The sequence below is a fragment of the Zootoca vivipara genome, chromosome 6 (assembly GCF_965207765.1).
Source record: "Zootoca vivipara chromosome 6, rZooViv2.hap1.1, whole genome shotgun sequence".
In the NCBI taxonomy this organism is placed as follows: Eukaryota; Metazoa; Chordata; class Lepidosauria; order Squamata; family Lacertidae; genus Zootoca; species Zootoca vivipara.
Window position 1 is genome coordinate 75041598 of NC_142589.1, and position 120450 is coordinate 75162047.

Sequence of the window (120450 nt, forward strand, 5' to 3'; positions counted from 1 at the left end):
ATCAGAGATGTCTCAAGAGGAGGAAATTAAATGTTAGTTTCAGATTTACCATGGTGTATGGTATTCACTCATAGAGTTAGTGACTTATCCCTTTTTGCTAGGTTGTTATGAAGTTAAAATGGGAGGAATACATGTGTATAGTAGCCATGAGCTCTTTGAAGTAAAGGCTGAGATGCAAATTTGTTCAAGTCAATTAAACACTGCTTGGTGAGTGTCTATGCTTCTTTACAGAAGCCTTCCCTACAAATGTAGACTCGTTGATCTGCATTAGTTTGCCTTCTCTCGGACACTGCTAGATTTTGCTGTATTATCGTTACATATATAGATTTATCAATGGTCTTAGCTCAGTCTTATGCATGAGTTCAGCAACAGACAAAAGAGCCTGGGGTATACAGTGTCTGGAGCTGGCGACTGCATTTTATCCTCATGGTTTTGCTGATCCTTCTCTATGCCCAGGAAATTTCAGACAGAGGTAAGTAAGCTAGAACCACTGTGCTTTTCCTCTCTGGAAAAATAAGCCTGGAAAGGCAAGTGTGAATTAAATTCAGTTGGGAATGCCCAGTTCACTCCTTGAAAATCCCAATTCAGCCCTTTCTCCAGCCCCGCCATCTATTTTCACTTTAACAAACCAGATCAGACTTGTTGTATAATAGCCGTTCCCTGCAGAGGTTACATTTCCGGCTAGGCTATCCAAACCCAGAAATAGCTGGCATGATCATGGCTGGAATAATCTAGTTTCCTTAGGCTTGATCATGTGTGAGGCTTCCTGCACCAGTGAGACAACAATGTCACAGATTGCAGCATTTCACTGTTACAACAGCTCAGAACAATACAATTGCACGCAGCTCAGTAATAACAGAGTGCCCCAGAGCATGTGTAGAATATATTTATATATATGGACTTCCTGACCTATCCTTCCCTAACATCGTATTTCACATTCTTTGTTTTGCTACATCTCCTTTACTTTCCCATCCTTTCCCATCCTTTGTCTTGTCTTTTGCTGATCCTATTGCCAGTTTACCTTAATGCCATCTTTCTTCAAATATTCTTCAAGGCATTCCCACTTGCTTCTTGTCCCCCCCCCCAATATTCCATCTTTTGGATGTCAGACTCACTTATGACAAAGTGATGAATGTACGTAAAATATAATCTGAAAAATGCATATATATTTTTGAAAAAAAGAATATATGTAAAGCACCCCTGATCTCGGAAGCTAAGCAGGGTCAGTCCTGGTTAGTACTTGGATGGGGAACTGGCTGTAAGAAAGAAGGCAGGTGGGTGAGGGCTAGCTGAAGGCAGAATGAGGTTGGTAGTGCAGTACCCCATTAGCCTTACTGGACTAGCTTCTCTACTCTCAGCTGGTAGATACTCTCCAAGATGTCAGGCACATGAAGGTCTCTCCAAGCATCGCTTGCCACCTGATCCCTTTTAGCAGGTGATGCTGGGGACCTTCTGCACGCAAGCCATGATGCTCTCTCGCTATTGTTGTTGGCATTCGTTTCAAGATAGACAGCAGCACCAAAATGACTTCCCTGTGTGTACGGTGGTCCAGGGCCGCCCAGACAACAAGACCCTGCTTCTCGGCCTCACTGATGTGGTCCAAAGGAAGGCAGAGCAATGCGTTTGGCACCAGCTTGGCTGCAGGAGTTGTCGGAAGGAGGTGTACAAGACGCCATCCAACCATCTTAGGGACTCCACTCCAGATTTGTGCAGGGTTTACTCCTTAACCTTTTCTTCAGGGGTCCCCAAACTTACCTCACCGAGGGCTGGTGCCGCCAGCGCCAATCGCGCTGCAGGCCGGAGCGCGAGCCCATACACGCGCACACACATGATCTGCGGCAAACTTCTGGGTCGCCAGAACACCGGAAATAGCTTGTGCGCATGTGCATGGGCCTCCTCTGGCCCATAAATGCGCTAGAAATGACACTTGCGCAGGCTCACAAGCTGTTTCCGATGCTCCAGCGACCCGGAAGTGGGCAGCTGAGCGGGTGGTGGCAGGGGTCGCCAGGAGCCACATAAATGAGCCTCGCGGGCTGCATCCGGCCCGCGGGCCTTAGTTTGGGGAAGCCAACCTTTTCTTCTTCTGAAGATATTTTGCAAGGCAGTGGAGGTTTAGAGTCACGAGATTTCCTTTTCCTAGATGGGTTACCTTCCCAGGTTGATGAGTCACTTCCCTCTACAGCACGTGTAGAAACCGCCTTCCTGTCCATTGGACCCACTATTGGTCTCATCCACTCAATCCACCAGAACCTGCCTTTGTATGCAGGTGGAGCCCCTAACCAAGGGTTTGAGACCCATCAGCTACCCTTGTCTGGGTTAGCTGGCCAGTCAAAGCCACTTCCAGGGTGTGGCTGCTGTCGCATGTAGACAGCTTCAAGGAGCAACAGATGAGAGTTGGTTCTTTCACTATAAGATCACGTCTATACCATGCTTTTTAAATGCAGGTCTACCCCCCCCCCAAAAAAAAATTTTTTTCCTGAGGATTGTAGTTTGTTAAGGATGCTAAGATCTGTAACTTTATGAGGGGTGAACTAGGATTCTTTGGGGAAAGAGCTGCGCTTTAGATGTCTGGTGTATGTGAGAGCTAAGATACAGTCCCTCTCTTTCCCTAAACCACTAAATAAACACAGAAGACTTTAAAACATCTGAAACTAAGGTTGTGGCTTCATGCATGCTTGAGATCTGCCGACAGAAGGGCTGCCTACTGTTAAAGAGGCCCCAAAGGCAATACTATTAACAGTGGTTTGATCTACACAGCACTTCTTTTGTTACGATCCTGTGAAAAGCTTCATCTGATCTCTGCAGAGCAAGCTATTGTTAAAAGCACAAAGAACACAATCCATTTCTCCCTGATCAGCTGGCAACCCTAAACAAGAGATTAGGAGGTAGTTTAGGGTTCCAGTCATAATTGCTGTGTGCATCCGGTTTTCCCGTTTGCTCACCAAATGTCCCCTAGGGCAGGGATTATTACCAAGGCTTGGGGGCTGGTGGGCACACTTGGACTTTTGAGAAAGTGCCATGGGAACCAGTCATACAAAATGGCTGCTTTGGGGATGTAACATAACAAAATGGCTGCCACAGCCAGAAGAGCAGAAAAATGGACAGTTTCCCGCTCCACCATCTATGAGGGAAAAGGCACCTTACACAGGCCACCATTGTGCTCAGTCACAGACAGAAGCTCTTTGCATAACTCTTGTTCAGAACAAAAGCTGGGTGTCCAATCCGATTCCTGGTATCCAATTAAATGTGGGCATTAAATGAGAGGCCATGTTCAATGCATGAGGGGTGGCTGAGCTAAAGAGTTTAGCTAAAGTCTAAAGAGGAAATGAGAAAGAGCAAACATTCTCTTATGCAATATGGATTTTTTAGGGGATATTTACAGAGACCTTTCAGCAGTAGCATAGCACTCACGGGCACCATGTTGGCAATCCATGCCTTATGGTGACCATTGTATGGAAGAGAAAGACATATATGATGGCATGTAGTACTTGTGACAGTAGAAGGGCAAATGAGGATATTATTATACAGGTAGGTCTTTTTGGGGGGGTGGGGGAAGTCAGTCTGGTGGGGGAAGTCAGTCTGAATGATACCTGTGGATCCCTTCCAAACCTGTGATCCTGTATCTGTGAGGTTAGAATCTCTAAAAGGAAACCAGGTAAGTTGTTTCTTTTGTGAAGGGGATGGCCTTAGCTGGCCAGTTAAGTACCCTCACTTACATGTCCAAATAAATTCCTCTGGTGCCTTCGCAATAAAATTTCCCCACCTGTCTTGGCTGGATGCCACATCGTCTTAGGATGGAGAACAAGAGGCCAAGGAGGACTAAGTGTGAGAGAGTTTTGGCTGATGCTGGAAGAAGTTGGAGACACAGAGGCTTGTCTTGCTCTGTGATGGAGCCAAAGCTATGGCTTGGGGCTTCCCTGAAACCTAATGAAGATCTGTCAAGAGTGTTGATGCCGTGAGGCTCTCTATCCTATGCTCAATCCCTAAATAAAGATGATACACTCTCCACTGGCCTTCATTCCAAGGAAAACAAACTCCGGGTAAGTGCAGGAGCCCCTAGAGTTTCTCGCCGCTGGGAGATATAAGAGTTGTGTGCAACAATATCTTTGAGAGGGTTCTGGAAAATAGGGTGTTCGAGGGAGCAGAGAATCAGTATTTTGGGCAGTCGTGTTGGCAGATGAACAAAAGGAAATGGCAATCAGGAGTTCTGCCCCTCTGGAGACTGGCCTTGTGACCTTGTGCGAAGAGCCTTATAGGATCATTGCCCTCTCTTTCCCACAGAGCACTGAAGGTTAATTAGTTAATGACTTTGGGCCTTCTTAGAAATCCAGAATGCTATTCTCACAACCGCCACCGGCAGACCCTGTAACTAATACTCCTGCAAGGGTTAAGTATTCATTGGGGAGAATTCTGCTCCCATTCTGAAATCCTCCGAGGGGCATTGTCATGGCTGATGACATCTCTAAAGCCAGCCTGAGCTTTTAGAGAATGCCAGAGTTCCCCTTCAGAGCAGAGAATGACCTTCTGCTTGGCAGAATGAGGAGTGTCGGTAAAAAATGATGTGTGCTTTGCTAGGCAGCTTCAATGAGCTATGCATAAATGTATCCGTTCATAAATATTTATTCATTAATATAAAATATTCACAGCAAAAGCTTCAATGTTTGAATTATTTCATGCATTGGCCACAATATGCTGTGTTTATGCTTTGAGGTTGTTGTTTTTAATGGACTTGAAATCTATAGAAATAGAGGTATGTAAAAGCGGGGCCTTCAGGAAAATGTTGCAAAGTTGCGAACTCCTGTTCACTATGCCAGCGGTACCATTTTCCCATGCGTTTGGTTTACACATACTGTACAGGAAAAGGAGACCGTACCTTCTGCCACCACCACATTCTACCGCTCAAATCTCTCGCCACTATTTCAGTGGTGGCAAAATGTGCATTCTACCAGCTTTCACGGATAGAGAACTTTCTGGGTGTTGGTGTGTGGTGCATGCACACCCTGAACATATCACACCCTCCAGCATTTATCTGATGAAAATAGGGATGTCCTACAAAATACTGGGCTCAGGGCAGCTAACACCAAATATAAATTACAATAAAACTTAATAGGAAAAAACCCCAAAAACAGTTAATTAAAATATGGCTTAAAATACAGCTTAAAATGCAGCCTCATTTTAGTGTAGCCCATAAATCAAGACCATAAAAGGAGGAAACATCAGATATTCACGTGAGCCAGCTATCCATGCTGGCCCTACATGAGCCAGAAAAAAAGCCAAGGGAAAATTTATATGCCAAATCCCATATAAGGGGTCAGAGTGAGTCTAAGCCGAAGGCCAGGTGGAACAGCTCTATCTTGCAGGCCCTGCGGAAATATGTCAAATCCCGCAGGGCCCTGGTCTCTTGTGACAGAGCGCGGGGCCAGTGCTGAAAAGGCCCTGGCCCTAGTTGAGACCAATCTAACCTCCTTAAGACTTGGGACCTCCAAAGTGTTATTATTTATGGACCTTAAGGTCCTCTGCGGGGCTAATACTAATATTAATAATTTTATTATTTATACCCCACCCATCTGACTGGGTTGCCGCAGCAGTTGTGGGAGGCATCCACCACATGTAAAAACATAATAAAGCATTAAACATTGAAAAAACTTCCCTAGACAGGGCTGCTTTCAGATGTCTTCTAAAGGTTGTATCGTGACCAATCCCCTTGGATCGGGAGGTCACATGACTCCATACCCTCCAACATTTCTCCAATGAAAACAAATAGGGACATCCCAAGGGAAAAGCAAGACATTCCAGGATCAAATCAGAAACCGGGGCGGCTTCTGTAAATCCAGGACTGTCCCTGGAAAATAGGGGCACTTGGAGGCTCTGCCCGTTTTGTATCTCCTTCTTACAAATATATGCATTTTTAATGCACACTTTAATGCACCTTGTGAGTGCATCTTTGTACCCATTCCTTGTCTGGAGAACTGCACTGTGAAATTTGGAGAAGTGAAATTGGGTTTTTTTTTGCTAGTAAAGAGGGAAAAAGAGGAAATGATGATAATTAAAAACAGAAGCTGTCTCACTCCATGCTGTCTCTCCTTCAAGCAAGCCTCAAAGGAGTTCCTGGTAAAAAGAAGGCACATTTTTCATAAGTTGTGGACACGTAAAGTAGTAAAAGAATTTTGGGAAATGATTTATAATGAGTTGAAAAAAATGTTTAAAGTATTTCCCCCCCTATAAAATCCCAAAGCTTTTCTTTTAGGAATTCTAGGTACTGAAATCTCAAGGGAGCAGAAAAGACTATTTATGTACAGTATGTGACCAAGGCTGCACAGATGTTATTTGCCCAGAGATTGAAAGAATCCCTACCAGAGAAGAATGGCAGATTAAGTTGATGAATTATGCTGAATTGGCAAAAATGACCGGAAGAATCAGAAATCAGGAAGACCAGAATTTTAATAAGGAATGGGGGAAATTTATAATTTATCTTAAAAACAATTGTAAACAGTTAAAACTGTTAGTAGGACTGGAATAACACCTGTACGTAGTTTAATTGTGAATTTTGGATATAATGGAGATGTAAAAGATCTGGATTATTATAAAAGATGCAGGAGGAAATGATTAACAATAGGACCCACAAAGGGGAGGAGAGAAGTCCAGGAGATTCTTTGGAATCTTGTTTTTATGTTGTATATTGGATAAAAGGTAAAGGGACCCCTGACCATTAGGACTGTAAAACTTTGATCTGAAAACCAATTAAACATTTTTTAAAACAACAACAACAACAGAGTTCCTGGTAAACTAGTGTTTCATACTAGTCACCTTCCTCCGCCACCTTGAAGACTGATTCCACCACGGGTTTGCCTTCCTTATCAAACCAATAAATGCTTTCCTCCTTTTCCTCTGAGTGCCCTCCCTTTAAAGCCACTCGCATTTTAGCCCAGAACAGCTTCTGAGCCTCGGGTTCTGCAGGCCAAGAAATATAGGTCTTCTTTAGCATCACTTTCCGCATCCGGTGATAGGCAGAGAGCTCCCGCTCTGGGATGTCCTCCAGGAAAACAGGTATAAGGACATCCTTGAGTTCATCAAAGAGCCGATAGCTGGCCAGCTGTATCTCCATGGAGCACCACTCGCTTCGCAGGTACCTCCGGCTAATCACACAGATGGTATGCCGACTGTTGTGGATGCTGTCGACTATATTGTCTATAATGTATTTCCCGGGCTGGAAGTCCCGGTGGTGGAGGCAGAGACGGAAGACGGGACCCCCTCCTTTTTCTAGACTGGGCACCAAGTGCTCCAGCACCCAGCTCTCGTCAGTGGAGTTGTAGGAGACGAAGGCATCGAATTTGTAGTGGTCGTCCTTGCCGTGCCTCCAGTGATCATTGACCCATGCCCGAAGGACATAGAAGTGGTATTTCAGGCGCCAGTAGGTGCGGTGGTAGAGGAAAGGCAGCACCATGTGCAGCAAGAGAGTCGGGAAGGTGAAAAAGAACAGGTACACACCCACATCTTGGAAGCAGACATGGGTATCAAAGCTGTAGACATAGCTAGAAGGCTGCCCAGAATTGCAGGAGTAGTTGTACAGGTAAACCACCTGCACCTGGCTGTTGTTCAACCACAACTGGAACCAAATGTTATCGCAGGTGCAAGACAAGGGGCACTTGCGTAGGTCAAGGTATCTCAAGGAGGCCAGCTTTTCCATCACACTGCTGTTGATCGTCTGAAGCTCGTTCTTCCCCATTTGCAGGTTGTGCAGCCTGCTGAGGTTGCCGAAGACCTCCAGGGTCAATGTGCGGAGGCCTGCGTTCTCCAGGTTCAGACTAGTCAAGTTTCTAAGATTCTTGAATATACCAGGTGGAAAGTTCCCCATACCGTTACTGCTATCAGCCAGGCTTAGATACCTCAGCTGCCCTAGGTCATCAAAGACATCAGGTGCAATGGAGAGAAGTTTGTTTTCTGACAGGTAGAGGTAGCGCAAGGACCTCAGGCCCTTGAAGAACTTGGCAGGGATGATTTTCAAGCCATAAGGTTGCTGTCCTTGGAGCTTGAGGTCATAGAGCTTGTGCAGGTTCAAGAAGGGAGGCTGGCTGTGTTGCGTCATGCTGATGTAGTTTATCTTGTTGGCTCTCAGGTCCAGAACCTGGAGAGTGCTCTGCACAGGTTTAAAAAACCAGTGACTAATGTATTCAATATGATTGCCGTCCAGATAGAGATTGGAGAGATTCCTCAGTCCCTCAAACGATATGTTGGTCAATCTACGGATGTTGTTCCCCCCTAGGTCTAAAATATAAAGGCTCCCAAGGTTCTTGAAGACACCGGGGAAGAGGACAGAAACATGGTTGTTTCGGAGATTGAGGGTCTTAAGGCTCTTCAAGCTGTCAAAACTAGTTTCGTAGAGATCGGTTAGAAGGTTGTTATCCAACCGCAGCTCCCTGAGGTGTTGCAACCCTTTCAAGGCATTTTTGTCCAGGATGGCAATGCTGTTGATATTGAGGTGGAGCGTCTCCAGATTAGGGGCATAGCAGAATGCCTGAGCAGATACCCAAAGGATACGATTGAAGCGGAAGGAGATGGTTGTCAGCTCATTTAAGGGAGCAGTCTTGGAGCAGGACTTTAATTTGCCCAGCAGGTTGTGTTCCACAATCAAAGTCTTTAGCTGGTTTTGTACCACCCAACCCATCTTTTCCCTTACACATCCCACTGACCTGAGATGGTTCCTTGAAAGGTCCAGCAGCAGGATGGGAGGGCATGCCCCAAAGGTGCTGCTATTCATGTTCCTGATGTTGTTCCTCTGAAGATGGAGAGACAAGGAATGGTTGGATGCCCTGAGATGCTCACACAACTTGGTCAGCTGATGGGATTTACTTAAATGCAACCCAGAGTAATCTAGGGTCCAAGGCCGCAAGTCAGAAACTTTGAAGACCTGGAAAATGTCTAGGCCGTTCCCTATCAGCTCCAGTCTGCTGAGATTTCGGAGGTGGACCGTGGCAAAAGAAGATGCATTTGAGATCCTGTTGTAAGAAAGGTCCAGTCGTTTTACATTCCTCAGGAACTCTGGTTCCTTAACGTCCACCCTATGCAGGGAATTGTTACATAGCAGGAGAGTAGACAAGGAAGTGGGGAGCCTTGGTTCAGACTCCAGGGAGGTCAGGTTATTGTTACAGAGATTCAGCACCTTCAGGCTTGTCAGTCTCACTAAGCTCAGAACTACTTCTTCAAAGTTCTCCAACTTGTTGAAATGGAGCTGCAGCACCAGGAGATTCTGAAATGGATTAAATGTATCCTCCTGGATTTTGCTCAGTCGGTTATGGTGCAAGATGAGGGAGGTGAGGTTTGGCAAACCCAGGAAGACATCTTTGGATAGATTCACGAGGCTGTTGCAGGAAAGATTGAGTGTCTTCAAGTCTGTGAGGTTCTCAAAGGCCCCGCCTTCTATCACTTCCATTTTGTTGAAGCTCAGTTGCAGGACCTTCAGCTTTGGGAGGTGTTGGAAGCTCCCGTAAGGCAAGAACCGAATGAAATTATGGGATGCATTGACCACTGTGGCATTGTTGGGAAGGTCCATCACGGCGCTGGAGACATCTTTCAGGAAGCGCTGCATGCACTTGAAAGAACCTGGATCCCACATGGACTGGATGCAGTTCCTGAAACCATAAGCAGCTGTCCATTGGGTGTGAAGTAGAACGAAAGCCAGGAAAGGAAGCAGGAGACCCATTTGGCCCATCTCTGATTTGGGATGCTCAGCTCCAAAAGCCTTGGGTCACCAGAAAAACCTGGAACCAAAGAACATTAACTGTGAGATTTCTTTGAACTCCTGTGAAAGACAATGCAAGAGTTTGAAAGTTAGGAGTATCATCATCATCATCATCATCATGATTTCATGTATGGATGTTTTTCCACGAGGCATCCTAAAGCAATTATAATTTAATAAACAGTGACATATATAAAAATAGAAGAAGTATTTATTAAAATATTTTATATATCACACACGAACAATTCAAAACAAGAACAACCCATACATAAAATCAATACAAATTCAAGGCAGGTCCCAACTGGGACAAACATCTCAATTTAGGATGTTTGCTGAAAGAGGGAAGCTTTTAGCAAGTCCTGACAATGGATAAAGACATCTCAGGAGCTCCGCATAAAATGCACCAATCAAGCCCCAGGACCATTTAATGTACAGGGCTGTCATCTGATTAATGGAATCTTAGGTGATTCATTGTTGGAATTCATCGTACGAGTTGTAGCTGATTCATTCCTTAATCTATCAATTAAATATCCATTTGAGTAAAAACAGTACTGTGATTCTGAAGCAAGACATGCTTTCTTTGTTTTTAGGTGATGTACGCATGTGTCATGTCAAGATTTATCTAAGATGAGGCATTTCCTCCTACAGGAGAAAGAAGGCACATCTCATTTCAAAGTCCTTTTTCATTCAATTTAGGCTTCTAGCATTACTGGGGATATGGGATGGGCTGAATGAAGATGGTTTGGATGAAGAACTGATTTGGTATATTTATTCTATATTCATTGTCAGGTGCCAGGATGCTTATCGCAGGAAAATGGAAATATTTAGAGGAATTAAAGAAAGATTTATGGTATAGTCAAGTTGGTCCATAGTTACTGCCGAAAACGTAACTAAGAAATTAAGGTACTACTAAAGGACAATAAAAAATGGTCAACAATGTGGCAAAATTTTATTTTATATATTAATGATGACAACTGTGTTAAAATGCCTCTTGTGAAATATGCTACTATTTGGAATTCTTAGTAACTTTTCAGCTTTGAGTGAGGATATAAAACCTTGACGACAATACCCTGATATTTCTAAATAAAACAAATATTTATTTAAAAATGTTACTAACCCACCCAACACAACATTGCTTTCCCAGAAAATGAGAATGAAACAACCCAAATTTGTACGTTGTGTGTATGTTTAATTCTAGTTTTCATTCAGTTGTTGTTTTCCTTCTTCTTTTTGTTCTTGTGTGATTGAAGCGTATGTACTTCTTTAAATCAATACAATTCATGTCATTTCTGTATGTTTTTCCTTTCATTTCCTCATTTTTATTTTTTTCCCTTTCCCTTTTCCTTTTTTTGCATAAGAAGCTAGGGTGTTTGTTGTATAATGGTTTTTGTTACGTATTGTTACAAAGGAATATTAATAAAAAATATTTCTTAAAAAGTAATCAATAGAATTAAAAAATAATAATGATGGGTTGTTGTTGTTTTTAAAAACACCTAATTAGGTTGAATGTTGCAGTCCTGCTTGGGAAACCCAACTTCTCTTTTTATTGCAGATTCTGCAAATATTAACTGTGTGCCTATAATTGGGACCCTACAGAAAGAATAGAGACCAAATCACTTCATTTAAACATCAACGGCTGCCTCCAAATCTGGTCTCCAAAGCTTTCACGTGAAACCTGAGCTCAGTGCCGGATTTATGTATAAGCTAAACACGTTATAGCTTAAGGCCCCACTCTTTTGGGGCCCCCAAAGTAAAATAAAGGGGAAACAAACACCTGGGTGTACATTTCAAAAATATAAGATAAAAAAAGAAATAAAATAAAACCTACATACAGCAACAGTGTTTTGTGTTGTGTAGACTCCTATTTGTTATGTGCAAATGGCTTTAGATACCTATTAGGTCCTTAAATTACCATATAGCACATATTCAACACAAAAAAGTGACAATTTGTTGTTGACAAAGGACAGCTGGACATAAAAAGGGCCCCATTACCTTCAGTAGCTTAGGGCAGTGATGTCCAAACTTGCCCCCCCCAGCTGTTTTGGGACTACAATTCCCATCATCCCTGACCTGTTAGCTAGGGATGATGGGAGTCGTAGTCCCAAAACAGCTGGAGGGCCAAGTTTGGACATCACTGGCTAAGGGTTCATCAAACTTAAATCTGGCCCTGGCTGAGCTATAGTAGCTCCACACCCTGGTGATCTGAAACACACACGAAACATGTAGAGGTAGAAGGTACATTTTATCACATGTGGTGAAATGGCGTTCTGGTGAGGTTTGCGGTGGAGCTTGGGTGGGGGTGTGGTCAGTTGCAGATTTTTTGGAATAACTCCCAGCTTCCCCAGGTATCTGAGTGGGTGTTGTTGTTGTTTAGTCGTTTAGTCGTGTCCGACTCTTCGTAACCCCATGGACCATAGCACACCAGGCACTCCTGTCTTCCATTGCCTCCTGCAGTTTGGTCAAACTCATGTTCGTAGCTTTAAGAACACTGTCCAACCATCTTGTCCTCTGTCATCCCCTTCTCCTAGTGCCCTCAATCTTTCCCAACATCAGGGTCTTCTCCAAGGAGACTTCTCTTCTCATGAGGTGGCCAAAGTATTGGAGCCTCCGCTTCAGGATCTGTCCTTCCAATGAGCACTCGGGGCTGATTTCCTTCAGAATGGATAGGTTTGATCTTCTTGCAGTCCATGGGACTCTCAAGAGTCTCCTCCAGCACCATAATTCAAAAGCATCATTTCTTCGGCAATCAGCCTTCTTTATGGTCCAGCTCTCACTTCCATACATCACTACTGGGAAAACCATAGCTTTAACTATACCTTTGCTGGCAAGGTGATGTCTCTGCTTTTTAAGATGCTGTCTAGGTTTGTCATTGCTTTTCTCCCAAGAAGCAGGCGTCTTTTAATTTCGTGACTGCTGTCACCATCTGCAGTGATCATGGAACCCAAGAAAGTAAAATCTCTCACTGCCTCCATTTTTTCCCCTTCTATTTGCCAGGAAGTGATGGGACCAGTGGCCATGATCTTGGTTTTTTGATGTTGAGCTTCAGACCATATTTTGCGCTCTCCTCTCCTCTTTCACCCTCATTAAAAGGTTCTTTAATTCCTCCTCACTTTCTGCCATCATGTTTGTGTCATATGCATATCTGAGGTTGTTGATATTTCTTCCGGCAATCTTAATTACGGCTTGGGATTCATCTAGTCCAGCCTTTCGCATGATGAATTCTGCATCTGAGTGGTGGGTTTGGAAATTTGCCAAAAACGGTGTTTTTTCGGCACAGGTATGGCATCTGAACACGGAAAGGGTATGGTGTCACCCTCATAGTGGCAAGTGAGGTTGTGGCCAAAGCTGAGGAGTATTGGTCCAGTGGGTCAGTCTACATTTATATATATATAGATTATAGTAGCAAGTGGGGTTAATAGGGAACTGTACTAGTAAACAATAATATAGGCCTACAAAATAATAAAGCTGAATATTTTTCTAAAGTAATTTTATAATGGGATCAAAATAAATAAATTATGTATTACATGAAATCAATCAGTAGGCATAAGACTTATACCCTTAGTCTATGCTGCTGGATCATCGAACTACAAGCACTCTTTAATATTAGATAACAGGTGCAACAGCTTGACCTACATTCAACTGCGCTGCACTGAGGTCTGCAGCTGCATGCAACCAGTCCATGCAGAATGTAGGCACCCTATATATAGAAATGTGCAAACCAGTGATATTTTAGGGAGTAGGCTAGCAGGCGGGGCCCATTACTTACATCGTAGGAGCCTACACAACACAAAACACTGTTGCTGTATGTAGGTTTTATCTTGTTTGTTTTTATCTTAGATTTTGGAAATGTACATCCAGTTTTTCCCCCCTTTAAATTTTTCGGCCCCCCCCCCAAGAGAGTGGGGCCCTAAGCTATAGCTTGTTTAGCTTATCCAGCATTGCTCACACACCCTGTTCAGCCCTCTCAACGCATGCAGAATCACATCTAGTTCATTTTTCCAATGGAACTGCATAAAAGAATTAACCTGAGCCTTGAGAAGCACATCTTCGGGGAGCATGGGGTGTGAGAAAAAGCATCACCCTTCCAACTTGCTGTAGGGCCAGATTTAAGATGGTCCAAGTGGCTTCGCCACGCGAGGCGCCAAGCCGAGGGGGTGCAAAATTGAGATCCATAATTGAGAAGACCCATTCGGGGGCACCAATCTTTGGCCTCACACAGGGTGCCATATTACAGCGGGACACCTGCTCCAGTTTGGTGTAATTTTCAGGAAAGTGGAGCACGCTCACAATGTCACGACCACAGGAGCAAGCGTGTGTGGCAAGGGAGGCTAATAAGCTTTGTGGGTCTAAGAAGGAAACTTAAAAGGAACAACTCCGGGCATTTAGCTGCTGTCAGGGGTCGGATCCTCTGGCTGAAGCAAATGGCTTCACCTCGCCTAATGCACGGACTGCCCCTGGAGCCAATGGACCCCCCCCCCCCAAAAAAATTGGTGACTTTTGCTATATACATTGGCATTTATTTGCAGGTTAGTGCTCCTTGACCCTGACTTTTTAATGGACTTCTATTCTTTTGTTTCTGCCACCAACCACAGCTCATTCTCCAGCCCCAGGAAGGAAAGAGGGAAGGAAGGAAGGAAGGAAGAGGCGGCATGATCGGAGAATGCCACCATTGCAAAATTAGAGCTTTGGGGTGCTCTGCAGACTGCAGCTGCTAAGTTAAGAAAAGCAGAACCTTTTAAGTAAAAAGAGGCCCCTCCATTCCTCTCCCCCGCCTCATCCGGACCTATTAGAACTTAGTTTGTTGCCCGAGGAGGAAGTGAGAAGCAGCAAGGTCTGGTGCAGCAGCGACAGTGGTGCTATTTTTCATGAAAAAGAGGTGCCAGTCCAGAACTCACCATGAATGCCTCCCTTGTTCTCTTGTAATGGCAATGGCGCCCACCTGAGAGGTGTCAGAACTGAGTTCCAGTGAGTTCCGGCTGGGGGGGGGAAAGCCCTGCATATTTCTCTTCTCAGCTTTATTTTAGAATAGGAAGATCACTGATCTTCGTGCACTTTTTCAAACACCACCACTACTCTGTTGGGAAGGTAGCATAATATACAGTTGGAGGAAGCACAGGTCATGGATTTTCAGGGTGGATAAAAATCAATGATTTTTTAAAATAAATAAAAAAAATCGGATTTTTTTTTTATTTAAATCGGATTTTTTTATTTAAATCGATTTTTTTATTTAAATTGGGGTTTTTTTAAATAAAATGCTTTTTGAGGAAAATATATTACCATCCAAAGGTTATTCCATCATGAAATAAAGATTAGTTTTCTAATTATGTAGAATAAGGTTATATATGTTTAATTTTGGGGGTAAATAAATTCCATTAATCCATTCACAATGTCATGCTCTTCCAGAGGTTTTTGTAAGATTATTGGGCAGTTTCTCTGCCTACAAGATATTATCACAGATGCTTGGTTTACTTTTGAGGTTCTCAAAACTGAATTTGACTCAACAGAGATCACATGCCTCTTCTTCACAGCAAAAATGTTATAACATGAACAGAGTTGAGAAAAAGACCTTAATCCTATTGTTCTACAAACCTATGAATACAGAAACAACCCCTTCAGTGCTAAGTTTCAAGAAGTTCAGTGAATAGAATAGAAACAATATTTTTCTGATTGTTTGGAGTGGACAGTATTGATTATTTTTCTCCTTCCTAAGTACAACAGTAAAGTTGTCCAAATATAAATGATTAACCTATTAAACTGGGGATAAAAAACTAATATGAAAAGTTGTTATTCTAAAAATCTTCATCTACTTGCATATTAAAGCTATACCAGCAAGAATTAGTCTTTATGTAGAAAACTATGATTTAAATCAAGCCTTACTGACTAGTGATTTAAATCGTGATTTAAATCGTGATTTAAATCAGTTTGATTTAAATCGTGATTTAAATCAGTTTGATTTAAATCAAATCCACCCTGTGGATTTTTATCTTTTATTTCTACTGAGTATTAGCAGGGCCGTCTCAAGCACGCCGGGCGCCTGGCGCTGTGGTGTGGAGATTGCTCCGGCGCCCCCGTCCCACTCCGTTTCTTGCTGCGGCTGGTAGGCGGCCACAGCATGGTTTCCGTGCGGCTCCACTACACAACACCCCCCTACTCGGCCGGCGCCCTGGCGCCCTGCGCCACCCAGACTACCCCTAGAGCCGGCCCTGAGTATTAGGTCCCCCCCTCAACTTTATAAGCAAGCACTGCAACAATACTTTATAAAAACGGTAGGGTAAGTCAACATATGTTACATTTGGGGGGGCAGTCTGGACAGAACCCTGTGCACCTCCCAGACCTGTGATCTAGGGTAGGGGGGGGCATGTAGAATGTATGAAAGCAAGCTAGCCAAACCAGCTCATTTGTCTGGATAGTGCATTTGTCTGGCAAGTTAAGCACCACAATTAGCATAACCAAATAAGTTGCTCTGTGCCATAAAACAAATGCCATAAGGGCGCTTAGGACTCGATCTCTCCCAGTTCCAGTGCTTTTTTCTATTAAAAAAACAACTGTTTAGGGGGTACTCTCATTTTCCTACTCATAATGAAATACTGCCCCTCAATGAGGCCAAATGTAGATGCACAAAATGTTTAGGGGTATGCCTACCTCTGCATCCCCCCAGAAAAAACACGCTGCCCACCATTTTATGAAATTGCCTTAAAACTGAATCAGGTTATTTATTGGTCCATCTACCGTGTTTTCCCCAAAATAAGACACTCTTTTATACTGTATTTATTTTTCCTCAAGAAGACACACTGTGGCTTTTTTGGGGGGGGGGTGTCTTATTCCAGTGGCAAGGGCCCCTGCTCCGTGTGGCATGGCTGAGGGCAGTGAGCTGTTGCCAGGAGACGCCACGTCCATGTCTTATTTTTGGGGTATGGCTTATATTGGGAAATGCGTTGAAATCCTGCTACAGCTTATTTTATGGGTATGTCTTATTTTCGGGGGAAACGGTAGCACAGAATCTACTCTGACAAGCAGCAAGTGTACAGTGGGGAGCAGCGAATGACCTCCCCCCACATTTTCTGGGAGCTGTTGTTTGGTAAGGGTGCTGGAGGCTATTATGACAGGGTGGTCCAATGTGCAGCCCAACCCTGAGGCCTTTTTTGGTGGCCCTCAGCAACATTTGACACCCCTACCCCCACCGCAGGCCTCATGCTGCCTTCCCAAAGCTGGGTAAGCAAGGCACTAGGCTTTGGGAAGAAGGTATGAGGGCTCTGAGAGGGTTCTAGAACCATTCCACCTCCTTTCCACGCCTCCTTCCCAAAACACGGCAACTCGCTTAGCCAACTTTGGGAAGGCCCTGAAATCCTGACACTATTTTGTGGCATTTTGGTTTGGTCCTAATGGAGGCATTGTCCTATTGTGGATTTTGGAGTTGTTGTTTTTTAAATAAAAATAAAAATTAAGACCTCCTGCATGCAAATCTTGTATCCTACCACTAGGGATAGGAAAATCTGTCAATTATAGTTCCTGTTGGTTTCAATTCTCCAATTATTATTTTTTAAAGTGCTCACAAACATTAGCGAATTTCTCCTAGCACACACGTTTATTTGAAATTTTGCCTAATATACACGTTTTTTGCTAAGCGACTCCCCCGAGATCATGAGTTTTCATGTTATTTTCACTAATATATGCACAGTTTTTAATGCACCATTTAAAATGCACAATTTACTTTAGTGTATGCATTTTGATACACGTCAGCTGGACAGAGAACTTCATTGCAAAATTCAAAGTAGTGCAAATTTAGAAGTGCGGCTGCGCTTTGGCTCACATATTGTTTCAGAAAGAGCACATTAGGTAGGTTTGCCTTTAAATATTAACTGAATTGAATTTCTGTTCTATCCCTACCTGGGAGTAAGTCCCATTTAACTTAGCAGGGTTTTAAATGCATGGTGTACATTTTGAGTAGTTGTCCTCTTCATCTATTTTAAGATAATTTGTTGTGGTTACATTTTAGTATCTCAAAATAATTGTGGCAATGCAGTCACCTCCCCCTTTTAAAGTGAATAGACTGCATGCACACCTAGTATACAGAGTTGGAATTAATCCGTTCCGGGAGTCTGTTTGACTCCCAAAACAGTTCGAAAACCAAGGCGCAGCTTCTGATTGGCTGCAGGAGCTTCCTGCACTCAGTCGGAAGCCGTGGAAGCCGTGTCAGACATTCAGCTTCTGAAAAATGTTCACAAACCGGAACACTCACTTCCAGGTTTGTGGTGTTTGGGAGCCAATTTGTTCGGGAGCCAAGCTGTTTTAGTACCAAGGTACCACTGTACCTGCATGGGAAAGGCAGATAAAGAGGAACCTCCAAATCTTCCTAGACTGTCCTTCTTGTGCTGACCCTTTCATTTTCCTTCCACATTAGACCGATGCTCTTAGGGTTGCTAACCTTATTTCCCCTCCAAATGCAAACCAAATTGAATTTATCTCCTACTTACCTACTTACTCCTGAGCTATGTGGCCCCCTCCTATATGAAAGCCTATAAAGTTGATCCTGGCTGAGGTTAGATTGCACTGCTGGATCTACGTATAAGCTAAACAAGCTATAGCATAGGGCCTTACTCTCTTGGGGGCCACCCATAAAATTAAAGAAAAAAAACCCCTAGATGTACATTTCCAAAATATAAGATAAAAAACAAATAAAATAAAACCTACATACAGCAACGGTGTTTTGTGTTGTGTATGTTTTGGTTTGTTATGTGCAAATGACTTTAAATACCTACCTATTAGGTCCATAAATTACCATATAGCACATATTCAACACAAAAAAATGGCAATTTGTTATTGACAAAAGGACAGCTGGACATGAAAGCATTTAAAGTTGATCCTGTCTGGGGTTAGATTGCAATAGTGGCTCATTTCTCTCACTCCAACCACAGTGAGCCAAAATGTGACGTAAAAATCCCATTAAATACTGCCTACAATTTTTAAATTGCACGGCGGGAAATTATTCCCAGGAACATTTATAGGATCCTATAAATACACACAACACAAGCAAGACTTGGGAAGTTCCTACCTGATTCCGCCAGCGATTTAGATCTTCATGTTCTCCTTGGCACCGGTGCAGCTAGTTCTGCTTTCGGACAGTCACTGATCTAGTAGGAGTTGCTATCTTTCTTTCTAACTTGTTTGAGAGAGTTGGGTGTTGCATGACTTAAACGTAAGGGGGAAGTGAGCTGGACTGTCTTCTTTCAGTTTTGTTTCTGAGAGATGGAAACATTGTGTTCTCCTTTTACAGTGACGGGTGATCGAAGGAAGGTGACAAAAGAGGGCACCTGGGCCTGGGGGGGGGGGGGGAGCTGGGGAGCAAGGGACCAGGTCACAGTGGTGGATGGGGACAATATTCTACATGAAAATAGGGATCTTCCATTGCCATACCAGCTGGGGATCTTGGCAGTTGTCGCCTGACTTCTTTGGTAAGCACAACAACAACAACAACAACAACAACAACAACAACAACAACAACAACAACTTATTTATACCCCGCCCATCTGGCTGGGTTTCCCCAGCCACTCTGGGCGGCTTCCAACAGAAAAATGAAATGAAATAATCGATTAAACATTAAAAGCCTCCCTAAACAGGGCTGCCTTCAGATGTCTTCTAAAAAATCTGGTAGCTGTTTTTCTCTTTGACATCTGATGTGAGGGCGTTCCACAGGGCGTGCGCCACCACCGGGAAGGCCCTCTTCCTGGTTCCCTGCAACTTGGCTTCTCACAACGAGGGAACCGCCAGAAGGCCCTCAGCACTGGACCTCCGTGTCCGGGCAGAACGATGGGGGTGGAGACTGTTATAAGAATCTTGAGGTCATATATATATATATATATAATAATAATTGTTCATAAAACATGTACATGAATGTACAGTACAGGCACATGTCTGAAGCAGCACAGGAAGACAGGCCTTTCTGACACCATTTTGACTCTCTCTCTGACCAGGTGTTCCTCTGCAAGGAAGAAGGGGGGTGGGGGGAACCTTCTCATTGTCTCAGGAATTAAAGTGATAATCCCTGGCATCCTGATACCTGACTGCCAGACAAAAGGGTGTGATTAACTTGGCTGGGAAACAGGGAAATGTAAATATCTCTCAATTTTGTTGATTAGGTTTTGGGGGCAGGGGGCAGGGTCCAGGGTGCTCAGATTACTGCCACCAGACCTCCCCTTTCATGATGTACCTATGATGAATCTAGGGAGGGGGGGTCTTGGGCTACACCCCTTCTGTGACATATGGATAATGCTTCTGGGGGGTGGGCTGAAACCAATTTCAAATCTCTTTTTAAGCACAAGACATCTTTGTTTGGGGTTCCTTCCTTGTTCTCCTGAGTGAGAGGAAGGACCCTGTTGCAACAGCGAAAATAAAAGTGCCTTGCTTCGTATGTCCTGGTTTGGTCTCTGTTATTTGGTAGGCAGGAGACGCTTAAATTCGTCTGTTTGCCTGGATCCTTGGGCTCTCCCTGGGCAGGATCCATTTCTCTGGGTTCATAGGAACCAGCTTAAATTTTACTACAAGACGCTCCTTCAGGTATACTGGACCGAGGCCATTTAGGGCTTTAAAGGTCAGCACCAACACTTTGAACTGTGCTCGGAAACGTACTGGGAGCCAATGTAGATCTTTCAAGAAAAAAAGTGTTCCCAAGCTGATCGGTTAAAGAGTGCTTTCACCAACCCTATATCCCCACATATAGTACTTAGGGATTAGAAGCTTGAAAAAACGTGGGATGCAATCAGAAACCAAGTCTATCTCCCTTCCTTCCTGAACTTAAGATTGGAAAAATGAAAAACTGAAACAAACAGATCCACTCGTTCCTAGTGGTAGGGTAGCACAACTGAAAGCTGCTCTAAAAATTCATTGCTTCTGCAAGTGGGATGGGTTTAAGACAGGGGTCAGCAAACCTTTTCAGCAGGGGGCTGGTCCACTGTCCCTCAGACCTTATGGGGGGCAGGACTATATTTTGAAGGGGGGAAAAAGAACGAATTCCTATGCCCCACAAATAACCCAGAGATGCATTTTAAATAAAAGGACACATTCTACTAATATAAAAACACGCTGATTCCCGGACCATCTGTGGGCCGGATTTAGAAGGAGAGTGGGCTGGATACGCCCCCCCCCCAGCCTTACTTTGCCTACCCATGGTTTAAGATCTCCCAAGACCAGGTTTTGGCTCTTCCTGCAAATTTCCGCTGCTCTCCCATTCTCTTAGCTGTTGCCTCTTCCAGCCCTGAAATAGCACCTTTCTCATTCCACTCTTCTCAGAACAATACAATTACACATCATAATTTGCGAGAGAAAGAAGATATGCTTTTTTTATTTAAAAAATGATAATAAATTGAATATTTTGCCACATTCAACACTCTTTCTCAGGGGCGTGTCAATGGGGGGGCGATGGGGGTGGTCCACACTGGGTTCCACTCTTGGAGGGGTGCCACTTGGTGCCCCCACCCCCGCAACTCCCAAGCCGAGCCTCCAGCCTCCCGAGCGGACTTTTTATCAGGAGGCTGGAGGCTCGGCTTGGGAGTCGCGGGGGTGGGGCGCCAAGTGGCACCCCCCCGCCTCGCTGAGTGGGCTTTCTACCTGGAGTTTGTAGCTGGAGGCGCACAGATTGGGGTCGCCGGGGGGGCGGCGATACCCCGCTACATAACACGCATGCGCAGCGGGATGCTGTGCATGTGTCGTTATGTGGTGGGGTATCACCGCCCCCCACGCCTCCAAAGCCACGCTACAAACTCCAGGTAGAAAGGCCGCTCAGTGCCCCCCCCCCCGGTTGCATGGCAATTTGCCGCCCCGGGTGTCGCGGCAGCTTGCTACGCCCCTGCTCTTTCTTGTTATAGTGGTTGCACATTTACTCAACGGCTGGAGAGAGGAAACAATTCCACCCCTCTGAGTATTGCAGCTGGCCAATGAGAGTGATCATATGACTCATTTTAAAACATGCTTTACATTTTTATTATTCAGCCTAGCATAACCATTATAGGTTACAGCACAGATTCAATATTCACAAGTGCACAAGTGCTTTGGGTTCATTTATTTCACTGCAATGCTGGAACTCCTCCAGATGTCCTGGGTTGAGCATTCATCCTGATTTGCTTACGCAGAGGTTAGATTATATCCGTTCTTCACTGGGCCTTTGTCCCGCTTTGTTTGCGTGGTGTTTATGCAACAAAGATGCATACATCCTGATTTGCTTGAGGGTGTTTTTAGGTCTTCCCACGAATCATTGGCTCATTCTGCACTTCCCAACGTATTTCCCCATCTCCTTTCTAACTGCAGAAGCGACAATCCTTTTTTAAAAAATGGATTTGATAAGATAAGATATCTTTATTGTCATTGTCCCCTTGCGGGAACAACGAAATTACTCGGTTGCTACATCCACTCCGATAAAGCATTCCGCATAATCCAAAATTACAAAAACCTAATTAAAAACAGTAAATATAATACAAAATAACAAGTAAAATAAGATGACTTCAAAGCCCAGGCTTTCCATTTAAGGCCAAAATCGCTCTAGAGAAGAAACTGTTCCTGAGACGGCTCGTTCTTGCCTGCATTGTTCTATACCTCCGTCCCGATGGCAGGAGCTGAAAGAAATGGTGACCAGGGTGCGTTGGATCTCTTGATATATCTAGTGCTTTTCTATGGCACCTGGTGGTGTAAATTTGTTCTAAGGGGGTGAGTGAGCAGCCAATAATGCTCTCTGCTGTTTTAATAATTCTACACAGCCCTGCTCTGTCCTGGGAAGTACAGCTTGTTGTGTTGGGGCAGGAGCAGGGAATCTTTTACTGCCTTCCTTTCTAGTTGTGGGTAGGTGGGGTCAGAGGCTAAAGTCAAAGGTGTGGAGCAATGCACATATACCAGTGGCTGAATTGGGGCTTTCGAATTTCAGCAGTGCCCTGTCTGGTACCAATATTCACCCCCCCCCACGCCTCTCACCTTCTGTTCTACATCATTGTTGCGGTGTTCCCTGCAGTGCCTTCTTAGCTCAGCACCCAGCGCAGGCGAACCCGTCACACTCCCCTAAACATGGCACTGCATCAGGGCCTTATTTAGGTTTGATGAGGCCCTAAGCTACTGAAGGTAATGGGGCCCTTTATATGTCCAGCTGTCCTTTGTCAACAACAAATTGTCGCTGTTTTCTTGTGTTGAATATATGCTATATGGTAATTTATGGACCCGATAGGTATCTAAAGCCATTTGCGCATGTTGCCATACAACCAGTCCATGCAGAATGTAGGCACCCTGTATATAGAAAGGAGCAAACCAGTGATATTTTAGGGAGCAAGCTAGCAGGCGGGGCCCATTACTTACATCATAGGAGCCTACACAACGCAAAACACTGATGCTGTATGTAGGTTTTATTTGATTTTTATCTTATATTTTGGAAATGTACACCCAGGTTTTTTCCCTTTACATTTTTTTGGGGGGCCCCAAGAGAGTGGGGCCCTAAGCTATAGCACAGGGTCCCCAAACTAAGGCCCGGGGGCCAGATATGGCCCAATCACCTTCTAAATCCAGCCCGTGGATGGCCCAGGAATCAGCATGTTTTTATATGAGTAGAATGTGTCCTTTTATTTGAAATGCATCTCTGGGTTATTAGTGGGGCGTGCCTGGTGTTTTTACTTGAGTAGAAAGTGTCCTTTTATTTAAAATGCATCTCTGGGTTATTTGTGGGGCATAGGAATTCATTCATATTTTTTTTCCAAAATATAGTCCGGCCCCCCACAAGGTCTGAGGGACAGTGGACCGGCCCCCTGCTGAAAAGGTTTGCTGACCCCTGCTATAGCATGTTCAGCTTATAGGTAAATCTGGCACTGCACTGCATACATTCCATATTTATAGGGCAGGCTATTTTCTATACTCTCCATTCAGGCGAACTAGAAGCATTATCAGAGTTCAAGGAGATTATCAGAGTTGCAAGGAGCTCAGTGGAACCTTCTTCTGAGTAGACACGAACAGGGTTCTGAAACATCACAGATACACCTGCAAAGCTTGTTTGTCTCGGCATGGTAGCAAGCATTAACAAATTAAGCATGCCCGCTGTGAGCATCAATGGCACAGTCTGCCACCTTCATCTCTCTCCGACAAGGTTTTTATTTTAGTGTGCTGTTGGACACAAAATGCAGAACAGCTGGGAAGGTGCTAATGTGCAGTTTGGGAAACAGAGAGGGAGGGAATCAGACGTGTGTGTGTGTGTGTGTGTGTGTGTGTGTGTGTGTGTGTGTGTTTATTACAGGCAATGCCAGGGACAGCAGGGACACAGGTTACATAAGGCTAGGGTGAGCTCAGTTTCCATACTTAAAACAAATGCCCAAACCATATCAAAACATCTTTTTGGCTTGCACGTCCTCTTCTTCACCTTCATCTGTGGGCAGGTGACACTTAGTCACATCCTTGTGAATAGCTTTAAGGCGCTCCTGGTTTTGTACTTGTCACACATTTATTTTTATTTATTTCATCAAATTTATACATAGATTGGTAGTAAAACAAACAAACCTCAAAGCAGTTTTCAGAAAGATAAAGACAATAAATAGAACCAAGAAAAATCACAACCCTACTTTAAAACAGGTTAAAATTTCTTATGTATGCACTGACTGATTTCATAAATCAATATATTGGTTGGCTGTGGCAAAACAACCCTCCAAAAGGTTTGAAAAAAGATTAAAACGATTAAATCATCAGTTAAAAAAACAACTATTTAAAACATTTAAAAATTGCTAAATTGACAATAAGCTAAAGAGCAGATTGAAACACACGGAAACATTTTATATATCTGGATGCGCTAGCCTAAACAAAAATGGTTTTAGAAGCAATACAGCGAAGGTGCCTGTTTGCCGTCAATAGGCAAGCATTGTGCACTCATTTCCCTCCTGGTCCCTCTTCCATGATCATTGAACAGCAGCACAAATGCTCTTAATGCTACTGAAAAGCTCTGGCTTCATCTTTAGAAACCCTCCTGCGAGGAATGAGCCTTGCAAGAACTTTTTTGCACACCAGCCCGTTGCCCTTACGTCAACCCTGCAAGTTCCAGCCACTGCCATTAATCGCTTTCGGTCCTGCAAATGCACAGTAATAGAAAAGACAAATTGTTTGCTTAGGATGCATATTGATTTCCCAATAACTTTTGCCATTTTTAAAAAATGGCGGTACAATGCACGGTGCGCTCCGCATATCAAGCTGTCGACACCTGCCTCTGAATCCTCCGTAAAAAAAATTCATGGGCCTCTTTCTTGTAGGTCATTGCTTGCTGCTTTCTCCCAGGCGTCAACAGCTAAGTGGGTGCAAGAGGTTCAGCTAGCTATGGCTGAGGTTTCCTCTACAAGGCAGATTCTTCCAGGACTTGTTTTCATAACACCCATGTGAGTAGCAACAACCATTTTTAATACAATTGCTGTCGTTTAGTCGTGTCCGACTCTTCGTGACCTCATGGACCAGAGCTCACCAGGCACTCCTGTCTTCCACTGCCTCCCGCAGTTTGGTCAAACTCATGTTGGTTGGTCGTCCTCTGTCGTCCCCTTCTCCTAGTGCCCTCCATCTTTCCCAACATCAGGGTCTTTTCCAGGGAGTCTTCTCTTCTCATGAGGCGGCCAAAGTATTGGAGCCTCAGCTTCAGGATCTGTCCTTCCAGTGAGCACTCAGGGCTGATTTCCTTCAGAATGGATAGGTTTGATCTTCTTGCAGTCCATGCAGCCTCCAGCACCCTAAGTCAAAAGGGTAGAATGATTATATTGTGCCAGCAACTTACTACTACTACTACTACTAATAATAATAATAATTTATTATTTATACCCTGCCCATGTTAATTGCCAACCTAAGCTGGGCTGCCACATCAAAACACAATATTCTTCTTCTTCTTTGGCAATCACTCATAGCCGAGTAAGATTGTCTTCCATAAACATGGTTTTAACAATTAGTCTGTCAGTGACTGTGGAGGCCAATTCTGGATCCACGTGTCCTTCCACAGTGGGGACATTGGTTTCCAGGTGGGAATTGATCACGGTGAGGGTTTGCCAAGTGGCTTGAGCGAAGTGTCTGGGCCGTTTTAGCTTCTCCTGATTGCTTCGGCCACAGAACCTTTCAAACACTTCTCTGCACATCCACAAGCAGAGGCAATGATGCTTCTGAATGCCAGTTGGTGGGAGTCACAGGAGAGGAGAGTGCTGTTGCGATCAGGTCCTGTGCGTGGGCTTCCTGCAGGCATCTGGGAGAACAAGATGCTGGATCTGATGAACCGCTGGCCTGATCCAGCATCTCTCCTTATGTTCTTACTTCTATATTCGTTGTGCCAAGCACAGCTGTTATTTTGTGCATTGGTTAAATCATTCAGGTGGGACCATCAGGTTGTTTCAAACTGCTTAACCCTGGAACTGTTTTATATTAAGAGTTGTCGAGCCCAGTATATCCAGGGATATGCAGTGACACTACTTACCAGAGTCGAGGAGAACAGCTGGGAACAGCTCTGCTCTCAATAGAAAAAAGGATCGACAGATATAATAAATTTAAAAACAAAAACAGAAGCCTGCATAGCAAAATGCTAACACAGGTGAGATCTGAGGACTGTCGACCGATTAAGGAATTAACCACCGGCTTTTTAACCAACGGATGAGCTGGTTACATTTCAAAGCATTTGCCCGTTAGTCAACGTCAATATAGATACCGTTTTTGAGGTATTGAAGGGAATGCACCTACAATTTAATAAACACTTACTGTTAAAAGGTAAAATCCTCTTTCATATTTCCCCTGTTACGGTTAGCATATCAGAAACGTCAGGGGGAAAGTGAGCCTGTTATACAAGCCCACATTCTTAGTTTCACCAACTAAAGAGGAAATTTATGGTGTACTTATGCTTCATCCTGAGGGCTTTTTGGTCCCGCTGGAATGTGTTGAACTCTGATCATGCCTTTTGCTTCTCTGGATAAAGGGTAGAAAGAGAGGTGTTTGCATGTGTGTGAAAATGAGCCTACTGCACATAGGAAGAAAGTTACTTGTGTTGCTCTGCCCAGTTCTGCCTTTGGCTCCGCCCACCAGCAGCTTGGAAGGTTCATAGAATCGTAGAGTTGGAAGGGACCCCATGAGTCATCTAGTCCAACCCCTGCGATGCAGGAATCTCAGCTAGAGCATCCCCGACAGATGGCTGTGGATGTTCCCCAGAAGGAAATACAGCCCTCAGTCTGGGGGAAAAAATGCACCCTTTCTCTAATCTATGGTGTGACAGAATAGTAAGAGGTGCAGGTAAAGTGGAAGGAGAGAGAGCGCGCGCTATGTTATCAATGAAACTCATTTGCTGAAACAAAATAAAAAAAATTCCTTCCAGTAGCACCTTGTTGTTGTTTAGTCGTTTAGTCGTGTCTGACTCTTCGTGACCCCATGGACCAGAGCACGCCAGGCACTCCTGGTAGCACCTTAGAGACCAACTAAGTTTGTCATTGGTATGAGCTTTCGTGTGCATGCACACTTCTTCAGATACTCATTTGCTAGTTCCGCTGTTTATTTCTACCCTGGCCTGTGGCCGTCAATGATGGAAATCATTCTGCTACAATGCCTTCTGTGAAATCAAAGGCCACTCCATGTACAACACTCAAGGGCCTTTTGCAGGGATGTGGGGGGTCATTTTAAAATATTTTCAGAGTCCCTTCAGCATCTCTCTCTCTCTTTTCAATGAAAGGGTGCAGGGAGCAAACTTGACTGACACATTTAAACAAACAAACAAACATTGATGTGCTTGGCATAGGAGCCAACTCCTAGGGGTCCAAGGTCCCTTTGATACCCCCCTAAAATATATGACAAGGCCAGCCCCCATGCAAATTGATGTGTGTGTGTGCCACATACTGTGATTGATTATGCGGGGCAGGGCTTACCTGGGTCCCCCGTCCCCCCAATGTTTTATATTGGCATCTCTGGTGCTGGAACGTTACAAAACAAGGTAGTCTGGGAAGTGACAGGTCCCTGCTCCGAGTAGCATACATACGCAGTCTAAAAACTGAGAACCTACTGGAAACACGTGAGGATGCGAAGGACGCCTCCAAGGCGGTTTCTGCGAGCTTTTCACGCCAACAGATCCGTGACGGCACCGCCCAGTCTGCTCGGGCAGTTTGAGTCCTGTGATATTTCTCTCCGTGCAGAAGAAATTGGTCTTAGGCAGTAGTACGTCTTCATAACACCAACACACACACACACACACGCCCGAAAATAAATAGCGGAGTGGTTTTTGTGAAAAAAATTTTTTAATCCATTCTCTGCACAGCGCCTCCATCTCTTGCAAGGAGGAGACACATCCCCGATGCACAAGATTTGGGAGTGGAGGAGGAAGAAGAAGGCTGCTGCTGTGTTGTGGGGTGTGCATTTTTTGGAGGGGTTGGGGAGGGGTTGAGCTCGTGTCTCTTTAAACGGGAGCGCGCAGGGAGCCGAGCCCGGCTGCTGGAGCCGGCCATGGGGTTGAGGATGGAGCTGCCCGCACCTCTGCAGCGCCTGCCGGGGGCTGTGAGGCTCCTCGCCGTCTCCTTCCACGTCCTCCTGCTACTACTGCTCCAGGCGCCCCAGACCTGCTGGGGAAAGTACGTGAAAGGGAACATCAGCACCAAGGAGGTGAGTACGCATCTGGGAGATTTGGGGTGGGGGTGGGGGCGGGAAGAAGGAGGTGCTCTGCCTTCTATCGGCGCTTGCAGAACCGAGCCGGGCCGCCCCACTCGGGGGCCCACGCGGCGCAGGCCTCCCGGGGCTCCCTTGCGCCGATCCCCGCTTCCTTCCTCCCCAAAGCCCCTGCGCGCTCGCTTATGATGCGCTTGCTGCGGTAACTGGAGCCAGAGCGCTGGCGGGGCATTGCTGCGCGCTCTCAAATGTGACCTCTCTCCCGCCGCCCCCCCCCGCCCCCTTCTGCCAGCACTGGAGCCTTCTCCCTTAAAAAAAGATTTTCTCCCCATTCATTTATGACATTTGCAATGGCCTTTTTTTGCCTGGGGGAGCCCAAGAGGCTCAGATAACGCCCCCCCCTCAAATAAACCACCCATCCAGATAGGCTTTTATTTGGATTCTCCCCCACGATGGGCTTTGGACGTGGCGAGATGGTTGCTAAGGCAGCTTCCTCTTCTGCCTTGACGCCTTGGAGGAGGCGGTGGGTAGGGAGATTATTCCAGGATGTAGCTGGAATTTGGGGTGGAGGGTTATTGGAGGGGACGTTCCGGATGCCTCCTTCACCCCCAAATGACAAACCGGGGCTTCGTTGTTCTCTACCAAGAAAGGCCAGTCTGCTTGCTTGTAAAAAAGGGGGGGGTTGGATCCATTTCACTGTTCTATAACTTTTGCACCCTGGAGCTTCCTCCGCTAGGCCCACCTCATAGGGTGCAGGCTCAAGGCCGTGCAATAGGTCACTTGTCGTTTAGCACACAGCCAGCAGCCTTTGCTGTTTGGAGTGGAGCAGTTAGAAGCGAGGTGGGTGGCTGTTTCTATCGCCTATTTAATGCATGCATAGATGTGGAATAAAAAAACCAGGAGGAGGCTTGGTGTGTCAATAACTAGGGGAGCTAGTTATTCTGGACGAACTAATCTGATATCAGTGGGGAGGGTCTTGGATCAGTGGCAGAGCAACTGGTTCAGTCCTTGGCATTTCCCATCTAGGGATGGGAACAGCCACTGTCTGAAGCCCTACAGAGTTGCTGCCAGTCAATGTAGACAGCACTGAGCCAGATCAGTAGCCTTCAACCTTTTCAGAACCAGAACCCACTTTTAACTGAAACATGCATCCTGGATCCCACTTCTTAATGCTTTTACCAGACTTTTTTTTTGGGGGGGGGTGGTAGTTAGGGGAGGGGTAGGGGACACATCATGGTCCTTCTGGGGTACTTGGCCCACCTTTGGTCCCCACCCTGCAATGAACTCTCACCTCTGGCTCCTGGAAGCTGTCAGCATGCAAGAGCGACCACACCCCGGGAACGGCTTCGACTGGCCGGCTAAACCAGGTGAGGGTAGCAGATGGGTCTCAAACCTTCAGTGAGCTAGGGACTTCCCCTGCAGGGAGAAGACAGGTTCTGTTGGATTGAGTGGAGGAAGCCAAAATGGGTCCAATGGTCAAGAAGGCAGTTTCTTCATAAGCTATAGAGGGAAGTTAGGGGCAAATTGAGAAGGAAAGCTCAGATCTTAAACCAGGCACCCCCAAACTGCGGCCCTCCAGATGTTTTGGCCTACAACTCCCATGATCCCTAGCTAATAGGACCAGTGGTTGGGGAAGATGGGAATTGTAGTCCAAAACATCTGGAGGGCCGAAGTTTGGGGATGCCTGTTTAAACCTCTGTTGGCTTGTGGGATCGGAAGTCTTTGGGAGAAGAAAAGGCTAAGGAGTAAAGTAACCCTGCTCCAACATTTGTATGGTGGTAGCGCTCCTGTTGCAATTCACCTTGGACCAGGTCATGACCCATAAATGTGTCCCAAACCACCAGTTGAAGACCAGTGAGCTAGATGGACTCTGACTGACTATAGAGTGGCTTCCTAAGTTTTTGCTGTTTTGCCTCTTTGCTGTGTGGGAGAGCATGACTGTGGGTCCTTCCAGGCTGTCACTGTTTTGGGGTGGGATTCACATCTCACACCAACAAATTCACGTTGCAAAATTGTAGTTGATAGGGAGGTCTTCATTTCCCAACAAATTTCCCAGCAAATCTGTTGTTGTGTTTTGTGTTTTTTTGTGTGGTTTTTTTTTTTTTTTTTTTGCAGTAAGGAAAGTGAAGGGAGAATGCCCTGGAAAGTGTGGGATGACACTTGCTTTGATGCAACATCGTCTAACCTCCCAGCAAACACATCACAATGAATACTCATGGAATAGCCAAAATCATCTAATCTCCTTGCAAACAAATCAGGCTAAATGTGCAATAAGCAGGTTGTCTGTAAGTGCCTTATGCCACTGGAGCAACTTTTAGAGGGGGTCATCTAGACTTCCCTTTGCATTGCTGTTTCTAGGCACAGCTCTGGACTTTAAAGCTCTCTGCCCGAGTGTTCCCTCCTCCCCCTCCCCTGCACCCGGTCCCGATGCTTTCTGAAGGAAAACCCGTGGTTTACCACTGAATCGGAGCAAACGGAAACCCACAGAAAACGCAGTTGCCATTTGCTCTGATTTGGCGGTAAAACACAAGTTCCCCCCTGAGGAAAGCGCTGCGACAAAAAAAATAAAAAAAAATAAAATAGACTTTCAGACACGGAGCTTTAAAGCTCGGACCTGTGCCTAGAAACGTGACACGACGGGAGGTCTGGATGATGAGCCCTTGGTCTCTTGCACCCACAAAAAACCCAGCAAAGAGTCTCATGTCACCTTAAAAGACTAGCAGACTTATTGTGATGTGATCCAGAGTCTGCAATATCGGAAGCAGAAAGTGTTATCTTAAGTTGGCGGGTTTGTGTGTATAATATATTTTCCATATGGATACAGACAGGAAGAAGGGAAATGGGACTGAGGCATCTTCTGTAACAGTATTGTAGAAAACCAAGATCTCACCCTATCACACCGCTGTGGCTCAGTGGTAGAGCATGCAGGAGGTCTCTGTTTCAATCCCTGGCATCTCCAGGTACGGCTGGTAGGGTCCCATTCCAAATCCTGGAGAGCCGCTGCCAGTCAGTGTAGACAGTACAGTACTAAGCTAGATGGGCTATTTGGTCTGATTCAGTATAAGGCAGTTCCCTAGGGCTGCCACCTGTCCTGATTTCCCAGGACATGTCCTGCAGTAGGACGCCTCCGAAAATGGCGTCCTGGATTACTTTCCGGAAATTGTGCATATGTCCTGGAAAACCGGCAACGGATTAAATCGTGCCGAAAATGCCTTAAAAAGCTCCAAAATGTAAAAAAAAATAAAATAATTGTAGCTTTTACTACAACTTTTGGGTTTTTCCTTTAAAAAGCTCAACAATTTGGGGTGTCCTGGTTTTTACTTTTTGAAATATGGCAACCCTACAGTTCCCTATGTTATAAACCACAATAAATGTTCTTTCTATGTATTTACAGTCAGCAGTGCAGCATAACTGCTGTTGTAAATGATCACTTTACTTGCTCTATAGCTATATAGAACATTGCCACAGACTATATATATACTTTTTGAGTTTTGTTGTCATTTGGCCTCATTCTGCTCCCTCTGCCCTTCCAATCTCTCTATATACTGCATGCTAGCTCAATAAACCTTACTATGCAATAAATTTGTCTGCTTTGGAGCTACCACCACTTGCCGTTTCTTAGGCCATAGAAAGGGTAGGTGGGTGGACTAGGGGCTGTTAGCATTGGGATTGCGGTATCTCCTTTGCAAATGGAGGGTCTAGGAGCAGAGAATGAGCCAGTGATTAAGGTGCAATCGCCAAATACCCTGGGTTATTTGATCCAAAGCACATATTTGAGTTTTTAATGTCAACTAATGGACCCACTTTAGCCCATCTGCTAATAAATTGGGTAAAGGACAGTTAAATCCTGTAATTGGATGTTTTGCAGTAGAATGAAGATTCTAATCCACTTTACATGTGACGGTCACACTGTACATTTAAAGCATATTTAAAGTGCATGGTTCTGTCCCCACAAAGAATTCTGGAAACTGTAGTTTGCCCTTCACAGAGCCATACTTAGCAAACTGAAATTCTTTGGATGAAGGCCTTGTGCTTTAATTGTATGTGAAAGCGCAGAACAAGAGACAGTATTCCAGGTTAAGTCATCTGATGTTAAAGCACAGAAATATAAGGGCATAAGAGTTGTGTTGCATCAGACTAAGGGCCTTACACCTCTTTCCACAGGTGTGACATGAACACAATAACCCTGCCCTGTTGTTGTTTTCTGATACTGGAGATAACATATGGCCATTGTGACTCGTAGTAGGTAATGATGGCAGGAATTTTCTGTTTTTGTGTGTTTGGCCACCAGAATAACCAGCACCTCTTTATATACGGTATATATATATACAACCACTATTAACACATTACAACAATCGCTTTGTGCAGAGCCACCCCCAAAGAATCCTGGGTACTGTAGTTTGAAAATGTGCTGGGAGTTGTAGTTCAGTGAGGAGGGAAACTACACTTAGAATCATAGAATCATAGAGTTGGAAGAGACCACAAGGGCCATCCAGTCCAACCCCCTGCCAAGCAGGAAACACCATCAAAACATTCTTGACATATGTCTGTCAAGCCTCTGCTTAAAGACCTCCAAAGAAGGAGACTCCACCACACTTCTTGGCAGCAAATTCCACTGTCAAACTTCCCAAGGTTCTTTTTTTTTGGGGGGGGGGACAACTTGCGTTTTAAATGTGTACTGAATATGCTTTAAATCTATGGGGCGGATGTGCCTTCCATAAATGAAATATGCTTTAAAAATGAGAATTAGCTCCCTAGATGTTGTACCCTAATTGGCAAAACATTCCCGCACTGTAAGGCCCTTGTGGTCTCTATCAACTTTACAATATGATTCTGTGAATCTGTCCTCTTCCCCAGCCCACACCTGACCGCTCTGAAGCTGCATGTATGTACAAAGAGGTTGGTTAACCTAGGTTAATTGATACCAGTCCCAAGGGGTACTAGTCGCCACTGATAACCGCTACACCCCTGCAGGATGGCTGCTGTCACCCCCCAGAGTCTCCTTAACTGCCTGATGCAACTACTCAGCCAGCCAATTCTCTGCTTGCCTTTGGCATCCCTCTGGGTGTTTGGGAAGATTGGGTCCTGAGGCAGAGGGCAAGGGAGTAACATGTGCCATGGGGACATCAGTTAAGATGGCGATGTGGCCACTCATGTCCTCCAAATCCTGGAGCTGGCATTGCAGAAGGGCTCTGCTGGAGGCTGGGGCAGGGAGAAGGAAAACTGACCACTTGACCCCATACAGAGGACAAAAGGGGTCTAGGTTTGGGGCACAGAAATGGGAGCCCTGGAGAGGAGAGAGCTTCAGAAAAGGATTTGAAGCATTGGAATTGTCTTGAATGTGGTGGTGGGCCACATTTGCACCAGATATTTAAAGTGCTACAATGCCACATCAAACACTGATGGCTCCCCCCCCCAAGAATTCTGGGAGCTGTTGTTGTTAGGAGACACCCCGCTGAGCTACAGTTCCCACTGTGGTTTAACAATCAATCCCCCTTCATTGGGAACTCTGGGAATTGTAGCTCTCTGAGGGGAGTAGTGGTCTCCGGGCGACTTTCAGCACCTTTAACAAACTACAGCTCCCAGAATTCTTTGGGGGAAAGCCACGGCTGTTTAAAGTGGTACCGTAGTGCTTTAAGTGTATGGTGTGAATGCAGACCGTTGACCCATTTAGCTTGGTACCGCCTGCTAATTAACAGCAGCAGGTTTTCATAAGGGGGGGGGCATTCCCAACCCCACCTAGAGAAGCCGGGATTCGAACCTGGAAACTTCTGCATGAAAAGCAGGTGCTTTACCTGAGCTCTTGCCCCTTCTCACAACTTTAACACAGTGCCTGTTAATTGCTGTTTGTTTGTAGGATGCAGCTGCCGAGGCAGCAGGCCTCACAAAAAACAGTATTTTTTGAGGCAATGCACCCCCAGGGGTTTATTTGGGGGGTGTTTCGGAGAGACCTGTGGCAGGCAGATAAAACTCAGGAGGCTGCTTGAAATCCAGGGAGGGGTGTGTGCAATCTGACCCCCCCCCCCTTTGGATCCTTCCCCCTGCCTTTGCCCCAGTTCTGGATTTTGCTTGTTTCCTCTGCCTTCTTCAGCCTCCGGTACGGTTTCCGTGGAAACCTTGAGCATGGGTTGTTGCCATGGGAACGCAAAGGGGATTTTAAGGGAAAGGAGTTAGGCCCGGGAATCGGACAGAGGAGAAAGAACGAGGAGGAAAAGAGGCTTGTTTCCTCAGATATCCATTTCCCCCTGGGGAGGTTTTATATACCTCCACCTAATATTATATACATACATTTCTAGACCTGGCAGACTGCTGCAATATGGTCTAGCTTACATTCCTCCCTCCCTGTCTGTTCTCCAAGTCCTTCGATCTGCCTCTCTTGCCTTTTCCCCTGACCCGAATTATTTCAGCCCCTCCTCTTGAGACTTTTGTCTGTCTCAGTTCTCAGCTGAGTCTATCAGTGGCTGTTGTCTAGTTGCAGCGGGTGATGGCTTTGGCCCATGAAACTGCGGTACGGTGACTTGACACCGTCTGTGGTATCAGGTGCCCAAGAAACAACAGTAACTGCACGGTATTTTGCTGCACTGTTTTGGCCGTGTAGGGCAAGGAGGTGGCTGCGACTCCTGGAAAAATGGGGATTCCCGATGGTCGGATCGCGGACACAAACCCCTTCCATATCGGCATTGAAGGGGAATAAACGGGGTTATTCCTGCCGCACTCAACGCTGTGCATTTAAAGCGCTATGATGGCACTTTAAACAGCCATGGCTCCCCCCCCCCACAAAGAATTACAGGAACTGTCATCTCTTAAAAGTGCCGAGCGCCCCCCTTGTTCCCATCACAGAGCTACAATTTACAGAGTGGTTTAACAATCAAATCCCTCTGGGAACTGTAGCTCTGTGAGGGGAATAGGGGCCTCTGAGCAACTCTCTGCACCCTTAGCAAACTACGGCTCCCAGAATTCTTTGGGGGAAGAAGCCACAACAGTTGAAAGCAGTTTCTTAGAGTGGCGTGAATGTGGCTTCTGTGGCATTTGCCATCATCAAGGTTGATTAGAGTTTGTGCCAGAAGGAAACTGAGAGAACGCTGTCAAGGGGGATAGGATCTGACCTTTTTTTAGTACCCTTTACTCCATTTGATTAGTGTGAACTGTCACGTAGCTGGCTTTTGGAGGATGCTCTGGGCAATCGGAGCTTACGGTTTATGACCCAGGTATCTAATTTGCTGTGCCTCTTTGTCACTCCCTAAGGAAAGTCACTTCTGACTTTGAAGTTTTTCCCCTGAAGTCAATAAAGAGCTGGACTCAAAAAGCAAAAAGTAACCATGGAAGCTGACAAACAGGACATCAGATCACCAACATCAGTCTGCCCTCAGGCATCTCCTACCGGTCTACCTTCCTACTTGCCAGTAGTCAGGGGGTAGCTCTGCCCATCATTTGTCTCTGGCGCCCCCTAATGTTGACTTCCCTGCCCTCCACCCTACGAACACCAATGGGCACTAGCCACCACTGACTATGTGCAGGTCATGTGCAAACAGGAGGCATGGGAATGGGGGCGAAGATGAATAATAAAATAATAGAACTGTATAGTTGGAAGGGACCCCAAGGGTCATCTCGTCCAACCCCATGTAATGCAGGAATCCTGCCCGCAGCCGTCCTTGTGTGAGCTCGAACTGCCAACCTTCTGGTTAACAGCCAGACACACTGACCCATTGCGCCACCAAGCAGGGGAATGAAAGGGTTTGCAGAATAGGTGGGGATGGTGGCTCCAGGGTTTTTGCAGAATGTGAAATAGAAAAGGTGCTTCTTAGTTGCCCTTTGTGAGAGGGGGGAGGTGCAGGAGGTTATCACTGGGGGGAGGGGTTGTGTGCAAGGGGAGGGGGTTTCACAAAAAGGAGGGGAAGGCATGGACGTGGTGGTGAAGAGGTGAGAACAAGGGTGCAAGGTGGGGCTGCAGAATAGAAAAGTGGCTTCAGGACTGGGATTGGGAAGGTGAAAAGAGCTTAGTAGTTGCACAGGGTGGAAGCTCTAGGGGATTAATGGTGCAATGGTCAGGTTTGGGTGATTGGAGCAATTAGGGTTACAGCCCCGTTTGTGTTTGTGTGTGTATTCCCATCACTCTTTTCTCACTCTTCTCATTCTCTCTGGTGGTCAGGATTTTAAGCAGAGGTTGGACGGCCATCTGCCGTGGATGCTTTAGCTGAGATTCCTGCATTGCAGCGGGTTGGACATAGATGGCCCTCGGGTTCTTCTGACTCTACCATTCTAGGAATCTATAAGCAGAGTCTGTGTTTCATAACCTGTAAGAAAGGGCTGCAGGGAGGTCGACCATAGCTTCAATATTTAAATCGGGGTGGGGAACCTGCAGTCCTGAGTCTGATTTTGTGTGATCCAAAACATCAACTGGCTCTCTGGACATTGTAGGGCCATTCTCCTCCTCCAGACCACCGCCTCTGAGAATCTCTTCCTCTTTGGCACTGTGTGTGCATGTGAGAGAGAAATAGACAGAATAGACCCAAAGAACTATGCAATCCTGCAAACTCCACCCTCTTTTGGCTCTGTTCCCACCTACCACCAGATCCAGCCCCCTGGCTCCGCCCACTTGTGGTTACACCCCCGAATAGACTTTTTCTGTGTGTCAATGGCCCTCCATAGGAAAATGTTCTCAACTCTTGTGTAAAAACATTTGAGTGGAGTGACTCACTTCCCAGGAAACCATGACAACGCTGTTAACAAATGTGGAGTGGCACATAATCTACATTGAGAGTGCATCTTGAGACTCAAGTAGCCAACACTTTTGGATCCTGTTCCCAGATCTGGAAGAGGTCCAATGGTTGGAGAGGTCGAGCCTTTGAATATGCACTGTAAGGGAGCATATCTGCTTAGTAGATGAAAAGGAAAGTTGGTTCTAGGAGTCTCTGCCAAGACCATATCTATACTAAAAACCTACAAAATTCTGTGCTAAAACTGGTAAACAGGAGATCAACACCTATAGGTTCCCCCAAATAATCAAAGTACGGTATTATATTAACTGAGGAAACCAAGCCTTATGAGGAATGGTTGAAGGAGTTGGGTAAAGAGGAGACTGAGAGGATAGCCATCTTCAGAGTTCTAAAGGACTGTCACATGGAAGATGGAGCAAGCTTGTTTTCTCCTGCTCTGGAGGGTAGGACCCAAACCAATGGCTTCAAGTTAAAAGAAAGGAGATTCTGATTAAACATCAGGAAGAACTTTCTGATGGTAAGAGCTGTTTGACAGTGGAACGGTCCCCCACTGGAGGTTGTGCTCTCTCCTTCCCTGGAGGTTTTTAAGCAGAGGTTGGATGGCCATCTGTCATGGATGCTTTAGCTGAGATTCCTGCATTGCAGGGGGTTGGACTAGATGATTCTTGGGGTGCCTTCAAACTCTACAGTTCTATGATATGAGCCTATGATATTGAGAATTCTTTACAAGAAATCCCATGTGAACCCCACTTCTTCCACCCAGAACCCTGTGGTCTGGGGTCACAGAACCCATTACTGCAGCAAGATCCTGGTCTCCTAAAATGGAGTCAAAATCGTGAAATAGCCCCCTGCCCTTGACTAAAATAGGGACCCAGGTGGCGCTGTGGGTTAAACCACTGAGCCTAGGGCTTGCTGATCAGAAGGTCGGCGGTTCGAATCCCTGCAATGGGGTGAGCTCCCGTTGCTTGGTCCCAGCTCCTGCCAACCTAGCAGTTCGAAAGCACATCAAAGTGCAAGTAGATAAATAGGGACCGCTACAGCGGGAAGGTAAACAGCGTTTCCGTGCGCTGCTCTGGTTCGCCAGAAGCAGCTTTGTCATGCTGGCCACATGACCCGGAAGCTGTCTGCGGACAAACGCTGGCTCCCTCGGCCTATAGAACGAGATGAGCGCCGCAACCCCAGAGTCGGACACGACTGGACCTGATGGTCAGGGGCCCCTTTACCTACCTTTACCTTTACTTGACTAAAATAAAAGATTCTGCTGCTTTCAGAACCAATTCCTGAAGCAGGCCACTACACCAGGCCACAGCACAGGGTCTGCCCGGTGCCCCCCTTCATTTAGGGGTCTGTAGCAACAAGCCGTTGCTACAGAGTGGGTCAGACTGGCCTGCCCTCTCTAGTTGGTGCACTGCGCTCTATTAAATTAATGACTATGACGTTAACCGCCTAATAGATTTCATTTTATGGGGATTGTTTGGGATGTTATTTATTCTTCCTACAGCCAAGCCGTAAAAATTTTTATGGTAACTGGTTGGAGCCGTGTTTGGGCTGCTGACACTTGAATAATTTTCAGGCTGGGTTGGGCTTACGCTAATCTCCTGAAATATAATGTTCTAATCATATTTGGATGCTTTCCACAGTGTGTTTCCATGGGATTGGGTTTGCAAAGGGCTGTGTCTCTAGGGTTTGGGCAGGAAGAAGACCCTCATGCAAGAAGACCTTAAAGGTTTCAAGAGGAACAAGGAAGCGGCTATATACAATTTCAGACCATCATACCCACCAACTGCCCCGGACAACCCAGGGACATCCCATTTCCCCCCTCAAGAGTACAGCGGCCATTTTGGGTGTCTTGCTCTCGTGTGATTTCTGGCCGAGATCTTGCTCAAAAAAAGCGCGTTTTTTCCCTGGGTGCGCAATCTTGTGCGGGTCACGTGACTCGCGCGGGATTTGGGACCCAGAAGATGGTGTCCTGGGTTTGGATTTAGGAGTCTTCTAAAAACTGTTTTATTCTGGCAGGACTTTCAAATGTGAGATTCTTTGCCAAGCAGCTCTTACTGATGGGTTTGATGCATTCATGGTGATATTGTATGTTTAGTCTGTATACTGCGGCAGCTAGACTGGTGACTGGGAGTGGCCGCCGAGACCACATAACACCGGTCCTGAAAGACCTACATTGGTTCCCAGTACATTTCTGAGCACAATTCAAAGTGTTGGTGCTGACCTTTAAAGCCCTAAATGGCCTCGGTCCTGTATACCTGAAGGAGCGTCTCCACCCCCATCGTTTAGCCCGGACACTGAGATCCAGTGCCGAGGGCCTTCTGGCAGTTCTCTCACTGCAAGAAGCAAAGCTACAGGGAACCAGGCAGAGGGCCTTTTCGGTAGTGGCACCCGCCCTGTGGAACGCCCTTCCATCAGATGTCAAGGAAATAAGCAGCTATCCTAATTTTAAAAGACATCTGAAGGCAGCTCTGTTTAGGGAAGTTTTTAATCTGTGATATTTTAATGTATTTTGGTATTTGCTGGAAGCCGCCCAGAGTGGTGGGGAAAACCCAGCCAGATGGGTGGGGTATAAATAAATAATAATAATAATACTGCCTTGGGATATGTTATATATGAAAATGAGGTTCATAAATATATTAAACAAACAAACAAAATGGCAGAGCTGGTATGATAAGAAACAACATATGCACATATTCCTTCTTCCCAGGACTGGGTATTCTTGACTCGATTCTGCTTCCTTTCTGACTATGGGCGCCTGGACTTCAGATTCCGCTACCCAGAGGTAATATTTTTATCTTTCAATCATATTCCTTTTTTTTTTTAGCCACCTCTTATACCATCTCAAAAAATTCAGTGCCTGCATAAAACTATTTTTTAAGGCAAGCCTCCGCAACTTCATATATGTTGGCATGCTCTAATCTTCTTTTTAGTTTGCTATTTAATTTTTCAAAATATTTTTAATGACATTGAACTGCTTTTATTGACATATTTTGTCAAATAAGCAAAATAAATAAAAAGCCTAACCTTTTTCGTATATGGCAGGAAACAGCCCCCCAGTTGTGGATGGACTCCAAATCCCATCATTCCACAGCCAGCATGGCCTATGCTCAGGGTGATGGGACGTGGAGTCCGGCCACATCTGGTGGACCACCGGTTCACCATCCCTGTCGTAGTATACAATGTGTTTGTCGTGTTGGGCCTATGTTGCTGTTGCTATCCTTACAGCCGTCCTTCTGCTTCCCTTTAAAGGCCAAATGCTGCGAGAACATCCTTCTTTATTTTGATGATCCTTCCCAGTGGCCCGCCGTCTACAAGAAGGGAAACAAGGTCAGTTTGGATGGGTCATTCAGCTGCAGTTAGACTTCCCTTCAAGAGGTGAATATGTCCCTGTGGGTTAGCTTCTTCTCTGCAAGTTATGCACAGTCGCCACGGAGGTGGAGGGAGAGAAATTCAACTCAGGTCTCTTTGGAAGCCGAATCTTATCAAAGCCAGGCTTTTCTACATTGATCTGCATTGGCTCCCAGTACGTTTCCGAGCACAATTCAAAGTGTTGGTGCTGACCTTTAAAGCCCTAAATGGCCTTGGTCCAGTATACCTGAAGGAGCATCTCTACCCCCATTGTTCAGCCCAAACACTGAGGTCCAGTACTGAGGGCCTTCTGCCGGTTCCCTCGTTGCGAGAAGCCAAGTTGCAGGGAACCAGGCAGAGGGCCTTCTTGGTAGTGGCGCCCGCCCTGTGGAATGCCCTCCCATCAGATGTCAAAGAGAAAAAAACCTACCAGATTTTTAGAAGACATCTGAAGGCAGCCCTGTTTAGGGAGGCTTTTAATGTTTAATCAATTATTTTATTCTATTTTTCTTTTGGAAGCCACCCAGAGTGGCTGGGGAAACCCAGCCAGATGGGCGGGGTAAAAATAAATAAATAAATAAATAAATAAATAAATAAATAAATATATTATTATTATTATTATTATTATTATTATTATTATTATTTTCAAAGCTATATGTGAACCAAAACACATCTGTCCTTGGAAATTCGCACTTATCAAAATTTTGCTTAACAACGTTTACAAAGAATGCATCTATGAGGGGAAAGTTTGCATAAGGATGAATATATTCGTGGGGGGAAACAAAACAAGAAGGCATTGTATATGGGAAAATTGCTTGCAGAAATGTGTCCATTAGCTATCACTGCATTTAAAAAAATGTGTTTATTAAGAGAAATCTGTAGTAAAATGCTGGTGAACCAATGTCCTTAGTGATGTTGAACTCCTGCTTCCATCACCCCAGCCAGCATGGTCAGTTTTGGGGGGTGATGGGAGTTGTAGTCCAGCAATAGACTAGCATTTGTTTAGGCTGTCATAGCTTCTCCCAGAGGATCGGGGGAACTGTCCTTTGGTGGCTGGACTGAGAATTGTCTGCTACAGAGTTCCCCTGTTGCTTCCCCTCACAGAGCAGCAGTCCCAGGTGTCACGAGTCTTGTGGAGATGTTGTGGAGAGAGTTTTTGGAGGATGAGGAGGAATGGAAGGAGCTTTTGAGAACTGGAAGGTCCTAGGGGGTTAGGAGATGAGAACTTGGGACCCCGAGTGGAGTCTGACCTGGGTGAGGGTCCCAGTGAATTCCACTCATTCTTCTCTGACCAAGAATGAACTTAGGGGATAGAGGGGCACTGTGATGGCCATTAAACCCAGTTTAAGTTCATTGTGCTTAAATCTTCCTGTTTGGATCTCAGCTCATGTGCGATATTGCTTCAATCCTATCCACATTAGTTGAGAGGAAGTCCCGTTTAAGTCAGCTGCCCCCCCATCCGCTTCTGCAGTATAGGGATAAGAATGATGACCTACTTTGCAGGGTTGTTGTACAGATTACCGAGGTAATTTATGTAAAGCGATTTGAGCTCTCGGAAAGCTCTGCATGAAAAAAGCGCAAAGTATGATGGTACGCAGGTTGGTGGAATGACAGAATAATGCTCTATTTTCCATAGCCAGCAATTTCTTCTGCTCAGCAATCCCTTATTAACAGAAATTGCTCTTAAACTGGAACGGGTCAAGAATTTTGAGGTTTCTCTTTCAAAGCGGTTTAAGTCAGAACTGGCCGGGGTCAGCACTTGCAATTTCTTCAGCACAGAGGGAAGCTGGAGAGGGGGAACTGTTATTAGGCACTACGAAACTGCAGCACATTTGCATATTTCAGCTGTACATAATTGACATAATTTCCATGATGACAGTGGGTGTCAGGGAGCAGCTGGGTGCCTTTCTTGTGCGATGTAATTTGCGCGCTTTCTGGTGTGAGATTAGATGTGGCAGTTTCCGGAGATATGAGCATCGGCTATCAGCAGAGGCTCGTTAAGGCTTGGCGATGAGAAGTGTTTGCTCACAAAACCTTCCTGCTGCCAGAGGAGCCACGCTAAGACCTGGTTCTACAGGTGTGCAAGGAAAGGCAGTGGGAGGGGTTGGGGTTGGGCGGTTGCTAGGGGAGACAATGGATTGCTCCCTGATCCCCTCCTGTCATCCTCTTCTTCTTCTTTGGCGATCACTCGTAGCCGAGTAAGATTTTCTTCCATAAACACAGTTTTAACAATGAGTCCGTAAGTGACTGTGGAGGCCAATTCTGGAACCACACGTCCTTCCACAGTGGGGACATTGGTTTCTGGGTAGCAGTTGATCACAGTGTGGAATTGCCAAGCGTGCCTTCCTCTTAGCACATTTCTTCCTTTATGTCCTGAGTTCGAGTGTCTTTGAAGCCCATGACGCCTTTGGTCAAGGCTGTTCTCCAACTGGAGCGCTTGTAGGCCAGTGTTTCCAAGTTGTTGGTGTTTATACTACTTTTTTTAAAAAAAAAAATTTGCCTTGAGACAGTTTTTAAACCTCTTTTGTTGACCACCAGCATTACGCTTTCCATTTTTAAGTTCGGAATAGAGTACAGGAGTTGCTTTATTGTGTGCTCCTATCCCATTCTTTGAGCAATGACGGCCGGCAGGGATTCCTGTGCTGACCCAGCTTTCCTTTCCTTGGAAGGTTAGTGGAGAAGCTGCTGTCTTTAGGATATGAGGCTTTATTTACACATATGGACACAGGATGGAGGGGCTCACGCCATCAGCACTCCCCCAGATCTTGCTTCTCCATTAGATTTCCAGAGAAGCCCCAAAGTCCAGCTGAGGCTCAGCACAGAGCAAAACATGCCCCTCTCCCTCCAGATTCCAGCCTCCAACTTTCAGATCACAAACACACCTCCCATATACAGCCCTGCCTTGGCCTACTGTTTCTCTTCTTACCAACCAGGTGAGGAAGGTAGCGGAAGTCCCGCCCATTTGTTTCTATGGCAACAGAGCTCACCCATTGAAGATGCAGCTTGCTCTTTTGACATGCAGGTGCTGGGTACTTAGCTGAGCAGCTAAGGTCGTTTGTTTACCTTGACGAAGGGAATAGTTTCTGTGTTCGTCCAGGTTCCATCTTAGGCTTCCCCTAGGCCCCGGGTTTCATCCAGACTGACCTTCCCCAGCTCTTATCTCGAGGCCAGGAGCATAGTGTGGTGATTTGGCTGGAGAAGGGGAGTTATAGGGTAGAAGGAGGATTGTTTCGATTTCTACCCCACCTTTTTCTCCAAGGAGCTCAAGGTGGCGTTCATGGTTCTCCCCCCTCCTCACTGAATCATCATAATCATCATCATTTTATTTGAATGCTGCCTTTCCATAGTTAAAACAATGCTCAAGGCGGCTTACAATATTGAAATATTTGCATAATTACAAATATAGCAAAGTAGTCGTAAAAATAAATAACACACATTAAAAACTACATAACCAAACTGAACAATTTGCACATAAAAATAAAGATACAAAAAGTTAGCATCAGTAATATCGGTAACAACAGCAAAAACCTCCAATGAAACTTCTCCCAAAATTCCCCCGTCCTTGCTGAATCCCCATAGCAACCCTTGTGAGGTTGGTTAGGCTGAGAGAAGACAGTGACTGGCCCAAGGTCACCCAACCAGCTTCATGGCTTGAGTGGGGATTTGAACCCTGGTCTCCCAGGCCTTAGTCCAACACTCTAACCATTACACAACACTGGCTGGCACATCTAGTAATTCCCAGACTTCCTGCTGAGACAGACTAGAGTGGCATAGGAGAACCAGCAGTACGGGGAGGTAGAACTCCCCAGTTCCCATCAATCTATGACCACTGGCTATGCTGGCTGAGACTGAAGGGAGCTGGAGTCCAGCAGCATCTGAAAGCCCACATGTTCCCTACTGCTGGTTTAGAGTGTGAAAGATGCCCCACCTTGAAGGAGCCTACCATGTGTGTTTCTGCATACATCACTGCTGTGGGACAACTCCCAACCTGGACGGGGTCCAAGCCCAGAGCAGCATCTCATGCAGAGACGTGACAGGCAGTCTCCTCTGAGAACAGGGCATTGTGCTGAATTGGGAGTCTGAGAACGCTCCATGAAACCCCACGCGAAAAGTGAGCGCAGCAAATCGTGCAGAAATGCAGCTGGCAGATCCTGCTGAGGGTTGGCGCTTTGGTCTCCCAGCCAGCCGCGTTTGGCTGTTTTATTTACTTGTGACGGACGACAAGAGGAGCCCTTGGTTTTGCACACAGATGCCAAGAGAGGTGAGCTACAGGTTGGAGCATCTTCAGATGGTGAATGATTCATAGGTAGCAAGAGCGGCGCTGGACATCGTCTCCAGGTCTGAGAAGAGCCAAATGCGCCTCCACTTTTATTTCAGGGAGAAGGAAATACCGCTTCTAAATGAACAGCACCACGGTCTTCTTTTGCATGTGGTCATCCTGCTCAGGGTGATGTTAGGGTGAGGCTCCTGCTTTCCCCCTTTTACCTCCTCTCTCCTCTTCCTAGGATTGTTTGATGAAGGAGTCTGTGATCCGCCCAGAGAACAATCAGGTGATCAACCTCACCACCCAGTATGCCTGGTCTGGATGCCAGGTAAGAATCTCCGGGACTTGAAAGGGGCTGTAGGGTTCTGGTCACCATTTCCACTATACCCAAAGACTCGGGATGTTGGTCATAGTAAGATCAGACAAACAGGCAGACAAACAGATTTGGCGGGTGCTAAATTAGATACAGGGTGTTCTGAAGCAAAAAAGGTGTGCAAAAGCTATTTGCACTTTCCAGAAACAACTGAAGACATTTTTTTGTTCCGACAAGCTCTCCCAGCTCGATGCATAGATCTCTGCCATGGGAGAAAACATGCATGTTTTAAATGTTGCCTGCTGTTACTTTCTGTGATGTGTGCAACTGCTTTTTAGCTGATTTTCTTGAATTTTGTATATTGCGTGTGGAAGGTGTAAATGAGAGCCATAGAATTGTAGAGTTGGAAGGGACAATGAGAACAATGCAGGAATCTTTCGCCCATTGTGGGGCTTGAACCCACTACCCTGAGATTAAGAGTCTCATGCTGTACTGGCTGAGCCTATCGTGAAACAAGCAGGCCAGCTCTCTTTCTCAGCATTCCTTCTCACACAAAAGAAGACACTTGCAGTGAGAGGAACAGGTTCTGACTGGGCATCCAGCAAAACTGGGGCCTTTGTACTCTATTTTATCTTGTTTCTCAGTGTGGAGAAAGAGAAAATATGATGGCGGCGGCAGCAGGGGAGGGGCAATGCATCTAGGGCTGTGTGCAGACCATTCTAAAACAAAACAAAATGAGTGCCCAGAGAATCCTGATTTATGCACCAAGGAAAGTTTGATTCAGCAACCTAAACGACTTATGTAATTGGAGCAAATTTGCATGTATCTTCTTACTCAGCACATTTTTCCCCTGCAGTGTAATTTGAATTTTTGAATTTCTCTGTTTTGACCAGTTGTGGGACTAACAAAGACACTGATACCTCTTCTCCAGTTATACAGGTGAAACTCGGAAGATTAGAATATCGTCGAAAACTGCATTTATTTCAGTAATGCAACTTAAAAGGTGAAACCAATATATGAGATAGATGCATGACATGCAAAGCAAGATATGTCAAGCCTTTATTTGTTGTAATTATAATTATTTGCCGTTAGGCAGGTCAATTATAAATGGAATGGAATTAATGAAATATAATATCGTTGTTTATTTTTGTATTATTGTAACTATTTGTTTTATTACTGTGGAATTTCCAAAAGAAAGCATTTGTTAAAATTAAAATTAAAATAAAAAATAATGTTGCATTACTGAAATAAATGCACTTTTCGACGATATTCTAATTTTCCGAGTTTCACCTGTAGAATATCTTATTTAGATATCTCTCTGGGCTTTGAAATTTCTTTCTTTCTTTCTAAACGTTTTTATTGGTTTTTGCATATATTTTGCAAACAGAACATATCATCTCATTTTATCTTACACATCATTTGGCTATTTTAGCCTTCTCATAAGTCTTTTCTGTAATATTTCATATAGTTCTCCTTACAAAACTTCTTGTAGTCCTACAAGCGTAGTAAGTTGGGCCTTTGAAATTTCAGCCAGTGTTGCCCATACACAGTTGAACTTCTGTTTCAGTGTATCTGAAGAAGTGTGCATGCACACGAAAGCTCATACCTGTGACAAACTTAGTTGGTCTCTAAGGTGCTACTGGAAGGATTTTTTTATTTTGTTTTGACAGTTAAACCTATCTGTGCAAGGACTAGAAACCTGCTCTTTTTACTCTAACAAGGGCTACGATTCTGGTTTCTTTCTCCACTTAGATGCTTTCCCTCCCCTTCCACAAAATTCACAGCAAACTCACATACGCAGGCAGGGCTTGGGGACCCACAAACCATGGCTGATATTGTTCCATGTAGAATGTGGAGCTCACATTTACTTCCTGAGCAGGTCTTTGGTTCACCTACATCAGGGTTGGGGAATTTTCAGGGCTGCATGCCAGAGGCAGGCAGAGCTGGAGGCAAAAGTAGGCTGAGCATCAAATGCAAATATAACCTTTGTACAGCAGGATAGTTTTTACATGCACTCGAACACCCCTCTTCATCCCGACAAGCAATAGGCATGATCCGAATTCAAGGACGCATTCCAGCCAGGCAAAGACCCTTGGGGAAAACAGGGATAGTGAGAGTTTTGTGTGTCCTGGGGAGAAATTCAAGGGCCTGTCTGAGCCTGAGCTATAGACTCCTATGATATTCCTATAGCGAAAACATCTCCTAATGGTCCGGGGATAATTGAAAAGGAGAAGCTCCTCCTGATTGTCATATCACAAGTCTTCTTGTCTGCCCTGTATACCTGAAGGTTCACCTCTGTCATTTAGCCCGGACACTGAGATCCAGCTTCAAGGGCCTTCTGGTGGTTACCTCACTGTGAGAAGTGAGGTGACAGGGAACCAGGCAGAGGGCCTTCTCTGTAGTGGCACCTTCCCTGTGGAACTCCCTCCCCTCAGATGTCAAACAGATGTCACCTTCAAAGGGGCTACCTTTGAAGGTGACCCAGAAACTGCAATTAATCCAGAGTGCCGCAGCTAGACTGGTGACTGGGAGTGTCCGTACTGGCTCCCAGTACGTTTCCGAGCACAATTAAGAGTGTTGGTGCTGACTTTTAAAGCCCTAAATGGCCTTGGCCCAGTATACCTGAAGGAGCGTCTCCACCCCCATCTTTCAGCCCGGACACTGAGGTCCAGCTCCAAGGGCCTTCTGGAGGTTCCCTCACTGTGAGAAGTGAGGTTATAGGGAACCAGACAGAGGGCCTTCTTGGTAGCGGCACCCGCCCTGTGGAACGCCCTCCCATCAGATGTCAAGGAAATAAGCAGCTATAAAAGACATCTGAAGGCAGCCCTGTTTAGGGAAGTTTTTAATATTTAATGCTGTATTGTTTTTAACACTCAATTGGGAGCCGCCCAGAGTGGCTGGGGAAACTCAGCCAGATGGGTGGGGTATAAATAATAAATTATTATTATAAATGGGTAAACAACTATTTGACTTTTGGGGGGGGGGAACATCTGGAGGCAGCCACATGCTGGGAAGTTTTTAATGTTTAATATTTTATTATGTTTTTATATATGCTGGAAGCTGCCCAGAGAGGCTAGGGCAACTCAGCCATATGGGCAGGGTACAAATAATAAAATTATTTGTGTTATTATTCCTCCTTTTCCAGTTGGTGACAGAAAATTCGGTGCGGTACTTGAGCTGCGCCAGCGGCAGGAGTTTCCGCTCGGTTCGTGAGCGGTGGTGGTATGTGGCGCTCAGCAAGTGTGGGGTGAGTCTTGTGACACCCACCCACTTGGCTTTTGTGGCTCTGCCTTGGTTCCCTAAGATCAGAATGACTTTTGACTGCTCTCTCGCAGGGCGATGGGCTGGAACTAGAGTATGAGATGATCCTCACCAACGGCAAATCGCTTTGGACGCGGCACTTCTCTGCTGATGAGTTCGGTAAGTTCCCTGCTAGTTCCCGTCAAGTTTGCGAAGTTCAGATTCTGGAAATCTAAATTCCTACAGCACGTTTGCCGAGGCTTGATAGAGAGTGTGTCAGAGTGGTTAGAGTACTGGGCTAGGAACTTAGAGACCAGAGTTCGGTTTTGCATGCAGGTATGAAAGCTTACCTTGCACCTGTTGGGCATCTCTCAGCCTAAACTACCTGATGTTCAGCAGGTGACAACAGCCATCAGGCACTCAGGCAGGCAATTCTAGTTCCTCAGCAGCAGCAGCAGCAGCAGCAGCCCTCACACAACAGCGATAACCTTGAAGCTCCAGACTGGAGTGGTACAAGACAATTCCTTTCATCTCGCAGATTCCTTTCATCCTCAAACTTGCCAAGGAACTGATAAGGTTCATTACTGAGTCATCTGCAGTTCGACAGGCCACTCTTCTTCCCAGGCTGAGAGAGAAAAGGATGAAAACAGGTTATTTATTGGGACACAGTGATTTTTGCAGCTGTTGTTAAAGTTGCAAAACAACAAAGCCAGGGATGGAGCAATGGGGAAATTTCTGAAACAACAATAGGATATCAAGGCATGATGGAGAACGGCAACAACCGGGAAAAGATAGACATAATGTTTTACAAGGATAGAATAATTGCCACACACAGGAAGAACAGGGGTATAGTTTGAGTGCCTCACTTGCAATTCTATAAATCATTTAATGCGTCAACACGAATGGAAGTTATTAATATTGCAATTGTTGTACAGTATAAGGTCAATTGTTTTGACCGGAATGCAATTGAAATGAATAACATTTTGGAACGCAGAAATAAAGAAAATAATCAAAGAATCAAATATAGCACACAGGGTGGGAGGGGCACCTAAATTATATAATTTGGTATTTGAATGATTGGCATTAGTAATTGTCTTATAATTTGGTCTTGTTATAATGAAGCTACTATTGGATTGCAATTGAAAATTAATAAAAATTGTTATAAAATAAGGCAGTTCCCAAGTCCACTGCTGAATCTGCTGTCTCCTTTCTTCTCAGGCATCCTGGAGACAGACATAACTTTCCTGCTTATCTTCATCCTAATCCTCATCATCTCCTGCTACTTTGGCTGTGAGTACCAAAGAGTCCCAGTCCAGATGCCGTTGGGTCAACGCTTCCTGGTTCTCATGGAGTGTGACTTATTTTGGGGCTCACCGGTGCCTAGGCAAGTGGGGCATCGCTCTGTAGAGATGCAGGGGGGGGAATAGCTTCTCCGATCGTTGTCCTGACGGAAAGGCTTGACAGTGAGGAGGGGGAGCTGTGGGGTCAGGTGTCTCCAGAGAATGAGCATCGCAGGAATATGGGCCATGGCGGGTTCCCAATACCTCTGGCGCCAGAAGAAGAATTTCTAAGAGAAACCCAATCTCCAATGTGTCTTGGCCAATGAAGTGAGGGAGAGAGGCCTCATTGCTGTGTTCCGATGGGCAGAGAAAAGCCAGCGACACTTTTGCCAGCGGCCCCCTACTCTCTGTGCCTCTCTGTCTCTGTGACCCCCTCTGTTTCTTTGTTCCCTCTCAGATCTTTTGAAGGGACGGCAACTTCTCCACACCACTTACAAGATGTTCATGACGGCGGCTGGGGTGGAGGGTGAGTCATGGGCGGGGAGGACACATTCTGGGGAGGAAAGCCACCCGCCGAGTTGCTGACAGCAATGGCTGGGCTTTGCTTTTGTTTTTACTTGCTTATTGATTTGGCATTTATTATAGCCCACCCTTTGTCACACAGTTCCACAGCTGGTTTTATATACATAGGGTGTGTTACAATTAAACTGTGTACTGTCTCCTGCCCCCAAAGGCTGAGGGTTGTGCATTCAGGTTTTGAGTTCACTGAAATGCTATTGGCAAGGAAACGGGATGGAAGGAGGGGCCAAAAGATGGGGATGGGGGTTAGATGGCTGATACAGTCGGTGGACAATTGCCAGGGATTTGGAAAGAGACCCTGCATGGGCAAATGACCCCTCTATCCTCCTTCTGCCTTTGCACCTGCTGCATTCCCCTCCCTCCCTTTTCCTTCTTCTCAGTGCTCAGCCTGATGTTCTTCTGCATATATTGGGGCCAGTATGCGAGCGATGGCATTGGAAATGGCAGCCTCAAGATCTTGGGTAGGTAAAGGTAAAGGGACCCCTGACCATTAGGTCCAGTCGTGGGCGACTCTGGGGTTGCGGCGCTCATCTCGCTCTATAGGCTGAGAGAGCCGGCATACAGCTTCCAGGTCATGTGGCCAGCATGACTAAGCTGCTTCTGGCGAACCAGAGCAGCGCACGGCGTTTACCTTCCTGCTGGAGCGGTACCTATTTATCTACTTGCACTTTGACGTGCTTTCGAACTGCTAGCTGGGACTGAGCAATGGGTGCTCACCCCGTCGTGGGGATTCGAACCGCTGACCTTCTGATCGGCAAGCCCTAGGCTCTGTGGTTTAGACCACAGCACCAACCGCGTCCCTAAAAGCTAGTTGAGGGGGCACTACTTGGGTAGGTACAAAGGGGGAATCCGGAGTGAGCAGGGCCATTTTAAAGTTGCTGTCTTGGACATTGCTTATTAATTACAGTCCTGCAGCTGTTCAGAAGGGAAACAATGAATGTTGTCGGCCATTCCATATCATTCTTTTTGTGTGTATCCCTTGCCCCTTCCTCGCTAATCTGTTATTTAATGGCCACATAAAAAGCTTGGGCTATTTGGACCGCTTTTTGAGTCTCATATTCCAGAAGAACCCTGTTAATGGCCTGGGCTTAACTTCATTTCTCCCCCTCTCTCTTTCTCCTTCCCTCCTCCCTCTAGCCAAGCTCCTTTTCTCCGTCAGTTTCCTGATCTTCCTCCTGATGCTCATCCTTCTGGGAAAAGGATTCACTGTCACCAGGTACCAGCATGACTAAAGGGGGACGGACGGTTCCTGTGAGTCAGGGTGGGTTGGGGCTGTGCCTGTATTGCCTGGTAGTGAATAATCGGTGGGACGGTGTGGGATCCATCTAGGCTGTGATGGGCGGGTGAGTTGCTTTACTTGCAAACATGGCTAACTCTGTGCCATTTCTCAAAAAAATAAAATAAATGAAAAGCAACTTTGTGAGAGGGTCGTTTGGTGTGGAGACAGATCGTGCAGGAAAGATGCTTCTAATCATAGAATTGTAGAATTGGAATTAACCGTGAAGGTATCTTTCGCCCAACATGGGACTCGAACACATGACCCTGAAAGCAAGAGTCTCGTGCTCTGCCTACTGAGCTATCCCAGATCCTATTTGTTTTTGGATCCCAAATTCGGACGCAGTCCAATTACATATTGGCAAATTCCAGGTTTGAAACCTCCAGGTATAGGGTGGTATATAAATTCAATCAATCAATCAATCATCAATCAATCAATAATTAGGCAGGCAGGCAGACAAACTCTGGTTGCAAAGTTATAGTGGATTAGGAGGTCTTGAGTTACAAACCCATTTCCCCAAATTACTGATGGCAGCTGATGGGAAGTGAACAGGGATAACGCTTCTCTGACACAACATTGGCTAACCTCCCAGCAAGCAGACCAGAAGTCACATTCATTTCATACATTTAAGGTGTCATAATACCACTTTAAGCAAAGAATTCTGGGACCTGTAGTTGGTTAAGGGTGCTGGGTGTTGTTAGGAGACTCCTGAGCTACAGTTCCCAGAGTTCCCCGAGAAGAGGGCTTGATGGTGAAACTTAAATCTCTCTGAGAATTGTAGCCTTGCAAGGGGGACGGAGGGTCTCCTAGCAATCCTCAGCACCCTTAACAAACTACAGCTCCCAGAATTCTTTGGAGGAAGCATGGCTGTTTAAAGTGGTATCAGGGTGCTTTAAACATACATTAAATAGCTGGTGTCATCTAATTTCTCTGCAAACAAATCAGGATGAAAGCTCAGTTACGCAGCTCGTCTGCAAGTGCCCCAAAACATTGAAAACAAAATCAAATACAGACTTCACCATAGAGACAGCTGCTAGATTTCTGCAGACTACACATGCCCCCTACTGGTAAAGCCCTTGAAATGACAAGCTAAGTTCTGTGTACACACCTGCTGTACGCTCTGCGTCCAAAGTGCTCCTGCTGCCGGTCAGGGAAGTGATGTACACACCATGTTAGCAGCAATGCACAAATCACATGTATCTTGTCTTATGCTTTATTGAGTCTCTCTGGTCCAAGGGTGCCTTGTCCCCCATAAGGTCAGAAACAGATAATGCTTCTGTTTGTGCCCACGTCGTGATGTGATGTTCAAAGCAAAGGCATTCCCGATTGGCAGTAGAGGTTGCAATGGGATACAGAGGAAGAGAAACAGACTAATTTGATGTGCCATGCCCATTTTGAGCCCAAGGGGTATTTTGAGGCACAGAGAGGGCAGGATAGGCAGGCAGGCCTAAAACAGTCCAGGCCCGTGACACAAATTTGCATCTGAACAAATTGCGATGCTGGCCAGAGAATCATTCGCATTGCACTTGGCTTATATGTGACATGGTTTTGTTGACTGGGGGAATGTCGGAAAGCTGAGCAGTCAGAAGATTTCCAGTTGAAACTTTAGGAATGAGTATAGTACATTTAGTGCAGATAACATTTACAGGGGAGATGAATAATAATAATAATTATTTATTATTTATACCCCGCCCATCTGGCTGGGTTTCCCCATCCACTCTGAAAAGTACATCAAAACATCAGTCATTAAAAACCTCAGATGTCTTCTAAACATCAAATAGTTGTTTATTTCTTTGACATCTGATGGGAGGGCGTTCCACAGGGCGGGCACCACTACCGAGAAGGCCCTCTGCCTGGTTCCCTGTAACTTGGCTTCTTGCAGTGAGTGAACTGCCAGAAGGACCTCGGCGCTGGACCTGTGTCCGGGGAGAATGATGAGGGTGGAGACGTTCCTTCAGGTATACTGGGCCAAGGCCATTTAGGGCTTTAAAGGTCAGCACCAACACAATGTAGGTGTTTCAAGACCGGTGTTATGTGGTCTCGGTGGTTGCTCCCAGTCACCAGTCTAGCCGCCGCATTCTGGATTAGTTGTAGTTTCTGTGTCACCTTCAAAGGTAGCCCCACATAGAGCGTGTTGCAGTAGTCCAAGCGGGAGATAACTAGAGCATGCACCACTCTGGCAAGACAGTCCGCAGGCAGGTAGGGTCTCAGCCTGTGTACCAGATGGATGAAGGGTATTGGGAGATTTGGGGTGTGGGGCAGTTACTTCTTCTCCCCCCCAAATCCTGGCTCATGGCTCCCTGTTTTGCAGGGGTCGGATCAGCCACACCGGCTCTATCAAGCTTTCTGTGTACATGACGCTCTACACTATCACTCATGTCGTGCTCTTCATCTACGAGGCTGAGGTGAGTGTCTGTTTACTCTTGTAGCGGCTTACGTATTTGAGAACCTCGCTTATCTAGGCCACATCCACACCATGTATTTAAAGCACTAAGATGCCACTTTAAACAGTCGTGGCTTCTTCCCCCAAAGGATCCTGGGTGCTGTAGTTTGTTAAAGGTGCTGCCCCAATTCCCCTCATGGAGCTATAATTCCCAGAGTGGTTTAACAGTCAATCCCTCTCCACGGGGGGAGCTCTGGGAATTAGTTGAATACAACCCTCCTTTTTATGATATCTTCAGAGGTGTCCACATGCAAACATCTTCCCAAAATAGGTAGCAGGTGTAATGACGAGAAGAGTTGGGCTGGAAGATATCTGCTTTTCAACATCAAGATCTATCCCCAGTGAAACATCACGATATACTGATATATCACAATGTCTCAAATAAGGAGGGAGTTAGTAGAGTTGAACAGTAGCGCTGGGCAATGTCTGGTTTTCAGCACCACAGTGTATCAGCTGAACATTGTGATATACCACAAAGTCTGAAATAAGGATGGAGCTACGCCACGGCCAGATTTAGGTTTGATGAGGTCCTAAGCTACTGAATGTAATGGGGCCCTTTATATGTGCAGCTGTCCTTAGTCAACAACAAATTGTCGCTGTTTTTTGTGTTGAATATGTGCTATATGGTAATTTATGGCCCTAATAGGTATCTAAAGCCATTTGCACATAACAAATAGGAGCCTACACAACACAAAACATTGTTGCTGTATATAGGTTTTATTTTATTTGCTTTTTATCTTATATTCTGGAAATGTACATCCAGTTTTTTCCCCTTTAATTTTTTGGGGGGCTCCCAAGAGAGTGGGGCCCTAAGCTATAGCTTGTTTAGCTTGTACATAAATCTGGCACTGAGCTACGTAGAGGCATTGGTTGGCTTCATGGATTTCCTGCATCGTGATTTTTGCATAGTGGACACACACACACAGATTCGCAATATATTGCTAGGTCAAAAATTACGAAACCGATATCACAATATGGACTTCTAACCAGATTTGGACTATGTATCAATATATCGGCCAGGTCTAGAGAAGAGGGTGTCGCAAGCAAAGGGGGTGGGGACCTTACCTTCCTTGTGCTTAGAGGAGTGTGAATTTTGTTGTGGCTTGTGCAGCTCTAGCAATCGCATCTCCCAACCGCTCAACCGCTTCCTTCCTTTTCGGCCTCAGTTCTTTGATCAAGCGCAGGTGCTGTACACTTACGAGTCGCCGGCTGGATACGGCCTGATCGCCTTGCAGTTTGTGGCTTACATCTGGTTCTGCTACGCCATCCTGATCACTCTCAAGCAGTTCCCGGAGAAACAGCCCTTCTATGTGCCATTTTTCGCCGCTTACACCCTCTGGTGAGTGGATGTAGAGGACGTTAAGGAGGAAGGGATCTAACTTGGGGGGGGGGAGCTGGACCTCCTTTTCGACCCGAGGGCCACTTCCCCTTTTGGACAACGTTCCAAGGGCCACCTGCTATTGGTGGGTGGGGTCAGAGGCAAAAGAGGGAGGAGCAATGGATTGAATTTTTACATTTCTACAATTGGCTGGTTCCTAAATACACTCCCAGCACCCATCTCTTATCTTGTGCCCAGACAAACAAGAGGCGTTATTGGAGTTCACATTCTAGCCGGGCAAAGACACTCAGGGCAGGGAGAGTGAGGGGTGTGGCCAGGGAAGAGTTCAGAGGGCCACATAAAGAGGCCTCGAGGGCCAGATTCAACCCCTGGGTTTGAAGTTCCCCACCCCTGGTGTAAGGGAATGTAACTGATCACCCCGAATCTTCCCTCACTCTCAGCTGGCCAAAGTCAGGACAGATGTTTGCCCCTCGTCCAATGAGTGGGCCGGCCAGGCTAGATAGATGAGCTTTGAAGAAGGAAGACAGGGGGTTATGCTGGGCACAATGCAAATGTCTGGCACAACAGAGGCCGCCTTTCCAAGGGGTAAGAAAAGCACTGCAGAAGCTACAGTTAAGCAGAGTATTGTTGGAGGCAGCGGGGAGAAAATGTGTGGGGAGCACGTCCTGAGCAGCCCTCTTTGTCTCTCGCAGGTTCTTTGCTGTCCCAGTCACTGCGCTTATTGCCAACTTTGGCATCCCCAAGTGGGCACGGGAGAAGATAGTCAACGGGATCCAGTTGGGCATCCACCTTTATGCCCATGCCGTATTTCTGGTGAGAAACTCCCAGCGGCCTAGAGGATTCTCCCATTATCCTGGCAGCCACTAAACTCTTGGGGCCTGACTTCTTATTTTGATAGACTGAAACGCAATCTGGGGGTGGGGGGAGGGTAGGGATGACCTTTGAATCTCATCCTGTTCTGTGAGCCCTTTTTTGCAGTTGAAGCCACCCCCTCCAAGCTGATTTGCTGCCTGCAGATGGAAAAATACAGGGACCCACCCCTCAGACATTTTTCTCCATGGTTGGGTGCAAGGAAAGATCATGCTTGCAGGCTGCTTGGCATGCATTGATGCATTCTGTTTTTTGTGTTTGCTTCAGGTTCAGAAACCAGTTGTAACTCCCTTGCATAACATGCACTCACAATATCTACAAGTACAGCCTTTGTCACGTTGGTGCCCTCCATACCTTTTTGGACTACAACTCCCATCAGGTCCCAGCCAATATGGCCAACTGCCAGGGATGATGGGAGCTGGAGTCTAACAACCTCTGGAGAGTGCCCACAGGTTCCCCATCCCTGCTCTGATACCATCAGGAGTCAATTCTGCCTTCTGTTATAGAATGTTTCCATTTGGGGGTCAATTCTTGATGGAGCCTCTTTCATGGACCAGTTTTTTGGAAGCAACTCCCCTTCAAAGGAGGTGCCCTCCTAGATTAAGTGTGGGTGGAAATGGAGATTAGTATCCCTGCTGAACTCTACCTCTCAACTACTCATAATGTATCTACAAGAACAAGTGTGAAGACTAGAAGCTCGCTTCTCTCTCTCTCTCTTTTAGAAAAAGGAGCAATGCTAGAGAAATTAAGAGAGGAAGCAGATGTGTTTTGCCTAGAGCAGGCATGTCCAACTCCTAAGAGACTGTGATCTACTCCCAGTATTAAAAAACTGGCAGTGATCTACCCATTGTCATTGGAGGGAGGAGAAGCGTGCGTGGGGTTGGTGAATTGCCCAGAGTTGTTGAGCTTTTTTGTGGAGGATTGCCCAGAGTTCTTCAGCTTTTATTTGTTAACTTTTGGTAAAATTTATTTAATCCCACGATCGATAAGGGTTCCCATGATCTACCAGGATCAGTCAGGGATCTACCGGTAGATCACAATCTACTGGTTGGACATGAAGGGCCTAGAGGAAATCCATGCAGTTGAGCTTGCGGGTCCATCCAGGCCTTGGTCCTCCACTCTTGTTGCTTCCTCAGATCATGACACGGCCCTCGGCAGCCAATAAGAACTTCCCGTACCACGTGCGGACATCGCAGATCGGGATTGTGGAGGAGGTGGCGTCCGGGGCCAAGTTCCCGCACCACGTGTACGGCAATGTGACGTTCATCAGCGACTCGGTGCCCAACTTCACGGAACTCTTTTCCATCCCACAGAGCACCGGGAGCAGCTCAAGCAACGTGAGTGCCAAGGAGGGCCCCTGTTTCCTAACCTTCCCTTGGTCTCCCCGGTTTTCCCTTCCAGCACTTCTGCTAATGTCCTCCATGGAATCTCTAGAAGAGGATGCATCTCCCCCCCTCTGGATGGCAGCTGGATTCTGGAGGTAGAGGTCACTCAATCTCCGTAGAAATCCATCCACTCCTTTGGGAGGAGCAAGCTCTGCTTCCCTGGGCTCTGCACATTGCTTTTATATCCCACACTGCTTTTTTTCTCCAAAGACACCAGGGAAAGTACATGGATTTTCCCCTCCTCTTTGAATCCCCACAACCACCCATCTGGTGAGGGGCTCCAGGAAGGTTCTCCTGCTGTTTTCTCCTCTACAGGCCCCTGCCCAGCTGGGGCACCAGGCCTCAGGCAAACAAGCCTGTTTCACTGCACAAGAAATCCCAAGCTTGCCACCTGATGGCACACCCTCCCTGTTGCCTCTGCTTCAAAGCCTTTTGCCCCCAGTTACAGCACCCAAATTTCCCATCAGATGATGGTCCTAAAATCCTAACCACCCTACTCCACAGCCTTAAAATAACTGGCCTCTGTACTTCCTCCATGCACCTGCTTTACAAAGGCTTCCAGGGAGTCTTCTCAACTGGAAGGTAAACAGCGTTTCCGCGCGCTGCTCTAGTTCACCAGAAGCGGCTTAGTCATGCTGGCCACATGACCCAGAAGTTGTACACCGGCTCCCTCGGCCAGCAGAGCGAGATGAGCGCCGCAACCCCAGAGTCGTCCGTGACTGGACGTAACGGTCAGGGGTCCCTTTACCTTACCAACCAGGCAGGTTAGATTTCCTCCTTTCCTCTTGCACTAGGCTAGGTCTGTGCTACTCATGAACTGCCATGCTGAGTGCAGCTCCCCAGCTGTGCATTGTGGCTGGCCAAGAACTTGCCAATCCTGATTCTTTTTTTTCCTTTTTCTTTTGCTGTACCAGAGAAGTGGCGAAAAAACAGGAGGCTTCTAAATCTCCCTGTGGGCTGCTTTATGTGGCTTGGGGGCATTTGTGAGTTGCTGTACAGTTAAGGAAGGGAGAGGAATTGGATTCTGTTTGCACGTAAAGGTGAATTTATCGAATTCTCACTCTTAGGCCACAATACACAAACTAAATGCAGCCATTTTTTGAAATCCACACGTCTCCTAATTCTGCAGTGCTCTTCTCCAGCCAAGTAGCATGTCTAAAAAGGAATACTACAGTACTGTAATGCGTGCATTAAAATGTACCTATTTGGGAGGGGAAATACAAGAAGACACTGTATCATGGGAAATTGCTTTGCCAAAAATGTGTATATTGGAAGAAATTCAAACTAAAATGAGCATGAATTTTCAGGAGTACATATATATGTTTTCAGATGAGAAAACCGAGAAACCAATATCGACTTGTTTGCCAATCCCTTTGCATGTGCCTGCGCTAAGTCTTGTAAACCCTGAATCCCTCCTTGCCCTCGTGATTCAGTTGCTTCTGGTTTGTTCAGGGTCCTTTTTTCTGTTGTCCTCCCCTGTCTACTCTCACATGGCTCTCCCTCTGCCTTTTCCCATCCAGCCCCGCAAACAGGTGGAGGAGACGTCATCCGCCGACCGTAACCTGACCCCCAGCTGCGTGGTCACCACCTCGGAGCTCAGCGGTGCCCCTGTGCTGTTGAAACCGTCCCTGGGGGGCGAGAGCCAGCCGCCCCCCTATCAGCTCCATGCGCCCCAACTCCACCAGCACAATGGCTACACCGAGTATTTTAGCATGCACACGACGGGTGCCCGTCCCGTCTAGGCTTCTCCTTGACTGTCCTGATCCTTTGTGGCTTCCTCCGCTTCCTTTCTCAACATTTTTCTTGTGGGGGGGGGCCCTGCCTCAACCCCAACCCCAGTTTCTCCTCTGGGCACCCTCCTCCTCGCTCCATCTTCTGCCATCTTCTATTCCAATTTGTGTCCTACCATATCAGAGGGCTATTTTATCCTGTTGTCTCCCTGGAATACCACAGTTTAGTGAGAGTATTGGGACATTGGATGCTTGGCTTGGGATAGAATTGGGGTCCCTCCCCTCCCACCATCTTACTGCCCCCCACTCAGTACGATAGAGGGCGTGACTCTTCTCCTCGCCTAGTTAATTACCTAAAAGACATCTATCTGTACGATACATCTCTGTCCTTCCCCAAGCTATGGTCGTACGCTGCCTGCCTCTGTGGGAAGCTGCCACTGGGGGAAGCCAGGGACTGGATTAACATGACCAGCGCGTGATTCTCTTCCACCCCTATTTCAGTCAGAGCGACAGGCCTATCTTTGGCTGCCATCTCCCCTGTAGACAGTTTGACTCCAAAGGGAGGTCACCATAGTCTTCTCACAGCCGCCATTGTGATTGAACGACTCTCCTGCCTGGATGCAGATGGGAGGGACTGCAGACATCCCGGCTCAGACTGGCTTTGTAACAATGTTCTCCTGTATTATTGCTCCCTTCCGATGCTACCCTTTTCCTGCTACTTTACAGTGGTAGCAGGCATTCCCTTTGTCCCATTTCCTTGACCCCCCCCCCAGGTGGCGGCGTTTGCCCTCCTCCCTTTCCCCGTGATGGTGCTGTGGGTTCTGCTCCCTGATGACGGTGAATTTCTGAAATTCACCAGAGTGGGCTCTTTTTTTGCCAAAATAAAGAGGATTATTGTGTTTTTATCTCACTGTGAAGGCATGTGGCTCTTTGGGGGGAACAGGTGGCCACGAAAGGAGGAAGAGGAATCTGCGCATGGAAGACTTTAATCATCGCCGTGTATGCAATAAGGCCGATGGTCACGTTAAACTCTTTGCTCTCTCAGGGCACATCTGCAGTACTGCCAGTCCAAAACATGTTTTTTTGAAGTGACACAGCTTCCGAGGAAGGAACCCTAAGAACTCGAGCTCTTTGAAATGACTGGGGAATACAGTTCATGTTGGTTTAAAGTAGGTTGGAATTTGTGGTTTAGATGTGCTGTTTAGACTGAATCAACAGCACTTTTTTTCATCGTGGGGCTTCTAACTTTGGAACTAGGTTTTGGACACACACTATACCTTTAAAGTACACCTGATGCACCTTTTCCCCCTTGAAGAATCCTGGGCACTGTAGTCTGTTAAGGGTTGCTAAAGGTTGTAACTCTCTGAGAAGTAAACTAAAGTGCCCAAAATTTGTTGAGGGAAAGGTGCTTCGAAGGTGCTTTAAAGATACAGCGCATTCACAGCATATCCCTTGTAGCTGATCCTTCAGCAGGAACAGCTTCTGCTTATCTCTGTGCTGTGAAAGGCTTCTGTAGATCAAGCTGCTTTAAAGGTGCATGAGCAGCCAAACTCCTCCCCCACCCCCACCCCCGGTCAGCTGGCAACTGTATATGAGCCATAGCTATGCCTAGTGGGGGACAGGGATAGGATATATTTAACTCTTTTCTTCGGGGTTCCCTCAAAATTCAACACAGCAATAACCTTCCACTGATGACCAGTTCCACTGATGCTTATTTTTCTCTGCCCTTGGTTGCAACACACGTCTGTGATTGTATGAAGGTTCCTCCACACACTGTCTTTACACTGCCATCCCCAAGTGGCTCAACCACCATCTAATCTCCTAATGTAACCTTCATCCTTCCACTTCATTGTGTGCAAAATTTAACACATGCTGGGGGGGGGGGGCGAGTTAAGAGACCACCAAGCTGAACACATCCTGCCAACCACGAGTGATGGTTCCACCAGAAGCACTTGTCTGTGAAACCGCCTTCTCTTTGGTGCAACTTTCCAGGCCTACAAAAAGCAGGGAGTGGTGTGCCACTGTGTGTGACTGGTGACCTTCATCTTGGTGAGTCACGATGGCGCGGATCTCAAGTGTGACTGCACTTGTCCCAATTATTGTGACAATTATTGGGTGTGGAAGATGCAGGAGAAGCCAGATTCCTGCAGCTAGCACACGTAGCTTCTGTCGTTCTTGTTGAAAATGGATTGAAGCATCCAGCTCTAGAACAAACTCCTTCAAACTTCAACAAGACCCGTAGTTCTGCATTGCTTGCAACTGAACAGCATCTTGAACAGCAGGCAGTTACCACTGCTATCGGCAAATCTGTTGTTGGGGAAATCCCTGCCAGCTGGTTTGCAGCAATAAATAGAAATGTATCTGTTGAAACGTGGGCACAGATAGCTCCCCTTCTCAAGTTGAGCTGCTAGTTATTTTTATTGCATCTGTTCGATTCATTCTCCACAGTTGGATTCTCACAACTTTTGTCAAGCACTGTGCTTTTGGGTTGAATGTTGCAGGGAGCTCGCTCTGCAGTGATTGCATGAAGGTAGGGAATGGTCCTCTTAGTGGTACAGCTCATGTTTTGCTTGTAGAAGGTCAGGCCCTAGGTTCAATTTCCCACATCTTCACCTAGAAGGATCGTGAGTAGTTGAGCTGGAAATGGCCCAACTACTGATAATTGAAATGTTTCTGCCAGTCACAATTCTGTGATAGGTTGGCCAGTGTTCTGACTTGGTATAAGTCAGATTTGTGTTTTTTTTTAATGGTTGGGTGGGATGGGGTTGAAAAACATTGGGAGGGTTGAGTAGCAGAGAGTTGGTTGTTAAATCCCTGCAGTTTATACTGACTTGGATAGCAGAGGAATAGTTTTAATGTTCTGGTAGCCAACGTCTGAAGAGTACCACATTTGTAATGAGTGCACTGCACACTACTAGCAGTGAATTCCAGAGTCATTCACCCCGCCCCCCATAAACAATGGATGGTGAATGGAAACATATTTATTAAAATATTATTAGTATATAAATATTAAAACAACAACAACAAAACAGATACCAAGAGACAAGTTATAAAATTGTCAGTAAGAATGGCTAAATAGAGAAAACAGTAATTCGTAGGAGAAGACATTCTGCAACAGACATTCCAATATTGGACAACAGATTCTTACCTTTTTACCTTTCAGAGTTACTCCATTCCATATATGTGCCAAGCCCATCGGCTTGTACATTGCATTAATCAAATATACAGTTTTTTTCTCGTGGTGGATGGGGACACCTGTTTGAAATTAAGGGTTGTTGTTTCCTCATATTTCCAAAAATAAGTACCGGCATCCCCAGATTCCTGAATTCCTGGAGGGCATTCAGAAGCATAACAGCCCGCAAACCTGTTAATATCAGTCTATTTCATTCAGCCATTAATAAATAGCAATACAATGACCAATAACTAACAATACATTTGTAGATCAACGGTCTAGCGCAAGAGTGGGTTGCTGAACTACAGCTCCCAACCATATCTGGCTATTGGCCATGCTTGCTGGGGCTGTTGGGAGTTGTAGCTCAGCAACATCCAGAGGGCCAAAGCTTCACTTCTCATGGTTTAGCACCGTATATACACCGTACAGACACACAAGCTCACGTGGGCATTCAATCTGGATGTGAACATGGATCACAAAAAATTAATAATTTTCCACATGTTCATGTCCCATCTTTGCATTGGTCCCACCGTGCGGGATGCACAATCTCTGAGGAGATGGAGAGAGAGAGAGGCATTCTTGGTAAGTTCCTTCCAACCGAAGGATTAGCAAATATCGTGTCCCCAACAGCCGTTTGGTAGGGGTGTGTGTGTTGCTCCATCCCTTCCGCGTAGGCTTCAGGTGGAGCCCCCTTCGCAGAAGTCTGTGCCGGTGTTTGTGCCGCCTCTTCCACTGCCCTTGCGGCCTCTGATCCCCCTTGGGACACCACAGACAACCTTCCCCCTACGGTGTCCATGGGCTAAATAATGAGCTTCACAAGCCTTTGCGTGTGCGTGTGAAAAACCTACAAAATCCACCCCCCCCCTAAATTCAGGAGAACGTCACTGCACATGCTCACTACCCCAAATTCAAGAGAATAGCACTCTGCACATGCTCGGTGCTGCTGCTCTCGGAAGACAGACCTGCCTGAATCTAACAACAGCAGCAATCCCAACTCGGTATTCTCATTGTAAATGGGATTTTTTTCATTGTTAAAAATAACTTATAAAAATAACAATTATTAATTACTATATATAATCAATATACTATATATAATGGGGTCACGAAGAGTCGGACACGACTAAACGACTAAACAACAACAATATATAATCAAACGAGCGGGTGTATTAAATTTCATGGTAATAAATAAACATCCCTTCAGTCCTCGGCTGCACACACACACACAGAGAGAGAGACAGAGAGAGACAGAGGACTAGAACTTGCCTCTCTAGCCTCTCGCTTCCCCTGCGGCCTCTATGGTCCTTCAATCGCCGTTGCCTTTCCATAGAAATCAGGGAAGGTCCGCTTCCGGTTTCCCTCTATCCCTCTCCCTTTCTCAATGCGCCGCGTTCCTCCTGCGGGCCGCTCTGGCCCCGTCGTCTCGCTGCGCCTCATCGGTCCCGGGCTGCGCCTCTCTATGGGCCGCGGGGGCAGCGGAGTTGGCGGCAGGTGGGTCTTCGCGTAGGGTGGGGGGTGGGGAGGTGGGTCTTCTCCTTTCCCGCAACCCCCTCCTGCATTGCACGCCCCCGTATGCCCCCACCTTCGTAGGCCACCTTAAACCTTACCTGATAGAACCCCCCCCCCGACCCTCACCTTCCTCCTCCAGAGAGTCCCCTGGCTGCAAAGTCACCCGTTTGCAGGATTTATCCCTTTCCCGGCCCCCACGTACGCCCCACTCATCATTTGTTGTTATTATTATTAATTATGTATACCGCCCTGAGATTTACTGGTGAAAGGTGACAGTATAGAAATACAAGATTAAAAAACCCCACGAAATTCACAATAAAAGGAAGGACAAAACAAAAACAATAAGCCCTCTCCTCTCCCACAAACACACGTCGCCTATTGGGCTCTCCTCGTGAACCTCCTTTTCAATATATATTTGTGTTCCATGCTGCAGCCCCTCTGGGCATCTCTAGGGTATGATTCCTACAACCCCAAAGCCTTAGCAGGGACTCCCACCCCACCCCCTTTAGGGTCTCCTCCTCCTTTTCAAGGACCTGTAACTCCAGAAGTAATGCTTAAAAGGGGGGGGGGGAATCCTGCTCTGGACCTAGGTTTCCTCCTAGGAAACCTGTTTTGATTCCCAGCTGGGACCAGTTCCAGGGAACTTCTTCCCTTCTGTTTATGGGTTTCTCTTCCTTTTCCCATAAAGCCTTTTTGGGGGTGGGGAGACTAAACACACACAGGACAAGTACACAGTGCTTCTTTCTAAAAAAAATGTTTAGGGGTACTATCACTTTGACTCAAGAAAATCACCATTTTATAATTCGAATCGGGGGAAATACATACAGTAAATGGACATAAGTACAAAGATTCACAAAATGTTTAGGGGTTTATGTACCCCTGCGTCCCCCCAGAAAAACAGCACTGCATGTACACACCCAGTTTGCTTTACGGGGAGTGGGCTTGTTATTGGTGTAAGTCAGTCTTCGCCCAGCCAGCGCCCTCCGTCGCAGTTGTCTGAAACATCTGGAGGGCACCTGCTTGGCAATGGCTACTTTAAGACCTGAAATTTAAGCTGCTTGTGAGAAAGGATTGGAAAGCCCTGACTGCAGTTTGGAGGCACAGTGCCCTTTACGCCACATCTTTCTTTATTCTGTCTACATCCTGTCCTGTCCTATACCTATTACTTGAATTCAGCATTCGTAACAAGTTGTGAATCTGAGCCATGTCTACGTTCCGGGAATGGGAAGTTTGTCAAAAGTTACCTTTCGCTGACTTGGTGCCCTCCATATGCTAGAGCTGGGGCTGATGGGAGTTGTAGTCCAAAAACATCTGGAGGGAACTGGGTTGATGAAGGCTGCTCTATTGTGCTAAACAGCTCCCTGCCTCTCTCATTGTGTCCCCAAAATCTCTCTGGGCCATCTTGGCTGTTCCACTGGTGGGATGGCGGTTCGGGAGAGGGCGTTTTCTATGGCAGCCCCTAAATTGTGGAACTCCCTCCCCACAGAGATGCACCTGACACCCAGTCAGATGGGCAGGGTATAAATAATACAATTGTTGTTGTTGTATAAATAATACAATTGTTGTTGTTGTATAAATAATACAATTGTTGTTGTTGTTGTTGTTGTTATTTTGGCACTCGAGGTGTATTTTTTTTAGGACCCATCTAATTTTTTGTGATTTTAAATTGCAACGGGCAGTGAGGATGATGGTGATGATAAAAATGAAAATAAACAGTATACCCTGCCCGACCTCCGAAGTTCTTCTCTGCTCTTTCAGGCTGGATTATGGCATTCCCTTCACCTTTTGGACTGTGCTGACTGAGCAGCCTCCGAATTGCGGGGAGATCCAAACCCCATCATGGACTCCTTATTGGACAGCTGCCTGAGGTTGCTGGTAACCCTGCTTTTAGCCCTGTTTGGGATCCGCTGGGCCAGCGGTGGTGACTGTAAGGGGCACCGCCAGGTCCTGCGCAGTGCATCAGGGTATGTGACAGATGGGCCTGGCAACTATTCTGTCAACGGCAACTGCGAGTGGCTAGTGGAAGGTAGGAATTTGGGGAGGCTTCTTTATTTATTATTGGAAATATATAAATCTACCTCCTTTAACTGAAGGTCCTATGGTGGCCGTCTGCAACAACCTAAACTAAAAATAAAAAGTAGGATAGAACAGAGACTTTAATTACAAATAAAACCAGCAACAAAAGTCCTGGACCCTGAGATCATATTCTGGGGTCCTTCTTCCTGAGCTTGGAGGGTGGCAACATGAGAACAGGAACTTTTCTGCAGTGACTCTCTGTGGAATGCTCTCCCCAGGGAGGCTTGCCTGACGCCTTCATTGAACACCGTTCGGCACCAGGCAAAAACATTCCTCTTCAACCAGGCCTTTAGCTGATTAATATTCTACAGCCTTTTAAATGTATCTGTGGGAAGAAGGGTTTTTTATTTTGCTGTTTGGTTTTACTTATTTACTTGTTTTTATCTTGCATTTTATTCTGTGAACTTCCCTGAGATCTTACGATGAAGGGTGGTATATAAATCTAATAAATAAAGATAATAAAAAACAAAACAAAAATTACATTCTTCCTCCACCCAATTCTTTCTACCTTTAAATATAAATCAGCTGGTTAATGATGCATTTGAGAAGTCCTGCCAAATATATCAGTCATGAGTGTGATCAGAAGAGGGGTGGTGGAGGGGTTCTGTCCCTCCCAGCAGTTGCATGGTAGACAGAAATCTCACAAGTGCTCACTTTTCCTGCTGCAGAAATGGGACTGGCCTCTTCTTGAATGCCTACCTAGCACACAGCTGTTGGCGACACAGAACCTTGTTCCCATAGAGGTGAAAGAGGAAGTGAGAAAGAGCGTCCTTCCTCAAACCTCCTCCTTCAGTTCTGTGCACTTTTCACGGGACAAAAGGTGACCCCACTCAGTGCCTCTTGGACCAAGGGGGCTAAGAAGCTTAGTGGGCTCCAGGGGAAGACCCCTGCCTATTCTTGGTCCTGTGCCTGGTATTCTAACCCTCCCGCCCCACTTTTGCACCCTGTTCAGCTCCCAGCAGCAGCTACCGCATCCTCTTGACGTTCATGTTCATGGACACCGAATGCACCTATGACTACCTATTCATTTACGATGGAGATTCTCCCAGCAGCCCTTTGCTGGCCAGCCTCAGCGGCAGCACCCTACCCCCCACCATCGAGGCCACCTCTGGCAAGGTACTGACCCCGGAGGTTGGATGGGGTCAAGTTGCAACCAATAGACATCGGCCTAGACACACGGGCATGGAAGGGCTCCGTGTCCTGGAGATTTTGCTCTGGGGTTCGGGAGGGGGCCATTCACAAGTGGTTGTTGAGATGAGGTTGGAGATTATTGCATGCAGGGGAGAGGAGTGCCACACGGGGGCACATAGCTGTGGTCTCTTAAGGGACACGCGAGTCATGTAATTGTGATCTTGGGTTACACATGGGGCATGTAGATGTGAACTTGGCACCATCCCGCCCTCTTAACTGCTTGGCAGATGCTGCTGCACCTATTCAGTGACGCCAACTACAACCTCCTGGGCTTCAACGCCACCTACACAGTCTCGCTGTGCCCAATGGGCTGCTCGGGCCACGGGATCTGCGACAACGACGGCCGCTGCACATGCTTCCAAGGTTGGGGCGGCGAGGGCTGCTCCATGCCTGACTGCGTCACCTACTGCCAGAGCCATGGCAGCTGCAGCCAGGTAAGACTTGCGACTTTCTGGATCTCACCGTGCTTGCCCCATAAAGAGCATTTGCAGCAGCCATGTTTGTGTGCGTGGTGGGGGGTGGTCACCCCAGACTTCTTGCCCTAGACACAGCTTTCTTCTGTCTTTCTCCTGTAGCCTCCATCTTGTATTTTTCGAGTGGGGGCACACTTTTTGCAAAATAAAAAAAATGGAGATACAATCCAAATTCAGTTCCAGGAACAACTGAGTTCTGCACAGCTCTCTGTTCTGGACTGTTGCAAGAGTGGTGCATGCTCTGGTTATCTCCCGCTTGGACTATTGCAATGCACTCTGCGTGGGGCTACCTTTGAAGGTGACCCGGACGGCAGTTGACTGGTGACTGGGAGTGGCTGCTAATCCCATATAACATCAATCCTGAAAGACCTACATTGGTTCCCAGTACGTTTCTGGGCACAATTCAAAGTGTTTGTGCTGACCTTTAAAGCCCTTTATACCTTTAAAGGTATACCGGCTTTGGCCCGGTATACCTGAAGGAGTGTCTCCACCCCCATCGTTTTGCCCGGACACTGACGTCCAGCGCTAAGGGCCTTCTGGTGGTTCCCTCACTGCAAGAAGTGAGGTTAAGGTAACCAGGCAGAGGGCCTTCTCGGTGGTGGCGCCCTCCTTGTGGAACACACTCCCATCAGATGTCAAAGAAATACTGTAAACAACTATCTGACGTTTAGAAGACATCTGAAGGCAGCCCTGTTTAGGGAAGTTTTTAATGACTGATGTTTTAATGTACTTTTCATCTTTTGTTGTAAGCCACCCAGAGTGGCTGGGGAAACCCAGCCAGATGGGTGGGATATGAATATATTATTATTATTATTATTAACAACGTTGCTTAATCTCTGCTACTTTGCGTAATCTTATTCTGCAGTGTTTGTTATTTTGCCTCATTTTTTTCCTGGCTTTTGCTTCTCTTGGGGAACTATTTGCAAGCACCAGATCTCAGCCTGCTCCGTGGCTCTAACCTTAGAAATCTTGTTCAGACACCTCTCGCATACCTGCAGTTTTGCTTTCAAGCATAGGCTCCTAGGCACAAGGGCTACCCTTTCCCCTTAAGATGAGTTTCTCCTCCCTGCCTGCGGGCCAGTAGCGCTTTGCAGGGAGCCCTACATTTTGTTGCCCTGACAGGGTGTACTGCTTCTCCTTCACAGGGCTCAGATCATTGCCGGTGCGAACCTGGCTTTGTGGGCCGGGCCTGTGACTTAGCCCTGAGTGAGAACCAAGGAGCCGGCAAGTGGTACAACGTGAGCGCCCGGGATCCTAGTTTCCGGCCCCGCACAGCAGCGGCTGGTGCCTTCTTGCCCTCCACTGGAGGACTGTACATCTTTGGAGGTCAGAAATTAATCCAGTTATCTATTCTGGGCATTTGGGGTCTACAGTCCCAGGGGGTGCTTCCTTCCTGTTCTGTAGCCCCATGGCATTTCTGCTCCCCTCTCCAGGTTTGGATCTGAACACGGCTTTGGGGGACCTTGTCTTCTACAACTTCACCACTAACATCTGGCATCGGCGAGTGCTCAGCCCCTCCCCGGTAAGCGTCTTCTTTCCTTTGTCGCCCAGCGACGATTTATATTCTGTTTATTTAGAAAATATATAAACCACTTGGTCAGGGGAAAAATATATATCAAGCAGTGTATAAATGAAATGATAACTAAAACATGACTAAAAACCATAAACCAAATAAAAACAAGTACAGTACAGTGGAACCTCGTGTTACGTACCGTCCCCCTTACGAATGCTTCAGGTAACGCGCTCTGCTTACCTGGAAGTAGATGCCCCTAGTTGTGACCTTTGCCCCAGGAGGCGAGAGAAAGTCATGCGCCGGCAGCGCGGCAGCAGCAGGAGGCTCCATTAGTGAATGCGCGTCTCGTGTTAAGAATGGTTTCGGCTTAAGAATGGACCTCCGGAACGAATTAAGTTCATAATCGGAGGTACCACTGTATATCTAAAATTGCCATCATTTTTTTAAAAGATGATTTTTCTTTAAAAAACCTATCAAAAATAAATATAATTAAAAAATCTAAATAAGGCCCTTTAGGGCCCATGAACCTGAGATGTTTATAGCATCCTCATAAAAATGTTATGTGTGACTACATCATCATCAGTGTGTGGATGCATCTCAGAGCCAGGAGGCTGCCCCTTGAGCCTTCCTTGTAGCTGCGTCATGTGTGAAATGGCCCCGAGAAGAGGGGAAATCTGCCGCACTGTGCCTTGATCCCATACCTCCCACTTGTCTAACTCCTTTGTCCTCCCCCTTTTACAGTCGGCCCGCCACTCCCACGTGGCTGTGGCATGGGAGGGCTTCCTGGTCCTCTTTGGGGGCGAGCTGGCCAGCGGCTTTCTTACGAACGACGTCTGGATGTACCTGCCCTGGGAAGGCCGTTGGCAGGAGCTTGTGCCCCTCAACACCACCTGGTTTCCTCCACCTCCTGGGCTGGCCGGCCACGCCTCTGCCGTGGTGGATGAATGGCTTTACATATTTGGAGGTGAGAACAAGAATCAATCGTAGTGCAATACAAGAATCTCAACTGAAGCATCCATGATAGATAATAATAATAACAATAGAATTCCTTAGCTGCCTGTAACCATAAATTTCTGGACAGGTGGCAACAGTATAAAAACACAAGATTAAAATCATTCAAAATACAGCGATACCTTGGTTTGCATACGTCTTGGTTTGCATACATTTTGGATTACAAACAAGCCCAGATATTCAGGTGCTAAGTCATTTAGGGCTCTAACCACTCATGTGAGCCCCCTGAATTGGGCCTGGAAACAAACTGGTGACCAGTTCAGCTGTTTTAGAGCAGATTGCTGTGTGAATTCTGTATGGAACCCCAGTCAAGTAACCTGGCTGCTGCGTTTCGGACCGTTTGATGTTTCTGAGATGTCTTCAAGGGCAGCCCCATGCGGAGCACATTGCAGCAGTCCAGCCTGGCAGTCACATGAGCATGGAGCATGGTGGCAGAGACACTTCTTTCCAAAAGAGGGCTGTAGCCAGTGAACCAGCCAGAGCTGGAAATAGGTACTCTTAGCCCTGCTAACTTGTTATCCCTTCCTTTACACAGGCCGCACCTCGGTGGATGTCTTTTCCTCACAGATGTACCGCTTCCATCTGAGGATGTGGCGCTGGGAGTTGGTGGTGCCCTCAGGTGGCAAGGCTCCCGCAGCCGCAGGCCACTCCATGGTGTTCCACGCAGCCTCCCGCACTCTCCTGGTTTACGGCGGGCACCGGCCCTCAACTGCTCGGTAAAGAGAAAACTGGGAGTGCTGTGGGCATACATACCAGGAGCTGCCACCCCTGCTCACTCCATCCACCAACCCCACCTATCTGCCCTACAACTGGCCAGACCCTCCTCCCTTTATACCTCACCCACCCCTGCACACTTCTCTGAAACGCGCTCCCATCCCACTTCTTTGAACAGCTTCTCTTGGCTGCCTGCTACACAGTCATAGCTTTCTATTGGTGGCCATTCAGACTGCAGCATGACGGCAGCCCTACAATTTTAGGAAGATATATATATAGCAGAAGTAGATCTTTTTGTTGTTCAGAACATCAAGGGAAACTGGTGCAAAATGCCTTTGGGGGTTTGATTTACAACTTCCTCTGGCCTATTGATGCAGGAAGTCGCCTTGGTTGGTATAGCTGGCATGTAGACAAGGGATGGGGAACCTGCGGCTCTGCAGGTGGCATTGGACTGCAATTCCCATCAACCCTAGCTGTTGGCCATGCTGGCTGGGGTTGGTGGGAGTTGTAGTCCAGAATCCCTGGGAGAGTCATATGTTCCCCATCCCTGATATAGGCTAAGTTCCCAGCCTCTCCTCCTCAGGTTATTGATTCAATGCTAGTGGGTGCGATTGCTTCCTTTTACATCTATTTTTATTGCAAATATAAAAGAAAGGAGAAAGGAAGAGACAATATCAACTCAAGTTAACTATAAGAAAAACCCAGCAATTCTAATTTAAACGTATGTGTTAAAATAAAAAGTCCCTCTGTTTATGAGATTGACACTTACACTGTGGGCAGACTTGAGATGATGGAAACATGAAGGGGGTAAGATGAATCATAGAATCATAGGATTTGTAGAGCTGGAATTGTATAGTTGGAATCTCAACTAAAGCATCCATGGCAGATGGCCACCTAATCTCAGTTTAAAAACCTCCAGTGAAGGAGAGTCCACAACCTTCCAATGGAGTCCATTCCACTGTCGAGCAGCTCTCGCTGCCATAAAGTTCTTCCTGATGTTTAGTCAGAATCTCCTTTCTTGTAACTTCAATCCATTGGTTTGGGTCCTAGCCTCTGGAGCAGGAGAAACCAAGTTTGCTTCATCCTCTGTGTGTCAACTTTTTAGATGTTTGAAGATGCGTATCATATCTCCTCTCAGCCTCCGGGCTAAACATACCCAGCTCCCTCAACCATTCCTCATAAGGCTTGGTTTCCAGACCCTTTATCACCTTGGTTGCCCACCTCTGTACACATTTCTGCTCGTCACTATCCTCCTTCAGTTGTGGCGCCCAGAACTGGACACGGGATTCCAGGTGCGGTCTAACCAAGGCAGGGAAAAAAGCTTACCTGAAACTCTCCTGCCCTCAGCTTCAGCGTGCGAGTAAACACCACCGACCTCTTCCATGTGGACCTGCGCTATTGGAGCACGTTGCGTGCGAAGGACTCGCACCGGGGACCTCGAGAGCGGGCCTTTCACTCTGCCACAGTCATTGGCAACTACATGGTTGTGTATGGTAAGTATGGCCTCTCCGGCCAGAGGGTAGGGGTGCGCGGAGGAATGTGAGAATTGGGGTGGGGGTCAAATCTTTCCTTCCTCTTCTAATACTGAATATTTGGGAATTTGGGGAAGGGCCGTAGCTTAGTGGCATAGCATCTGCCTGTCCCCAAAAACCTCTCCAGGTAAGGCTGACCGACAATCCTGTCTGAAATCCTTGAGAGCTGCTGCTGGTCTGTGTAGACACTATTGAGCTAAATGGATTCATGTTCTGACTCGGTATAAGGCAGCTTCCTCTGTTCCTAATCATTTTTGGTGCAGATAATATAAAACAGTTTTCCACCATTACGCCAAACCCCTGCCCTCCTCGCATTGACCCTTTTCCTCCCGACAGCCTGAGACACAGAAACTTGGCATGCGAAGCCTCCCCAGGCAGTTTTATTTGCATGTGCTAAATTGCTGCATATCCAGGTTGGTGCTAAAGGCACAGGAGCAGAGCCAGGAAAAAAAACTGGTGATCCTGTTACCAAGTTTAGTACTGTATTGTTAAATTAATATTGCCAAAGCTTCCATTTCATGTAAAATTTCTGTTGTCTCAGCAAGGGAAAAGCCTGTATTGAAGGAAGGGAATAAGTACAGTCGTACCTTGGTTTCCGAACAGCTTAGTTCTTGAACATTGTGGCTCCCGAATGCCACAAACCAGGAAGTGAGTGTTGCGGTTTGCGAACTATTTTTGGAAGCCGAATGACCGACGGGGCTTCCGTGGCTTCCGATTATCTGCAAGAGCTTCCTGCAGCCAATCAGAAGCCGTGCTTTGAAAGTTAAACGGACTTCTGGAACGGATTCCATTCAACTTCCAAGGTACGACTGTATCGCCCCCCCCCACCAGTCCCCATATCCCCTGACTATCAGTTGTTATCAGTGGCTACTAGCCATAATAGCTATGTGCTGCCTCCACAATTGAAGGCAGCAACACTTCCGAATGCCAGTTGCTGGAAACCAGAGAAGGGGAGAGGGCTTTTGGGCACGAATCCTGCTTACCTGTTTCCCACAGACATCTGGTTGGAGAACAGGACTAGATAGGTCATTGGCCTGATCTGGCAAGTTTCCCTTGTGTTCTTAAGGCACTGGAAATAGCTGGACATTTTATTGCACCATCGTATGTGTGTGTGTATGTATGTATGTATGTATGTATGTATGTATGTATGTATGTATTGTTGTTGTTGTTTAGTCGTTTAGTCGTGTCCGACTCTTCGTGACCCCATGGACCAGAGCGCGCCAGGCACTCCTGTCTTGCACTGCCTCCCGCAGTTTGGTCAAACTCATGTTCGTAGCTTCGAGAACACTGTCCAACCATCTTGTCCTCTGTCGTCCCCTTCTCCTAGTGCCCTCAATCTTTCCCAACATCAGGGTCTTTTCCAAGGATTCTTCTCTTCTCATGAGGTGGCCAAAGTATTGGAGCCTCAGCTTCACGATCTGTCCTTCCAGGGAGCACTCAGGGCTGATTTCCTTAAGAATGGATAGGTTTGATCTTCTTGCAGTCCATGGGACTCTCAAGAGTCTCCTCCAGCACCATAATTCAAAAGCATCAATTCTTCGGCGATCAGCCTTCTTTATGGTCCAACTCTCACTTCCATACATCACTACTGGGAAAACCATAGCTTTAACTATACGGACCTTTGTCGGCAAGGTGATGTCTCTGCTTTTTAAGATGCTGTCTAGGTTTGTCATTGCTTTTCTCCCAAGAAGCAGGCGTCTTTTAATTTCGTGACTGCTGTCACCATCTGCAGTGATCAAGGAGCCCAAGAAAGTAAAATCTCTCACTGCCTCCATTTCTTCCCCTTCTATTTGCCAGGAGGTGATGGGACCAGTGGCCATGATCTTGTTTTTTTGATGTTGAGCTTCAGACCATATTTTGCGTTCTCCTCTTTCACCCTCATTAAAAGGTTCTTTAATTCCTCCTCGCTTTCTGCCATCAAGGTTGTGTCATCTGCATATCTGAGGTTGTTGATATTTCTTCCAGCAATCTTAATTCCGGCTTGGGATTCATCTAGTCCAGCCTTTCGCATGATGAATTCTGCATATAAGTTAAATAAGCAGGGAGACAATATACAACCTTGTCGTACTCCTTTCCCAATTTTGAACCAATCAGTTGTTCCATATCCAGTTCTAACTGTAGCTTCTTGTCCCACATAGAGATTTCTCAGGAGACAGATGAGGTGATCAGGCACTCCCATTTCTTTAAGAACTTGCCATAGTTTGCTGTGGTCGACACAGTCAAAGGCTTTTGCATAGTCAATGAAGCAGAAGTAGACGTTTTTCTGGAACTCTCTAGCTTTCTCCATAATCCAGCGCATGTTTGCTATTTGGTCTCTGGTTCCTCTGCCCTTTCGAAATCCAGCTTGCACTTCTGGGAGTTCTCGGTCCACATACTGCCTAAGCCTGCCTTGTAGAATTTTAAGCATAACCTTGCTAGCGTGTGAAATGTATGTATTATGTGTATATATATATATGCTTCACTTTCCCTTCCTCTCCAGGTGGCAACGTCCACATCCACTACCACGAGGAGAAATGTTACGAGGACGAAATCTTCTTCTACCACCTGGGCTGCCATCAGTGGGTCTCCAGTCATGATCTGGCACCTCCACTCTCCCACGGTGAGGGAAGGCTCTGATGCTAGGAAATTACACTTGCCCTCTTAGTTTGCTGCAGGGTTGTGATGGTGCCATGAACTCACAAAATCTCCAGTGGTCAACATCCCTATAGAAAGAGCACTTTTGTATCAAGTACTCTGGGGAGGAGAGAAGTTCCATAGGTATAGCTTCTCCCATCACAGCATTAAAAGGAAAGGGGTCACCTGAGCTTGCTGAGCATCCTTTTGCCACAGAGCTTGTAAAGCAAGAGCCTGTATCCCTCTTGTATCTCTCCTGGTACTCAAGCTCCCATCAGCCTCATCCAGCCCTGCCAATGGTCAGGACTGATGGGAGTTGTAGTCCAGCAACATCTGAACCAGATCACAGATTGCTCATTCCTCTTGCAAAGGAACAAAAAAATGTGTTTTTTAAAAAACGGATAGTGTAATCAGTGAGTTTTGATCTGTCACACCAAAAATCATAGTAAAGTCATGCCAAAGTCAAATTTCGGTCCGCCATCTTGATTCAAAATGACTCCCAAATATTGATGAAGACACCCCCCCCCCGAACTCTCATGCCGAGTTTGGTGATGATATCTCAAGAGATGGACAAACGTACGCCAAAAAACGGGCAAGGTCATGCCAAAGTCACATTTTGGTCCACCAACTAGTAACTGTTAAAGATTCATTCCCCGTGTCTGCAGTCATGGGATTGTTGTCTATCACATGACGGTGTGTGTTTTTCACTCCACACAGTGGGAAGTGACGGAGACAGGATGTTTGTGTTACTGTGTTCCGTGAAATGGGATTATTGTCCTTTGTTCTTTCTCTTTGCTGTCTGATGCTAGAGAGAGAGGGAGCCATGTTGTAGTGCTCCGTGTGTGTTTATATGTAAAGAAAGTAGATTAGCCAAATGCTGAGTTGCTGAGGTCTGTTATGCGAACTGCGAACACTCTGCAGATCCCTGAGTGTGCTGATTTCTGTTGGCATCAGTCGCTGTGATGTTCGGGCAGAAGAAAGCTTTTGAAGCTCCCGAATGATCATCCAGGAGGGAGAGAACATGCCAGGGAGAGAACATGCCAGTCGGGCATGTATCTCTGCCAGGGTCCTACACGAGAGTAGGACGATCCTAACAGTAACCCGGTAACCAGTTGGTGTCAAAGACTGCTGTCCCCACCTCAGAACACTTACGCCAGGTTTGGCAACAATATATTGAGAGGTGGCTGAACTCATGGAGAACAGATAGACAGACAACCCATTTCCCAAAATGTATAGCTTTATATGGCACCATATTTCTCCTGTGTCCCAATTCCAGCACTCTGTTGTGACATCGCAGTAGGCTGCCCTTGACCTGATCTGTTCCCCTTCCCTCAGAACACGAGGCCAAGACTCAGGCCCAGGCGCGAGGCCGCTACTCCCATGTGGCCGCAGTCATGAACGGGAACGTGCTGGTTGTGGCTGGCGGCTACAGCGGGGTGCCGCGGGGAGACCTCCTGGCGTACAAGGTGCCCACTTTTGTCTTCCAGGTGCCTTCTCAGATGGTAAGTGACTCTGCCTCCCTTCCCTTTCCCTGCTTCCGATGGGCTTGCCTGACTGTGGGCCCATCGAAATCTCCGCATCCTAAGAGCTGGCCTGTCACCTGTGCTCTAGCAGAGGGCCTTCTGGTCTTAACCAGGCTAACCATGTACACCCCAACTAGGGTCTCAGGTGTATCCTTTTAACTGTAAAATTGTAGAGCTGGAAAATTTTACAAAAAAATGGACAGCGTGAGACTTGGGTTTCAATAGAGAATTAGGTTGGTTAACTTGCTCCAGGAAGTAATAGTCTCTCCTGAGGTGTTCATGTATGCCAGGGGTGGCCAACTTCGAAGAGACTGTGATCAACTCCCAAGAGACTGACAGTGACCTACCCCCGTTTTATGGGGGTTCAGGTCAAAGTTGTTGAGCCAGTGATCTACCACAGACGTCCAGTGATCTACCAGTAGATCACGATCTACCTGTTGGATATGCCTGATGTATGCAATTCCTTTCCTCCCTCTGTTCTGTGCTTTATACACCTGTTGAAAACCCTTATTTTTCTCCAAGCTTTCTCCAGATGAACTGTTGTTTTAGTTTGCAACTGATAGCCTATGCAACGGAGGAATTTTAATTACGCTTTGAAATTTTGTTTTATGATTTACGTGTTATGGTTCCCTGCCTCCCAGTACTCTTATTCATTGTTTAAGATTATTTTATTTTATTTACAGTATTTATTGCTTTATTTATAAACAGCGGGGGTGCCTGGTGATTTGTAGAAACAAACAAACAAACAAAAATTGTGCTTTTAAAATGGATAGCACAGTTTGTGATTTTGGACCCGCTTCCCAAAAACCGCACCAAAAGTTTTAGTCTGCCATCTTGATTCAAAATGGTGCCTGGTGCCGAAACGTCAACAGAGTCTGCCACCCTCCCGCCTTGGGAACCCCCATGCCGAGACATGCTTATCATTATCACATAATTCTATATTAAGCTTTCTGTAACACCTTAAAATAGATACATTAAAAAATTAAGAATGTGAGTTGTTGCAGAGACCGTCTTTGCATTCTGCTGGAGGACAGGATGGAGGGGGGCGGGCAGGAGCTGCTCACACTCCCTCTCTGGGGCACTTTGTAAGGCAGCCTCGCCGAGTGCCTTTCTGGATGCAGGACTGACTTGAGGAGTCACTGACCCACACCTTTGCTTCTCCCCGCACGGCCTCAGTACCACTTGGACTACTGCTCCATTTACACTGAAAAAGCCACGTGTGCCAAGGACCCAGAATGTGCCTGGTGTATGAGAGGCTGCCAGAGTACCCAGCCCCACAGCACTGTGAGTAACTCGGGGGGTTCAGCGGTTTAGACCACAGCGCCAACCGTGGCTCTTGGGCTTGCCGATTGGAAGGTCGGCGGTTCAAATCCCCATGATGGAGTGAGCTCCTGTTGCTCCGTCCCAGCTCCTGCCAACCTAGCAGTTCGAAAGCATCCCAGTGCAAGTAAATAGGTATCGCTGTGGCGGGAAGGTAAACGGCGTTACCGTGCACTCTTGATTTCCATCACGGTGTTCCATTGCGCCAGAAGCAGTTTAGTCATGCTGGCCACAAGACTTGGCCTGAAAGCGAGGTGAGCGTCGCAACCCCATAGTCACATTTGACTGGACTTAACTGTCCAGGGATCCTTTACCTTTTTTTTAACCTAACTCTGGGGATGTGGGGTGCCTGGCGATGCAGTGATGAGTAGCTGCGCATGGACAGGAGCGGAAATCTCACTGGTTGTCCACTGTGAGGTGGTGGGAGTTGTAATTTGGCAACATCTGTAGCACACCATGCTGGCTACTGGGAGTGCAATATTTTGGGGCTCATATTGTCTTTCCCCCACCTTCTCCTCAGTGCCCCAATACTGGCTGCCTAGGCTTGGCCCGCCTCTTAGTTGACTGCCAGTCATGCCTGGCTTTTGGCGGCACCAACGCTTCTCTGCCTCGTGCCCCGGGACCCTTTGGCTGGTGTGTGCAGAACGAGACCTGCATGCCTCTCTCAGGTAAGTGAGCCAAGCTGGGCCATTCTGCCTGTTGCCACAAACCCGCGTTTTACGAGGCACACTTCTTAAAGTGACATTATGAATACTGCTCTTTTGGGGCTACAGGCTCGCCACAAGCTTGGGAGCAGGTTGACAGGAATGAACACTGTATTCTTCATTGTTGTTTTTAAAGAGATTAAAAATAATAAATAATAGAGGTTGTATTCCACCTTTGATTTCAAGAAGTAAAACCAAGGCAGTTCACTGTCTCAGTGAGGGAGAATGGAAAGCAGGGACTCACTTCATCTGCTTTGCTGACGGGAGCTCCATTAGGCAGGCGCTACCGCGGGTGGCGCTGTGGGTTAAACCACAGAGCCTAGGGCTTGCCGATCAGAAGGTCGGCGGTTCGAATCCCTGTGACGGGGTGAGCTCCCGTTGCTCGGTCCCAGCTCCTGCCAACCTAGCAGTTCGAAAGCACGTCAAAGTGCAAGTAGATAAATAGGTACCGCTCCAGCGGGAAGGTAAACGGCATTTCCATGTACTGCTCTGGTTCGCCAGAAGTGGCTTAGTCATGCTGGCCACATGACTTGGAAGCTGTACACCGGCTCCCTCGGCCAATAACGCGCGATGAGCGCCGCAACCTCGGAGTCGGTCACGACTGGACCTAATGGTCAGGGGTCCTTTTACCTTTACCTTTACCTACCTCTGAACTGTGGCAGCTGGGCATTATAAGAACCTCTGTTTAAGAACTGGGGCGCTTGAGTTTTATTTTTCCCTCTTCCCTCCCTTTCTTTTTCCCTTGTGTGCCTTTCTTTAAAGGACCGTAAGCTTGCAGGCAGGAACCGTCTTGTCTTAATTGAGTGCATGTGAGGCACTTTGAGACTCTTTTGGCTGAAGAATGGGTTGCAAATGTTCTTAATAATAATAATAATAATAATATTTAAGTGCACCCTGAAGCAATTTATTCTAAATGCTGAAATGTCTATAATTGAAATGCATAATAAACAAGCCCATTACAGCAGCATAGCAGTGAAAATCAAAAATTAAAACAGGAGATTCAGATCAGGAGAATGCTTGTCCAAACAAGTGTGTCTTAAGCAGCCGGCGCCTTTCATATTTCAACAGAAACCGTGTGTTGAAGAAATCTGCTCTCTGACACTCCTATTTCCTTTTCCTTCACAGAGCAGGGCAGGTGCCAGGTGGGGAAAATCTCTGGGACATATGGCTGGTGGGGTCCTCAGCCCTTCTTTGTCACTTCCTTGGCACAATGTCAGCATGAAAACTTCCTCCCCGGCCTTCACCTCATCACCTACCAGCAGCCACGCAACGATTCCCAGCCTGATAAGGTAAGGGAGTAGCACGCCGAAAGTTTGCTGCTTTCCAGTCAAATGAATCCCAAAGCAGGTTGTTGTTGTTTAGTCGTTTAGTCGTGTCCGACTCTTCGTGACCCCATGGACCAGAGCACGCCAGGCACTCCTGTCTTGCACTGCCTCCCGCAGTTTGGTCAAACTCATGTTCGTAGCTTCAAGAACACTGTCCAACCATCTTGTCCTCTGTCGTCCCCTTCTCCTAGTGCCCTCAATCTTTCCCAACATCAGGGTCTTTTCCAAGGATTCTTCTCTTCTCATGAGGTGGCCAAAGTATTGGAGGCTTAGCTTCACGATCTGTCCTTCCAGTGAGCACTCAGGGCTGATTTCCTTCAGAATGGATAGGTTTGATCTTCTTGCCGTCCATGGGACTCTCAAGAGTTTCCCCCAGCACCATAATTCAAAAGCATCAATTCTTCGGCGATCAGCCTTCTTTATGGTCCAGCTCTCACTTCCATACATCACTACTGGGAAAACCATAGCTTTAACTATACGGACCTTTGTCAGCAAGGTGATGTCTCTGCTTTTTAAGATGCTGTCTAGGTTTGTCATTGCTTTTCTCCCAAGAAGCAGGCGTCTTTTAATTTCCCCAAAGCAGGTTACAAGCAATAAATAACAAAAAGAATAACATCACAAGTACGGCATAAATCATATAATATAATTAACAAATCGTCTGTAAATCAATTGCAGTCTATAAAACACAATTAACAAACAGGCAATTAAAATATAAGCTAAGCATCACAATTACAGTCTAAGTCGTACCATGCGATTAACAAATCAATAAGGCATTTATAATCTGTAAAATGATATTAACAAGATAGCAACTAAAAGTAAGCTAAACGCTATTAAGTTCATACACAACATGCCCCCTCCCTTCCTCCCTGCAATGACTCATAATATTTCACTCTGCTGTGTTCATTAAAAGACACACGCATCCATCACACAGGAGGGCCATGATCTGAATGCAGTGCAATGTGCAATTCAATTTAACTCAACTCCATAATAGGTTATCTGTAATTAAAACATTCAGAAAAGTAACTTATTCAAAATAAATTTGGGAAGAAAAAATATGAAATAAAATAATGTCCAATTTGTTGATTGATTGATTTACACATCTTTCCCCACAATTCTTCAGGAAATTGGATGCCAAGGTGGCACATATGGTTCATCCCCTCCCCATTTTATCCTCAACACAACCCTACGAGGTCTGTGAGGCTTAGAGGCGGCGGCAGGCCTAAGGTTACCTAATGAACATCACGGCTGAGAGAGGATTTGAACCCTGGTCTCCCAGGTTCTAGTCCAACACTCTTAACCATCATGCTAAGTCTCTTAATTTCATTAAGTCTCTGGCAGATAACATAAAGCTGGGAGCTGGGCAGGGACCGTGTTGGTTCTGCTGGACCTCTCAGCAGCTTTTGATAACATTGACTGCAGTAATCCTCCTTGACTGCCTGGTCTGGAGGGGACTCTGGGGCACTGTTTTGCCTTTTCTCTTGCCCCATCTGAAGAGCAAACCCTCTTATTTCTTTCCCCGAAACAGTAATTTAATAATGCCCTATTTTGCCATTTCTCCCAACTTTCTTTGAGTATGCAGCGGCCATTGAACTGATGGCCTGAGTGGTGCCAGGTGAGGGATGCCACCCAGCTCCGGGCAATGGAGAGAAGCGGCAGGGAGACCAGCTGTATCAAGGTGGTCTTGCCTGGACTCTGCAGATCAGTCTGTGACAACTGTCCCTCTGCCTAGGTCTCCATTGTCCGCAGCACCACGATCACCCTCAACCCCAGCACGGAGATGGACGTCTCCCTGGTCTACAAGGGCTTCATTCACCCGCTGGTCAGCAGCTCCGGACCTGCTGAAGACATCTCAATCTGGGCACGCATCCAGCGACTCTTCGTGATTGCCAAGCTGGCCCGGGCCCCTGGCGCGTCTGAGCTGGTAAGGGTACAACTGTCCGGGAGCAGAACTAGGGTTGGAAGCATACGACAGGGAGATAAGGTGCTGCAGGGTGTGGAATTGTGGGGTGTTTGGGGGTGGTGGTGGGGCTGTCTGCTCAAAAGGTTCTGGGGCAGCCTTCCCCTTCCCCATCCATCATGGCCAGTGGTTGGAGATCAGAGTTGTACTCCCAACAGCCTACAAGAGAGAATGTGGGGGGGGCCTTAAGAGCTAAGGATGAGTCTGAACCAGGTGAGAGTATCCAATGGATCTCAAACCCATGGTGAGTTAGGGACTTTCCCGGCACACAGAGACAGACTCTGGTGTATTGAGCAGACGGGACCAAGATTGGGTCCAACAGTCAAGAAGGTGGTTTCTGCACCTGCTGTAGAGGGAAGTGAGGGGCAGATGGGGCTCGTCCACCAGGGAAGGTGGCCCGTCTAGGAGAAGGCAAACTCATCCTAAACCTCTGCTGCCTTGTGGGATACCTTCATGAGAAATCCCTACAAAAATCCACAGAGCGGTCCCTAAGACGGTTTGATAGAGTCTTGTACGCCTTCTTCCTGCAACTCCCAGCTAGTGCCAAATGTCTTGCTCTGCTTTTCTTTGGACCACATCAGTGAGTCTGAGAGTGGGGGGGGGGGGTCTTGTCTCCTGGGCAGCCTAGGACCTCCAGACACACTGCCCAGGCTTGGACTCCCAAGGAGATTACTTTGGCACTGCTAACACAGCGGCTTGACTTCACCCTCAGAAGTGCACTCCATTGTCACCCAGCAAACTTCACGGCCAACTGGGGATTTGAACCCTAGTCTCCCAGGCCTTAGTACAGTGGTACCTCGCGTTAAGAACTTAATTCGTTCTGGAGGTCCGTTCTTAACCTGAAACTGTTCTTAACCTGAGGTACCACTTTAGCTCTTCCTAGCCCTCCCGCCTTCCCTTTCAGGAGGAGGTGGGCCGCTGGGCAGTGCAGCAGGAGAAAGAGAAGCGGCTACTGCAGCGTCCCGGGGCCGAGCGCCTCTTCCCCAGCACCGAGAGGGGCAATAAGTACACCGTCCTGGTCGAAGGCCACCTCAACAACTCCGGCAACGGGCAGACGAGCGAGCTGACCCTCACCTGGGATCGCACAGGAGTGCCCGGGGGCAGCGTGAGTATCTCGCCCTCTCCGTGGTGAGATGTTCACAGCCTCAGGGACCCACAGCTTTCTGGTTCACGTTGCCGCAAGTGCAGACTACTGCCATTGACAAGGGAGGGGGTTCAGCAGCTTTTTAGGAATATTCAGGATCCGGGAGGAACAGGGTGCGAGGGAGCAAAGGATATCCACAGGCGGGAGCAGCCATGCTTCTGAATACCAGTTGCTGGGAGGAACAGGAGGAGGGGAGAGGGCTCTTGTGCTTTCAGGCTTCCCATGGGTGCTTTTTTTATTTTTAGCGTGGCCCTTTGGAACTCCCTGCCGATTGACACCAGCTGTACTCTTCCCTGCACCTGCATGTCTATGCAGACATTTAGAATGTTGACATATGTTTTAGTATATCGCTGATATTAATTAATTTTTATCATATTTTTATCAGGTTTTCCAAAAATTGAACACATACATTTCAGTACATAGTAAAACATTTTTTCTTTGTTATTTTTTGTCAACTTCCCACCCCCTTTTCCACTACTCTCCCTCTGCTGCGCCCTGTCTCATGTCTCTTTTATAACAACACTGCTATAATCTTCAAGTTCTTCTGTTGCTCATAGTTCAAATCCTGCTCACGTATTCATCATATTATAATATTTCTTTAAATTGTCCGGAAAAGATGTTAATTATTATTATTTCTATAAGTTTTATTAAATTTTCTGTTTTACATTTTAAAATATTCATTTAAACAACTTTAAAATATCAATGGCTTCCCTTCTTCCCTTTCCATGGTTCATTTTGCATAACATAAATCCCTGCATATTTTGTATAAACGTTTCATTCAGTATTCCGTTATTACATCCCTCAAAACTTGCTTACACTGTTGAATTTATCTCAATGCTAACATCAAGATGTTAATTATTTTTGAAGCTTTACAATTGTTGTTTTTTTACTGGTTATTTCCGTGTTTTCTTCTTGTAAGCTGCTTTGAGGTTGGTTTGTTTCTTAAACAATCAAGTAGTATATAAATTTTAAGAAATGAGATAGAAATAAAGGAAGCGAACCTCGGTCGCTGCATCGCCTCCGACACAGAGAGATGCGGTGATGTTTATACCAGGTGATACTCATCTTCCTTTCTCCTCTCCCACCTGTCTTTACCTGCTAGGAGATCTCTTACTTCTTCCTGGAGCCTTATCGCTCAGAGCTGTGCGCCACTTACCGCTCCTGCCTGGCTTGCCTGGCCGACCAGGGTTGCGGCTGGTGCCCAGTCAGTGCCACCTGCCACCGCCGGCTGGCGCATAAGGACGATGCCGGAGGCTGCGGCGCTGGCAGCGTGCGCCTCATCCTGGCCCCCGGCAACTGCATCCTGTGCGAGGACTACCGAGACTGCCACGCTTGCAGCAAGGTGAGAGGGGTATGGCTTGCAGGTTTGTGCCTTCCTTGGGGCAGAGCCTTTTTTGGAGAGGGGGAGGCAGGTGCAGATCAGTGCAGCGGGCAGGGCCATTGTATTTACAGCAATACAGTGGTACCTTGGTTTATGAGCTCAATCCGTTCCGGAAGTCCTTTCTTAAACCAAAGTGTTACTAAACCAAGGCATGCTTTCCCACAGCAGTGGGGGACTCGATTTACAAATGGAACACACTCAACATGTTCTGCTTCCAAGGCAAAGTTCACAAACCAAAACACCTACTTCTGGGTTTGCAGTGTTCTTAATCCAAGTTGTTCATAAACTAAGCTTTTCTTAAACCAAGGTACCACTGTATGTGTGCATGGAGAATGATGGGTCTGATCTGTCTAGGGTAGGTTGTTGTCAGTGAAACCCATTTCTCTGCTGAGGGATAAAATCTTAAAGGCATAGGAGCGATGGTGATGGATTGTCGACACTGCATTGCAGCCCAGTTACATCAGAGACCCTTCCTTCCTTCCTTCCTTCCTTCCTTCCTTCCTTCCTTCCTTCCTTCCTTCCTTCCTTCCTTCCTTCCTTCCTTCCTTCCTTCTTCCTTCCTTTCCCCTGCATTTATATTTTATTAAATTTCACATATACACCCCAATACATTAAAATCTATCTTTTCTTTTGTCGGCTTCCCACTCCGTTTTCCATGGTGTTTTTTTAACCCCCCCCCCTTGCTGCTCACTATCTTCTCTCTCTTATATCATAACATCAGTCTCTTAATTCCTTCTGTTGCTCATAATTCAAACAGGGTGGATTTGATTTAAATCAAATCGATTTAAAGCACTAGTCAGACTCATTCCTGCTGGTATAATCTTAATATTTACAACCAGATGAAGGTTTCATTTTTGGAATAATGAATTTTCAGAGTAGTTTTTACAGTTATATCAAACATTACTGATTTGGTTATACTCTTAGAAATACATAGACGGATAATTATGAAATTATTTTGAGGTTTAATAAGTTAACTGTTTATATTTGGACAACTTTTCTGCTGTACTTTATTGGAAGGAGAAAAACAATCATTTCCTTAATAACAATTTAAAGAATTGATTTAACTAAAACAATAACATTATAGCATATATAAACTTAAAACAAATCCTTATTTCCTGACGAATAGCCTTTGGACTATAATGTAACTTAAAAAGAAAACTATCTTTAGAAAGCTTTTTCCTCCAAAAGCATTTTATTTTTAAAAATCTAATTTAAATACTAAAAATCCGATTTTCTTGATTTTAGAATTAGAATGGGGGAGAGTTATCTTGCACAAGTGTAAATCCTTGCATTTACGGAATGAGAGACTTGGCACTCCTTTGGATGGGAGCCCCATGCTTCCTCTTTTGTTTCCCTCTCCAGGACCCGTTCTGCGAGTGGCAAGTGAACAGCAGCAAGAAGGGAGACTTCCTCTGCAGCCGCCGGGGCCGCCTCCCCAGTGCAATCCGCTCTCCGAAGGACTGCCCCAAACTCTGCAACCAGTGAGTGAGCCAGGGGGGTGGCGGGAAGGTTTGGGATAAGGCCGCGGTGGAAAGGAACCTCGGTCAGACTCTGCTCCCCCGAGCCCGTGGCTGGGGCTGAGGTGCCAGCCAGGAGATGGGAGACATGTGGCCTTGCAGGGAAGAAGGCAGCAGGGAAAACTGTAGAAGAGGCAAGCTTGGAAGTATTTGGGGAGTCCTTTGGTTGCTCAGGTCAGAAAGCTCGCTTTGATCCAGCATCGAATGCCCGCTCTCAGCCTGTGGAGAAGCAGCAGCACTGTCTTATCCTCAAGAAGCCTGAGATCATAGAATTGTAGAAGTGGAAGGGACCCTGATGGTCATCTACTCTGACCCCCTGCAACGCAGGAATCAAAGATGCTGGATTCCTAGCACAGCCTGGACCTGGGAAGCCCTGGTTCAAGCAGCGGCGGTACCAGGGGGGAAAATCAGGAGGTGGGGGTGCCAGGGCTGGATTAACCATTACACACAAAGTAAGCACATGCTTAGGGCATCAAGGGGACACCACAGAAATTTTCCATTGCCGGATTTCTAACATTAATGGTCGCAAATTGCTCGTTTTCTCAGTTGGAGCATATTAAAAATCCCAACTGAACAACTATGCAACAAGACAGGCTGGATTCCTTATGTCTGCCAAGTATAGAAGCAGATATGTTATGTAAGATTAGTTTTGAGGATCTGATCCAAGACTTTACAATTAGAAAAAAGTAGGGGAGAAAAAAACAGATATAAAGCAGAAGTATACAAAAAACAAAACAAAACAAAAAAACCCCAAAACCCAAAACCATTCATTTTCTATCATACCGTAGGTTTTGTTTCATTTTGAGTTTCATTTTACAGTTTATTGTTGTTTATAGTTTGAATTAGATAGATATGGGGGCACCAAAGTCTTTTAAATTGTTTAGGGCCTCTAAAGGTCTTAATCCGGCGTTGGATGGTGCAGAAAGTAGTTCTGAGAGTGGGTCTTGAAAGCGTTGGTTTCTCCTCTCATCTCCCAGGCGCAATACCTGCTCCGAGTGCCTCTCCAACTCCAGCCAGTGTGCTTGGTGCCAGTCCACACGTAGCTGCTTCTTCTTCGCTGCCTACCTGGCCAAATACCCCTATGGAGACTGCCGTGGTTGGTATGACAGGTACATTGGGCATGCAGCAGGAAACCTCGGGGCGTGAGGAAGTCATGTTCTCCTTTGTGGTTGTTCGGCGGAAAGAAGAAAGGCAGAATCTGCACAGGCTGCAGTTTCGAAAAGCAACACTCATGGCTCATAAAAATGCTAGTACAGTGGTACCTCGGGTTACAAATGCTTCGGGTTACAAACACTTCGGGTTACAAACTCCACTAACCCGGAAGTAGTACCTTGGGTTGAGAACTTTGCCCCAGAAGGAGAATGGAAATCGCACGCCGGCGGCAGCGGGAGGCCCCATTAGCTAAAGTGGCACCTCAGGTTAAGAACGGTTTCAGGTGCAGAACGGACCTCCAGAACGAATTAAGTTCGTAACCCGAGGTACCACTGTCAGGGCCGTCTTAAGCGCCCCTGGCGCCATGGAGCGACGGATCCCTCCGGCGCCCCCCCGCCCCGTTTCCCAGCGGGGTGGGCGGGCGCAATGCGGCTGCCACAGGCGCTGCTGCGCGGCGGGCGGGCAGGCACAGCGTGGTTGCCGTGGGTGCAGCTGCGCGTCGAACCGGCAGACCGGCCGGCCAGTGGGCGGGCGCAGCTCGTGGCGTCCTCCTGGTGGGCCGGCGCCGTGGTGCCCTGCGCCACCGGGGGTCTTCCTAGAGCTGGCCCTGACCACTCTAATAGGGAAATCTCCGGTTTCCACAAGGAATTATTGAATATTGGCCAGCCCCAGCCCAAGTTAAGCACCACATGAGGGGAAGTGGTAGTGGAAAAGGAGATGGTGATTTATTTAGTCATTCATTCATTCCACAAGATGCATACAGGCATCCCATTTACGCAGGAGTTACGCTCCGAGGCACCACACCCCTCAGTGAAATTGTGTATATTTGAAACACCCTTGAGAGCCTGCAAATACCCCTTTCTGCCTTGCCCCAGAAAAATATTTTTGTAGCAGGTTCCAAGTTCCTGAGAAAGAAGGAAATAATATGTCCAGAGGGACAGTAACTTGAATACTTAAATTTCAAAACAATTTATTTACAGCAAAACCAGAGTCCCCCCCAATTGAAAAATTAAGTTGCTGGGCATCGCGTTGCTACCTCTCTGGACTCCTCTTTCCTCTTTCCATTCTTTCTCGGACCCAGTGCATGCAGGAGCGGCTCACCAACCTCTTTCCCCCCTCTCCTCTCTCCTTCCCCCAGCGTGCATTCTGTGCCCCAGTGCCTGGACTGCACCCGGTTCAACACCTGCCGGGAATGCCTGCAGAACTTTGAATGCGGTTGGTGCGGCAACTCGGACAACCCCACCTTGGGCAGGTAAGACTCATGTTTACAATGGTTTTTCTTCCCCACCTCTCAGTCAAGGTGCCTGCTTTAGCCTGGCCACGGATGAGTAACTATATCACCTTTAGAAGACACCTGAAGGCAGTCCTGTATAGGAAAGCCTTTTAATGTGTAATGTTCTATTGTGTTTTTATATATGTTGGAAGACTGGGGGCAGCCCAGTCAGATGGGTGGGGTACAAATAATAAAATTATTATTGTTATTATTATTATTAAGCTTACTTCCAGGGGGTGAGTAGAACAAGGGGGCAGGGCTGTCAATCCGCCATTTGGTGTGTGGCGCCAAATTGGTAACCTCAGGTTTGACTTCAGTTTCACCATTTTAAAATCAATTACAGCGGTACCTCGACTTACGAACGACTCAACAACCGAATTTTTCGACTTACGAATGGGGCTAATGGCCGCGCGCTTATGAATGTCTCGACATCCGAAAGGAAACCGCGGCGGTTTTAGATAGGGTTTTTTCGACTTACGAATTTTTAGATAGGGTTGCTTCGACCTACGAATTTTTCCGTTTCCAATGCATTCCTATGGGAAATCGCGTTTCCAATGGCGTTTTTCGACTTACAGATTTTTCGACCTACGAAGGTGCCTTCGGAACAGATTAAATTAGTAAGTCAAGGCACCACTGTATGGTTGGGCTCAGGACCGCAATATCTGAAGGACCACCTCTCTCCACATGAACCTTCCCAGATCCTGAGATCATCCTCTGAGGCCCTTCTTCCTGTTCCTCCTTTGTAAGAGGGTGGCAACACGGCAATGGCCTTTTGTGTGTTGGCTCCCCGTTTGTGGAATGCTCTCTCCAGGGTGACTCTCCTGGCGCCTTCACATCTTTTCACACCAGATGAAAGCTTTCCTCTTTAACTAGACCTTTGGCTGATCGACCTCCAGTGCCCTTTTAAACATATTGCGGGAGAGGGGGGATCATTGGTTTGTTGTGGTTCTTATTTTTATTATGTACGGTATTCTGTGTTTTTTTAATATGGTGCTTTCGCCTTGTGAACCACCCTGATATCTACAGATGAAGGGTGGTATGCAAATTTAATAAATAAAATGAGTAACATTTTGAAGGAAGAAATTACAAGCTGCCGTGTTTGTGCTGGAAAGGTTGCAAAGTCTTTTCCATGGGGTCGTTGTTTTTCTTTGAGTGACAGCAAAAAAAAAAATCAACAACCAGAGGTTTTCCCCATCAGTGGAGGGTCAGCAAAGGGAAATACGGCGCTTGCTGAATTTCTCCTTGCCATACAGGTGTTATAGGCAGGGAATCCTTTGAAAGCAAAGGTGGTTTCAACCCTGGGACTGTTGTGAGGGGAATAACTTCTTCCTTTTTCCCTGTGCAGGTGCCTCCCCGGGGATTTCTCAGGCCTGAACACCTTTCTGAACTGCTCAGTGGCACTCTGGGAATCTCATGGGCTGCTTCCCACCCACCCAGCCCAGTGGTCCTACGGGCAGTGCCCAGATGTGGACGAGTGCCGACTGGGCCTGGCTAACTGCCATCCCTTTGCCAGCTGCAAGAACACACCCGACTCCTTTGAATGCCACTGCAACCGAGGCTATGCGGGGGACGGGGTGGCGTACTGCAACCAGACGTGAGTAGGGTGGGCACGAGGAGCGGGCAAAATGCTTTCGGCAGGTTTGGAATGGGGGGGGCATTCCTTGAGCTTGGCTCTGGTTACAGGAACCAGAGACTGTCGGCAAGCAGGCAGAGATTTCTCCCCGGTGAAATGAAATCTGCTCCCACAAGATTTAGTGGTGGCTACTAGCCTGGCTTTAGAAGGCTACGCAGATTCATGGAGAGTAAGGCTACGAACCAGGATGGCCATCTGCCATGGATGCTTTAGTTGAGATTCCTTCATTGCAGGAGGTTGGACCAGAGGACCCTTGGAAATACCTTCTATGATTCCGTGATTCCGTAATTCACTCCACTGCCAGAGGCACTATGTTGGTTATCCTGAGCGGGGAAGAATGCTCAGGTGTGGACTTCCCTTAGGCATCTGTTTGGCCACTGTAAGAACAGAATTAGATGGGCCTGTGGCAAGATCCTGCAGGGCTTTTTCTGACGACCTTATGGTGCCAGGAAGCCCCCTGGCAGGATGCGTTTGTGAGCCTTGGTTGTCTGATTGGGGTTGGTAGTGACGGTCCTGTGACCCCAGACTCTCATCTTTCTGAAACTTCTGCGTTAGTTTGGCTGCGCTTTCTCTATTAATCCAGTCCCTCTGAAGGAAGGAACTTTGGCCAGATCTGTACCATACATTGAAAGCACTTTCAACACGCATTTAAAATCCTGGTAACTGCAGTTTGTTGGCATGGGCACTGTAGCTCTGTGAAGGACTTTCTCCAGGACTTTCTCCATCTCCCCCCCCCCTCTATTTTCACACAGCTGCTATGACGAATGCGCACACGGCGAATGCAGCGGGGGCCCCAACTTCACCTGCGTTTGCGACTTGGGCTGGACCTCCGAGACTATCATGGGAGCCACCCCTCCACCAAGTGGGGTGCAGTGCAATGTGGACTGTGGCTGCCACTTCCACAGCAGCTGTGGGCTCAGCGGGCCCGGCGTTTGCGACGAATGCCAGAGTGAGCCGGATGCTTCTTGTCTCCTGCTTTTCTAACTTACGGTTTTTTTGTATCGCTCTTCTTTGGGCAGTAAAGCACCATCAGTGTGCACCTCAGAGGGTATAAGACGGTTTTCGGACTACAACTCCCCTCAGCTGTGCGGGTTAGGGCGGATGGAAGTTGTAGTCCAAAACCTGTGGAGGGTCTGAGGTGGGTGAAGGTTTGGTATAAGAGGACAGGTCCTCCATTCTTGCCTCCTCCTTCTCTCCCTCTAGGAAAGGGCCATAGGTCAAGAGGCACACATCTGCCTTGCATGCAGAAGCTCCCAGATACAACCCCTGCCATCTGCAGGTGGAACTGAGAGAGATTTCCTGTCAGAAACCCTTGAGAGCCACTGCCAGTCAGTGCAGTCAATGCTGAGCTAGATGGACCCAACTGCCTGACTCAGTGTAATTGTCAGGAGCGAGCCAGCAGGAAATCACACCATGCTAGTTGGGGTTAACTTTTATTAGAAAAACACGATTGACACTGAGGTGTCATGCCAAACTAATCACTGGCAGGTCTTGTCCCCATGAAGCCCTTACTGAGACTGGAGGTCCCCACTTCCCCACAGCCATCTAAGTCCCCTCCTTTCCAGGGTGTTTTCCAAGCTGTCTAAGTCTGCACCTGCCTGCAGCCAACCTCTGCCCTGCCCTTTTCATGCCTCTTCTGGTTCTGAGAGACAATGGGGAGGGGAACTTGTCGCAGCAGGAGGGGGAGACACCCCTGACTCTTCACCAGACTGACTCCTCTCTGCCCCTTGGCCTCTCACCTCCTGCCCTTCTGCTTCTGCCTCTGGTCCTGGACTTTTCTCTGCCACAGATTCTCCCTGCTCACTAAAGCCTGTTGCCTCTTCAGCTTCCGACACCACCTCCCAGTCTTCTCCTCCTCCCTCTGACCACTCATCGTCGTGCCACCTCCACTTCCCGGGCTCCGAGCCTTCTTCCCTTGTGGATTTCCCCACTATTCCTCTGCATCCAGCCAGTCTGTGGCTGAATGCAGTTTCCTCTTTTCTTTTGTCCACATCGATCTCATCCTCTTTTTGCTCCTCCTCTGCAGACTGGACCCATGGCGAGCGCTGCCACCTTTGCCGGCCTGGCAGCTACGGGAACGCCACAAATCAGAGTGGCTGCCAGGAGTGTGCCTGCAATGGGCATGGCCTGGAGGAGATGGGGTATTGCCACGGGGCCACAGGAGCTTGTTACTGCGCCCCACCCACGGAAGGGCTTCACTGCGAGCGCTGTGCCCCCGGCTACTACGGGGACCCCAGGTGAGAGAGGCTGGTTGATTTGACTGCGGTTGCATCCCCTGGAATACGGCAATACTACCTAAGTTGCACAAATAAGCAACTTCTGTTGAAGGCTATTAACCTGAAGAGCTAAGTTGAGCTGCCATGTTCAAGAGCAGTCTGTATTACTGACTACCAGCTGCTAGGTACAAGCAATAGGATTGGCCGCTATAGTCATTGATGCACCTCTGGTTGGTAGCTGTTGTCTGACACAGGCAAAGCAGTTCCTCATTTGGTCTGTGCAAAACTTTGCCCACCTTTTCTAGTTCTCCCACTTTTTGAAATTTCTCCTGGTGGTTGCTGAGGACCACCGGGGCACTTGCCAAGCTCACAATAAAAGCAGTTGTGTTGAACTGCTTTTTCCACAGCCTGCAGCTCCCCGATTTTCCAAAGATTTGCCTCTTGAAAAACAAAGAAACACAGAACTTTCCCAACATACATGCTATGGGAACCATCAAACTTTCTATTAATGTTTGGTGTCGTTATATTCTTTATTTTAAAGGTCTTTTGTTTCTGGCCGCCCTTCATTTGGGCCCAAACTGCATATTTTTAATGCAAAACTCTCGCATGTCATTAAAGAGGTGCAAAATGCATCAAACTGCTCCCTGGTGTGTGTCGTGTACAAGCAAAAAACCAAAAACTGACACACACACACACATATGCTTCCAGTTCTCTGGAACAGGAAGTATTTACATAGGGCTGTGTGCATGCCTTTGGTCCATTGCAAAAAAGAAAACTCACAGAACATGACTGGGAGCAGAATTGAGACTCCTTTAAAAGTAACGGAAGCTTTCTGGTCATATTATGATGGTGTAATGGTATACCTGAAAGGGTGCTGCTCGCTGCTGCCACTGCTGGCTTTAGTACCTTCCATGCCTGCTTGCCTCTCTCACGGACTTGCAAAACCAGAATAAGTTATAAAGTAAAACGTGTGCATAATTGCATAGGTTAGTTATACACTTTTGTGTAGAACTCTGCAGAATTCTCTGATATGGAGAATGCTGCCCTTGCTCCAGTAGGGTTAGGCAAATTAGCTTTACAATCTTCATCCCTAACATTTGGAGGAGTAATTGCCATCTCCCATTTTTTCTGCTTACCTCCGAGACAGACTGGCGTCTGCGGAAGCTAATTATGGGCCATCTTTTCCTTCCCCGCCCTAGGTTAGCAGGGTGGGAAGAGAGTTGGTGGTTTTTAAAAATAAACACGCTGCAAATCACTGAAACAAAGCACTGTTTAAGCCTCCTGGCCGATTCCTCAAAAGGCCAAGGTGATGCAAAGTGGGCCATGCTGTATTTTCAGAATGTCTGTTAGGTTGGGCCAGACTTAGCAGTTCTTTAAAGGGCAGGGTGACTTCGCGCAGCCCTGCATGACAAAACCAAAAAGATTTGTTTTGGCAGTGCCATGGCTGCGCTATTACCGCCTGCTTTATTTTTATCCACCAGAAACGAGGGCGTTTGCTACCAGGAGTGCGTGGGGCGCTCCTTGCTTGCCAACCTCTCTTCCTCTTCGTCGTTGAGCTCTCAGCGGGCTGGGGGCCCCCCGCAGGGTGGGCTCTCCTACTGCGTCTGGGTCTTGTCGACCACTGAGGACATGCAGCCCTGTCGGCCTGAGCAGATCTGCCCTACGATCACCCTCACTATTCAACCTGATACCCTCTGTATGGTGAGCACAGAGGGTGGACACATGGGGGCAAGGGGGCTGATTCTGTAGGCAAGTGATACCTTCCAGAGGCAGATGCTTGTCATTTAAATAATACGTCAGAAATGAGCAGGAGGAGATGGACATGACTAAAGCTTCTCCATTCTACTGTCTTCTATGGCATTTGGAATATTTTGCCTAAAAACATACTGCTATCTCTCAAAAACATGTCTAGAAGCATGAAGCCTTGTTTTTTTTAAGGGGGAGGCAGTTCCTTGGGGCACTGGAAGTTTGAAATCTATCCCCATCTCTTACAATGATATATTGGCGCAAAAGATTAGAGTGGCATTGTAAGAATTTTAACCACCCTCCTTTATCTCTCCCAGTTTATTTAACAGAGCCCAGTCCTGAACGAAACAAAATCCAAACTGGGCAAATACCTCCCCCCCCCCCACATTTCGTGCTGCTGAATCGCCCACAAAATCTTGTCCCAACAATGCATGCCTATTTCTCTAAGCATATATTTGTTGTGAACTCGCTTTTAGCGCAGTAATTGCAGGAAATGGGTATGAAAAATCACTTGAGAACTTCATCTAGATCAGGGTTTCCCAAATTTGGGTCTCCAGCTGTTTTTGGACTATAGTTCCCATCACCCCTGACCACAGGGTCCTACTAGCTAGGGATGATGGGAGTTATAGTCCAACAACAGCTGGAGGCCCAAGTCTGGGAAACCCTGATCCAGAGCCCCTGTTGGGAAGTCACAGAAGAGAAACCAGAGGGCTGTATTAAAAAAAACTTGGCGTCTCTTTGAAGCAAGTTAGATCCAATGCTGGTACTGAAATTCATGCTTGCTTCCCCTTCGCTTTCTCCTTAGAATAACTATGTCTATGCCTTTGACGGACTTCCTGACTTCCTGGACACGGGCCTGATCCAATTGGATCGCACTCTCATTGGGGCTTTCTGCGGCCAGGGCCGTCCACGTCCCATCACTGTGGAGGCCGTATCAGGTAGGAAGGAGGTTGGATTCAAGAGTTTTGATGCGGGGTGTGAACTTAATGAATTTGTTTGCAAGCCAGATCAGTGGTCCACTTAGCCCCATGTTATGACTTGACTATGGCGAATCACATACCTTTATGTGAAAGACAGGGTTCCATTCCTTTCCCATTAGTGAGAGGCAATGAAAGCTTACGAAAGGCATCTCTTTGGCTGTGTGTTGTGGAGCAGCCCCTGTAATGATAGGCAAGCTGACTCTCAGGGAAAACCGCCTGCAAACTTTGCACTGAAGAACTCCTGCAATGCTTCTGAGGATGCCCCTAGATTAGAACACAATATAAATTCCTGCTTCGTTCCTCCACACTCTCGCCCTGATAAAGGAAGTCTGAATCCTTCTACTCCATGCTGGATAGTTCAGTTGTGGTATAGGGACGCGGGTGGCGCTGTGGTCTAAACCACTGAGCCTCTTGGGCTTGCCGATCAGAAGGTTGGCAGTTCTAATCCGCACAACGGAGTGAGCTCCCGTTGCTCTGTCCCAGCTCCTGCCAACCTAGCAGCTTGAAACCATGCTAGTGCAAGTAGATAAATAGGTACTGCTGTGGTGGGAAAGTAAACTGCATTTCCATGCGTTCCTGTTTCCGTCACGGTGTCCCATTGTGCCAGAAGCGGTTTAGTCATGCCGGCCACATGACCCAGAAAGCTGTCTGTGGACAAACACCAGCTCCCTCGGCCTGAAAGCGAAATGAGCGCTGCAACCCCCTAGTTGCCTTTGACTGGACTTAACCGTCCAGGGGTCCTTTACCTTTACCTCTTTACCTTGACTTGTGGTGCTGATAACGTTGCAGGTTCAATCAATCTGTACGGGACAACTGCCTGTTCTTGCATTGCTGGGGGTTGGGCTAGATGATCCTCAGGGTCCCTTCCAGCTTGGCAGTTCCACGACCTAGGAATGCTGCTCCTCCAATTCTCTCCCTCCCTGTACTTGCAGGCCTCCTGGTCATCTACTACGAGGCCAACTCCACCGAGGCTTCGGGCTTCAACGCTACCTACACGGTGCACCGCTGCCGCCCCAGCTGCCACCCCAACCAGGAGTGCCAGGAGGGGAGCTGCCTCTGCAGAAGCGGCTACACGGGGCCCAGCTGCCAGTTTCAGATCTGCCCGGGCAACTGCAGTGCTTACGTGGGGCAGGGGGTTTGCAACAGGGTGAGCCCTGGGGGTTTGGTTTGTGTGTGTGTGTGCATGAAGGGCAGAAATATTTCAGAAAGGTCCAGGGGCAAGCGTGGCCGCGATGGCAAAGGGGAAAGGCAATTGGTTTCTGCCCAGGGAGTTTAGGAGCTGACATGGGTGCCCAGTCAAAAAGCATTCACAAGCTAGAAAGGCATTAAGTTCCAGGCCTGATCTGCAATGATACGGTACGTCCAAAGGGCCTTGCAAGACAGCATGACAAAAGCAGGGTTGGCTGTATCCTGCTGAGCAGAATGGTCGCAGGCTGGGTAACTGAACATAGGTGAGGTGGTCTTGAGGCTGCACCTTAGGGAAAAGCAGGCAATCAGACTGTGGGTCGAAGTGCAGGAGTCATATCTAGTTGCTCAGACAGATGGAAATCTCCAGAAAGTACAGGAGTTACTTGTGCGCGCCATGCATATGCTTCCTCCTGCGAGTCTCATTGTCTTCCCACCCTTCTTTGTCTCTCTGCCCCCCCCCCCAATCTCTTCCCTAGAACCTGGGTCTGTGTGTTTGTAGCGATCAGTTTGCCGGCAAAGATTGTTCCATCCCTCTAGATGCTGGCAAGATCATTTGGGAGACCTTGATCGACACCCAGCTGACAGCTGTAAGTGAATCCCCCACCCCTCGAAGGCTCCCTCTGACATTAGCTTTTTGGTTCATTTTATCTGTTGTCTGGCCTGGGGCCTCTTTGAGCCATGAGAATGGGTAATTTATCACTGAGCGCATACTGCATTAAATAAATAACAGTTTTGCTGCTCTGAGCAATGTTGCTCTTGAAAATAGCTGTGCTTTGGGCTTATTACACACTCGGAGCATCTAAGGAGTTTGTCCTCTGTCTGAGGAGGACGGCAACCGACATGATCAAGGATCTGGAAACCAAGCCTTTTGAGGAATGGTTGAAGGAGCTGTTTAGCCTGGGAAAGAGGAGAGGGAAAGGAGATATGATGACCATCTTCAAATGTCTCAAGGGCTGTCACATGGAAGAGGGAGCGTGCTTTTTTTCTCCTGCTCTGGAGGGTAGGACTTGAACCAATGGCTTCAAGTTACAAGAAAGGAGATTCCGGCTAAACACCAGGAAGAACTTTCTGACTGTAAGGGTCATTTGACAGTTGGAATGGTCTCCCTCGGGAGGTGGTATCGCCTCTCCTTCCTTGGAGGCTTTTAAGCAGAGGTTGGATGGCCATCTGTTATGGATGCTTTAGCTGATATTCCTGCATTGCAGGGGGTTGGACTAGATGACCCCTGGGGTCCCTTCAACTCTACAGTTCTGTGATTCTGTGCACTCAGGGTCTCTGTGACCAGCCACTAAGTGGGTATAGGTGCAGAACCCAGGACAAGGGGGATGCTCTGGAGTTGATTCCAGCACTAATCTAACTCTCACCTGTGCATTTTTCAAGGACACAGCCAGCCGGTTTCTTCACCGCCTGGGCCACACCATGGTGGAGGGGCCGGACACCACGCTTTGGATGTTTGGGGGCATGTCGCTGCGAGAGGGGATGCTGGGAAACGTGTACAGGTAAGAGACCCTCCCCTCATCAGGCTTATTCCAATGGGTCGCCCCTGCCTTTCCCATCCTGACCACAGAGGGCGCTGTCTCTCCGCAGGTACTCCATTGCCGAGCGCCGCTGGACCCAGATGCTGGCAGGGACGGAGGACAGAGGCCCAGGGCCCAACCCTCGTTACTTTCACGCGGCTGCCTACATCCCCTCCTGCAAGGCAATGTATGTGCTTGGTGGACTGACAACCGACGGCGTGGCCAACGACTTCTGGCTGCTCAACCTCACAACTTTGCAATGGAGGCTTGTGCAGGTAACCCCTCTCATTTAGACTGCGAGCAGTTGGCAGGTCCCTGTTAACCAGATCAGACCTGTCCACTTCCAACAGCAGGCAACCAGAGGCTTCCGGGACACTGCCAAGCTGGGCTTGTACCTTTGCCCAATCGGAAACTGTGGGTGTTGCATGACCGATAGAGAAATGAAGAGAGGACCTGAGTGCGGGAGGTCTCAGGGCAAAGGCCTGGGGTGAAAGCACGGGGCATATGCTCCTCTGTTTCCACGATGCAGCCTACTGGTTTCTTCTGGGCCATCCCATGGTGGAGGGGAAGGAATCCGTCTTAGCCTATAAACGGCCCCCTCACATTCCACCAGTATTGCTGCAGATGAATCCACATTGGTGGAAAGAGAAAGGAACGCTGTGCCCCACACCCTTGCCCGGTGCCCTTCTCTTTCCTACGCCCTGGATCCTGACAGTGTGACAGGATCCTTGAAACCAGTGTAGTGTAGTGGTTAAGAGCGATAGACTCGTACTCTGGGGAACCGGGTTCGCGTCTCTGCTCCTCCACATGCAGCTGCTGGGTGACCTTGGGCTAGTCCAGGCATCCCCAAACTGCGGCTCTCCAGATGTTTTGGCCTACAACTCCCATGATCCCTAGCTAAAAGGACCAGTGGTCGGGGAAGATGGGAATTGTAGTCCAAAACATCTGGAGGGCCGAAGTTTGGGGATGCCTGGGCTAGTCACACTTCTTTGAAGTCTCTCAGCCTCACTCACCTCACAGAGTGTTTGTTGTGGGGGAGGAAGGGAAAGGAGAATGTTCGCCGCTTTGAGACTCCTTCGGGTAGTGATGAAGCGGGATATCAAATCCAAACTTTTCTTCTTCCCTGTTCCCTTCCCGACTTCTCCAGGACCCTCTCATCCCAGCCGTGGCTGGTCACACACTCACGGCTCGGCGTGGCTCTTCCTTGCTCCTCATCGGCGGCTACTCCCCTGAGAACGGCTTCAACAAGAAACTGCTGGAATATAACGTCGTGTCGGAGAGCTGGCGTGCTGGGAGCCAGGCTGGAACGCCCCCTACAGGTAGGGGATCCTTTCAACCTGCTGTGGGGCCCTGGGGATAATTAGGTGGTTACGGAGCCAAAAAATGCAGGGAGGCTCCTATTGAAAAGGCAAGGTTGCCTTGATTTGAGACAGTCGCCTCTTCTTAAAAGCTCTTAGAGAGGAATCCCAGCAATCCTTCGTGCCACAGTTGCAAGGTGTGCAGGCTTGCAGGCTGGGAAACATTGCAAATGTCCCACGGTGCCTGATTCCATATTTACACTAGTGAGATCAAACACAAACCCTGCCCCCTGCGCCACCCAGCAAACAAACACCTGGTATTGAACTTACTTTTCAGGCCTGTACGGACACTCAGCTGTGTACCACGAGGGCACGGATGCCATCTATGTCTTTGGCGGCCATCGCTTCCACGTGGAGATGGTTTCTGCTTCCCCTGAGCTCTACAGCCTTTATTATCCCAACCTGACCTGGAGCTTGCTGGCTCCATCTCAGGGGCCAAAGGTGAGATACTGCCAGGGCAGAAATATAACAATTGCGGCCAGGGTGCTGTAAAGTACTAGCCTCCCCAAAGAGACACAGGGCTTCTGGTACGGAGAAATCACCAGAGAGTTTCCCAGTGTGAATACTCTGCCCATCTTTGGTGCTGCTATTGCACAGCCCTGAGGCCCAGAATGAATTATGAGGTCTGTTTAGCACTGTCCGTGAGATGCCTGCATTGGGAGATGACCCTTTTGGTCCCTTCCAGCTCTACAATTCCATGTGTTGCAGGGAAATGTAGGATAGTGAAAGCGAGAAAAGACAGAACGGGTTGAGGGAATGAGAAAATGGTGTGTGTGTGTGTGTGTGTGTGTGCGTGCGTGCGTGCGCGTGTGTGCGCGTGCACCTGTATCGTGTGTGCCCTCTTTTGCATATACATGCTAGGAGAGGCGAGATCACATAGAACGTAGGCAAGCTCAGTGCAAGAAGTTTGTGTGTTTGAGGTAGACAATCCCAATGACTCTGCTGCTTCACACAAAGCACAATTAAGCAGGAAGTTTAAATACGTGGCATGGAGATTGGAAGATAGGAATCTAGGAAGCTGCCTTATGCAGAATTAGAGCTATCCAGCTCAATACTGTCTACATTGACTGGCAATAGATCTCCAGGGTTTCCAGCAGAGGTCTTTCCAAATCCTATCTGAAGTTGGTCCAGAACTGAGCCTGGGATCTTCTGCGTGAAAAGCCGATCTTCTCCCCCACGATCTACTGCCCTTCCCCAGTAACTTCACGGCCAGGATCTCCCCCCCACCCAATATGGGAGGAGGAGCCAGCTCCCTTGAGCGAAACCATTGCACAGAACAGTGTAATGCACGCTTGGCCTTGTCATCCCCTGGGTGTGAGTCAGCCTGATAAGGAGGTCAGCTGAAGCCTTAAACCACTATCGGCAATTTGTCTTCCCTTTCCTGCGGAAGATTTTGTTGTTCCTCCCGAGCAAGTTATCTGGTATAGGTTGGCCATGATGAGCACAGGATCCTGCAAACACTTGACAGAGCCGTCGTTTCCCCAGGGAGGGTGCTTTTCCTCCTTGCAATTTCAGTGACGGCGCAATTTACATCCCCGCCCCTCCAAACCCACCCCAGCTCTTTCTTGCATTAACCACAAGGGTTTTGTTTGGGGGTGGGGAGGATATTGGGGTCCTAAGCAGTGCAGAGGTTTAAAGGTCAAAACCAGCTCTGTTCCTTTGGATGGTCAATGGAGGCAGCCAGTATATTTGGAACAGAATTGGTGTTATAATACAGTCTGTCCTGGAGAGCAAGAGCTTAGCCATCTCTGTCTTTCGGGTGAGCAGAGCATCCGGCAGGAAGAATGGGCTTGAGAAGGGTCCCCGTGGAGTATGAGGCTCATATTGGAGAGAATTGTGATGTGCTGATACTAAACGCCTCTTTCCCATCTTTCCTGACACCCTCCTTCCCTCACCAGCCGCTGGCTCATTTCTTCCACGTTGCAGCAGTACTGAAGGACACCATGGTGGTGATCGGAGGGCGCACAGAACGCGAGAATTTCACCAACCACCTTTTCTTCTACCAGCTAAACTGCAACACCTGGATCCTACCCAACAGCACAGGTCAGGGCTGGGATGGATTTTTTGGTAAGATCAGAGGTATAGGATTTGGCACCCCAGGCGCATCAGCCTGTGGCCCAATGATCTGAGCTTCCGTACAAATAATACTCCCTGGTCCCTATTTGACATGCAGAATAAATGGCGCAAGTCATTATAATTTGCAACGGAACAATACCTTATCGGTTCATAATTTGAATCGATTGCCACAGATCCCTGGGGCTTCGAGCCCTCCATGTTTGCACATGTGATAAAAGAGAGTAAGTGAGCCTCGCACAACGTGGACTGACTGACTGTAGACATGCACCCACCTGTTATCCATGATTAGGTAGTGGAGGGCACCCCATAGGGAGTTCCTGCTGCCTAGTGTGGGTATTTCTCTATCCCTCCATTTCAGCTAGCTGTGCTTATTCGAGTTTTTGCCAAATCAAGCTAGTGGCAAATCCATCTCTGAAGCTGCTTGCACGCACTCGTTTCGCATCAACCATGGTTAGCACTTCATTGTAGATAGAAAGCTAACCATGGTTAGCTCTGACCTCGAAAAGGGCGCCTTTGTGAGTGCAGGGAAGAGTGTGTGGCCTGCAAAGTGCTTTCAGTTGTCTAGAAGACTGCCCAGTGTTAAGTCGGGGCAGGGCCCTTGTAGAAATTATATTCATATATCTAGTGAAGCGATGGGGAACCTCTGGCCATCCGGATGTCAGCAGATTTCAGTTCACATCATTCCTGTCCACTGGCCATGCTGGCTGGAGGATGAGATCCCCTTCCCATTTGCCGTTTTATAAGTTCCCTAGTGCTTCCTCATCTTCAGTGTTTGCCTTGCAAGCCGTTTCCTTCCATACTTTTCTGAAAGAACACCTTCAGTTGTTCCATTTGGCTACGTAGGTGCAATTATGTCCTTAGCCCTGTGTGTTCTCTGTCCAGTTTTGCTCACCTGTGCGTTTCCTTTTCCCCTCTGCAGCAGAAGCAGTCGTGGGAGAGCCCATCATGGAGTCCATTGCCCACGCCGTGGCCGCTGTTGGAGGGCGCATCTACCTCTCCGGGGGCTTCAACGGGGTGGCGTTGGGGCGTATGGTGGCTCTCTCTGTGCCCTCCGACCCTTGCCTCATCTTCAGCAGTCCAGAAGCCTGCAACAGGTCTAACGCCAGCTGCACCTGGTGCCACGCCAGCTGCCTCTCTGCGGATGCTGCTGAGAGGTGTGGAGGGGCAGAGTCTGTGCAAATGGCAAAGATGAGAGTGGCCGGACCGTGCCTCTTGTTAGGAAACAGGACGGTGTGGTTAGCAGTTGGGGTGGGACTAGGCAAGAGCGGAGAGAAGAACTGGGGGCTGGAGCTGTTTGGGAGGAGCTCATAGGTGGCAGGAGATGCACAAGTAGTCGTGGGAGTTAAAATGAGGCACTGCCAAAGCACCGTCAGGTGCCTTCAGGTTATTGAAATGTAGCCATTCTAGGGAGTGCACAATTGTTAGCAAACGGATTTCATATTCGTGCTGCGTAGTTTCATAAAGTTCTGCACAGAAGAGACACTGAATCCTCTGCCAAAAAATTCACTCCTAGACCCATAATTTCCCATAAAGTACACATGAGTGCTCCCCTTCCTGTTGCTCCCTTGCTAATTCGTTTTCCAGGTTCTTCAACTTTGCCAAAAACTCTCTTCAGCCTAACCAAACCTTTGTACTGCTATAGATACATCAAATTCCATAACCAAACTGATTAACTTTTTATCTCAGCTAATAGATGGTTGAATTGCTTATTGGGAACATCGTACCACCTTTTCTTAATTCTTTCATTGTGTGAATTGCCTTAAGACCCTTAATTTGGTTGTCCTCTTCCATCTTTATTTCCCTCTCATTGTTTCCACACAAGCCAATTTTGTTTGCTCTCATCCCATAAACTTTTTCCATCTCCCCCCCCCATTTGTTTAGAGCAGGGGTGGGGAGCCTGTAGCCCTCCAGATGTAGTTGACCTCCAGTTCCCATCAGCCGCAGCCAGCAGGTGAGGGATGATGGGAGTTGTAGTCCTCTGGAGGCCTACAGGAAGATGGATGTGGCCTCCTTTAACAATGTGATTCATCATGATAGCCTCTCATTTTAGAGAATTGCACTCCCTTTTAATAAATAAATAAATAAATCGGGGGGGGGGGGGTGCAGATCATGCATTTGAGAAGGTTGAGCAAATAGGGAGAGTTTGGAAGAGCCCCCCCCCCACTGAGCTTCCTGGTTGCTCTCCTTTCCTTCCTGCAGGCAGGGATGTTCGGGTGGGACCTCCTGCTTCCCTACCCCAAGGTCCGCAGATGAGTGCCGCCGGCTGAGGACCTGCAGCGAGTGCCTTGCCCAGCACCCACGTGCCATGGCCCACAGCCTGGGCATTCCAGTGAGTAGCCCCCAGCCCTCCTTCTGGCACTGCCTGGGGAGCACCCTCTTCTTCCTTCTGTGTTGGAGGTTGCGGGGCTCCCAAACTCTGCACTTCCGCATTCACTTTTCAGGGAGTGCTGAAGGCAGGTGGTGGCCTTCAGATCACACTGTAGTAGCACGTAATCCCCACCTCTCCAGTTCCCGACGCTCCCCGAATTGGGTGCAGGGGAATGATAGGGAAGTGCGGAATTTGAAGCGTGGCCCAGGTATTCCAGCGTGTCCCAAGGAAGTGGGTTCTGAGAACAGGGAGAGGGAAATGGCAAAAAGGATTGAGGACAGAATTGGGGTTCAAGATGACCCTAACAGATTGGAGAACTAGGCCCAAAATAACAAGATGATCAAAGGTCTGGAAACCAAGCCTTATGAGGAACGGTTGAAGGAACAGGGTTTGTTTAGCCTGGTAATGAGGAAAGGGAGAGGAGATACGATAGCCATCTTCAAATTTCTAAAGGGCGGTCATGGAGCAAACTTGTTTTCTTCTGCTCTGGAGGCTACGACCCAAACCAATGAAAGGAGATTCTGACCAAACACCAGGAAGCACTTTCTAACAACAAGAGCTGTTCAAAAGTGGCACGGACTCCCTCGGAAGGTGGTGGACTCTCCTTCCTTGGAGGTTTTTAACCAGAGGTTGGATGGCCATCTGCCATGTATGATCTAGTTGAGATTCCTGCATTGCAGGGGCTTGGACTCGGTGACCCACAGGGTCCCTTCCAACTCTACAATTCTATGATGGAAAGTGATCTGATTGCAACCCCTAATTTCCACCTGCAGATCAGCATCAATGCTACTCAGAACACACCGAGCGCCAGAAAGGTTACAGTGCCAGTTTATTTATTAAAATATTTGCACACTGCTGTCTTACTTTTAAAACCCAAAGTGGTTTATGACAGCTATGCAATAAAAACTATATGAATATGTAAATTTGTGAAATAGGCTTATATAAGCCAAGCTTATAGCAGGGAAAGGGCTCGGGGGGAAAAGCACTGTCACCATCCTTTGGTTTGTAGTGACCGCGCCCCAGTTGGGGAGGCTTTGACCTTGTTTTCTGACCCCCCCCCCAGGCCTTACCCCAGTGCAAGTGGTGCACCAATTGCCCCGAGGGCGCCTGCATTGGCAGCACCGGCAGCTGCACCTCGGAGAACGACTGTCGCATTAACCAGCGCGAGATCTTCGTCGCCAGCAACTGTTCGGAGATCTCGTGCGAGGCCTCCGACTGCGCCAAGTGCACGGCTTCTGGGAAGTGCATGTGGACGCGGCAGTTCAAGCGCACAGGTGAGGGGTTAGATGTGGTGGCTGGTGGGGGGGGGGGAGGAACCGTTGATGAGCCTTGCAGGCAGAGGGAGAAAGACCTGCAATGAAGGGGCTGCAGAGGAGTGCAAGGAGGAGGCAAATGTGGATTTTGTGGCTGGAAGCCCCAGGAGGGGAGACTGCTCTTGTGCACGGGACCTGCCTGAGTTGGCCACTGTGAGAACGGGGTGCTGGATTAGGAGGCTCAATGGCCTGATCTTATGTTATTGGGCTCTTCAGGACAGAATAGCACGCTAAGTCAGATATTGGTCAGACAACCAATAAGAAATCAGAGGCAGATTTAGGGGAGCAGTTCAGTCACAGAGCCTCAGGGATGCTGCAAATATGATGTAGAATGGAAGGTGAGAGACGGGGGCCATGCCAAATTTCAGACCTCAAGATCTGCCACTGATGGAATGAAGGGTGAATGGAAGCGTTTGGGGGGAGCTGATGAAAAGAGCAATGTTAATTGGTAGTTACAGTAATACCTCCGCGAACGTCCGCCTCGTCTAGCATCCATTCCGGCGAACGTCCATGGCAAACCCAAAAGTATCGAAACTGGTTACTTCTGGGTTTGCTGCCCGCGCATGCACAGAAACAGTAAATCGTGCTATGCACAGAAGCGCAAACTGCTCCGTGCACATGCACAGACGCAGCGCTTTGCCCTGCGTCCTTTCCGGCTAGTGGCCCGGGGCTCCGGAACGGATCCCGGCCACAAAATAAGGTATGGCTGTACTTGGTTTGTGAGGGGATCCCCAAGACAAAGAAATCCAAGCAGCTTTCCTGACAGCAGCATGTTGCACAGTTCCCCAAGAATTTCTCCTGCCCCAGCTGCACAGAGCTCCTCTTTATTTCTCTGGGGGGCTGTGCACACGTCCCACAAATCAGGCCCCTGAGTGCTTAAATGGCCCTTAGGAATCCTCCAAGAAACAGCCAACATGCCTTGCCTCCTGGTAAGGCCGCCTGTGAGGAAAAGGAGGCAGCGTCTCAGATACCACAAAGGCCACCGCCGCTGACTCTCCTCCTCCTCCCACTTCTGGCCCAGGGGAGACGAGGCGTATCCTGAGCGTGCAGCCCACCTACGACTGGACCTGCTTCAGCCACTCTCTCCTCAACGTGTCCCCCATGCCAGTGGAATCATCGCCTCCGCTGGCCTGCCCCACGCCGTGCCACAACCATAGCATCTGTGGGGAGTGCCTGAGCTCCAAGGGGGCCGACGGGGGCTGGCAGCAGTGTGTCTGGAGTGTCAGCTTGCAGCAGGTAATCCCTGGGGGGTGCAGGGGAGCTGAGAGCAGGCTGTGGCGGAAGAGGCCGCCTCTTGAAAGTGTCTCCTTCCTTCCTTCCTTCCTTCCTTCCTTCCTTCCTTCCTTCCTTCCTTCCTTCCTTCCTTCCTTCCTTCCTTCCTCTGGGAACAGGATTATTCTGTAGATTGGGGAGATTCCTGGGCATCTCTCAACCTTTTTCGTTTTAGTCCCTTGTGATTGCGGAAATTCTGCAAAAAAAAAAGTGCTCCTCTGCGTCATTTATTCACAGTGCAGGATTTCGATGGGGAAAAGTGCGCAGACGTGAGCTCTAACATGCACCCTCTTCCGCCCCTGTCTCCCTGCAGTGCATGAGCCCCACGTACCTGCCCATGCGTTGCGCAGCTGGGATGTGCGGCCGAGTGCTGAGTGGGGCCGAGAGCTGCACCCCGTCCTGCTCCCGTTTCCAGCAGTGCGCCCTCTGCATCCAGCAGCCCCGGTGCGGCTGGTGCGGCCTCCGTGGCGAGAACGGCAAAGGGCGGTGCATGGAGGGAGGGAGGAGCGGTCCTCACCACGGTACGTACTGAGCAGAACTGGGGATAAGGGTGGGGTGGGGCCAATGGCACCTTCTCAGAGAGGAGTGTGGAAAGCAGCACAGGACAAGGCATGGGAAGTGGCGGCCCGGCAGTAATGCTCACAAATCCTTGTTGCAAGCAAGGTATTTCTCCAAGAGGTTTGGAGGGTGGCAACACGAGAACGGGGCCTTCTCTGCAGTGGCTCCCCGTCTGTGGAATGCTTTCCCCAGAGAAGTTTGCCTGGCGCCTTCATTATACACCTTTAGGCGCCAGGTAAAAGTGTTCCTTTTTAACCAGGCCTTTGGTTGATCCGATGTGTTCTTTTGGGGAGGAGGGCTATTGGGTTGTTGTTTTTATTTTTATTAGGTATTTTGTGATTTTATATATTGATTTTATTCTGTGAACCGCCCTGAGACCCCCAGGTATAGGGCGGTATAGAAATATAGTAGTAGTACAGGTGAAACTCGTAAAATTAGAATATCGTCGAAAAGTGTATTTATTTCAGTAACGCAACTTAAAAGGTGAAACCAATATATGAGATAGATGCATGACATGCAAAGCAAGATATGTCAAGCCTTTATTTGTTGTAATTATTTGTTGTAAGGCGGGTCAATTGTAAATGGAATGTAATTAATGAAATGTCATAGCAATGTTTATTTTTGTATGATTGTCACTATTTGTTTTATGACTGTGGAATTTCCAAAGGAAAGCATTTGTTAAAATTAAAATTAAAATAAATAATAATAAGTTGCATTACTGAAATAAATGCACTTTTCGACAATATTCTAATTTTCCGAGTTTCACCTGTAGTAGTGATGATGATAATAATAGCAGTTCTCAGAAATATTTCCCTTTATTTGTGGTCTGGGGAAGCCCTTTGCCCAGGATTAAGTGGAGACCCTGATAGAAGCCGGTTGCAAGATGCAGCCCAGAAGAGCTTGAGGGCACCAGGTTCGGGGCAGCTGCTCTTAAGGGTTGCCAGCAGCTCCTGTCCCTCTCGCCCCCCTGCAGGATTGGTTGAGTCATGTGGCCTGAAAGCAGACTGGGCCTTCATGGCATGCCCTCCTGAGAACGAGTGCCTGAACGGGCACCACGACTGCAACGAGACCCAGAACTGCAACGACCTGCCCCACGGCTACAAGTGCACCTGCAAGAACGGCTACACGCTGGACAAGTGAGTGCCGTGGGAGGGGGGCGGAGATGAAGGAGGGAACTGTAAGCCTGTGGTCTCGGCTGTAGCTGCCTCAGCTCTACTAAGAACCACTGCGTTTCAGACAACTGATATGTGAAATCCCTTCTGCCTACCCTGGCCTCTTTAAATATTGCGCACGAACCGGCCGCTCACCTCCATTGATGGAGGGTGTCATTTGCCGCAGCTTCACCCTCCCAAATCGAGGGGATCCCTTGTCCCTTCAGCACCCCTTCCTCCTTCAGGGTAAACACACGTAGGTTATGTCTGTACATTACAACAGACTGTTGTTGATGGCGTAACAGTACTGTACTGAGAATGCAGAGGTTCTTGCTTCGCTCTCCTCCCTGCATAAGCAACAAAGCAAGCACAATCTCTGCTTCCTGTTAAGCCTGAACTGGACTGGTTATGGTTTGTTTTGCCCAAGCAAACCAAGACGTGAAGCCGAGGATTGTCCCTCTAGGAACCTCAACTTTGGTTGGACTACGACTCCCATCATTCCTAGCCGGCCTGGCCCAGAGCTCAGGGGTAATGGGAGTTGTGGTTTGAGCACATCTGGGGACTCAGAGCTGAGAAAGGCTGCTTGAGGCTATCCACATTCTATAAACCATGGGTAGGCAAACTAAGGCCCGGGGGGCGGATCCGGCCCAATCACCTTCTAAATCCGGCCCGCGGAGGTTCCAGGAATCAGCGTGTTTTTACATGAGTAGAATGTGCCCTTTTAATTAAAATTTGTGGGGCCTGCCTGGTGTTTTTATCATGAGTAGAACGTGTGCTTTTATTTAAAATGCATCTCTGGGTTATTTGTGGGGCATAGGAATTCATTCATTCCCCCCCCCCAAAAAATATAGTCCATCCCCCCCACAAGGTCTTGAGGGACAGTGGACCAGCCCCTTGCTGAAAAAGTTTGCTGACCCCTGCTATAAACTCACAGGTTCTTGTTGGGCAGGTTTTGTGGGTTTCAAAAAATCTCATTAATTTAAAATTCTTTTTAATATAATTCTGCGTACCTATGTCTCCCAAATAGGGGCAGCCACTCCTTTAATTTTTTGTGGCTGTCTTTCACTTCCATACCGATGCACAGAAAACCACTCAAGTTTGCTATTAGGCGGAGCAATTTCTAGCCACTCTTTTTAGCCAGGCAACACCAGCGTGTGGGGAAACCTTTGCAGAATTTCCACCGGGGGGTTGGGGATTGCACACACTGTGTACCAATTGTGCTGCGCGTCCTCCTTTCTCCCCTGCAGCGTGACGGGGCTGTGCAAGCCGGTGTGTGAGCAGGGCTGCGTGAACGGGACCTGCGTGGAGCCCAACGCCTGCCAGTGCCACTTTGGCTATGTGGGGCAGAACTGCTCCGTGGAGTGTCAGTGCAACAAGCACAGCAACTGCCAGGGGGTGGAGGCCCAGGACCAGTGTCTGCAGTGCTTCAACAACACCATGGTGAGGGGAGCGGGCGGCTGGGAGGGTCCAAGTGGCACAAGGAGAGGGCAGAAGCTGGGGGTGCAAGGGCTGGAGCGGAGGCAAGTTGGAAGAGGAGATCTGCAGCTGGGTTCACACTGGGCTGTGATGGGAGAGCATCTGCCCTGAATGCAGAAGCACCCAGGTTCAAGCTCCAGCAACGTCTGCAGGCAGAGCTGGGGGAGACTTCCTACCTGACACCCTGGGGAGCTGCTGCCAGTCAGTGTAGACAAGACTGAGTTAGATGCAGCAATGGTCGGACTCAGTAGAAAGCAGCCTGGAGAGCTGCTGCTAGTCAGTGTAGACAAGACAGAGTTAGATGGACCAATGGTCAGACTCAGTAGAAAGCAGCCTGGAGAGCTGCTGCCAGTCAGTGTAGACAAGACTGAGTTAGATGGACCAATGTTCAGACTCAGTAGAAAGCCGCTTCTCAAATCCCTGTGCTACTGTGTTCTTGCATGGACTTGCCTCCCTCTAAAGGCCTCCTGAAGAATGGAGGGGCAGCCCCCTTCCCTGGGAGGCCGAAAAGGGCAAACCGCTGCTCGCTTTGCGTGTTTGTGCCAAACTCTTGCCCCCTTGCCTCTTTCCCTCAGGGGCAGCACTGTGAAAAATGCCAGCCACTCTTTGTGGGGTCAGCACTGAGCGGCGGCTCCTGTCGCCCCTGCAACACTTTCTGCCGGGGAAACAGCAATGTGTGCATCACACGGGAGGAGTACGAGAGAGCACGCCGGGATCCTGCCCGCTTCCCACTGGAGCCGGCCTTGGTGAGTGCCAGCGGTGGGGGAGCCGGGCTTGGCTTGCCGGGACAACGGCTAGCGGCTCTTTTGGTGGAAGGAGACCTGCCAGGTCAAAAGGGTGCATCCCTATTCTTCAGAGAATCCAATGCATATTGGTACCTTCGTTGTGTGCAGAACTCCTGTGCTTACTGCATCATAGCCACACCTTTGAACAGGTACTATTTTTGGTTACTCCTCTGTGTGCCTGTAAAATAGGTGCATGAGCACTTGTCACTAGTGCCGGCATGGGGTGCTATTCAACAAAGTTGCTCAGCACAGACCTGCTGAAATTAATGGGCCCAATTCAGCCACGCTCATTTATTTCAACGGGGCTCCCCTGAGTAAAACATAGTTTTAACTCTTGCATTTCTATCCCTCCTTTTCTCCAAGGAGCTCGAGGTGACATTCAGGGTTCTCTTCTTCCCCGTTTTATCCTCTTCGCAACCCTGCAAGGTAGTTCAGTGCCACCCACGCTGTGCACTTTTCTCTGCATGAGAAATAAATCTCCTTTCTTGAGAAAAGGCAGTGATTTAAGGCTCCTTGCCTTCCTCGAAATATATATTTCCCAGTTACATTTTGAAGCTGGCCTTTGCCCCCAAGAATACATGAAACACTTGCTGCTAGGTCTAATGAAAATGCAGCAGCGTGCAAGTGATGGGCAGGTTACGTGAAGCCCAATTCCACTATAACCAACTGCCTTTCAGAGAGGGGGGTGGGTTGCCTCACGTTTCCCGAGCAGACAGGATCAGAATATGCACCAGAGGATCATGAGCCTAGTCTGCTGCCAGGGGGGAAAACACAAGTGGGATGTCACATTTTGCTCGTCTCCCTGCCTCCCCACAGATCCCCAAATGGGTGGCAGAAGGGCCAGCTGAGGACGCCGCCGTGTGCGTGAACTGTCAGAACAACAGCTTTGGGGAGAAATGCGAGAGCTGCCTGCACGGCTACTTCCTGCTGGAGGGGAAGTGCACCAAGTAAGGAGCGGGGGAGGCCAAGGCTGAGTTGTTCTTATTTATTAAGAATAAAGCAAACGTATACGGCGTTCTAGGGCAAAACCTATCCCAGGGCATCTTCCCTTCATATGCAGTATCAATAAAACCTCATGACGCTACAACGGCAGCAGTAAAAACAACAGAGAACGCCACATATTAAAAGCACTTAGAAACAGGTATCCCACAATATCTGGTTGGCCGGGATCCCGGACAAGGATGTGCTGGATCCTATCAGGACTGTTCTTATAGTCTTATGTTCAGGGTCCATTTAAAAACCAGTGGAATTGGGAATGGGTGGGCCATGCATATATCTCCCTAGGGGCAATAATGCTTCTGAATACCGGTCGCTGGAAGTCACAAGAGGGGAGAGGGCTCTTGTGGTTGGGGGATTTCAATAGGCCTCTGGCTGGCCATTGTGAGATCAGGATGCTGGATGGGCCGTTGCCCTGGTCCAGGAAGGCTCTTCCCATGTTCTTGTGTCTCACTGTGACCCCTCTCCTCCCAGGTGCCAGTGCAACGGCCACGCTGACTCATGCAATGAGCTGGATGGGACCGGCTGCCCCTGCCAGAACAACACGGAGACGGGAGGCTGCCAGAACAGTGCCCAGTCAGACAAAAAGGACTGCTATAAGCAACAGGTGAGGGGCGGGGCTGTGGCCACAGGAGGCGGGTCCTTGGCAGGGATGAAAGAAGCTTACGGAATAAGGCGCAGTCCATCCAGAGGTTCTCCTGCACAATCCCCACTGCGATAACTGGGAGCCGTGGAAGATCATTCATGGGGGAGGAGACAGAATCATTTCTCTCCCAAGCACAGTATCTCCAGGCAGAGGTGTATCTGGGCTTCCTTGCCCTCTTGGCAAGGAGGTGTCTCAGCTGGGAGAGATCATGTAGCAGAAACGGAAAAAGTTTGCTTTTTGTCACCTTTCGTGCTTTGCCGGTGACTTCCTCTGCAGCCATCAGGGTTGGGTCTGCTCTGCTCTGCCTCCCCTCCTCTTCCTCCCTCCCTCTACTTGCTGCTATACCTTCTGGCTCCTCCCTCCCTCCCTTTTTCCTCCTCCTGCAGCTCTCACCTGCTTTCACCAGCAACTACATTCCTCTGCCAAGGCACCCAGAGGAGGTTGCATACCTTGCCCAGCTATTCAGAGCAGCGGAGTAGCAGCCCAGGGAAGTGCATAGATGGGCAGGCAGAGTGGAGAGGGACACTTTTTGTGGCCCCCGAGGCCTGTGTCCTTGGCAGCAGCCAACCCCTAGGTACATCCCTGTCTCCAGGCCATGCAGGAGAACTCGTCAGCAGAAGGTTCCAGGCAAACAAAGGAAAGATTTGTGAGCACAGCACATAATTAACCCATGGAGCTCCTTGCCACATGATTTTGTGTTGGGCTACAATTGCATGAACCTACGTAGCCTCTTGATAGTGACTTGCCGTGATAACCAGAACACCATTCTCTGTTCAGAAATCACATACCTCTGTTAGGAGATAAAAAGGGTGTAGGTGACTTCCTTTTTGCCATCCCCTCTGTGACATTTGGACAACTAATCTTGACAGGAAGGCCAATAGGGACCGTTTTGTGTTGTAAATCTGTGCAGGGACAGCAAAAGCGTATGATGTGGTGGTTATGGGGCATTTCTAGGACCTATAGAACACCTTGTGCCACCCAGGCCCGGCTCTAGGTAGACCCCCGGTGGCGCAGGGCACCATGGCACCAGCCCGCCAGAAAGGCGCCGCGAGCTGCGCCCGCCCGCTGGCCGGCCGATCCGCCGGTCTGCCGCGCAGCTGCGCCTGTGGGAGCCGCGCTGCGCACTGCGCCCACCCGCCCTGGGAAACAGGGCGGGAGGGCGCCAGAGAGATCGCGCTGTGCCTGCCCGCCCGCCGCTGCGCCCACCCGCCCACCGCGCTGGGAAACGGGGCGGGAGGGCGCCGGAGAGATCCGGCGCACCACAGCGGCAGGGGCGTTTAAGACGGCCCTGGTGCCACCCTTTGACTGGGAGAAGCAAAGTCAATTTAGCAAAGTGGTGAAGATTTTGGTATAAGAAGCAACAGTGCAGAGTCGTTTAATTTGCACCCCTTTCATAGAGTGAAGAATTTGGGTAGGATGGGCCTGAGACAGCTTGCGTGATGCCCCAATCCCACTAAACTGACCTGCCTTTTCCCCCTTGCCCCCAACAGTGCGCCAAGTGCCGTGAGTTTTTCCATGGCAACCCAGTGGGCGGCCACCAGTGCTACCGGCTGATCATTGTGGACCAAGAGAGCTGCTTTGACCCTACGTCGCAGCTCAACTGCTTCCATGAACCCAACATCAAGAACCTGCTGCTCGGCCGCTCTGTCTTCTTCGGCGTCCAGCCCAAGTTCACCAACGTGGACATCCGCATCACCATCGATGTGACCTTTGGCGGGGTGGATGTCTACATCTCCACCTCCTATGAGATGTTTGTGGTGGACGTGGACCGGGCCACGGGCTTCCACTCGGTGCGTGTCGTGCCGCCGGGGGAAGAAGCGGGTGGGCGCAGCGGCCTCGGCAACGGGAGCCAGCCCTCTCCAGCCGTGCGAGAAGCGCGGACCCACGGGCTCATCACCTACATCACTGTGCGGGAGCAGCAAGCGGTTCTGGTTGTGCGAGCTGTCCGCGACCGAGTGGTCATCACCTACCCGCACGAGATCCACGCCCTGAAATCCAGCCGTTTCTACGTCATCCTACTGGGCATCGGGGGCACCAGCCCCAACGTCACTGAGTCCCAGGGGCTGCTCTTCTTCCGCCAAGACCAGGCCCACATCGACCTCTTCGTCTTCTTCTCCGTCTTTTTCTCCTGCTTCTTCCTCTTCCTCTCCGTCTGTGTCCTGCTCTGGAAGGTCAAGCAGTTCCTGGACCTGAGGCATGAGCAGCGGCGACACCTGCAGGAGATGACCAAGATGGCCAGCCGACCTTTTGCTAAAGTGACCATCTATTTTGAGCCAGATGCGCTGGGGGCTGCGGCCGAGCTGGTCTTCCTCCCCGCGCGCCCCCACAAGCACCCGGCGCTGGCCGCTGCCCAGCCCAGCCGGCTGAAGCCATACCACGAGGTGCCCTACCCTGTGGCCCACTTCCGGCGCTCCGAGCCCTTCCTCTCCCACCTGATGGGCTACTCATACTCCAGCTTTCGGGTGGGACCCATCACCCTGGAGCCGACGGACGATGGGATGGCCGGGGTGGCCACGGTCCTCTTCCAGCTGCCTGGAGGACTGCAGGCCCCCAACCGTGCCTGCCTGGGCTCTGCCCTTGTCACCCTGCGCCACAATCTCCAGGACTACTGCAGCAGCAGCCACGGAGTCAGCAGCTCCCGCAAAGGACTCCTCAGCCACGAGAACCTCACGAGCATGTCCCTCTGAGCTGCCGGGGGAGCCCTGCCAGGCTTCGGAAGGGGAGTTGTTGCTTGTGCCGCCCACTCTTCGCCTCAGGGAGGTGGCCTAGAAGGGGTGCACAGGAGAAGCACCTTTGAGGGTGAAAGGCAAGGAAAGCATCTCCAGTTATCATGTCATGGAACACAGACGTTGACACCAGAGGGCGCTGCTGTACTCCTGCAGCTCCAAAGTGTTGGTGTAGGAAGGGAGGGGTCCTCTCTAGCGCCAGCTCCCTCCCCCGTCTTCCTTGCGCAGCTGCACAGGAGGGAGTGGCCAGCAAGTGGCTACCAGCCCAATTCTTCTTTTGCATTAAAAGTCAGGGACAGGTTTGTCGGAAGGAAACTCCATGTGTTTGTTTGCAGAGGGGATTTGACATCCCCTCTCTGATTTTTCTCAGTGTCGTTTTCCTTTTTGTGTGTTCTAACCCCTTCCCGCCCACCTACTTTTGTTACAGGCCTTTGGCCACCACTGCCTGCCCACCCACCCCACCCCCCCTGCACACAGACACCAAAAGCCCTCAGAAGGTAATAGAGTTTCCCTGACACTGTTGCCTTCCTTGGCAAAATAGCTGAGCTGGAGGCGGTTTTGTGGGGTCGACACAATCAAGTGCTGAATGGGCCGTTGCCAAACCTGGTGCCATCTGGATGTTGTTGGACTACAACTCCCATCAGCCCCCAGCCTGCACTCCAGGTTGCTGAAGAGATGGCGTATAGAAGCTTTTCATGTATTGTACCACTTCAGACTATTGGGGGGGGGGAGTTGGGGTTAAGGTTTGAGAAACACTCACTGTAACTACAATGCTAGGGCACCAAGGAGAAGGGCTTGTGCCAAGCCTTTTTGCACGTGTCACGCGGCTTCAAATGGCACAGCCTAGGAAAAGCTTTAGCCCCTTGATTCCTGCATTGCAGGGGGTTGGACTAGATGAGCCTTGGGTTCCCTTCCAACTCTACAATTCTGTGACTGAAGTCAACTGGCCCTTCCGTTTTGCTCAGCATTTTGAGAACCGCAGCTTCACTTCCCAGGGATGTTTCATCACAGTACTGAGTCAACTGCCTTTTGTGTATGCAGCTCCTGGACCCAACCCCTGGAAGCTGAAGAATCGAGATCCTTTGCTGCCAAACCGATTGCAGGAGGAGAGCTGTAACCCCCCCCCCCATTTATTTACAACGCCAGCAACTTCCTATGTGCACACAGGGGAGAGAAGGTGATGTGGCTCTTCCCCCCCACACACACACACTGGAAAAGATGGTTGTGACTGTCCTTAGTGAAGCAACACCTGAAGTCCAATGAGAGCCACAAGCCACGACAGTCCAAAGCTTGCAGTTCTCCTATGCCTGCGCTTCACCAGTCAGCTGGAAACCAACTTGGCAGCACTTTGCAATTCAGATGCAAAGCTTTCCTGAGTGGTTTGGTTCAGTTCATTCCAGGCACCTGAGCCCCACAGCACCCCCAACGCAGTAGGGAACGGGGCCAACCAGCAAGGGGGTTCCAGAGCGTCCAGCTCAGGATGAGACTAACAACATGGGCTCTTCAGCTCTCGTGCCATCTGGCACAGAGCGCAGGGGCAGCAGCAGCAGAAAGCACACCAATCGCAGCACACGCAGCCCTGTGGAAGAGGAGAGGACCATCAGTCGGGGGAAGCCTTGTCTTCGTTCCTCCCTCCAAGCGCCTCCCCACTGTCCCCAGATTAAAGACTGAAAATAGCCTGTGTAGATTGCCTGCTTTAAACCCAATCTAACAGTCATTCCATCTTTTGTTCCGTAGAGGGGTTTTCGGCAGAATTCTCAGCACCTTCCTCAAACCAGTTCCGACAAATAGCAGGGATGGCATGATGGGAACTGTCTACTGATAGGATGTGCTCTCAAGATGAGGCCCCCTGGATCTGCATAGCAGCCTGCGTCTCCCCCAAACTCTGTCCTCTGGCCAAACTGCACCAATCCGGCAACCTTTCCCTTTTCTCCCCATTGGACTTTTGTATGTCGCGGTCAAGAGGAAGAGCTGCGAGCTTACATCTGACCAGTGGCAAGGGCTCATTCCTTGACTCCACCAGACGACAGGCTGCAGCCCAACAAAGAAAGTGGGCTGCTGCAACAGCTGCTGTGGTGGGAGAGAGCTCTGGCGTCCATCGTGCGAAAGGCTGCAGAGCTTGGATCATTGTCTCCTTGCCTGCCTGCACCTCCCTTCTTCACCCTGGCTATAACTCCCGTGTGCCAACCGGAGAGCTCGCTTTTGCGCCTCCTGGCAATCATCTGCTGGAACTTTCCCAGGGGACGGGTACCTTGATGCGCAGCTGTTCTCGCAGGCCCGTCCGCATGGCCACAAGAGCCCCCGGCAGGAAGGGGACGCAGAAGCATTCGCCGTACTCCGCACCCACCTTGCAAGTGAGGCAGGGAAGGCAGAAGATCCCGCAGAAACCTGGGGGAGGGGGCAGAGAGGAGGGCTTCAATTTGACATGGAGATTGCCAGGTTGAGCCCCGGACAATTTTCTGCATTGCTAACACTGTGCTATGGACCCTGAAGCCGAGCGCCTTTGATCTGAATACCTGTAAATCAGCAAACGGGTACGAAAGAACAGGGCCTCCATTGGGGAAAGACATGCCTTTGAGGTAGGCTTGAGCCCTGCACCTAAGAGGTGTCAGGCAGCAGTAGGGTGGCTTTGCTGCAAGATGGGGAGTGAAGCTGCCATGCCCAGGGTACCCTCCTGCCTGCCCCCAGCATGGTCAGTCCCCAGCAACACTCACATATCGTTTGGTCCGAGCTGCAGTCCCACAATCCCGACTTCCAATCCCTGTATGGAGACGGGAGGCATCTGTTGACGGCCGCAGGCTGAGTGACCACAGGGCAAGGCTGGAAAGCCATGAAGGAGAATGGTGCCAGGAAGAGAAGGCACTCCGAGGATCGGAAGGAGGAGGTTGCCCAGCACCCAGCTCGTAAACGGCTATCAGCTCCCAGTCACAGGGATTCAGTTTTCAGCTACTTTCCCAGTTAGATATCATCCGGGGGGGAGTGCTCCCTTGGAATTACCGAGACTTGTGTCTTACGGGGCAGTTTGGAGGAATTTGCAAAGGCTTGCAGCTGGAACGCAGCACACCTGCGATGATGAGAGGCTGTGGGTGTGAGTCTTGGCACACAGAAGAGAAGGTGGTTGCAGGTTGCAAAGATTCCAAAAGCTCATTTGAACAATTACTCCTGCCACTCCAAACTGGCGGCAGGGAAAAGATTAGAATTTGAAAAGGAGGCTGAGCGTGCAACACTGCTGGAGAAGGAAGGTGTGTGGGTGTCAAACCACTGACTCAGAAACGCCTTCAGCTGCATTCAGTGGCCAGGCTGTTAAAGGGAGGAGCATCCCCAGGTGTGAAATGTCTTGAAAGCCCTGACCCCATATGTGCTGTGCAAGCTGTGTTGTTTGAACAGCGATGAGAAAAGTGCACATAACGGCCTGCCACATGCCAGTCTTGTAGGTGGCTCCAGATTATTCAGGAAGGTAAAATCTGCATAGAACTGTGGGGTGGCTGGGAACTGGTATGGATGTTGTTCAGCGTAAGTGCGGAAAACCCCCGTGGGGGGGGGGGGAATCCTGACTCGATGTGCATGCCATGGGGGCTCAAGATTGGCTGCAACGTTACCACTGATGATGGGTTTGTCTTCGGGTGGGTGGAACAAGCACTTCTCCAGAAAGCAAACGAGCCAGGCCTTAGAGTGTTCCGTGTTCTGCAAGTGCAATAAGCTTTGCACGAGTGCACCAAAGTGCAAAAAGGTTACTTGTGTATTTTGAAGGAGCAATCGTGTAGGATGGAGGGGTGGTGGATCGTGGGCCTCATTCAGCCCACCAAAGATCCCTGGCAGCTTTGAAGTGGCACCTAAAAACAGCAACACCCCTCAGAAACTGCTCTACATATTCACAGGGGTGTGCCCTTAGTAGCAGCAGCAGTTTTCAGGGATTTAAGGAGCATTGATTTCCAGGGAGTTTGGGACTGTGGCAGCAGATCCCCCCCCCCCCCCAGTTCTGCTGCTTCCATGTTATCGAGCATTTCAGCTCAGTAACGTGGGAGTGTTTCAGTCGGCAGTCGGCACAGCGCTTCATGGGATTGTAACAGACTTGGACTGAACCTGGTGCACTCCAAAAGCTCCCCCCCCCACACACAAATTTGGTCAAAGCAGTGCAGATCGTTTCCCCCTGTAGAGTTAGCAGCTGACCCCTCGCTCATGTAGCCGAGCTCACTGAGCAGCCCATCTGCATGCCAGTTGCTTCATTGTTAAGAATGACACGAGCCAATAATTATTGGCGGATTTGTCACATGAGTACATGATGGTTTTTTTCCAATAAAATCTTATAAATTATTTGACCACCTCCTCTTTATGGCAGGAGTGTGTGTTTAACTGTTTTCAGACAACAGGGTGGCTTCATTTTCTTAACTGCTAAGATTTGACCAGTTTTATAGTGCGTAAGTCAGGCATAGGCAAACTTTGTCCTCCAGATGTTTTGGGACTACAACTCCCATGATTCCTAGCTAACAGGACCAGTGGTCAGAGATGATGGGAATTGTAGTCCCAAAACATCTGGAGGGCCGAAGTTTGCCTATGCCTGCCATAGGTCTATCAATGGCTAATAGTCATGCTGTATTTGCTCCCGGACAGATCTAATTAATCTTTATACTCCTAGTTCCAAAGCGGTGGTGTTGACCCTCTGCAATTGAGCATAAAGACCCATCCACACCTCAGCTTAATGTGGCCTGTGAATCTCTCCTGCTTCCTCTCATTCCTCCTCATTCATGTGGCATTCTCCAATTGCTGCTGACCCATACTTTCTCCCTAAATCCAAATATTCCCTAGTAATGCTAGCACATCAGAGAGTGTGCTACACGGTGTTGTTGGCACCCATCTTGTCTCTAGAGATAATGGAGTGTGCCTCCTGAGGGTGAAATCAAACCGCTGCATTGCTAGCACCAAAGTTTTTCCTCCTGATCTTAAAGATTTCTAAAGCCTGCTGTGTTTTTAAACAAACAAACAAACAAACAAACGGGAGGATTAAAGTTTTGTATCATGTTACAGCCCCTACTACCTCAAGGTGCAGACCCTCTCACGGCTTCATTTCATATCATGCATATATCAGCTCTCTACTACTAGCAAAGTCGGCACCCTGACAAGCCCCAAAGGGATACCAAGGCTTAAAACGGTGAGAAAAAGTCCACACCCAGATTACTTCCATTTTAATTAACAGTTTTTATGACTAGGAGTTTGGGTTTAAATTTAAAAGGGCAAAGGGAGCTTTGTTTTCTGGGAAATTAGGCAGTCTTAGATGCTTTGTGAGCCGTCGCTCCCAATTTGTTTCTGGGACAGCTCAGCAACATTTCACAAAAGCAAGGGGTTGTCTCACACTTTCCAGCGCCATCCTTTATTGAAACAAAAAGCCCAATCTTTTGTTGTGCAAGTCCTTCCAATGAACTAATTTAGCGGCTCAAATTGCCTGCTGCAGGGTGAAATCCCACTTGAAACTAGCACCAGTCAGGAAGCAAAGCCGGAATGCCCCATTATTGGAAGAAGAGTCCTTTGATGGTGCATTTACATTTATTAGCCAAGTTGCACAAACTGACAACATAGATAGATGCCTGATTAAATCTTAATTAAACTATTGAATAATAAGGGGTGTTTCACACAAAGCAGAATTAATTGTATTTTTATTTGTCACCTAAGATGAAGGCACGTGGCAGGGGCAATGTCCACCTCTGGTGACCTGCTTCTGCAAGTGACTTACACTCATGCAAACAGTGTGTTCAAGAATTGTTGTTGTTGTTTAGTCGTGTCCGACTCTTTGTGACCCTATGGACCAGAGCACGTCAGGCACTCGTGTCTTCCACTGCCTCCCACAGTTTGGTCAGACTCATGATGGTGGCTTCGAGAACACTGTCCAACCATCTCGTCCTCTGTCGTACCCTTCTCCTTGTGCCCTCAGTCTTTCCCAGCATCAGGGTCTTTTCCAGGGAGTCTTCTCTTCTCATGAGATGGCCAAAGTATTGGAGCCTCAGCTTCAAGATCTGTCCTTCCGGTGAGCACTCAGGGCTGATTTCCTTCAGGATGGATAGATTTGATCTTCTTGCAGTCCATGGGACTTTTCTCCAGCACCATAATTTAAAAACATCAATTCTTTGGCAATCAGCCTTCTTTATGGTCCAGCTCTCACTTCCATACATCACTACTGGGAAAACCATAGCTTTACAAGAATTGGGTAGGGTATAAATATTAGCT

The 120450-nt window shown here is 47.9% G+C and overlaps 3 protein-coding genes across 6 annotated transcripts; 2 read left to right on the plus strand and 1 right to left on the minus strand.

The window, feature by feature from the left end:
• Window positions 1-6423: 6423 nt before the first annotated feature.
• Window positions 6424-18896, minus strand: LOC118086187 (uncharacterized). Of its 2 annotated transcripts, none has more exons than XM_035117531.3 (2): window positions 18789-18896; window positions 6424-9758 (listed from the first exon to the last, which is right to left on the minus strand). In XM_035117531.3, the coding sequence occupies exon 2, from the start codon at window positions 9707-9709 to the stop codon at window positions 6800-6802; it is 2910 nt and encodes a 969-aa protein (XP_034973422.3). In that variant the 5' UTR covers window positions 9710-9758; window positions 18789-18896; the 3' UTR covers window positions 6424-6799. The 2 variants fall into 2 exon arrangements, with proteins under 2 accessions (XP_034973422.3, XP_088528770.1); XM_088672644.1 differs by having other exon boundaries at window positions 6424-9799; window positions 18789-18864.
• An 8832-nt stretch (window positions 18897-27728) lies between these two features.
• Window positions 27729-60300, plus strand: TMEM145 (transmembrane protein 145). Of its 3 annotated transcripts, XR_015950698.1 has the most exons (16): window positions 27832-28342; window positions 39770-39844; window positions 40312-40389; window positions 44916-45002; window positions 48133-48234; window positions 48323-48407; window positions 49446-49517; window positions 49965-50033; window positions 50467-50547; window positions 51224-51302; window positions 53674-53767; window positions 54972-55144; window positions 55837-55957; window positions 57151-57351; window positions 58314-58439; window positions 58920-60044. XR_015950698.1 is itself a non-coding variant. In XM_060276518.2 (15 exons), the coding sequence occupies exons 1-15, from the start codon at window positions 28187-28189 to the stop codon at window positions 59139-59141; spliced, it is 1695 nt and encodes a 564-aa protein (XP_060132501.2). In that variant the 5' UTR covers window positions 27729-28186; the 3' UTR covers window positions 59142-60300. The 3 variants fall into 3 exon arrangements, 2 of the variants coding, with proteins under 2 accessions (XP_060132501.2, XP_088528771.1); XM_060276518.2 differs by lacking the exon at window positions 58314-58439 and having other exon boundaries at window positions 27729-28342; window positions 58920-60300; XM_088672645.1 differs by lacking the exon at window positions 58920-60044 and having other exon boundaries at window positions 58314-58742.
• Window positions 60301-63657: 3357 nt separating this feature from the next.
• On the plus strand, window positions 63658-118554 carry MEGF8 (multiple EGF like domains 8). The gene is made up of 43 exons (XM_035117353.3): window positions 63658-63789; window positions 65566-65833; window positions 66836-66999; window positions 67302-67508; window positions 68693-68873; window positions 68981-69069; window positions 69802-70024; window positions 70607-70787; window positions 72133-72278; window positions 74797-74916; window positions 76266-76432; window positions 77630-77737; window positions 78294-78441; window positions 79603-79766; window positions 81532-81723; window positions 82664-82864; window positions 84006-84245; window positions 85647-85765; window positions 86779-86910; window positions 88092-88205; window positions 89572-89820; window positions 90612-90808; window positions 91886-92096; window positions 93557-93776; window positions 94627-94759; window positions 95734-95948; window positions 96466-96576; window positions 97370-97488; window positions 97577-97781; window positions 98654-98825; window positions 99142-99305; window positions 100763-100907; window positions 101860-102094; window positions 103140-103269; window positions 104372-104582; window positions 105643-105857; window positions 106207-106414; window positions 107425-107587; window positions 108850-109042; window positions 109654-109824; window positions 110680-110810; window positions 111334-111466; window positions 112996-118554. The coding sequence occupies exons 2-43, from the start codon at window positions 65647-65649 to the stop codon at window positions 114190-114192; spliced, it is 8211 nt and encodes a 2736-aa protein (XP_034973244.3). The 5' UTR covers window positions 63658-63789; window positions 65566-65646; the 3' UTR covers window positions 114193-118554.
• The last annotated feature ends 1896 nt before the right edge of the window (window positions 118555-120450 follow it).

Excerpts from the sequence above, each read along its gene's own strand:
- LOC118086187 (XM_035117531.3), bottom strand. The coding sequence starts at position 9,709 with ATGGGCCAAATGGGTCTCCTGCTTCCTTTCCTGGCTTTCGTTCTACTT.
- TMEM145 (XM_060276518.2), top strand. The coding sequence starts at position 28,187 with ATGGGGTTGAGGATGGAGCTGCCCGCACCTCTGCAGCGCCTGCCGGGG. Across the intron at positions 40,390-44,915 it reads TCTACAAGAAGGGAAACAAG|GATTGTTTGATGAAGGAGTC; the intron begins GTCAGTTTGGAT and ends TCCTCTTCCTAG. Across the intron at positions 48,408-49,445 it reads CTTCTCTGCTGATGAGTTCG|GCATCCTGGAGACAGACATA; the intron begins GTAAGTTCCCTG and ends CTTTCTTCTCAG.
- MEGF8 (XM_035117353.3), top strand. The coding sequence starts at position 65,647 with ATGGACTCCTTATTGGACAGCTGCCTGAGGTTGCTGGTAACCCTGCTT. Across the intron at positions 77,738-78,293 it reads GTACCCAGCCCCACAGCACT|TGCCCCAATACTGGCTGCCT; the intron begins GTGAGTAACTCG and ends CCTTCTCCTCAG. Across the intron at positions 79,767-81,531 it reads ACGATTCCCAGCCTGATAAG|GTCTCCATTGTCCGCAGCAC; the intron begins GTAAGGGAGTAG and ends CCCTCTGCCTAG.